The following is a 144,179-nucleotide window of genomic DNA, read 5'->3' on the forward strand; positions in this document are numbered from 1 at the left end:
CATGGAAATGATGGTGATGAAATGCTGCTTTTCATAGTTACCACACAGCTGTTCAAGGACCAGAAGCCCAGTGAGCTCTGAAATTCTGCACAAAGAGAACGGAAATCCACTCTTGAGTCATAGATAGTAATTTTATACAACATTTATATTTTTTGCAAAAAGCTTGAAGTCATAATACCAGGCATATAGTAGACATCAATGAAGTCTCTCCCTCTCTCCCTCTCCCTTCCTCTCTGAAATCAATAAAAAATATATTTAAAAAACCAACAACAACTAAAGCTTGAATGGGTGCTATCTGAGCAGGGACCTATAGGATATTAAGGAGCCTACAATGGAGAGATCTGAGCACAGAGGATTCCAGACAGAAAGAACAGCAAGTATACGCTAAACATATTCAAGAAATAGACAGATGTGACTACAGCACACATACCTGTGGTGAATGGGAGCATGGACAGGGCGAGGACAAGATTGTGTAGAGCCTTCTGGGCTGTGGATAGAATTAGGGATTATATGTAAAATGCAATGAAAACTCGTTGGAGAGTTTTAAGCAGAAGCATGACATGATATGTTTATGTTTTTAAGAGCTCACTCAGCTGTTGTTTAGAGAATGTGTTGCTCAGGACCATGGAGGAGAGACCATCTGAAGGCTTGTGTGGTAGTTCAGGTGAGAGCACAGAGCTCCTGGACCATGGTTATAGCAATGGAGAGGGGAGAAGTGGATGAAGCGAGATGTATTTTGGAGAAAGAGAAAACATTCATTGGATGTGGGGGTAAATCAAGAAAGAAAATTAAGAATTTCTACATTGTAAACCTGAAGTTAATACTACATTGTATGTCAACTATCATTGGAAAATAAATTAACGAGAGAGAGAGAAAGAGAGAAAGAGAGAGAAGGGTGACCTAAATTTCTGACTTGAGTAACCAGGTGGAACAATTTGAAGAGGAACAGGTTTGGAGGAGGTGGGTAACTGAGTTCTGCTTCTGAGCTGTCTGCTACACATAATAATAGTATCCACCTTGAAGCAAAAATAAAACAGTGTATGCAAAACAGGTCAATACCTAGCACACAGTACTTGTTCACTCACTATTAACTATTATAGTTACCCTTCAAGCAGAGTTGCAAAGGTACTGAGGACGTAAAAGAGTTCTGTGAGAGATCAGGACAGAAGATACACATCTGGGAGTTTTGTAGAACTCAGTGCAGCTAAACAGTTTTTGGTGACGGGCTTTTATTTTGAATGCATCATGGGCCAACACTTTGGTAAACCCAACAAAAACGGATTATTTTAAAAACAAAATAAAATGGACAAAGTACAAGGGACTAATGTGCGCCGATGCCCAGGCAATGTCAAATCGCTATGGACGTTTCCAACCCTACTCTGCGTTTCTTGCATTTCTCTCTCATTACAGACCAATAAGGAACAATTTGCAGACCGACACCAGTTCAGGAAAGACACTTTGAAGAGCATTAGGACTCATCATGTAACTAGAGAAAGGAGGCCCCTGAGCAAACCCTGAGACATATTGAACTCAAGCGGGTAAGGGGGTGGGGGGAGGCGTGCAGAAGGATGTTCACTAAAGGAGTCTGAAGTAACCCTAACACTGTTTGAATGCATGAGCGCACAAGCAAGGGAAAATCCTATCTATTTACGAGTGATCAGTTTTAAATAGATATAAGGGGCGGGGGGGCGGGGGGGAGCCTAATAATTCCTGCCAGGAACTCACTCCTCTTCCCACAGATGACACATCCGAAGAGAGGCACCCGCTTGCTTCCGTAATTCTCCCTCACAAACACTTGAATCTAATCACGGGAGATGCAATCTAGCGCTCAGGATGCATTAAGTATCCAAAGCGCCTTCACCACCCAGCGAGGCTCCGCTTGTGAAGAGAACAGTTATCAGACGTGAGCGCCTGGGCTGTCCCCGTCCCTGAAGGATGCTCCAGGCCCCGAGCGTCAGCACCTGTCAGTCATGCAAGACGCTCGCCTGGGCATGGCCCCCCGCTGTCAGGACTCTGGCTGCAGCGGTCCACACGCCGGAAACCCAACACGTGCCCCAGAGCAGAGGGGACCTGAAAATAAACCTTCGGGGAAATGTCAGGTTTCTGGGCGAGGACGTCCACGAAGTGAAGAACTCTCCCCGAAGCCCGGCCTCCCGTCAGCAAGACTTGCTGCGCTTCCCACGTTCTTGGCGCCCCTCCCACCCCGCGCCCCCGGGACCCGCAGCCGTTCTGCCCCTTCCAGACGCGCTCTGGTTCCAGGCATCACCCAAAGCGCAGGACGGAAGAACTCGGGCTGCGGCCGAACTTGAAGTTGGAGGAGCCTGGGCGCCAGAGCCTCTCATCAAGGAAGACTCCCCGGTTTCCCGGGCTCCGGGGAAGCTCCGATCGGAGTCTCCAGGGGCCGAAGCCCCACCGGAGACCCTCAGCACCGTGGGCGCGGGACCGGGGGCAGCGCGCGGGGGCCGGGCCGTCCGGGGAGGGGCGGGGCTGTGACTCACGCGGTCCCACGCCGGAGGGGCGGGGCGGGGCGGGGGGAGAAGAGGCCCCGCGGACCCAGCCCGGCGCGGGGCCGAGCCCGCTCCCGGGACGCATGCGCGCTGCCAAGGGCTCCCGCTCCCTCCCCGCCCACCGCTCCCTCCGCCCCCCGCCTCCCGCCTCCCCTGCATCCTCGCCTCCTCGCTCTCTCCTGCCCGCCGGGTGCTGAAGTTGGACGGATGGCAGCGAGCCGGCTCCGCTAGAGGACCGAGCCGCCCCGCCTCGCGCTCCCCGGAGCTCCCCGCGCGCTGCCCGCACCGCCAGGCGCCCGGGTAAGATGTTCCCTCCGCGGCCAAGCGGCGCCAAGTAAATGACAGCAAAATGTCTGCTTTGCACCAATGGATGCACTGGGTAAAGGTGGTGGGGGAGGGAGAGGAAGGCACGAGGGGGCGGAGAGTGCCGGTGCCGCTGCCCCGCCGGGAGGCCGCCGCGCCCGGGCGGGGAGCAGGGGCCGCGCCGCAGGTTGGGAAGTTGGATTCCGCGGCGCGTGGTTCGCTCGCCGCCCCCCCGCCCCCGGGTGCTGCGGGAGGCCGGGCGCGCGTCCTGCCCGCCCTGGGAACCCTCGGCAGGGTCCCTAGAGGGGAGCTGGGCTCCTTCGGGCCCCGGCCGAGAGGACCGGGCCGGGGGCGGGGGGCGTGAGGTCCTGCGGGATGTTCCTGGTGGTGGTTAGAGAACCGAATGTGAAATGAACAGCTCGGGCGGTATTTTCTTTCTTTCTTTCCTCTCTTCACCTTTGGGGAAATGCACTGTTCAGGTGAGGAAGGTGTAAAAGGGAGATTGCCAGGACGCGTATACCTCGAGCATCTGACATCCGTGTGTGCAGAGGCTGGAGCGTCCCTTTTGTTCCTTCCCCTCCTCGGAGCGGATGGAGAAGGAGCGCCTGTGGGCTCTGCTAGGGGTGGATTCCCAGCCGCCCGGGGACCAGGCGGAGGAACGCCCACCCAACCCAGCCGCTGCCCTGCCCGGGTGGGTGGACCCGAGACCCCAGGGCTGTGGGTGATGGCGATCCTTTCTCCTATCGATGGATCACCGCTTCCTAGCTGCCTCCTTGCCAGCTCCCTCGCCCTCTGCTCTCCGTGTGCTGCGGCCGAGGCTGGGCGCAGACAGTAGCGGGTTCCACCTCTTCTTGCTACCTCCCCGGCTCCGTGAAAGATGTCGGAGGGAGGGCTCGAGGGTGGCGGAGGGACCTCGCTGGCCTCGGAAGCCGCGGTCGCTGCGATGCTGGTCGCGACCCGAGGCTGCCGCCAGCACGTCCCGGGCAGCCCGCGCCATCCTCCGGGTCGCAGGGCTCCCGCAGGCAGAGCAGGGGTCGCCCGGCCCCAAAAGATGCCCGCGGCGCCCGGACCCGCCCTGCGCCCTCCGCCTCCAGCCCGCTCACCTGGGACCATCTGAGTCCCTCTGGCAGGGCTGCCCTGGGCTCCAGGCATAGTTTTCCTCACCTCCATGATCCTGTGATAAATGCTTCCTTTTTTTTAAGAGCCACTGGAAGGCTTGTCTAGAGAACTTCGCAAGCTTCCCATAGCTGTGTCCACCTTTTAATTGTTTTCCGGCGAGGTCATTTCCATCGTGGGGTAACGATCACAAATAACGGAGAGAAATCTCCTAGTGGGGTTCCCGTCTGGAACAAGCATTTCCGGCATTCATTCATGTGGGCTTTGCCGGGTGATGAGCCCTTCGGAAGAAAATCACGTAATTGGAGAAATGAGAAACCATTTTTCTTCTTGTAATGGAAAATAATGTTTTCCTCCTAGTTTCATAGCTGCTAGACTAGACACTCTGTGTATGAATTTTGAAAACTCTGAAACACTTTAAGTAAATATGTGTTTCTAAAGTTCTTTGTGGTAATGGTAGTAGTTGTCCACAAAATATACATTATAGCACTAACTTCTAATGAAAAGGTGATCGGTATTCATTAATTCAAAGGAATGAAAGATTTGACCTTCTCCAGTTAAGTTACTGTTATTAAGCTATTTCTTCTGTTAGCATGAACTAAAACAGTAATTAGCATACTTGTGGGAGAGTCCATTTGTTCCCTATTTTTCTAGTCTTAAAAAAACTATAGTGAGAGAAACTATGGGAGGGTCATTTATTTGTGATTTTCGGAGATGAGGAAACAAAAACCAGTGTTTATTATTCCGAGTCACTGGATGGTGTCATTTATTAAATAAGACTGATCTCCATGGCAGTGACATCCAATCTCAGAACCATGGACACTCATCCTTCTCTTGAATTTGTAGTCTGAAACATTACCAGACCCCTTGATTCACAGAACAAAGAACATCAATTGTTGTGCCAATTTCTACCCTCTCTGGCTCCAGTTCCTCGGCTATTCCTTGGTATTTAGTCCCCATGGAACAGAATTAACAAGGAGAGTTAACTTGACCTTATTGTATCAGCCAAAGCTAAATCCGAATCCATAAAAATTCTAGTTGACTTACCTCGTGGCCTACAGTTGCAGAGACAGTGGCCATAGCATTAGAAGTCAATCTGCTGAGGGACCTGGGCTTTTCTAGAGAAGGAGAAGGTGGGCTCGGACAAAGACTCATGGAGCCACGAGGGATGGGACTCCTCCCAACTGCCTTTCTGCTGAGAATCCTTTTCCCGATAGTCCAGTGAAGATATTGCACCACCCAGAAATGCAGGTGCCAGGACCACTGTATACCCCATGGAGGAGAATAATAGTGTGAGATTAAAAAGCATTTATTTTACCTGGTCAGTTTAGGTATGAGTGCATTTACTTACAGGTTTAAAATTCTATGACGTTTCCAAAGGGATGCCTGGGATCCTCAGAAATATTATGAGTTCTTGTGGAAGGCTTAAAAACTGAAACAGTCCTTTGATGTGGGTAGCCAGAACTTTTAGGGCGACATTGATGGATACCTTCTCCCCTATCTCTTTCCATCTCTACACATCCCTCAAAGACTTTCCTAACATCCAGCGAAAGTCATTTAGACAGTTGTTCCTTCCATTGTGCCAACACCTAGCACAATATCTAGCAAAAGGCAGGTGTTCAATAAGTATTTCTTTTTAAAAAAATATATATTTTATTGATTTTTTACAGAAAGGAAGGGAGAGGGATAGAGAGTTAGAAACATCGATGAGAGAGAAACATCGATCAGCTGCCTTCTGCACACGCCCTACTGGGTAGGTGCCTGCAACCCAGGTACATGCCCTTGACCGGAATCGAACCTAGGACCCTTGCATCCGCAGACTGACTCTCTATCCACTGAGCCAAACTGGTTAGGGCAATAAGTATTTCTTAAATGAATACATTTTGCACAATTTACAAGGCTCACAAAAGTTTTCCAAGATTTAGGATTATATAATGTATTTTTTTTAAGAATGCTCAAATACACTAGTTTGCGATCTTAAAGATCGTGTTCACGGTCCTACATCTTTTGAGGAAACGGTTTATATTTTTAGTATAACATTTATTTTGTTGATTTGTTTCCATATTATAAAAGCGATATGTGCTGATTTTAAATCCCCTAGAACCAATGGAATATTGTATAAACCTGAGAGTTTAAATTCCCTGTGGGGAGGCGTGATGCGATGAACGCTTTGGGTCAAGCTGACCTTAGCTTGTGCCCAGGCTCCTCCATTTAATACCTTTGTCACCAAGATCGGTGAGCCTCAGTTTCCTCAGATATACAATAGAGATAAAGATCCACCTCCCAGCATGTGCCTAGCATGGACGGAGTACTTATAATTACCCCAACCCCATGCCTTAAGAACTGCTATTGAAAAGACTGGTAGTTTACCACCAGTTCGTATTCTGTGCATAAATGGACCTTTTTTTTTTTTTTGAAGTGTTAGAATCATATTGTAGAACTTCATACTTGCTTTTAAAAAAATTAATAACACTTTACTGGTGTTTCCCAATAAATTGAAGCTGGTATTTTTGATATAATTTAGTGACTGCCAAATAATTTATCTTATGGATGACTTAATTATTTAACCATTCTTTTATTTTTGAATTTTTATTTTATTTCCAGTATATTGCTGTTTTAACTGATGTACATCCTTATGCGTAGGTTTGGTTTGTATAGCTGTGTGGAACCCCCTCTCACCCCCCTCCTCCCCCGCCCTGTAGACCTGATGCTTAGAACATCTAGTACTTACCAACATGATATCATCTTTTAAAAACCCTGTGCTAACTTGGTAGGCGAAAATTATATTTTTCAAAATTTTATTTCTTTGGTTACTAAGAATGATGATTACAATTTTGACATGCTTATAAGAAAAAAATTATAAGGATGGCTTGTTCAAGTCTTTTGCCCATTTTTAATTGGTATTCTGCTACAATTTTCTTATTTATTTGAGTGCTAATGTTATTTTTTTAAGGCAAAAGAAAACAAAGGAAATGCTTAATGACAAAAAACATGTATGGCAATGACTACAGAGTTCACTGTGGCTGAACCAGACTCCAGCTCAGATGGAGCAGAGCAAACATCATCAGAGGCTGGAGATGGACCAGCCATGGGGTTAGGGCTGCTATGGTGTCTATAGCATACACCCACCTGCCCCGATGCCTGGGCTTTCCCAAGTGCACAGTTCCTTTCAGAAGCCCAGGATTGCTTCATAGTTGGGGTATATCATTTTCTGCTTGGGCACCTGTGCACACACATTCACACCTTACTCTGACAGCTTGTATATGAGGAGTTCCCAGACTTTCATGAATTGTTTCAGCCAGTTGCCAATGTTATAGACCTTTTAAGTTTTCTTGAAATAAATGAAATTGAAAGGCAACATGGGAGTATATGCAGGTCTGATAGAGCATTAATTGCAATGTCTCATCAGAATGAAATCAATTACATTTAATTATAAAACGATGTCAGATAAGAATCATATCTCAAATTTTAAGCTGTCGTGAAATTTGAATACTTAAAAGGTAAGACTCTAATCTAGTGTCTTAATGAGGTCCGTGTCTAGAGTACCTCACATAACTCAGTGCTCTTGTAAGCTCCTGGTTTTGACAGTGTTATTTCTATGACTTTGGACAAATTAGGTCTCAAAAGCTTAAATATTTAGCTTGAAAATCCCTTAGATATTAAACTACCTAGAAAGTGTAACATTTTATAATTATTGCTAGTTCCAGTTTATCCAATATAGTAAAACCCTCAGTAATTCAGAATCAAAAGCCTGGAGTTTATAGTAAATGGGAGGCTCCAAGAGAAGCCATGAGTCATGGTGGAACACAAAATCTCATTTCAAATAGACCTGGATTTGAGTCCTTGCTCTGCTGTTCACTAGATGTGCAGGCTTTTTAAATTAAATTATGTAAGTGCTTCATACTTGAAATTCTGGCGTGAGTAATAAACATCTAAAATCTCTTTAAATTTCGTAAACTTTGTGTCTGAGATTTTTAAAATACCTCTGTGTCAATAAACAATTTTATAGACAATGTGTTTCACAAAGCAAATATTTACTTCCTTGTATTAGGTCACAGGCTTTTCTCAGTATTGCTGATTGGCTATTGAAATACAAAGGTTATAATTCAGGAGTCATGGCATTACAATAAAGCATTCACAACCCAAGAGAAATTATGACATAAATGAAATGAGCAGGTGAATGTTTATTTCATTTCTTCAGTTATCTCAGGTCTTCCTAATGGCATATTGGGTTAAATTTCGTGCAAAATCTTTTGTGAAAGTTGACAACACTGTCCCTATTTATTTCTAGACTCAACGAGAGGTGGGAGTTTGTTTTTGGTGTATTCTGAAAGGCTATCTAATCTAGAGATTTTATGAGCCAATTTTGGTTTGGGGAAGACTACCTCATGTCCCCACCCTGTTCCCCTGAACTCCCCTACTTTTGTGAGCTTCAGTTAATCAAGATCAACTATTCGAAAGTCTGCTGTGTGAAAAGTAGCATTCTACATGATTTAATTCAGAGAATGTAAAAAAGACTATGGAAAATTGCCCTTGAAAGAAAGGGACTTTGAAAGCAGAAAATGTAATTTGGTAAAAAAAAAAACAACACAATTTTTTGATTCAAATAACCAGGATTTAGCCTTAATTTTGTTGAGCCTTGGTATCATCATCTGTTAAATCGAAGACTGATTGTACATACCTCAACAATGTTGAAGGATTCAATTACATTTAGTCTATGAAAATACTTCAGATATATGCAGTCACTGTGAGATTGTTAGACATTGTACTGGAATTAAATAATTACACCCAAGAAACACTACGTAGGTGATGTGCTCGAAGGGATTTAATTTCTTGCTAGTATTTGTCTTAACTAATGGCCCTTATTAATGTTGAAGTTGCTCTCTGTAGGTTTGCCGTGTTACCCTTTTCTGACCAGCTTGTTAAACCGACCAGTTACATGACTCATTCATAGAAATTCTGAGCACCTACTATGTGCCAGGCTCTGGGATATAATTTTGCATGCAGAATTTAATTAAATATGGCCTCTTTCCAAAGGCGTTCACATACAGGCTTCTTCAACTTACTATTATTTTGCTTTTATCTAGTGAGCTCTGGTCATTCTAACTTTATAAGTCATAACTAAATACACCTTGGGGTAATATGCAAAGATCTCTTTAGAATTTAGCATTTTCAAGCCAATTGATTCCAAATGTAGAGGTCTTGGCCCCTCACAAAGGCTGCTGCGCAGAGACTCAGATAAGAGGAAGGGAAAGCAGGAAGTGGCTCTGCTGGTGGATGACCTAGCAACCACCACCACAGGCAAACAACAAAACACCTGTGACAACCCTCATTGTCAACCCAGCCCAACTCCCCCTGCTCCCTCATTACCATGAAGAAAACATACATACACGTGTGCACTGTGCCTTTCCCCCTCCGAGGGGCCGTTATAATTTAAGGTGTGTTAAAACGTTGGGGTGTGCGTGAACCAAGGGAAAGAGAAAGAGATACCCCCCGCCCCTTCCTCAGGAGCCACAATTCCCATGCAATGAAAATATTACAGTTTTCTCCCAATACTATTGCAGTTGCTTCTTGGATAATGATCTTTTTGTAATATAGTAAACTAAGCAGAAATCCAAAGTGCTCTCCCCAGATAATTTTTTTTTTTTTTTTTTTAGAGAAAGAAAACCATCTCCACACCTACTTGTAATCACTAGGGTGAACTCTAATTCTAGCAACTACCAGATTGATTGTGATATAGGAAGATTAGATATCACTTATAAAGTCAGGATAAAGACTTCGATCCTTCCTAGCAAAAGGTTGTAATATACAGTTAATTTGGCTAAATGCAATCATGAGTTAACTTGAAGGTAAGCCTACCCCTCATTTCAGCCACGAAGTTAACTTGCTTGTCATTAAACCGCTAGCTGGACTGTTCAGAAATAATTGTACTTGCTAATTTGAGGTATGAACCTATTTCTCCATTTATTTCTTCCTCTTTGTTTTTTGTGGGTTTGTTTTTTTTTTGAGTTTTTGTGAGTTTATTTGAGCCAAACTGTCAATTGCCCTTTCAGTTTATTTCTACTCCGCTCTACCATTTAATACTTCACCTGTGAGGTGAATATGATCAAGACTCACTAGATAACAGCAAAGGAAAACAAACACCTTTTATGAGGGCACTAAAGCACAGACATGCTATGAAGCAAACTAGTGACCTACATAATTTACAAATTGTTATGACTAACTGAATGCTATATTTTGAATTGGAGTATTAAATACTCTAACTTAGAGTATTAGATACTGTACTGTGAACTGGAGTATTATTCTTTTCCTACCTGTTGTGTGGGGAAAGCTTCATGCTTGATTTTTCCCTGTCTTTTTACTAGTAGTAGTATTATTAATATGTGTATTATTTCTCATAGATAAATTGAAAGGAGTATCAATTCTTTTTGTACATCTAACATTTTACATAAAATAGGTGTTTGTGTTATTTTTTTTATAATTTTAGGACAGTTATATAATTTTTGGTCTCAAATTTAAGACATATCAGGAACTCAGATGTTAAATCTGTCAGGGAAAAGTTACTGTTTTATTCTCTTCTGGTGGTCAGAAATAAACTGGCTTAATTGTCATATTTCTTCCAAAGTATGAGTAAATAATATTGGCAATTTTGATTCAAGCTACTGGAACCCATGTTTTCTTTATTGGCTCACGACCAGTAGTCTGCATTTTTGCTGAAGAAACATCTTGGACTGAATTGCCTTTAGTAAACCCAATATCTAAACGACCCACCAATATTTAAATAAATAAAGAGTTTAGTTGAAGAATATGTTTTCATATCATTTTAATGTTGAAAACAAAGAGAGAGAAAAATCCTTGTACACTAGAATTGCCTCCAAAGTTTATGATTTTGAAAAGATGATTTTATGTGTCAATGTCTGAGTGTGTGTGTGTCTCCCCATTTTGTTCGTGGGTTGATAGCAGGAAACAGCTGACTGATGCCTGAGTAATTATAGCCAAGCGTCTCGGAAAAGGTACACACCCTTTAGGGGAGGTTCCAATGAGATATGAGGAAAAGTCAAGCAAAATGCAGGAAGGCTGGGCTCAGAACACCAGACGATTAGCTTAAAACTCATTATATCTAAAAGTATAGCATCATTCAATACATTATTATATAACTCTGCTGTATTATGTAACCACTTCCAGTTTTAGGAACTCATGTGACCTAATCTTAAGAAGGTAATTTTTTCCCATTAATTCAGTAATTTCATTGACTGAACATCTGAGTAATGCAAGTGGTGTTTTGTGAAGTAGAATTTCATTAAATAAATGTTAACTCCAGGAAGCAAAAAATGTGAAGCACTTTCCTTGACCTGACACAGGTTATGGTAAATAATTAAAAATTCTTGTAGGCGATAACAAGATTCAATCACATTGATTTAAAAAAAAAACAACTGTTCCAAATATTTTTTAAAGGGTAATGACTCCTAACTTCATCTTAGATAAAATCTATTTGATTTTTGTGTTGTAAACAGACCTCTGTATTTTGCTTTAAATTACCAGCCCTGCATAAATGCAGATGTTAAGCTGTGTTTTATTGAGCAGTGGGGCAGTTCAATGACTAAATGTCTAAATTATTTATTTTATTAAGACTTTGCCCTGGCTGGTTTCTTAGTGGTTAGAGCATCGGCCCTTGGACCAAAGGGTGCCCTAGGTTTCAGGTCCCATCCCCAGCCCTGGTCGGGTGTGACATTTCTCTTTCCTCTTTTCCCCTCCCTCCCCCTCTTTCACTCTCTAAAAATCAATGGAAAAAATATCCTTGGCCCAGCCAGTGTTTCTCAGTGGTTGAACATCAACCTATGAACCAGGAGGTCATGATTTGATTCCCTGTCAGGACGCATGCCCTGGTTGCAGGCTCAATCCCCAGTAGGGGGCATGAAGAAGGCAGCCAATCAATGATTCTCTCTAATCATGAATGTTTCTATCTCTCCCTCTCCCTTCGTTTCTGAAATCAACAAAAAAATATATTTTTTTAAAAATATCCTTGGGTGAGGATTAACAACAACAACAAAAAAGAGTGACATGTATGTGTGGAGAAGCTTGTCTGCTAATTGTCACTGAGGTTCTTTTTAAGGGAAGGTAGATTTATTGCTTAGCAAGGTCACTGAAAGTAGTTATTCAGTGAAGTTGCTGATTCCAACCAAAACCAAGGTTGGCTCTTGGTATGTTGGCCTTTCACACTGGCCCCAGGAGAGTTCTGGTCTGCTTAGACCTCAGGGGAAAAGCAGGTCCTGTGCCTGAGAGCAGAGCTCAGAGAGTACAATCCAAAAAATTAAGTTAGGGGCAAGCAGAAGTAATGGAAGGAGAGAGGGGTCTTTTTGGCGCATCTGTAAATATGACCTGTTGGTCTGATTTCTCAAGTGTTTGTATTGGATTTCCAAGTTTTCTCCTTCACCTCTTTTGTTTCCTACTTTCTCCTTCATCATTAATGCAACTCATTGGAGCCCTACTCTGTAACTGGGAAGAGTAAAATTAAGTAAGACATAGCTAAGGCTTCAGGAACCTAACAGCTAATTGACGAAAGAAAATACGTATATAAATTGCTATTACTATTCTATTCTAGGAGAAAAAATAAAATGCTGTGAAAATTCAGGAATTTCAGATGAATTTTAGATGGTCAGGTCTGGTACAAGTGTCATACAGCTTGTGACATTTTCTCAAATTATTGAAAGACAGAAATTTGACAGGCAAAAAAAAGAAGTCTTCCAGGTTCAAGGACAGTGTACATAAAGAAAGGCATAGAACTAAGAAAATTTAAAAAAATACTTTGTGGCATGGTTTTCCAGGAATATATAACACATCCAGGAAATCCTAGGATGATAAGGCCAGAAAGGAGACAGGTACTGGTGGGCATTAATAGCAAGGTGAACAAATTAGATCCAGAGGCATAGAAGCATGAAACAGACTGATGATTCTCAGAGGAAGATGGGGGTAGGGGGTGTGGAGGTGGGTGGGGAGATATTAACCAAAGAATGTATATGCATATATGCATAATCCATGGATACAGACAATAGTGTGGGGAAGGAGGGGGGTGGGATGGAGGAGGTCAATGGGGAAAAAAAGGGAACATCTGTAATACTTTCAACAATAAAGATAAATTTTAAATAATAATAAAAAATAACCCAGACTAATAAAAAGAAAGAGAGAAAATATTAACAGTAATATATATATATATATGTGTATATATATATATATATATATATATATATATACATATATATATATGTATATATATATATATATTCAATATAGGTGAATAGCTAGAATTGCCCTTGATAGTCATGGAGTGCCATGCATGTTTTTTGTTTTGTTTTTCTGGACACCATGGTTAGAGGTTTTCAATACAAATGGTAAACTTACAAAAAAAACACACCAATAATTCATAGCAGAAGTGATTGGAGGAATTTGTACTTTCTTAACTTGGAATAGAGTCCGTTCCTCTGAAGAATATGAGTGCTTCACCACTTGGAGAAGGGCCGTGTGGAATAATTAGACTAATATTAAGTTGCCCCAGTGATATAATGGGAATAATAAAACTACATGGCAGGCTTGTCAGGAGATAATATGGGCAATGCCTCTGGTACATATTTGGCATTTAATGTGCCTCAGCTCTTATCCTTTCTCTTAAGAGCCTTAAGACCAGTGGGCACATGTCAGAGAGATAGATTTTGCCATTCTATTGGAAGTAAGTTTTTAATACTCAGTGCTGGCTAGCTAGATGGGCTGCCTTGATAGGTGGGAAATTTGCAGTCAAATGCTTGGTGGACAAGCACTTGACAGAGATGTTGTGGGGGAGTTTAAGGACTGGGAGGGTAAAGAACTTGAAGACCTCATCCTAACTCTGAGCTTCAAATGGTTCCGGGGAATTTGGAATGCAAACTCAAGAGACAGGCTGGGGCTGGAAATAAAGCTTGAAAATCTTTTCCCGAGAGGTGACAGTGGAAGGTGGTGCCAAAGGAAAAAGTGTAGAGAGCACCGCGGGCCTAGAATAGAATCCTGGGCATGTGGGAAAAGAAGGAAACTAAACTACGTTATATGAATGACGATACCGTTGTATGCCATGAGACCAAGGAAGTATTGTTTTTCACCAATTTTATTCATATGTACGTTAATTTTCCAGAAAATATTGGGGAGGGGAGACGGATTTAAGACAGGAGAGCAGCTAAGCTTTGCCTTGTGGCAGAGAGGGTGAGCGCAGGACCAAGGCAACACGCTGGATTTTGCAACGAGGAAGTGACTTGTGATTGTCTAGAAAGCACTCATGATTAATGATTTACACATCATCTATTCCCAGAGGGTTGGGGCAGCTTAATAAAAGCACTCTTCACACAGGGCAATGAAAATGAAACAAAATAAAGATAAGAAGCCACAGACAGAAATAAATGAGGAAAAAGGTGGGGGGGGGGGGCTTTGAACATGGCATAAACCATGGATGGGATTATTATTGTAGCAGGAGCCTACATTTTAGCTCTGGGGTTCCAGCAGCCAGATTAAAAGGGTTACAGGACCGGTTCGCAGAAGAGTTTTTGTTTCTTGGCACCAAATTCTATGGAATGTAGCCCATGGATTCTTAGATAAGGAAGGTGACATACTAGACAATGGGATCAACAGCGATCCTGTGAATTCGCAGACTTGCTTTGAATTGCTTTTTCTTTCTGAAGCCCTTGAAGGTCAAGTGCGAAGTATTGAAATGAAGTCTGTGATTATTTCAGACAAGTTGAGCATCTGAACACTGCTGAGACTGAAAACTCAGCATATAAGACAGCCTGAGCGAGGAGGACATCCTAGACAGAAGATTCTAGGGTCGTGCCAGGAACTCAGGGCAGAGAGGGCACCAAGGACCTTGCAACCTCAGGTCCTTTGCACCTGCTACTTCCTCTGCCTAAAAAACTTTCCCCCAGATCATTCTCATCTTTCACGTTTCAGTTCAGATGTTACCTCTCCAAAGAGATCTTTTCTGGACTCTGCCTAATGCTGTCCCTTCTTCATCCACCCAGCTCAATGTGTCACTCTCGAACAATAATGCTTTATTGAATTCATAGCATTTACTGCTCTGTTAAATTGTTTTATTTATTATCAGTGTCCCTCCTCCCACGTGGTAGGATGTGAGCTAGTCCACCAAACAATGCCAGGAGCAGAGTAGGTGCTCAGTGTGTTTAAGGAATGAATAGTTTATGTATGGGGAAGAGCTCAGCTCAGTGTCCGTGTGATAACTGAACACATGGTTGTGCTGGGGATGGAGTTAAGTTCTCCCTAAAATGCTAGCTGAGTAGAGGTTGAAGATTCTGATCATGAAAAGATTCATACTGGGAATTTAAAACCACTGGGGTTCAGAGGAGGAGCACAGATTCTCCGTACATTTTCCTGTTCACTCACAAGCAGCAGGGGTACTAATATGAATGGTACGTTTATGAATGTTCATTGAGCAGGTTTCTAAGGGGTGGAGCCTAAGTGGGAAGAGTAGAAAGGACCCTACATTGTGGCAAAGTCCCTTTCCTTTCCCTTCAGAAATTTTGTTCCATATTACCCATTAAATGTTGGAACATAGCTATTTTAACATAAATAATGTCGCAGGACTCATTCTAAGAAGAATTTGCTCTTAGGTGCAAGTCCTTTTATGATCCCTCCTGGCAGCTAACAATAAAACCCCTATTGTGTTGAAATGTGTGTGTGCACGAGCGAGTGTGCCCGTATGTTGGTGGTAAGAAATGCATCCAAATGGCCTGCAATCTAAATCAAATCACTAACACATCCATAGAAAAGCGGAGGTACTAGATGAGAGAATACCCTTTGAGATGGAGAGGGAACGAACCAATGGTATGAGACTGGAGCCAGGAGTAGGTGAGCCAGAGGACACTGGGTGTAGACTGGTTGTTGAACAAACTATGGGAAGGTGAGGACTCAACAGAAGAGAGGTAACTGCAGCCTCAGGTGGGGAGCAAAGCCAAGAAAAGCTTCTGTTAGACATTTATTTCAGGTTTGGGGAAAACTAAGTTTGTTGGCAATGGGAAGCAGACTGATCAATGGAGAGATTCAGAAAAAATGCCACGGAATTAGCACCAATTTTACTCATTCTTGAGAAATTGTACATGTGTCTTTATCAAAAATAAAACAAATATTAGGAAAGAGCATATACTATTTATTTTTTATTAATTCATTCATTCATTCACTTATTTTAGGTTGGACCTGGTGCTTGGGAGAAATTTTGATTAATTAGGCCCGATTGTGGGCTTTGCCTGCAGACTTCAGGATACAAGTTAGCAGTTCAGAGATAGTGGAGTTTCCCCAAGGCTATGGACAGGTAAGGCATTTTAGAACCATTCAGCATCCTAAGCTCTAAAGGAACCTTGAAACCATCTGAGTCCACAAAATAATGGGTCCTCTTTCCCCTCACTTCCTCATTATTAACATTTTAACTCATCGCCAGAAGAGAGATATCTTGGGAAAAATATACAAATTGGGTTTTTTTCTAAAGACTACTGGAAGCATCCAAAATGACAAAACGTGTTTTCCGATTAGAAGGAGACAAAATAAAAAATAATTTGGTTCTCCTTCTATGCTGAATGAGGAGATCTGGTCATAACATTAACTGAATTACTTGTCAAATGGCCTATGTTTGGCGGTTAAAACAAACCAGACAAAAAAAGACTCTCCTGATTACATTCTGTTAAATTGTGCCACAAGGGGACGTCCTATCTAATGCGTTCCTTTGGGTAATGGGCGGAAAAAGTAAATTACCAAAGTTTCAACCTGGTAAGAACGCAAGTTTAAAAAATGGAAGTGAGCATTAAAAAGGAAAGCAACCGCCTCACTCCTCGTTGGAAAAGCAATCTTTGAATTCAAGGTGAAATAAGGTAGATTTTTATATGCTCATTCTCTTATTTGAAGGATGAATAGTGAACTGTCATTCAAAATAAAGGGGTAAACTGGAAATTGAAGTGCAGATAACAAAAATGAAAGAAAGAAATCAGTGTTTAATGGCAAATCTTTCAAATCACAAAGCAAAAGCTCAATTCATAATGTGATGTTTTATTGTTTGTGTCTAATGTTCCACTGTGCTTGGCTTTTATAGCAATGATCTGGGAATGAAGAATAAGTGATTTGGAGAACAGTTGTAAGTTAAAGGGCTTCATGCTGACGGAGAGATAAAATTTCTGTGTATGGTGTATCCAGTGAAATTGCTCTTTTAACAAATACTTATTGAGGACCCATTATGTTCCGGGCACTGTTCTGAGAGATTCCGACTTATTAATGGACAAAACAAAAATGCCTCCTTCCACGAAGCATCTATGTTTGATCAGTAATTTTTTAAAAAAATTGGCTCCTAGAGGGAATCCCTTTGTATGGCATTTAGGGTCCTTTGTAAAGCAGGCTATTGAAGATGTGTCTATGCAGCATCCAAATTTCTGGGCACAAAGGGGAGAAGTGGGCTCATTTGTCTTAGGCTAGAAATCTGACTTCCCTCAGTAATTTCCCAGGAATGAGCGCCTGTTTTATCTTCATCCCTTAGCTGTTTTATGCATTTGCCTGCCAAACTTGCTTCCTCTTCTTCCTGATCTAGGCCCTGAGGTACATTTCTGAGAATTTAGAGCACAATTAACAGAAAATTGAGATCGAATTTACCAGAGGTAGAAAACCAAAGGGAGTGTGTTCCTGAAATGCATATTTAGGCAGTAAGATAGGAAAGTGGTTTTATTGCATCTAAGCCCCTGGAAAAAAAAAAAAATAGGTATGGAAGCTGTATACCGTGCAGAGCCAGACGGGAGTGAAATGAATGAAAATTAAGGAAGCTGTAAAAGGGAAGAGGCAGAGGCGGCTTAAAACTACAAGGAAGGAAGGAAGGAAGGAAGGACGTGGTCCTCTTTTTGTTGTTTTTGACAGGCGTTTAGCAGTTGGCCCTGTAACTGACATGAGCTCAGAGTTTCTGATTATATTATAGGAGAAGCAAAATTTCCTGAAAGAACTCATCTGGAGTGATCTGAGCTCTCGTTTTAGCTGTGATCGGTCTTGGTTCATAATGACATGTACAGAGCACAGGATGGCTTTGTTTTCAAGGGTGGCACTGAAGCAAGAAATTATGAATTATCAGAGCTGTTAGGGATTCAATTGTTGCCAAGGGGAAATGAAGGGGAGAGATGTGAATGTATTTCAGGAAAATACATAACTGTAGCTAATGCTCTGGTTTGTATTTTTTTTCCATGATGGACTTGAACAGACATTACAAGTATTCCACCACCACAGGCAATAATTTCAGACTAAGCCAAGCAATTGATATTTTTACAGCTGAGACTTTTAAATATTAATTTTTAAGTTATATATTATTTGGATGGAGTTAAAAATCTGATTATTATTGTGTCTGATAGGCTAGAAAGTACAGGGTAGACTAAAGTTTATTTTGTTTTATACCAACATTATGAAAAATTCATTATAGAATTTATTTAGTTCAAATGAAAAGAACGATAAATGCTTCATGGTGAAAGGAAATCAATTTAGATAAAATGTTAAACTTGTTTCTTGACACTTAAAATATAACTATAATATGTGTTTGGAGAAAGCATAGCGCAGTGGTCCTGAATACTAAACTACTAAAATGTCTGTTTAATCTTGAGATGGGATTCAGGAGAGCTGAGTTCTAGCTAGAGCTGTGAAGCTGCCCAGCAGCAACCACGTGTAGTCGTATGAGATCACTAGTGATACCATCAGGACAGTTATGGCTACTACTGCTAGTCACCTAAGGTTGCTGATCAACCGTGGGCCCGGATGCCTTCTGAGACAGTGAATTCTCTCTCTGAAAGGAGGGTTTCAGATGCAGACTCCTTAGCATCCAAGGACCATCCTCTTCATCCCTTCTTCCACTGCTCTCCTGCTTACAAAGACCCGTGTAGTTACTCTGCCACTTCTGTGCCTTTGTTCATATTTTTTTCTGCCTGGAATGCTGTCTGTGTTTCCTTCCCTTCTCTATTCTAAATCCTTACCATCTTTTAGGTCTAAGTTAAAGCCCTAAGACCTTCAAGAATCTTCATCTGGCCACTTTCCTAGTGACCCCTCCTTCCACGGAAACTGCCTGCATCAGAACAATGATACTTGTTTCCTTGCCTTCTTCATGAGCAAACCTTTTTCCTTCCCATAGTCTTAGGGAAGGGTGGCATCTACACAGTCACCCATGCTGGGCCACCAGCAGTCAACCTTGACCCACCTTTCACTCACACCCTGCTCATCTAATCTTTCTCTAACCTAGGCTTGGTCCACCTCTTGGGTACTTCTTATCTCTACCCCATTTTTCCATTTCTCCTCTCCCAGTTCACCATCATCATTTTGCCTGGACTATTGTAACAGCCTCCTTGACTTCATTCTCACTTCACTCCACCCGTCCTCCACAGTGGTGGTGGCAGAATGACCAAGCATGTGAGTCCGGATGCTTTTTTAAAAATATCCAGCATTGATTATAGGTCTGTGCTACATGTTTATTTATTAGCTATCTATTAATCTGGAACACTATCAACACTCTCTAGATAGGTCATGTTTTATAAAACAGTAACAAGGTAGACACAGAGTAACATCTGTTTGCCAGGTAGCCCAAGACTAAATTGGATCGATGATGTAGACATACATGGAATGCCTAGGACAGGTTCATTGAAATTGACCAGATTCCAAATTCCATGAGACTACTCTGCCCAAGGTTAACATTTTGCTCTGTCCCAGTCTTTGCATTGGCCTACAAGGCCCTATGTGATATGTCCACACACCCACTTCACCCCCTGCCCCCAGTAGTTCTCTGACCTCTTAGCTGCTTCTGCAATAGGCCAGAACATTACCAATTTGGGTCCTTTGTTCCTTCTACCTGGAATGTTCTTGTCACAGCTATCCATGTGGCTCACTTCTTTATTGCCTTTATCTTGGCTCAAATGTCACACGTTTTCAAGGACACCTTCCTTGACCACTATTTAAAATTGCAAGCTCCCCCTTCCTACCCTCTCTTACCTTGTTTTTCTCTATAGAAATTAGAAGTTCCATGTGATTTTTGTCTTTTATTCACTACTCTATCCCAGGTACTGAAACAACCTACAGCAAAGTAGCCATTCAATAATTCATTGAATAAATCAATGAATTCATCTGACATGTGCGACATCTCTTCTTATATATCCAATATATTTCTCTTTGAATAATCTTTATATCTGTCATCTAATTTCAAGCCTGGTAGCTGGTTAATGTCTTACCTTAGTCAAACATGGTTTGCATTAAGCGTCATTTATCTTGGGTTTCACTCCTGGCTCTGACACTTTCTAATTATGTGACCTTGAGTGAGTCATTCTATCTTCCTGAGTCCAGTTTTTCTCATTTGAAAAACAGGGCTAATGACACCTAGCAGATTACTAGGAATATGACAAACACTACAGCTATAAAGTTCTATAAACATGTTAGTTGGTACCTATTTTTATTTCTTATCTACACAAGGAACTGAAGAAACAACATTGCATCATAAAGAGTTTGAACATAATAGTCAAGCTAATACATACTTGAGTTCATTCTGTCTTTACTTATTAGCTATATGACCCCTGAGAAATTTAATTTACCTCCTTTTCTACAAATAAGGAACAAACTTTATCTCAGAATTGATCGAAATTCTGAATTAGGTATATAGTGTATTATTTTAACAAATCCACGACACACACATTTTTCACCTTTTAACGTTTCAGAAATCAGTATGCACTTTGCAATCAACGATGTCTTCTGTTAAGTGGAATGTGGTATCTACTTCCAACTTTTGTATGTGACACAGGATGGTAATTATGGTTTAGAATTTCTCAGGTCATTCTGACAATTTTAAGACATTTTCCTCTCTTCCATTGGGAAAAAAGTGGCTTTCAATGAATAATAATAAGGTGGTGAATTGTGCCTTAATAGTTTAATAGCCATATTTTTGGCAGCTTGTCATTAAAACATTTTTTCAATTTCATCTCAAAGAAAAGTTACACATTTTGTTAAAGCATTAACCATGAAGTCTCTTCAATTTATTTCTTTGTTACAGAGGAGGACACTTTGTTTTTCTGGGTCCCCCTCCCTGTGTCTTCACTCTAGTTTGGTTGATACTTTCTCTTCTCTTTGGTGTGGTCATGGAGGACAAGAATAGAATAATATCCTGGCAACCACACTTTAGCAGAACACAGTTGCTAGGAGCAAGGGGTAGTAGCTGCACTCAAGAGGTCACGTGGCTCTGCCATCCCAGAGGAGCCAGTGGGCTGTGGCAGAAACCCACAGCCCCGAGCAGCACGCTCCACCCCACCTTGTGCGGAAGGGAATGGAATATAACTATCCTATCTTGCCTGCTGCCAATGGGTGGTAATATATTATGGCCCTTTTAAAATAAAATATGAACACAAAGGGAATTAAAAAGTTACTACTAAAGATGTCATCATAAAGAAATGTAACATTTCAGCCCATTATTCCTTAAACACTCTTCTATTAAACTGAGGCTACTAATGCAGTGTTATGAATTAGCAATAGGTCATTACTCTACTGTGACAGCCTCCTATACCTCTTGTGGTTTGTTATAGTTTTCTGGTTTTGGTTAAAAGAATTGGAAAAAAATAACTGAAGAATGCTATATGGGTTATTGCAAGAAATTCGACACTCATTAATCATATCCTTTGTTCACTGAACAATAAAAATTCTGAGATGGATATACTTAGCTTCCATAATGACTTTCAATAGAGAAAGCTCATTGCACAATTCATTTTACTCATTCAGCAATTATACTAGTAGTGGAGATTCTACCAAGTGCCAGCCACTGAGTATCAGGGCCATGACTAAAATTAAATGTTTTACGATAGAATGCATAAAGCAAGACATGGACACCGTGACAATAGAATGCCTAATATTTGCATTGTACTTTTCCTTTATTTGAAGAGGACACCAAAATGTTTTGGGCTCAGCTCTTATTAGCATTTGAAAGAAAGTAATATTCAGAAAATAAATACTTTTTGATTCATTCACGTAGGCCAGTCCTCTGCTGGCACCTGTGATTAGATTCTGTCACATGCACAGAGGGCCTGGAGGAACACTGAGGGTCCATCACTGTCTGTGACTTTGTCCGGTGTACAGCCACAGGAGTGAGACAGGCAAAAGAAGACCAATGAACTCTCCCTGGATAGTCTTAAGCACACTCAGATAGTCATCTGTTCCCCACTCTTTTCATTATGTACTTAATGGGTTCTGGACAAAGTCTACGACTCATGTATACATCTATTATGTTCTATGTCTACATTTCTCAGAGTAAGGAACATATGACTCAGTTCATCTAATTGCAAGGCCTGTATAATTCAGCTACCCTCGTTTTCCCCTTCTCTGAAGAATTGATTAACAGATTGACACTTAGGAAACCCTTTTATCTCATGAGCCTATGCCAACTGATTCTTTGATTCTTTTTTTTCCCTTTGATCTGAACATTAGAAAGTGAGATCACTGGCTTCCATTTGAGTGTGCTTCCAGCCAAAATAAAAAATGGAAATAGGTTATAGAGTGATGTGTCTCTGACTTCAGTTTGGAACTAAAAAACATTATTATCTTTGACTAGGAAAGACTACAAATTTATATCAAACAAAAAGTTCCAGTATAGTTCATCATTCTACTCCTTTATCATCCAAATCACATCTCTAGGATGTAACAACTATGGAACTAGTCTTTCTGTGTGTTCACATGTGTTTGTGTATATTCACACACATTATCTTTTCAATTTTACCTCACTTGGAAGATGCGTGAGATTGGCCAGTGTGTCTCTGGCATGTTACATTTCCTATCCTCCCGACTGGTGTCCCATCAGAGGACATCACCTGGTGTCCACTGTTAGGACTTATTACAGGAGTTGGGTGATAAGGCTTATCACTTTTCTTAGTCGAAGGCTGTAAAGGAGCAGAATGCCTTCAAAGCACAAAGGCCAGTCACTGTATTGATGAATTAAATGCCAGAGAATGAGTTTGATATCTTGCTGGTAGTACCACTACATAACCACCCACCACCAATATTCACCAAGGGTGGCATACTATTGACCACTAATATCAATCCTACCAGTTTCCATTTCCATTTTATGAAGAAATTTTGTTGTTTATGGAAATGACATCTGTCAGTACTTTTAAATCAATAGCATACAATATAATCACGGGTAGGGTCGGATAGGATGGGATTGGATAGGATAGGATAGGATAGGATAGGATAGGATAGGAGAGGAGAGGAGAGGATAGGAGAGGATAGGATAGGATAGGATGGGATAGGAGAGGATAGGATAGGATAGGATAGGAGAGGATAGGATAGGATAGGATGGGATTGGATAGGATAATAGCATGTAATAAAATGGGCAATAAACATTAAAGTCTGTAAGACCAGACTGAAATCTTAATTCCAGTGCTTAGAATATGGGAAAACTGCTTAAAACTTTTGGAGCTCAGGTTTTCATTTTAAAGTGAAAAAAAAAAACTTTATCTGATAGAATTATAAGGAATAAATTAAGTAAAACCTCTAGCAATAATGTCCAGTATATATTAATACTTGAACTATTATTTACATTCCATTTGCTATCTGAATTATAATTCCAGGATTCTAGTGAAAGATCAATATGAAGAATTACATCCAAATATAAAAAATTATCTAGTAGAAATAAGTTTTTGGAGGAAAGAACAAATAAGCTGTGACAAATAGGAGCTTAATATTGCCTCTTACACAAACAATACATAATGTCTACAAGAAGAATGTGGCCGTGTATGGCACATAAATAAAAGCATTTCATCTTTAAATACATAAGTTGTGTCATATTACCCTCACATAAAATTTTGATTAATCAGAACACTCAGGGAATAGAGCTGCCAGGTAAATGATCCACCAGGTTAATTAAGGTTCAACAAGTCTTAATTTCTTGGGGAAAATTCTTGTCAAATTGAAAATACATTGATGTTGTAAATGTTTCCCTCCACATCCCACGTGGTTCAGGGTTCAGGATCTGGAAGGGGAGCCGCACACAAATGAACGAGAAGAGACAAGAGATAATTTGGAAATAATGGGGGGCCAGGCGGGTAAGTCCAACTCAAGGGGAAGGACTTCCACCGGTGCTCAGGTCACACCAACCTTTTATTTGGTTTGGGATCCACCCATAGTATAGCCCTTAGGCAGGGAGGTTCCGGTGACACACTGACTATTCTTATCAATAAGGATTTACATGACTAAAGGTGGGGAGGTTGCTTCAGCTACCATTATCTGGATTAACAGAGGTGGTGCACAGCTCTGACCTTTGCTAGGGCTTCAAAGGTCACCAACCTTCCGGGTTCTCTGTCTACACCTCTCTGCCAGTGAAGACAATAGGCGGTTTCCCACACATTGATTTACTTTCTGCCCCATCAAGAGAATGTCCCGAATGTAGTCTTTGATTTGGAAACTTGGAGGAACTTGAAAATATTATTAAAACTAGTTTTCACTTGAAGGACTATAGATTCAGAGAGAAGAAGCTGAAAGCGAAGTTGCCAAGTTACGTTTGAGGCAACCATAAGTCCTTTCATACATATTTTTTCATTTAATTCTCTCAGCCACTCCAAGAAGTATCATTCCTCTTGTGGAGTAGTAATTGTATAGATAAGGACACTGATGTGTAGTGAATTTGGGTAATGTACTCACAGTTATTGAGGTAGGGAGTGGCTCCAACAGAATTCTAAAGAAGCACTTCTGATTGAAAAGCCGAACCTCTTTTTTTTCCCTCTCCAGCACTTTCTTCTTGTTCTTCACAAAGCTACTCATGAAATCCAAAGTCACTAGGATTCCAGGAAGAGAGGAACTTAGTACAAGGCATACTTCCACTAGGATGGACAGGCCATCCTTTTTAATTTATGAATAAATTTTAGAAAAGAGTTTTTCTCATAGTTATGCTTCCCTAATAATAGCAGGGTGGAAAAATAATTCAAATTGAGTCAGGATTATACTTATTCGAACTTCATTTTTCCCCCCGAGGTATTTAAAATTTAGTCCAAATTTTCTCCACTCAATCTTTTTTTTAAAGATTAAAAGTTCTGAAAGTAACTAAATTTAAATCAATAAATATTAAATATTTCTTAAAAGGAGACAAAGTCACTTTTTACAAACTCTGCTAGAAGAGAAAAAGAAAGAAAAGCATGAAAGTCTTGGCTTCATTTAAAAAGTGAGCAAGGGCCCCAGCCGGTTTGCTCAATAGATAGAGCATCAACCTGCGAACTGAAGGGTCCAGAGTTTGATTCTGGTCAAGGGCACATGCCCGGGTTGTGGGCTCGATCCCCAGTAGGGGGCATGCAGGAGGCAGCTGATCTATGATTCTCTCTCATCATTGATGTTTCTATCTCTCTCTCCTTCTCACTTCCTCTCTGAAATAAATTTTTTTTTTTAAAAAGTGTTCAAGGGAGTGTAAGGATTACACTTTTATTTCCACTAACTGCCGTGTGTGTGTGTGTGTGTGTGTGTGTGTGTGTGTACGTGTTTATAACTATTGTGTTAATTTTCATTCTGCAATCCATTATGTCTAAAATGATCATATAATTTATCATTCAAGTCAATTTCTCGTTAGGAAGTGAAAGAGGGCACTGGCAACATTCACCTTAAGCTAAGGGATGTGAATATGAACAATTTATGCAAATCAGATGGACTTCCTAACAGTGACCCCAAGAATCTTCCCTCTGGTATTTCGGGCCCTTCTTCCTTTCTTACTCCCTCAGTTCATCTCCTTATAATTATTCCTCGGAACATTATTGCTAGCAATCCTTCTTGCTCACTATTGCCCCTTCCAGACCAATCTCTCTCCCTCCTTCCTGAAAGTCTCCAAACGTAAACCTTCCACCACTCCTTGTTGCTGTCATCTACCTAGCTCCTGCCTCACTCTCCCTCATTTCCCGCCAGGCTGTGCTCTGGGCACGCTGTCACTCTCACAACCTTCCTCCTGTTCTTAATGATATTAGAGATGCATCCTAGCATCCCTTCACCTCCTCCTTCCCTCTAATCTTGTTCTTTATCTTATGCTAGACACTCATTCCCATCTCTTGCCTCCTTAAACTGACACATGATATAATTCTACAACTCTTCCATAACCTCCCTTTTGGGCATCCCATTATCTGACCTTACCCATATTATTACCTCAACCTTTTCCCACACTGCTGCAATCCTTGGACCACACAGGGACCTAAACTCCGGTAATTCATTGCCCTTCGTCTCCTTGGTGTCTTCTCACTCCTCCTGGGTGCTAAATCTCTTTTAAAATCCATCTGTGCATTGCTATTGTCTAATGCTACTAGGCACATAATAGTTGGTCAATAAACATCTGTTGAATTAAAGAAGAAAAGTATGTAAAGAACGTTTAAACCCACAGGGTTTTTTTCCCTGCCTTTGCTCTTAAATATCTGACCATTCTCTCATGCCATTATAATACATATTTTTATCAAAAACCACAAACACCAGCTGAGTTGTTCACTGCTTTTTCCATAATTTGTCAAGGAAGAAATAAGTCATAGTGTCTGTTAAGCTATTACATTTTATTCTTAAGTTACAATCCAACAAGAGACTGAGTTGAAGCAGCCACAAAACAAATAGGTTCTAGCCAGTTCCCCTCTTGCCAATGCTATATTTAGAAGATGAAGCACTGTTATGAAGAAGGGGCAGTCTCTACCTTTGGCCATGTTTTTTTCAGATACTTTCTATCATGTTTCTGAAGTCCTTCAAGAAAAAAAAGTTAATTTATCTGAGATAAAGTCAGGGGTTTTCAGTGTTAAGTGAATCCACCTGAACACACGAAGGCCAGTTCTATGACTCTTTCATTCATCAAATTTAACACGTTGAAATTTTGTAATGGGACATTTTCCTTATAGAAAAAATATTCCCAAATTTTAGGGATAAATATGAAGTAGGGATGTATGTGGCAATGGCCTTTTAGCAAGAAGAGTCTATGAGCTGCAAGAGACTTGAGAAGATCATCTGGTTTGATCCTCCTCCTGATATAGACAATGTCGAGGAAACCCAATAAGATTAAATGGCCGTTTCAATGTGATAAGGTCATGAACCCACGTTGACACCCAGAATGACCAGTTTGCAACAGCTCGTGCTTGTTGAGTGTTCAAGTGGGGAGCAAACGTCGCCAGCATTGCACATGCATCACAAAATCCTCACAATGCAGTAGTCCTATTATCCTCCCCATCTTTTCCCAAATAAGGACACAGCCAAGAGAGGTTAATAACATTTCTATATTACACAGCAAGTGAGGGACAGAGCCTGACTTCAGCCTCTTTGAAGTCACTTTTCCCCAGAGCTTTAGGCCCTTCCCTAACCCTACAGGGGATGTGTCTTTTACCTGGCCACCTGCTTGTCTTCCCCTCACCATTAATACCCTATTGCAATGTCACTACTTTGGGAAGCCACTCCAGCCCTCTCTGCTGGATTTCGAGAAGACTTTGTTCATACCTCCATCAAAGCCTTACTCTTGTGACAGAATGAATTATCTATTTATGTCTCCTTCTTCTCTCAAGACTGTTAGCTCCGTGAAGACTCTCATTTTTCCCTTAGATTTCTTGGACTTAACATTTATAGATAGATGATGTCTAAACCTTGATAGCTGGATGACGATAAGACAAACTGTATGTTTTGGAGAAATGAAGCTGATATATTCAAGTTTTTAAAGCAATTTGGATCCTAAGTATTGTTTGTAGTTATTTGCAAACCAAGCTATCCGTATTTCTTATAGAATCTAAATAATCAAGTGCCTTTCTATATGGAGAGTTCTGCATCCTTTTCACAAATCAGCAAATAGGAGTAAAATGTCATTAAATCGTTTTGTTTTGTTTTCATAATCTGTTAAGAAAGTTGGAGGAATGGCATTCTGGTAACCAGTTTGAGATTCTTCCTCTTAAAGTATTTATTTCAGAGGCTCATTTGCAGTGGTTTTAGAAATTCAGTTCTATACCTATGTACAATAATGTATATAATTTAAAAGTCTGCTGTACTACAGATTCAGTTATTAAGTGGACAGATATTCCTAGAGTAAATACATCTGGTATTCAATTTCAAAATTATTTAAATTGCAACATTTTCCAGGACACAAAGTAGAAAGATTTAAAATAGTGAACATAGCCCTAACCGGTTTGGCTCAGTGGATAGAGCATCGGCCTGCAGACTCAAGGGCCCGGGTTTGATTCTGGTCAAGGGCTTGTACCTTGGTTGCGGGCACATCCCCAGTGGGGAGTGTGCAGGAGGCAGCTGATTGATGTTTCTCTCTCATTGATGTTTCTAACTCTCTATCCCTCTCCCTTCCTCTCTGTAAAAAATCAATAAAATATATTTTAAAATAAATATAAAAAATGAAAAATAGTGAACATATCAGCCTACTTCAGAAATGTTTCTCCTGTTTCATTCATGCTGCATTCTTTTTGATACTTCTATTTTTTATTTGAATATCTGTCACATGGTGGGCAAGATACACCCCCTTTATATTTCTTTTAAGAGACTTTTTCATATAAAAATGCTTCATTATGAAACAACATGATTTTCTCTCTCTGCTACTCAAGATCTCTAAGTAATTTGCGAATGATTGAACAAAATTGAATTTCATTACTGTTGTCCACCCCCAGAGAATGTCCCTTAGATTTCTATTTTTTCCCCAAATTATTTAAATTATTTTTCTTAAAAAATGTGATGATTATTAGCAATCAAAATTATAGAAGCAGAAAGTAGAATGGTGCTTGTTAGGGGTAGGTGGAGAGAGAATGTGGAGTTTAATGGACATAGAGTTGTGGCTTTATCTGATGAAAAAAGTTCTGGAAAAGGATTATGATGCAAGTAATACATTATGAATGTATTTAATAACAATGAACTGTACACTTAAAAATTACTATGATAAATTTTATATTAGTGTATTTTACCACAATAAAAAAATGGAAAAAATAGTTGTAATAGTCACCTCAAAGTCTGTTCACCCTGGAAAAATGCCAGCATGAAATAAGAGTGGTTCAATGATATTTCACCAAAATGCTGGCAGATCTCCATTGAAAACAATTCAAGAGCATGGTGCTCCAATATCAGCCCTGTCACCATCAACTCAATATGCTTACTGAATGCCCACTATAAATGCAGCTTTCTGCTTAGGTCTTAGATGACAATTACTATAAAACACAATAGTTACCTCATTGATCACATACTCCATGACAGACACATTAATGAGAACATAGGAATCCATACACAAAAATAAATAGCATATCCATGATGTATGAATAAAAATGATATGAATATTCTAAAGCATTATAATGACTCTTTCTGAAATTTCCACAAACACATACCAAACAAATATAAAGCTTTTAATGGACATATCTGAGGTGTTGCATTGCTAATAAAATTGTTATTTTTTACAGATAAATGCTCATCTTACTTCTTTTATTTATGAAGATTATGTTATAAATAACATAACATTGTATTATCTTATATATACATAAACCAGAAAGTAATACTCATCAGTGAATGTGGTAATTAAAAAAAGATTTAAAAATTTTTAATTGAACATCCTAATTCAAATATGTTTTACTAGAGGCTCGGTGCACAAAATTCATGCATGGGTAGGGTCCTTAGGCCTGGCCAGCGATCAGGGCCAATCGGGGCCTTCCTTCCCCCCCATTCACTGCCCCCACCCCTCGCTGCTGGCTACCAGCCAGGACCTTCATTTCGCATCGCCCCCTGGTGGTCATCACATATCATAGCAAGTGGTCGAACTCTCAGTTGGTCGAACTCCTGAGGAGACAATTTCCATATTAGCCTTTTATTATATATAATAGAGATGTAATTTATAACAAAATTGGGTAGTCTGTTTGGGAGAAGGCATAAAAACCCTCCAATGAAAATATGGGGGTTGGCAAGAGTAGGTTTACAGCTGTTTGTATGGAAATAATACAAAGAATATAATAATTAATAGATAATAATATAAGAAAAAACTGGTTTCATGTACTCAACTGTAAACCTACTTTTGCTCACCCCTGTATATGTCTGTGTGTAAATGAGGGAGAAAGAAGGAAAGAAAGAAAGAAAGAAAGAGAGAGAGAGAGAGAGAGAGAGAGAGAGAGAGAGGAAGGAAGGAAGGAAGGAAGGAAGGAAGGAAGGAAGGAAGGAAGGAAGAAAGAAAGAAAGAAAGAAAGAAAGAAAGAAAGAAAGAAAAAGAGGAAGGGAGGGAGGAAGAGCTGGGAAAAAGTTTTGAGACCTCTGCCCTACTCCCATGGATTGCTTATGTAATTTTCCAGTAACCACTGTATTGAAAACACCTTTAAGAACTACAGGAATTAAGAATTGTGAAGCAAAACTCTTCTATTTCCTTGTAACTATTTCCTTTATAACACAGAACCAGCCTTCCTTAATGTATTCAGCGTCCTGAATTTCCTCTAATTGTTTTATGTTTGTTTGTTTGTTTTTCCATCTCTGCAATAGGTCTTGCTTTTTGTTTTTGTTTGTTTGTTTTGCATCAAGGTAGCATTCTCTCTCCTGATACAAAGAAAGTGGAAATTTAGTATTCTGAAGCTCCGATAATGTCAGGAGCTGGTCAGTCCATTTTCCCTCCTTTTCTGGTTTTCAAATGAAAGCAAGTCATAGAGGGAAATTGAAACCATAACAGCTTCTCTAACACTTTGTTCCTCAGGGTACTTGGACTAAAAGGATGGCACAACAGCAAAACACATCTATGGTACAAGTTATATGAGTCATCAGATGCTTTTTGTGTGATTCCAAAAAACTCATACGCTAAATTGTACCGGGATAATTTGTGAGCAATGTTCTGACCTCTAGCATTTCCAAGTCTCACTTGACATTGTAGCTTGGAGGGATTTTTTTTTTAAGTGGACTGTGTCACTTTAATTTTATGATATCCCAAGCCCGTTCTGCCCTAAGCCATGTATAATTGTTCATTCTTTATGAAAAGGAAGAATGAAGAAAAATGGGGTTGGAGGTCGGTAAAGACAAGAAGCACTCTGACGAAACTACCAAATTAATGGGGCGTTACTTTAGAACACTGATATCAAAATACTGTCGTTTCCAGGAGAGAAACATAAGCTAGTGGTTAAGAGCACAGATTCCTGGGCTCACATCTGGCATCTTTAGGTTTAGTCTAGAGCAAGTTATATCATTAACCTTTAATTTAGTTCCCAATCCTTTATATGATGGAGTTAAATACTAGTACCTACTTGTTAGTGTGTTTGTGACAATTAAAACATTTAATAGTGTATTCCATGTGTTTTGAATATTGCCAGGAATGCTTAAGCATTCTGAACTGAAAGAATATAGCCAATCAGGAAGGGACATGTAGGAGTTAGTGTTTCCTTCAGGGTAGCTGTAAATATGTTACCTATTACAGTGATTGTGGCATCACTTCTTCCTCTAGAGATCTCTAAACGGGATTCGTCATTTCTTTTCAGCATAATTGATGTGCAGGCTGATTTATAAAGTGGGAAATGAAGTCAATGATCGCTGGTGTTCTATTTTACCCTAGTGATTCGATGGTAATTTTTCTCAGGCTTAGAATTAAATTTCAGATAGCCTATTAATTATAGAATACATTTTTTAAAGCACCCTATCCAAATTTTTCATTTGTTCTAAAAATCAGTTCACAATGGGTATAGTGAATCATGGTGTCATGCGTTCTGCATCCTTTTTTTTTTTCTTTAGTATTGTCATTTTCTCCAGGTCGTGGACCGAAAAACAAAAACAGGATACAATTACCACGGTGCATTTGGCGACTAAATCCATAAAAAAATTCTACAACCAATTAGTTTAGTATTAGTTAGGAATAGCTGAAGGCTGAGAATAAGTAGAGATGTAATTATCCTTCAAAGGTTTATTTCTCTCAAACAAACCCAGACAAACACGGATCCTAAGAATTCTGCTAAACTATCAAGCAAAAAAGTTGACCAGGTTAAAAGTACAGCCACTTCCTCAACACTCCACTTTCCTATGGGACTCCCTCTAAATAGAGTCCCATACACCTGCACAGTAAGCGTGTCATGTTATACTTGTAGACCCCGTATGTTTGCTCTGGTTTTGGAAGGTCAGTATCTTGGGCACTTGCATTATTTTGTTAACGAAGAAAATGTCAGGGTAATGAATAAATGTGGCCATGAAACTCCAACATAATATTTACTCGTTGGTACGGGGAGAGCCAGACATTTTGGGAGTGACTTTTCCTTCAATTAGACCTGCACTACTCGAAGGCTAACCCACGGATTACAGCTGGTCTATGGGCTAACAGTTACTGATCAGTCACAGAATAGAAGTCAGGGCACTGCTTCCCTTATTCATTTGCAAACCCCTCATCTCAGTGTGGACCAGTAAGAAGCCTTGCACAGGCTAGAACTTTGAGAAGTACTGAGCTAGAAGAGTGCAGGTTCGATCGGTTCTGCTAACCTGCCCTTTGTCCATGTTAGGGTGCAGGGGTCTGGCCTAGCCTCTACTGCTCATTTGCTGGATGATCCTGATGGGATTATTGGCCTTCTTTGTAGCTTGGCCTTCTCTGTATGAAGAGAATGTGATACCTGATAACCCCTGAGGTCCTTTTCAGAGCTATAATTCAAATCTGTGCAATGAGTGAGATTAGGGATAGCCATGGCTAGCAAGAGAGAAAAGGCTAAGTAAATTATGGCAATTGAATATTATACATTACAATGATGACTGTGAATACTGTATAAGATTGAAACACAATTATCCTAAGTGTAGCAAACAGTAGGTCCTATACTATTTGCATATATATTCTATTGCCACTAGTAAAAATGCCTTACAGAAATAAATGAGCATGACATTTTTTAAAACCATAATTTTAAAAGCCTTGAGAACTTATCAGGCCTGTGCATTGAATTTTTTTCTTGCTGTGTTATCTAAATATTCATAACATGGTTATAGTGTTCACATATCTAAATGAAAATAGCGTATAAATGCATTCAATTAAGTAATACACCAATGATTTTGAGTCTTTTTCTGTATAGCTCACTGCATATAACTTCTATATACTCACCATTTGGAATTCCCTACGCATTTTTCAGCTCCTCTTCTTGCACCAGTTAGAGCTTTTCCAGAACAAACATTCCCAGCCACTCGGGAGTTCCGGAAGCTGTACATTGGACTGTACCTACATAGCCTTCTATTACATTCAAGGAGGCACAGCTTCTCCTAGCTAACGTGATCTCCTCCTGTCCTTTGTCTTACATCCCAGTCTTCTCAGGAACCTTAAATCACTTTCATCTTTCAAAAGAAAACTTTCCTCTATGACTCTACATCCTTTTCCAGCTTTTCTCCATCATTCCTCTCCCCTTCACAACTAGACTTTTCTGAGAGTTGTTTAGGCCAGCTGACTCCTGTCCTGTACCCCTCCTTTGTACCTCACCCTCCTCCAATCCGTCCAACATCTATGACTGTGTTAATACAGCCCATCCTCTGGTTGCCACTGACCCCCATGTAAGTGTCTTGATTTCTGTGTCAATCAGATACAGAATCTATTCTAGTATAAAACAGAAAATACATTTGTTAAGGGCCTGTCGGTAGCTCACAGATTTCTAAGGGGATCATGGACACAGGATCTATATCTAAACATCCAGAGCAAGGCCCGACAGGGATGCAGTAGGAAAACACTGCTGTTTCTTCTGTTCTGGATCTTTATCCAGGCTGGTGTGTGTGTGTGTGTGTGTGTGTGTGTGTGTGTGTATGCCCAGGTTGTGGGTTCGATCCCCAGATTGTGTAGGAAGCAGCCAATCAATGATTCTCACCATTGATGTTTCTCTTTCTCTCTCTCTCTCTCTCTCTCTCTCTCTCTCTCTCTCTCTCTCTCCTCTCCCTTTCTCTCTAAAATTAGTAAACATGTATTTAAAAAGTAAAAATAAAGTAAAAATAAACCCTTTATCTGGAAAACTATATTGTGGATTTTAACATGGTGAAACTAACATTGTCTCCTCAAGATAGGCATGCCATTTTATAGTTTGTAGCATCAACAAAGGTAAGTAATTTTAGCTTACAGTCTCAGATTTTCTTTGCTACAATATGGTTCTTTGAGTTTAAATTTAGGTCGTGTTGTAGCAGCTCTTATGTTTCAATTCCAGGATCTAAGGCTGGAATAATATTTACTGGTTCTGTTTCTTGTTTGTTTCTCCTTCTCTCCTCCCCAACCAGTATGGTTCAAGAATTAATGAGTCGTGTTCATCAAAGATGAACTAATGGCCTTATTTCCATAAAAACAGACTTGCTATTCTGCCAGCTTTTCTTTCTGCAAGCTTTCCTGAAGAAAATGGTCCATTTGTTAAAATTTTTAAAGAAATAACACAGTGTTTATTTCCCATAAATCTGATTATGGCATAGACCTTATGGTTTTTGTTTTTTGTTTTTTTACCGAAAGAGAACTTTTGTAAAATCTGTGAAGGAAACTGTATTCATCTATCCCCTAAAAACTGATGGAGAAAACTAACTTTCTTAGCTTCATCACATATTCATTGTAAATGAGACACATGTTTTCTTACCCTCAAAATTCAAATAAACAAGTAGTGATACAAGCTTTGCTTGGGGAAGATGGAGACTGGAATTTGTAGGGGAGGTTTCTAGAGAGGAGGCTATTTTTCAGGTAAAGAACTGCAGACATCACCCTAGCTGGTTTGGCTCAGTGGATAGAGTGTCGGCCTGGGGACTGAAGGGTCCTGGGTTCAATTCCAGTCAAAGACACATGCCCAGGTTGCGGGCTCAATCCCCAGTAGGGGGTGTGCAGGAGGCAGCCAATCAATGATTCTCTCTCATCATTGATATTTATAGCTCTCTCTCCCTCTCCCTTCCTCTCTGAAATCAATAAAAAATATATTTTAAAAAATATATGGTTCAAAAGTCATAACCATGTAAAAAGTTATAATCTGAAAATCTGACTTCTAATTGTCCCTATTCCCTCTACTTTATCCCTGCCCACCCTCTAACAGAACCACGATCACATCTGGCTTGTCCTGCTCTTGTCACTTTTTGGTAAAAGTATATAAATATTTATGCAAATATGTATATGTATGTATGTGTGTGTATCACACTCACATGTATTCTATTTCCTTTTATATACCCACACAAAACATGATTCTGTCCATTTATTTCCTCATTTAACACAGATGTGCTAGAAATTATTTTATGTCAGTCCAGAAATAGTTATTATTTTTACAGGTGCATAGTTCTCCATTTTGTAAAAGTGAGTTTTCCTGACCATTCAGACCCCGGAGACTATTGGTTTACTTAGAAGGACAAAGACAGAAGCCCCAAGGCAGCCCCAGTGTTCCTCTCAGCAGAAATCCATAGCGCAGTCCAAGCCGGTGAAGGCTCAAAGGCAGTCCAGCAGCCCTTCTCCCACATGACTCACCTCAGGGCAAGGGGATGAGATCCACAGCAGGTGGAGTGGGAGTAGGAAGAGGGTAGGGGGTGGGAAGGCACCATGGCTGTCAGGGAGCCAGTATCTCTTCTAACAACTCCATAGGCATAGTTTTCAGGGTCCCCATAAGGCAGAAGCCTAGTTACAAAAGTCACCATCCTCAGTGAAGATATTTATCATTTATTTACGATCCCCCCTCCCCCGCCACCAATCTAGATGCAATTCACCAGCCACTGGTCACTTTCATCTCAGGCGATATTGCTGGGATATGGTTGAAACCCTATTTTATCAAGTTGCCAGGAGCACAGTAGTTGGACAGTTCGCCAGTCCTCATGCAGCAGGGAAAAGATTTGACGAACACTTTGTCCACAGAATGTTTCGTAGTTTATGCCGCCAGCCCCCGTCTTCATGGACATTTTCGTTGCTTCCCATCTTTTTTTTTTTTACTCTAAATTACATTGTAATGAATAACATGCACATGTTGTCTCATATTTATAGAGATGAATCTTCAACGTAGATTCTTGGAGGTGGGATTGGCTACATCAGCGGTTCTCAACCTGTGGGTCGCGAACCCTTTGGGGGTCGAACGACCCTTTCACAGGGGTCGCCTAAGACCATCGGAAAACACATATATAATTACATATTGTTTTTGTGATTAACCACTATGCTTTAATTATGTTCAATTTGTAACAATGAAAATACATCCTGCATATCAGATAGTTACATTACGATTCATAACAGTAGCAAAATTACAGTTATGAAGTAGCAACGAAAATAATTTTATGGTTGGGGGTCCCCACAATATGAGGAACTGTATTAAAGGGTCGGGGCATTAGGAAGGTTGAGAACCACTGGGCTACATCAAAATATAAATGTATATGTACTTTGGTTGGAGACGGCCAGATTACCCTCCATAAGGACTGATTGATTTTGTTTTCCCTCGAGGAGTAGATAGATAGTAGCTCTTTCTCCATTGCTTTTCTGACAGATGTTGCCTAGCTTTTGATTCATAAATCTGATATTTGGAAAGCAGCATAGCAATATAATACAATTTGTATTTCTTTTGTTAAGTGTAAGGTTAAAGTTTGTTTTCTTATGTTAAAGTGCAATTATATATTTCCTTTTAGTGAACCATATATGTATATCTTTTGTCCATTTTCCTCAGTTTTTGCTTCTTCTTTAAAAGAGCTCTTTATTTATGTGGAAATTAGCCCTTTAAGCTGTAAATTAAAAATATTTTCTTTCCCTTGTCATCATCAGTCTATAGAGTGTGCTCATGGTGGTGTTTTTGTTTGTTTTTCTGTGCTTTTCTGCCATTGAAATAGTCTTTTATGTTTTTCTAGAATTTGATAATCATTTGCAAGACTTTCCCTTCTCCTGGGTTATAAGACTTCACACGTGTTTTCTTTACTACTTGTATATTTTTAATTTTTGCATCTATGTCTGGAATATATTTAGAGTATATTTTGGTATACATTTGGAGGATTTAATTAATTTTAATCTCTCTCTAAATAGCTATTATTTCTTCTAACACTACTCAAAAGTCAGAAACTGACTTTCATTGTCATTCTATACTAAATTTCCATGTGTTTTTCTCTGTATATAGTATCAATATTGAACTAGGTTTACCTGTGAAAGACAAATAAGAATGACATTTTACAAAATAAATCAAATTATTTTCCATTTATTTAAAGCTAGATTACTTAATTTGATCCATGCAAATAATCTTTCAATAGAGCACAGAATAAAATGCATGAGCTCATTTATTTGTATTGTCACTCACTCAGCACTTTGTAAATTCACGTAGTTGAAATAATCAGCTCAATTCTGCTTTCTATTCTGATCAGCATCCAGGCTGGGCAGCTCATGGCTTCATGCTGAATTCCATGTCCTGCCTCCCCAAGCTTCTTCTCACTTAGCAGTGTCTCAAAAGGAGAGCTCAGAGAATGGATTTGGGTTCTTTTCCCCAAACTGAGGTTGCTATATCAAAGGACAACAATCAATCCATCAATCAACAAGCTATCTTGGGTATTGGATTGCTGTATGTGCAGAAATTCTTTCTTTTTTTCCACTTCTTTTAGAGGAAGGGAGAGGGAGAGAGAGATAGAAACACCAATGATCAGAGAGAATCATTGATCGGCTGCCTCCTGCACGCCCCCTACTGGGAATGGAAACCCGGACATGTGCTCTGACCTGGAATGGATCCCTGACCTCCTGGTTCATGGCTTGATGCTCAACCACTGAGACACACCAGCTGGGCAGTACAAAAATCCTTTCTAAAATCTTACCAACCCAATTAATGATGAAATTAAGGGTTGCTGGCAACATCTAATTTGCTAAGGCTAAGGAGGAATTTTTAATAAGTCGTATCCTGTTTATAACAGCTTTATGCCTGGTAACTGGGAAGGCAGCCTTTTCTGGCCAATTACAGCATTAAGGAAATATTCCCTTTTCCCTCCACTCCACAGTCATGTTCAATATGGTAACTAGAGAGTTTCAAGGCTTTCTGACATCTATTCTGCTTTTAACAGGGAGTTTTGTTGTGAGGAAGCTGTTGAAAATGAATAGCGCTCTTAAGAATATGTTTTATGTGACAAGTTTAAACAAGGGATGCAGAGCCAAACACAGCGAAGGGGGTGTGTTATTAGGAGAAATACTAGTCATGTTGAATCGATTTTGTCTGCCTGTTAAAACTCGGAAACACCGACTTTAGCTGTGCTGATTATATGTAAGTGAACAGCCAGAACTAAATTGTTGTACAACAAGCCACTGGCAACACTATCAGCTATCAGCTTTGGAAATGTAAAAAACTGTGTACATGTATGTCGCCAGTGGAGACAGCTCTTTTCTGGTGGACAGAGGGGCTCATTTTCTCCACAGTAATTTTTATGTGCTGGAAAAAACACTCCTCATTATATTTGAAGACTGACATGAAACACATCTTAATATTCCTAGAAGACATCTGAATTCTAACACAGCTCTTGCGTTTCATTTTCATCTTATTTTTAGGTCTAAGACACTATCTTCGGCCTGTTATGAACTGTACATAGTAGGAACTTAACATATGTATGTTTGATGATTTTCTGGTATTCATAAATCTTCAATTATAAACCACAATCTATATGTTTTTAACTTTGGATCAAATATCTCATAGTTCATATCTAATGGAAACAAAGTACTGTAAATTTATTGGTATAATGAACCACCAACAGGTATTTAAATGAGTACTGACTCTTATAATCTCCCTACTGGTAGAGAAATTTAGCTGTAATAATCTCCCTACTGGTAGATGAAATTTAGCTGTTACTTTGGAAATGTATAGAAGCCTAGACCACCAGGAGAGATAGACAAAATCCAGTAATTCATGGAACAGAGCAATGCAAGGCATTTTCCCAACAGCATGTGAATTGCTTACACTTTTTCACCCTCCTGTGCATACTAATATTTCTGTCTGTACATGACAAATCAATATAATCCACATTCACTGGGTGGCCAGTGACAGGTGGGCTCTATCTAAGTAGATGCTGCGGATGCAAATAATTCTATAAGTCCCCTTATCTTCAAAACACTTGTACAGAAAAGGCAAACACATAAAAATAAGTATAATTAACATAAATTGAGAGGTTGCCATGTTCCCAGCACTATGCTTATTACAAGCATCTTTTCCTTTAATCTTCACATATCCTGGTGAATTGGGTAATGCTATTATCTTCATTTTATAATCCCATGACCTAGGGCTCAAGATGGTTTGGTAACACGTAAGAGGTAGAGCTATAATTTGAACTCTCAACTACTGTATTAGACTATAAAATGCATTTTATGACCTTTGGTACAGACAATGAGTATTAGAACATTGCTACTCAGTGTGTGATCACACGTCATCCATGTGCTGATGGGCAAAGCCTTTGTTATTGGTCCATGACAAAGTAAGTAAAGAACATTGAGGCTAAGCAATTAGAAATGTTAAAGCAATTTGATGGTAATTTTATGTTTACAAAATCTAATAGCAAAAACTAATTGGGTCTTATATATCCCATGGGATCTTTTCATTTTGTTATTTATTTTTATCGTATTTAACCAAAGTATAGCTCCATGCTGATTGGAAATTAAAAAAAAACAAAGACAAAACAAGCCCTGGTCCTTTACCACCAACAGTGCATCCAGAGCATTAGTGAGGCCGGAAAGTGTCATAGATGAAGTAGGAATTACGATGACAAGGAGAATAGCTGACGATCAATGAGTACTTGCTATGTGCTCATCATTGGGCTTAGTTTCTCTCTCTCTTTCTCTCTCTCTGAATGTGTGTGTCTCTCTCTATATGTGTGTATACATATATACATATATACACACATATATATGTATACATACACACAACATATATGTATATGCATATAAACCATATATTCAGTACCATAAATATACACATATGTGTATCTACATATATAAAAGGCTAAGTGACGAACCATATGTCCATCCAACCGTCCAACCGACTGGCTGGTATATATGACATACACTGGCAATTTAAAAATAAACATTGACTCGCGCATGTGTGATATTTGTCCCAATCTGACACTGGCCCCCCATTTAAATTAATTCAAAGACAGTTTTCCCGTGATGCCAGCATTTGTGATGACTATTAATAAATCACAAGGACAAACTCTAGACAGAGTAGGAATATTCTTACCTGAACCCTTTTTCGGACGTGGTCAGTTATATGTTGCTTTCTCTTGAGTTTGAAAAGCGTGTGATGTTAAAGTTAAAGTTGTAAATACTTCATCACAAGGGAAATTAGTTAAGCACTCTGAAAGTATTTTTACTCTTAATGTGGTATACAGGGAGATATTAAAATAAGTTTAATCAATTCATCAGTGATTCTATCAATGTTGTTTTTACATCATATTTTTGTTGTTTTATATCATGTCTTTGTTGTTATATCATGTTGTTATTGTTTATTTATTAATCAATTTATATATTATTTTCATATACATTTTACTAATTTTCTTTAATCTCTGACACTTCTATTATAGAGAAAGGGAAAATAGCAATATTTAACATATTTCTTCTACTTAATTTCCCTTCAGTGTGTATGAATCCATGCACCAGGCCACTAGTACATATATATCTGTGTGTGGAGAGAGTTATTTAATATCTCACAACAACTCTAGAATTCTGAGTACATATTTATCATGCCTGGTATATTTTATTATGTTCTGGATATTACTGCCAATATCCACTTCTTCCCCAAGAGTTACTCTTTGAAAGAAAACAAACCAAAAACAACAGGATTCCTTATATTACCAACTAGAGGCCCGGTGCACAAAATTTGTGCACAGGAAGGGTCCCTAGGCCTGGCCAGCAATCAGGGCCGATCAGGGCCTTCTGGCTGTTGGCCAAGGCCTTCCTTTGTTCTGTGCAACCCCCTAGTGGTCAGCACCCATCATAGCAAGCGACAGAACTCCTGGTCGAACTCCTGAGGGGACACTTTGCATATTAGCCTTTTATATACATGGATGCTATTCCATGCATACATCAGGGAGGAGAATAATTATGCTTTCCTAACCTATTCCCCCCCAAAAAAGAAAAACAACAACCTGTCATTTTATTTCTTAGCCTTTTCTACGTTTCAGATAGTACTTAGTGAAATGTGAATAGCACATCAGGGGCTTCTGGGTAGAGCCTTTATCCCTTCATCTTCACACACAGCCTTTCTAAAAGCGGCTGCCCACTCTTCCTGGAACGAGGAAACATGTTTTGCTGTGTGAGTGAAGAGAGCTGATTGAATGGACTGCGTCGCTTGTGTACTGTCTGGTGTATTTATGAAAAAAGGAAAAAGATTGAGCTGCTATTAACTTTATAACATGGGCTAGTTGGCTGAAAACACTTATCTGAAAGGCAGATTGAAGGGAAGTAATAAATTTGATGAAACAGCCATAATAATGTGCTCTAGGGAAACATCCCCATAAATCCTCTTAGACATTTTTTTTTACCTTGAATAGAACATGGGCTTTGGAAGAAGGTTCCTGGTTACTTGATTGTATCTTTAAATATTCTCTTTTCGATGTCTGTTGGTGTAAGACAAACTATACAGAATGTAGCTTTGGAAACAGTAGGTAATTAACTCATTCAGACTCGGAATACACCTGAGGAGGTGGCATGTGAAGCTCTTCCTCATATAGAGAGTATCATGAAGAGCAAGTGTGAATTGGAGGCAGCCTACATGGCTTAGTTGTAGAAAAAGATTGAACAGCATACAAGGATATTGCAATAAACACAAACATGAATGGGATATGTTTTGTGTTTTAGCTCCTTCTGGGGATGCTTCTACATGGTATTAACCTCTTTATCCCCACTTAAGGTATTTATATGAACATTTTTCTGTATGAAACTTCCACAGCGATTATCCCTGATTTTGTAGCGTCCTTAAATCCATGTATGAATAATTGTTATTAGGAGGAATGGTCTCCAGCACACCCTTTTTCAAGTATTGTAGTTTTGTTTTCTCTTCTATTTTTTTTTTCTCTTCCCATTTTAAGTCTTTTTTTTTCTTTCCTTATATTAACTTGCTTATCTTTATGTGAATTGAAATCATAAGCATCCCCACGATGCTCTCTGAAAAAGCAGTTTGATGAACCTGAAAATGAATATGTCACGCAGATGGAAGTGCAGTCAGTACTTTCCTAAGGAAACACGTATGGCTCCACGTTCATCATGGCATTTTTTTTAGAACGGACAAGGGAAGTCCCGGGGTTATGCTAAGGGCTCTCATTGTCCCCATGCAGTGTTTATGCCAAAGAGTGCTCTTACTGTAAGGTATTTTTGGTCCAATTTCTAAAACATTTACCCTAAGCTAATGCTGCCTTTCTAAACTAAAGCAAAGCCCGAATAAGCCAGGTAAAAATTAGATTTCTAAAAGCTCTACTGTGTGAGTATCAGTCTCCTTGACTTTCTAAAATTGCCAGGTAATTGAATGACCTTCCCCTTTATCTCAGGGCAAATCTGGAGTCTGTAAGAAAACCTGTGCTAGAAAGAAGCTTTCCATGTCTCTTGTTTCACTCATTTAACACATATTGACTGAGCTCACTGGTTCTCAAGCTCATTCGTGCGATGAAGTTCCTGGAAGTGATGTGCTTTGTTACCGCATGTCATTTTGATGACATGGACATCAAAGTGACTAATTTTGTATGTCTGTGTACAATTACATAAATGCTGGTTTATACGAGATTCCAAAATGCAGAAACATTAGTAGATAGATACCAACGTTTTCAGAAGAAAAAAGTGATAAACTTTATGAGAGACATTTCTCCCCATTAAATTAACGTCTTTCCTCTGAGCAAAATAGAGGAATGGTTCTCTGTGGCGTAAAAGACTGGCTCCAGCTCATAAAATACCCCTTCTTGGTGGGAGCTTAATTGAGACACATAATTACCCCTCCATGTGCACCAAGAACACGGAGATGAACGGCTCAGCCTCTGCACTCACGGAGCGCCCGGCCTTGTAGGAAAAGCACACCTGGCACCGCTATAGAACCATATGGAGTGATAGGTCAGAGACGGTGGGGCCGGGCCAAGGAGCTTCCCCCAGGCTGGGAGGGCCTGCCAAGACTGCCCGGAGGAAGTGCCTCCACCAGGGGCTGGGGACTCCAAAAGGGGGAGACTGTAGAGAGTCAGGGTTCAGTAATTTAGGCAGGCTTGTATGCAAATTACCAGCACAGTGGTGGGTGCACAATGCTCTGTAGCACTGAGAGGAATGCATCAATGTCTGCCCAAATGGGAAGAAATAAGAAAGAGACGGGATGATAAGTAAGCTGACCATTGATAGGGTAGTTCAATGGTCCCCTCTTATTCGGGGGATACATTCCAAGATCCCCCGGGGGTGCCTGAAGCTGTGGGTAGTACCAAGCCCTGTGTATACTATTTTTTTCCTATATATGCCTGTGATGAAGTTTAATTTATAAGTGAGGAACAGTAAGAGACTGACAACAATAACTAATAATAAAATAGAACAATAACAATATACTGAAATAAAATTGATGTGGATGTGGTCTCTCAAAATATCTTATTGTACTGGACTCACCCTTATTGTGATTATGTGAGACGATACAATGCCTACGGAATGAGATGAAGTGAGGTACTCAGAGCAATACACAATTTAAAACTAATGAATTGTATATTTCTGGAATTTTCCATTTAATATTTTCAGACCACGGTTGACCACAGGTAACTGAAACTATAGAAAGTGAAACTTCAGATAAGGGGGAACTACTGTATCACAATTTTGAAAATAGCACACTAAAATATATGCCCCAATTCTCCCCCCCACCCCCCCCAAAAAAGAAGCAAAAAACTGGTTTGGACACAACTTTTATTGGCTAAATATGCTTGAGACAAGAAGTCACATTGAAAGCTTGCTCCATTACATAGACATATGCGGGCTTGGCTAAAGCAGGGTAGTTATCAGACATTTAAGACTGAGCAATGAGATGTTTCCATTCAAAGGGAAAATACATCACAACGAGGCACAAATATCTGTACGTGGTGAGTGGCTTCCCTGTCCATCCCAGTGCTAAGGAGAGCCTCAGAGGTTTGGCTTATTTAGCAAATACCTTTTGGCGGGCTAAACTCTGAATCAACAATTGTATGGGAAAAGGGAATGCTTTCACAAAACATGACAAGATGGCTGCAATCATAATGAAGTTTGTTGGATAAGGAGTTGATTGTGGGTACTATGAGTCACTTGAGACTCAGTTCATTTTACGTGTGATAAAAATTGCAACGTTCATGGTGAAATGAAAAACCAAGCCAGCAGTCTTCTTTCCTCACTCATCAAGCCTTTGTGTAGATCCCTGAGATAGGAGGATTCCACCCAATGGAAATAAAAACCTGCCCAGTAAGAAGTAAAATGATGTCTCAGCAAAAAGACACTGGTGGGAATCTTCAACATCCCAGCCTGAAAACATTGTACGACACCAGCTTGTTGGCACATTATGAATGACTCTCTCTGGTATTACCTTGAGAGAGCTGTCGTCCTCTCCTCTCATAGTCTGGGACCCCTCAGGGGATGTCCACCTGCCGGCTTAGGCCCGATCCCTTACAAAACAGATCTATATTATTCTGATTATCTTAGTCTTCTTTAGAGCTAATACCTTTGCTATAAAAGCAGTGTTCTTATGAGATGTTTTTGTTTTTTTAACACACCTCCTTCTGGTCTTCTGAAAACATTTCAATTTCTTTCTTAAATAGTTGTGACCAGACTTGAACATAATCATTGACAAGTCCAGAGACAAGCTGTCACCAGCACTTTATAGAAAAAAGAAATGCTTCTAGTAATATATTCTAAATTCCCATTGACTCTTATGTTTACATGGTACAGTTGGTTACTACTGAATTTGTTGTCCAGGAAATGACCTAGAATTTTTTATATGCTTCTGTAAACCATGTTTCTCTCATCCTAGTCTTATGCAGTTGTTGTTTTTTATCCAAGTTCATATCCTTATAATTAATCTCTTACATTTCAGCTTGTTTTATTTTGCTCATTGCTCAAACTGTAAAGATTCTTTTAACTGAGATATAATTAACATATAACACTCTATAAGTTTAAGGTGTACAATGTGTTGGTTTAATACCCTTATACTGCATATTGCAATATGACTACCACTATAGTTTACTAACACCTCCATCACATCACATATTTATGATTTATTTTTTGTGATGAAAATATTTTATATCTAGTCCCTTAGCAACTTCAAAGTATATAATACAGTATTATTGACTATAACCACAATGCTGGGCATTAGATCTCCAGAACTTATTCATCTTCTAACTGCAAGTTGGTATCTTTTGACCAGGATCATCCCCCTTCCCCCCAACCACAACCCTTAGTAACCACCACTCTATTCCAATCAATGATGAGAAAGACTCATTGATCAGCTGCCTCCTGCATGCTCCCTACTGGGGATGGAGCCTATAACCTGGGCATGTGCCCTTGACTGGAATCAAACCCAGGACCCTTCAGTCCACAGGCTGACATTCTATCTACTTAGCCATACCAGCTAGAGCTAATTCAACTTTTTTAGATTCCACATAGAAGTGAGATCACACAATCTGCTTATGTGCTTTATTTCACTTAGCATAATGCCATCAAGTGCATCCAGGTTCTCATAAATGACAGGTTTCCTTCTTTGTCATAGCTGTATAATATTCCATCTCATTGTAATGCATAAATATAAGAGTAATCGTTTTATATTTCCTAACTTTGAAAGGAAAAGAATGTTCTCATATCTTCCTTTTTTATTATTTTGTCAATCACAGTGTGCATTCAATATTATTTTTTAAAATATATTTTATTTATTTTTTACAGAGAGGAAGGGAGAGGGATAGAGAGTTAGAAACATCAATGAGGGAGAAACATGGATCAGCTGCCTCCTGCACACTCCTTACTGGGGATGTGCCTGCAACCAAGGTACATGCCCTTGACTGGAATCGAACCCGGGACCCTTCAGTCCGCAGGCTGACACTCTATCCACTGAGCCAAACCAGTCAGGGCTCAATATTATTTTATATTAGTTTCAGGTGTACAGCAAAGTGATATATAGACACATATAATTTTTGAAGAGATCCAAGAAAAAAACTGATAGTTGCCAAAGTAGATTTCAGCAAGGATTTGAGAAATAAACTCAATTTATATATCATAAATCATCTTCACAGTTGAATTTGCATTTAGCTCACTATAAAATTGTAGGTGATGGCTTTCCTCCCTCAGCACATGGAAAACACTACTCCCTTGCCCTTTGTCTTCTGGCATCTGGTATTGCCCACGAAGGCTATTGTCAGTACAGGCTACGCCCTGTGGGCAATAATTCAGCTTACTTCTTTATCTCACATTTCTGTGGTTCTATTAGAATCCATGTAAGTGTGACTCTACTTTTATTAGTTCTGGGCAGCATGTCATGTACTCTTCTAATGTGAAGCTTTGTTTTGTTGTGTTTTCTTTCAATTCTGGAAAGTTCTCAGCCAAATTCCCTGAAAATAATACTTCTCTGATAATCCATGAGTTTTCTCCTTATGATAAAAATCTTATTGGGCATATGTTGGAGCCTTTCCATGCTACACTGTACTTGTCTCCTTTGTGTTTCATTTTTTTACTTTCTGCTAAATTCTGGGCAGATATTATTCTCTTTGAATATTTTTGATGACTATGTGTTTTTGTTTTTACATTTGTTTTTCATTCTCTCTCCTTGTTTTCCTGCTTGCCTATATTTGTTTTTATAATTCATTGTTCTCTTGCATGAACAGCACAAATGTTCTCATAGTATTTCCTTTATCACATTGTTTACGTTAAAAAAACGCATATTAAACTAGTTTTAGATGATTCTGTTTTTGTATTTGATCAGGAATGTAGCCATCTCCTGGTTGTTGAGTTGGCTCTCTATTTTTCAGTGTTATTTAGATTTTTTGTTTTCAAGAAACACATCAAGTGAGAGGTATATTTCTCACTCTCACTCACTCTTCATAATGTGATGCTTTTCTCTCGTCTCCACTGGTCCCTCGGTACCTCTTTCATCAGCATCTCAGGATCCCTGCCCCACATCCATTAGTGGTTCTGGACAGGTCTCTGACCCATGTCACTGAGCCTGTGGGCTCGGCCCAGGACAGGTCTGGATCCTCTCCCTCCTGCAGCCTGACACTATTGAGTGGGACAGATAGTGTTTTCAGCACCTTTTTATGAGTAGCAGATCCACAGCCCCTGTTCTGTGCAGGTGCCCTGGGATCTGGTCTCCCTGTGGAGAGCTCAGAGTGGAGCACTTTACCCCCTGGAGTACGGGGCCTCTGCATCTTCCTGTTCCCATACCTGAATTGCAAACTGTCTCTGGCTTTAGCCCCCATTAACTGACCATTTTGTAGTTTTCTGGTCTAAAGAGATCTTATTTTGTTTTCAAGAATACAGTATTTTTAAAAAGTATCGTTGTATTTAGAACTAAAGATGTGATGCGTATTTGGTCACAGTACCAAAATAACCGGAAATGCTTTACACTTTTCATATGTGTTGCTCTCGGTTACACATATGACCACATATGTATGTGATTTACATACATTGCATATATCTGAAAAACATCATTCAGCAGAATTCATTCTGTTTTCAAAGAGGTCATAGTAAATTTGATATTGTACTAAAACAAAATTTCGTTTTTTATCCGCAACTAAGTCCCAGATCAGGATTGGGCTTATATATAGAAATCAACTCACTGGGTCTAATATGTAAGGTCACAGGTATGGTACTCTATACCCCAATAGTTTTCTTGTTTACCATGATATGTAATATAAGTTCCGCCAGAGTCATTCTCCTTGATCGCATCCCTTTTTATCTTTTCACAATTCTCTATGAAATGAAAATAGATCTGGGTGGTGGGGGGAAAGGTTATGTAACAGCATGAGGCGCGTTGCCAATATTATCGAGATCAGCCCAGGAGGGTGCGCTGGAAGTGCCAAAGAGGAGAGTGAATGTTTAAAAAAAAATGTGAGCGAACACCAAAAACAAACCTGATCTTCCACACAGCGTTATGTCGTTAAAAACCTCGCAATGGTGATTTATGGAGCTCAGTTAAACTTACTGTAAACATCAGTGGAGAAATGAGAACTACACACCCCCTATAATCATTGAAAGGAGTTCATCCAGGAAAGCAGATGTAATCATTGAGTAAAGAAGGAAGTTAAAAATACATTTCCAAACTTTATATTTACCTTCCCAACTGATTCCGATTCTGTGGCAATATTGTTACTATGATCTTATGCAGCAGGTAATGACAGAAGTTTGTCCCCAAAAGCTTTTAGGGTATCCTCCTAGAAACTTTTCGGGAGAAATTTTAATTTGACAGCCCAGGCCTATTTGTTTTCACCTTTTCTAAACGCTCTTCCCTCCCCTATCTTTTAATCAAATTATGCTTCCTTACTTCCTTATCTTTATTGTGATTTTTCCCCCCCTACCTTATGTTTTCTCTCTCTTTTCAGCCAATCCGGGACTACCGTAGCTGAAATGCGAAAGAGGCAGCAGTCACAAAATGAGGGAACACCTGCCGTGTCTCAAGCACCTGGAAACCAGAGGCCCAACAACACGTGTTGCTTTTGTTGGTGCTGTTGTTGCAGCTGCTCCTGGTACGTCCTGTTATCTGTAAGATACCCTAGCTGAGTGCGGTCATAACGAGAGTGGACATCATGTCAGTTCTTAGGGTCATACAAACATCTCAATCTGTCTTCTTCCTTTAAAAGTAAAAATTATTGGAGAGCATCATTGCTTTAACGCTAGCCTTTCTATATGCAAAAATGCATTTCCTCAGAATCTATACTTAAATTGATAGTAAAGAATGAAAAATTATAACATGTTTTGCTTCACCCATGTTTCTTTAAAGATATGGGTGAAAATAAGATTATGGTTGTATATTTATTTAATAATAAACCATGTCCTCCAATGTTACAGAAGGTGCAAGAACATTGAGATACCATCTAGTAGTATTGGACGTGTGTGTTTTAGTTTTACGCTATCTCGTAGGGCGTTGCTCATTCAGTCCCAGAGTCAGAAAACTGAGTCAGGGTGGCAGCCTCGCCTCAGAGCCCTGACAAAGGCAGTAAAAGAAGCGTCGCAGACTCGTGCTGACAGCTCTAAAGGCCAGGGGCTATGATGGGTATGAAGGCCAAGTCGGTTAATTAGAAACTCTGAACTCAGAGCCAGAGAATCTGCTTTCCATTGCGATTTTACCACTGACTGGCTCTGTGGCATTAACGTTGTAATCTCTGTCTTTTGGCTTCCTTGTTGGCAAAACGAAGAGTGGCTCAAGTTGAATCCCAAGGTCCCATCTAGTGCTAAATGTCCATGATTCGGGCCCCTCAGAAAACCTGCTCCAGTTCCAAATTCCCAAAAGACCTTCAAGTAAGAAAAGCAGTAAGACCCGGAGTCCCAAGATATGTGCAGATGTGTTTTCTCAGGGAGATGTTAGACTAGTGGAACTTTCCGAAGAACCGTAGGCTTCGAGGTCGTCTCGGATCCAACTCACAAGGGGATCTTCTGGGTTAGAGGTGGCTTTCTGGACTCCCCCCCCCCCCCCCCCCCCCCCCCGGGACGATTTCAAGCCCTAGAGAAAGGACCAAATGCCTGCATGAGCCCCACTGGTCCCCAGCATCCATTCGGGTTATTGTCATGATGTGGTGACATGACGTTCTAGCATCGTGGCCAAAGTAGAAGATGAAGTGTGTGTCCTGGTGCAGTGGTAAACTTGGTGTAGAACAAGCTCTGACCATCGAGAACACTTCATTTGCAGAAAACCATCCGATACTGTGACTCGGAGGATTTAAAGTAGGTTGTATAAATACCAAAATTGCTGCCCAGATGATGATTCTTTGTTAGGGAAAGTAAAAAATTATTCCTTTTATTTCATTCTTAAGCCTTGACTGTTTCAAATGGAGGAAACAGAGTTCCAGAAGAGAGAAATATTTCAATAAAAACGTTTTTTTTTTTTTCTGTATCACTCCTAAAGAGATCACCAACCTCTGGCCTTAACCCATGAAACGCAGTGGATTATGGCATGGTGCAAATGAGACTTAACATGGTGGCTCTGAACTTGAACTGCCTGGGTTCAAAACTCATCCTCATCCATCACTATCTGCTTGACCTTCAGCAGGTTCCTTAATGTCCTCAGATTCCTCATCTGTCAAATGACAGTAGTAAGAATCCCTACCTCCTAAGGTTTCTGTAAACATTAAATGAAATAAAACACATACGAGCTGAGAACAGTGCCTGACACATTTAAGCATGCATTTAATAAGAGTTAGCTCACTGGGCTATTGAACACTTCATATTGGAAACATAAAATCTCTTTAAAGAGGAGTTGGTTTGAAATAATGTATGTTAAAAACATCAGCTTGTGGTTATAATACAAAAAATACATTGGAAAAGAAAGCAGCTATTTTATTTAAATTCTATGTAAATATCTCAAGTACACTGTCACACAGTGCTGAGAATTATACTACTTCTATTCTCATTTGCACCAGACCATGTTCCAATAATTAGTATATGATTTTATTTACCTGCCATATTTAATTCTGAATTGCTTCAGGATTAAAACACCAAAACAGCCCTAGCTGGTTTGGCTCAGTGGATAGAGTGTCGGCCTTTGAACTGAAGGGTCCTGGGTTCTATTCCAGTCAGGAGCACATGCCCGGGTTGCAGGCTGGATCCCCAATAAGGGGCGTGATCAGTAGTTCTCTTTTATCATTGATGTTTCTATCTCTCTCTCTCCCTTCCTCTCTGAAATTAATAAAAACACACACACACAAAAGAAACAAAAACACCAAAACAGATCAAGTACTGAAGATTCATTGCATTATATTCATTTGCTGTCCAACAGATATTTAGCAAGACTTGCTTTTACTAATTCTTAATGTGAACATTAAATAACAAAATATTCAACATGAATTTGTGAGCATAACATTGCCGCATTGCACAGACTGTGGATGTAGAGCAGCTTTTGGAAACTGCATTAACTCTGCATACCTCTATGGTGACACATATGTAGACACATGGTGCATTGGGTGAGTTCTATTAGTTCTAGAGTATCATTGTCAAGAACTGTGTTTGTTAGCCATGAACCATGGACACCTGAGTGTAGGCCAGTGATGGCGAACCTTTTGAGCTTGGCGTGTCAGCATTTTGAAAAACCCTAACTTAACTCTGGTGCCGTGTCACATATAGAAAATTTTTGATATTTGCAACCATAGTAAAACAAAGACTTATATTTTTGATATTTATTTTATATATTTAAATGCCATTTAACAAAGAAAAATCAACCAAAAAAATGAGTTCGTGTGTCACCTCTGACACGCGTGTCATAGGTTCGCCATCACTGGTGTAGGCTATAAGATGCACAATATATACATTTATAAGTCTTCTATCTATATATATAAAAGCCTAAGCAACCAGAATGGCCAAATGACTGGAACAACCGGTCAACCTGTCACTATGATGCGCACTGACCTCCAGGGGGCAGACACTCAATGCAGGAGCTGCCCCTGGTGGTCAGTGTGCTCCCACAGCCAACCTCCCGTGGCCCCTCCCCCCCGGCCGGCTGGCCCCAATTGCCCCAATCGGAACCTCCCTCGGCCCCTCCCCCCACCGCTGGCCAGCCTCAATCATCAGGATCAGAATCTCCCACAGCTCCTTCCCTCCTGCCCCTACTGGCTGGCCCCGATCGAGAATGGGCAAGAGGCCCGATTGGCCCGATTGCTGGCCAGGCCAAGGGACCTCACCTGTGCACAAATTCATGCACCAGGCCTCTAGTATGTGATAAGTAGAGGTAATTTCTACAGTAAACAACTTGATGAAGAAAATGAAAGTTAAACTGTCTTGACCTATGGCTGTTATCTCATTGCAAATGAAAATGTCCTTTACACATGCATTTTCAAAAAATTATTTTTTTTATACTTTGAGTTTAGGGGGGAAAAAAAACTTGTAAAGGCTTATTAGAGTGAGAAGGAATAAGAAAGAAAGAAATGCTCTTCAAATTTTCCAGGCTAGGTCAAAGGAGCAGAACACACAGAAACACTAAAAAAATGTAATTTAGGGACCAAAAAAAAGTTAGAAATCAAAATATGAGTAACTGTCATTTGTAAATAGAAGCAGTTGTCATGTAGCTGACTTTTCCTCCTTTTAAGGAAAGAGTGCTAGGAAAATAAATGTCTATATCTAGTAATAAATATAAATACCTAAACCTAGGCTCAGATGTTACGTTTGAAACAATACAGCATTTCCCTCAAATTGCATTTCTCATTCATAGTTCATTGTCAACTCTTCTCCTATGTTTAAGGTTATCCCTTTCTTTATAAAATTACCATCACACTTTATTTGGGCGGGGGATATACAGAGAGCAAGTGCATAACTGCTGAATATTTCCAGTTTCCTTCAAAACTGTAAAAAGTTGGGATTTTGGTCACAGTGACTGATTAAGCTGATCTAGTCTCTGGCCCTATCTAGGGGCCACTTCCTTCGCCAGATCAGCCTCTCTGTCTCCCTCTTCTCCTCACAGCCCTTGTTTCGGGACGAGAAAAACAAGGGAGTGAGGTGTAGACCATTTCACCTGTGTTACATACATGGGTCATGGGAGCCTGAGTCTTGGCCATAAAATGAAGTCTCTACATTTGCAAATTCTATACGAGAGACCAAGGTTTTCCTGACCAGGAGAAGAGATAGTTTAGTTAGGACTTGTCTACAGATTCAAGGTCGCCATTGTCAAAACTCAATGTTTCTCTTACATCAGGATTCAAACAAAGTGACCCCCGCCTCTTCAGGTGGTTAATGCTTTTCCCCTTCTTCATGAGAAAGGAACCTTTGCAGGATGTGGGGGTCCTCATGAAACTGCCGTTTCTGGGACAGTGTGAACTGTGAGGTCATTCAGACAGTTGCACATGGAGGACATGTGTGAACGCACCTCGCAAATCAAACTGCTGTGCGCTCACAAAAAAGGTGCCTCAAGAAGGAGATGGAGCTTTCAAAATGCATTTTGAGCTTAAAGCTCATTTCCAAATTGTCCCCGGTCCTCTCCTAGCATCAGAGGTTACATTAAAATAATCCAGACTATTGTTTTTTTCAAATAAACTCTTTAGATGCTAATCGATCCCTGTTTTAATTCCTTGTGGCTCCTAGTGATGTCCTATCAAGCAAGACAGTGTCCATGTTTAGTCATAAAAAATTCAGATTCAAGAGATTTCAGCTACTCTCTCTCCCCACTGACTCTCATGCTGCTTCCTGGTGGTGAGGAGAAAGTTCTGGGGGAGTGGGTGTGTGGAGACCCACCGCTTGGCTGACCCCAGTCCCAGGCTCCCCCCTTGCAGTTTCTGAGGGAATTGTTCTGTCTGTAGCTATTTTACATATTAGACTTAGCAATGAGCTTTTGTTTGGAAGAAAAAATACCCTCGTTAAAAAGCTGGAAAAATGCTGTGTCTGCCTTCACAGAGAAGGAAACGGAAGGCTTGCCTCCTGCCCCGACGCCCGTCCGTGAGAGAAGTGGGACTGAAATGCAAGTCCCTGAATATCCATCCTTTGTTTTGTCCACTTGAAGATGACACTTCCAAACTTTTCATTTCCAGAGTTGATCTGACCTATGCCCAAAGCTTCTTCCTTTACAAACTCTTCAAGGCTGACATCAAATACAACTTTTCCAATTGAATTCACCATCGCATGTACTAATGTGCCCTTCCTATGCTATTTGGCCCAAATCAGATCTCCTTCATTCTTCTCAGGAGAAATTGGTCACAGGCTGAGTTTAGTAAATGATCCCTGTGAAAGCTCAAGTCATCCCCCTTTGAACACTTTGGTTCCCAGAGTTCCCAGACCATGGGTAGGCCCGGCTCAGTAAATGTTAAACTCTTCATAAACATGCTTTTGGTTGTCCCTCTCTCCATTTATAACAATCACCGCAGCCTCTATAATTCAAATCTGCAAAAATAACGTCCTATTTTATCCTCTGACGCTGTCACATTTCAGCTCTCTGCCAATGGAAACACTACGATGCATGCTTTAAAAGCCAAAGGATATTTTTTGAAAGGAAAAACAAGTCCACGTCTGCTCCATGGTAAAGAAACCACCCTCTGGAAATAAATCTGCTCACACAGGCAAGATGAGTCATTTCATCCAAAGCACTAGTGAACAGAGTGTCTTCCCATACCTGTCCTCCTCAGAGACCCGATCCATCGCAGATCTGTAATAATAAAAGCATAATATGCTAATTAGACCAGATGTCCTTCTGGATGACCTTCTGGACAAAGCCAGGGTTGCTAGGGAAGCCCGGGTCCCAGGTGCCGGAGGGAAGCCGGTGCCGGCAGCCAGGGGAAGGAAGGCCTACTCTTTTTTTTTTTTTTTTTTTTTTTAAATATATTTTATTGATTTTCCACAGAGAGGAAGGGAGAGAGACAGAGAGCCAGAAACATCGACGAGAGAGAAACATCTATCAGCTGCCTCCTGCACATCTCCCACTGGGGATGTGCCCGCAACCAGGCACATGCCCTTGACCGGAATCGAACCCGGGACCCTCCAGTCCGCAGGCCGACGCTCCATCCACTGAGCCAAACCGGTTTTGGCGGAAGGCCTACTCTTGCACGAATTTTGTGCATCGGGCCTCTAGTAAGAACATAAGTTAGCTGCATAGGACTTCATAGCACTTGTAATCAGACCATCGTAAATGCCATTTACAAAAAATTCTACAGTATTGAAACTCTATCTTGCATGGCATAGATAAATTTTCTTTTCTTAAGTATATTTTTTATTGATTTTAGAGAGGAAGGGAGAGGGAGGGAGAGATAGAAACATCAATGATGAGAGAGACACATTGATTGGCTGCCTCCTGCACACCCCACACTGAGGATCAAGGCCACAACCTGGGCATATGCCTTGGTCGAGACGTGAACAGTGGCCTACTGGTTCAGAGGTCGACACTCAACCACTGACCCAGGCCAGCCATGCTAGATAAATTTTTTTAATAGCTTCTTTTTAAATTTTTATTTATTGATTATTAGAGAGAGAGAGAGCAAGGGAGACACACACACACACACACACAGATTTGTTGTTCCACATTGGTTCCCAGAGTTCCCAGACCATGGGTAGACCCGGCTTAGTAAATGTTAAACTCTTCATAAACGTGCTTTTGGTTGTCCCTCTCTCCATTTATGCATTCGTTGGTTGATTCTTGTATGTGCCCTACTGGGGATTGAATCTGCAACCTTGGCATATCAGGATGACACTCTAACCAACTGCACTAACCCAGCCAGATCTCCTCAATAGCTTTGTAACTTACACAATCAAAGTTATTTCGAAACGCCATTTCACCATTGCATAGATAAGTTTCCTTAATAGTTTCTATAACTCACACAATGACATCTACCAACATGAACCCAGGTTTCCCAGGCCATGTACACAGAACCAAAAAGTGGACATTAGGACTATAGGCCTTCTATATGTCATGAATTTGTCAATTCACTCATTACAATTTATTATTGCCCGGTACTGTTGTATTTCCTTAGATTTCATCAGATTCTCCCTGCTCTACAGAGATAGGTAACAGATTCTCAGTAAGTAATGGAATGTTGACATGAATGTTGGGTATTACTCCCCAGGTCATTCTCTAGAAAAGCATAGTATTCAAGCTGCCTCTGCCAAGTCTGTGTTACATATGACCAGAGTGCTACCTATGGGGAAACTGCCAGAACTAGAAGAACTCCTTGACCGTTTTCCATTAAGGCAACTGGTACTCTTGACTGTGTTTGCTGTAAATGCTTGTTTTTTTCTGAGTGTCATATTGCAGTGTTTAGATCATCAATAGAAAAAAATAGATGTGAAGAAAACAAAATAATACATTAAAATATTATACTTGGGTGTTATAGGTTTTATAAATATTACAGTATACATATGGCATAATATTTTCATATAAATGGGAGTGGAGAGATAACAGATTCAAGAAAAACTTAGGGTGTGCCATCAAGAATTTGCAGTAGGTGAGAAAGAGGAGGGAAGCATAACTCCGCATTGCTTGCTCAAGTGGCCAGTTGACAGTGATTCCATCAAATGGGAAAATGCTGGATGGAATAGGAGGTTGTTTAGCCTAAGGGGATGAGTTGGACTTGCTCTGTTGGAGGTACCCAAGAGCTAGTGTGGAAATGAATTTGAAGCTCACCAGGCAAGTTTTGATTAGATGTAACCATCTGGAGCCATCGGTATGCAGTATACAGGGGAGGAGAGTGATGGCCCAGCGTGGAGAGCTGGACTGAACCCTCAGGAAATAGCAGCATTTAAAAGAGAGAACGGCCCTGACCGGTTTGGCTCAGTGGATAGAGCGTCGGCCTGCGGATTCAAGGGTCCCAGGTTCGATTCCGGTCAAGGGCATGTACCTCAGTTGCAGGCACATCCCCAGTGGGGGGTGTGCAGGAGGCAGCTGATTGATGTTTCTCTCTCATCGATGTTTCTAACTCTCTATCCCTCTCCCTTCCTCTCTGTTAAAAATCAATAAAATATATTTTAAAAAAATAAAATAAAATAAAGAGAGAACGGTGGAAGCGCTGCCAACACGGAACTCAGAGGAGAGGCAGTCAGAGAGGTGCAAGCACAGCATCGGAGTCCAGTCTCACAAAGACGGGAAGGCCCAATGGGTTGAGAACTGACAACATCTGGCCAAACGGGAAGTTAGCAGTGAACTCGGGGAGAATCAAGCTGCTCCTTAATGTGTATAGGGAGGAAGAGTCTAGAGAGAAAAGCTGCCGACAGAGAAAATGAGTGTCCCTCCCTCAAAGGTCTGGGGACATCCTCATCTTTCGGGGTGAAAGTTTAACTTGGGTAAGCTGGGGTTCCTTTCTTGACTTAATCAAAGCAAATTATTCCATTTTTAAAACAGTAAGAAGTTCAGCCCTTCCAAATCCAGGCCAAATTTACTAGTTATCTGAACGGCATTTAAGAGTGTCCCCACAGCCTCTCTGAATCAATAATGATACAAAAGATGAGGTTATGACATGGTGCTACTACCCCTACCCTATCTATAAGATGTCATGATTGTACTATCTGATTAACGTGAGTACCAGTATTTTACTTGTGTCCCTCTCCTAAAACTCTTCATTATTTGTTTTAGGCCTAGCTTATACTCTTTCACGGTATAAGCCTGGTAGACCCATTAAAATGCCTGCTATTTTAGGACGTCCCTTAAGAGTTATTTGTTTTCTTGTCAAAATGACAATAAAATCCACTTCTTTTGAATATGGAGTTGATTTTTTAATAATTACGCTTCATTGGGTTTGATAAATATTATAAGATCTGGTGCTGTAAAATCCATATTTATGTTTAAGCTATCCATATACTACTATATATTAAAGTACATCTCATATCCAGGAACATGGGTTCCTAAGTAGAGAGCAAGTTTCTGCCATTGCTGCTTTTTGTATAAAGCAATATCCTATATAATAAAGGCCTAATATGCAAATTGACCGAAAGCAGAACAACTGGTGGAATGACAGGTCACTATGACATGCACTGACCACCGGAGGGCAGACACTCAATGCAGGAGCTGCCCCCAGCTCACAGGTCCCAGGCAAGCCAAGGTGGGTGCCAGCGGGGGCCCCCCAATCACCCCGCTGGTCGCCCTACAGATCAGCCCTGATCACTGGCCAGGCCTAAGGATCCTACCTATGCATGAATTTTGTGCACCAGGCCTCTAGTAGGTTATATAAAAGTACAGAACCATTTTAATCTACCCATTTTCTAATAGTGGAATAATAGCTCCATGTGATCCATTCTAAATAGATGTAGTCTTGCCATATTTGAAGATGACACATAAATTCTAATAACATGTATTCCTCATATAAAGCCTATTTCCAGAGGCAGCATGGGGTAGGGAAGAAGGATGACACTGGCATTACACAGATGCATCCTTGTTTCATGATATACATTGTGAAACCTCAACCTCTCTCAGCCTCAGTTTCTTTACCTGTAAGATGGGATTAATAACATATATACATCAGTTAGTTTGGGGTTCAGTACATTGTCCAAAAAAGCCATAACTGATATGTATTATTTCTGACCTCCTCAAAAATCTCAGGCTGAAAGGAAATTAGCAGACTTTGTAGGATTTGACCACTGTGTGCTTAGTATATTCTATTTATACTAGAGGCCTGGTGCATGAAATTTGTACACTCGGGGGGGGGGGGGGTCCCTCAGCCCAGTCTGCACCCTCGCAGTCCAGGAGCCCTCAGGGGATATCTATCTGATGGCTTAGGCCCACTACCCATGAGGAGCAGGCCTAAGCCTTCAGTTGGACATCCTTAGCACTGCTGTGGAGGCGGAAGAGGCTCCTGCCACCTCCTCTGCTCTAGCCAGCCATGAGCTCGGCTTCTGACAGCAATGCTACCCCTGTAGGAGTGCACTGACCACCAGGGGACAGCTCCTGCATTGAGTGTCTGACCCCTGGTGGTCAGTGTACATCATAGTAACCGGTCATTCCACCATTTGGTTGATTTTCATATTAGCCTTTTATTATATAGGATGTTGCCAGTGAATGTAACAGAACCTGTTTCTGCATTCTGTACCCCTGGCCCTTCGTCCCCAACTCTCAGGTCAACAAGCACAGGTATCACTCAGCATCCTCAGAGTAGGCACCACACAGCCCCAGGATCCCCAGAGCATTGTAAGGTCATTAGATACCGGGGCCTTTCCCAGGAACATTGTCCTCAAGCCCACGCATATTCACACTCACGGTAACTAGAAAATACCAGGAGAGGAATGAATGGCTGGATGGAGAAGTGACCCTTGCACCTGTCAGATTTTTTTCCTGAGTATCAGCCACTACAGTCCTAACATTTTCATTCTGGTTCTTATGATAGGGACACATGTTAACTAAAACCAGAAGCTTGAGCTCTAACTTCACGGATGCCTCTAAAGACTTGGATGAGCACATGCCATTTAATAACAGTGTCTACTAACTAAATAGAAGTCCCTCTAGCCTTTTCACATCCAAGATATTTGCTTTCCCACAAAAGCATCCTCTAACTTAATTATGACTTACAGGGAAAATTACAGTGGGTTGAAGGAAGAGCTCAAAATAGGATTTCAATCAACCTGAGAACTGAAATAGATTCCAATGATTGGTGTATGTTATATAAAGTGCATCTAAATATCAGTCCTGTAATTCTCTTAATTTTAAGGGGGAAAAAAAACCCTTAAATGCAGTTGGCATCAAATCAATGTGTCGATGAACCTGAAATACACAGCTTGGGGTTTAAAGTAAAACATTTTTATCAATAGAAAAAGGGAATTTTTGAAACCCATCTTTTCAAACAGAAGCATGTGTAAACGGAAATTCGTAGCAAAGAGAGAGTATGAGAAAATGAAGAGAATTCTTCTTCGTTTCTATGCATAAAAAAAAACAAAGATTAACATTTATATATAGCCCTGCCCCTGTGGTTCAGTGGTTGACTGTCAACTTATGAACCAAAAGGTCAGGTTTGATTCCTGCTTAGGGCACATGCTTGGTTTCAGGCTTGATCCTCAGTGCGGGGTAGGGGAAGTGGTGGGGGGTGGGGGTGGGGGCAGGAGGCAACCAGTCAATGATTCTCTCTCATCATTGATGTTTCTCTCTTCTCCCTTCCTCTCTGAAATCAATAAAAAAAAAATATTTTTTTAAAAAAAACAACATTTATTTACAGCCTGGAGAGCCAGCCAGAGAAAGACAAATACCATATGAGTTCACTCATATGTGGAATCTAATGAACAAAATAAGCAAAATAGAAACAGATTTATAGATACAGAGAACAGACTGACAGCTGAGAGGGAACTGGGTGGTGGTGGGTGAAAAGGGTGAAGGGACAACAGTATGGTGATTACCAGAGGGAAAGGGGGATCAATGGTGATGGAAGGAGACTTGACTTGGGGTTATGAACACACAATACAATATACAGATGATATATGCACGTGAAACCTATATAATTTTATTAACCAATGTCACCCCAATGCATTCAATAAAAAAGTAAAACAAACAAACAAAAAAACATTTACATACAACCCAAACTAATTGCTTTTCAAAAACATTTTAAATAAAACAAATACTTTCTGCCTGTTGGTAGTTAACCTTTTCAAATTAATTTGCTCCAAGAATGTATGACCTAAGATCCATGTTACCCAGCAAGGGAGACATTAGAATTCAAAATAATTTATTATTGGAACAAATAACTACAATGTTAATAGGATTATGCCTGCCTTTAAAAAAAAACTGAGGTATTACTTCTAAATCAAATGATTTGGGGCCAGAGAGTATCCAGAACATTCTCTAAATACCAAAAAGGAAAATGGCTGTTATTTTGCACACCTCTCAAGATTAAATTTGTCTTCTTCAAGTTTGATAATTTCACTCTCAGAAAAATTGAATGACTTTTTTCAAATGCTTTAAAACATATAATTATCAAACCTCCACACACAAAAGAATAGATTCACCCCCACCATCACCACCAAAAATAAAATGAGGGTAATTAATTACTTTTTTTCAATTTTATTCTGATTTAAGTAAAACATTATATTTATAAGGGCAACACAGCCATCTAGTGGACAGATTTTTCAATAGCAGATTATTTAATTTTGAGAGAGGTTCAAGTTTATGACACAAAAGCTTAAGCTAATTGAAATACTTGTTTTATGACACATGATACATGTTATAAAAAGTAGGGAGAGTATTTACAGAGGCGATATTTTTTTAGAAACGTGTTGTATTATATTTCCATACAAGTTTCTAACCACCATTCTCATCCCCACATACAGTACTCCATTCAAAAAACAAGTCTTACCAAAATGTATGAATGAAAGAGAAGAGGTTCAAGTCAGAGGCTGACTCTACCTGTGTTTTGAGATGTCTGAAATTATGGGTGGTGTATGTTTCTTGCCCTGCTGGTGCCTTTTTTCTGCTTTGTGTGGCGTCTTCTAAGCCATGAATCAGTGCTGTTCTCTTCCCTTCTCCCTTCTCCCTTCTCCCCAAAGGATCTCTGCTGATGGGAGCAAGTTGTACTTCCTAGGAGACTCTTTGCAGTAGCAATGCCTGGTCTTCAGTCATAAGTGGCATCACCTCTTCTCTTTGTCTTCCAGGCTTTGCCGTCTAAACCTTCTCTAACAGCCCTAGCTGGTTTGGCACAGTGGATAGAGCGTTGGCGTGTGGACTAAAGGGTTCTGGGTTTGATTCCCATCAAGGGCATATGCCCTGGTTGTGGGCTTGATCCCCAGTGTTGGATGTGCAGGAGGCAGCCAATTAATAATTCTCTCTCATCATTGATGTGTCTAGCTCTCTCTCCCTCTCCCTTCCTCTCTGAAATCAATAAAAACATATATTTAAAAAACACACAAACAAAACTTCTCTCCAATATCTGTTGTATATTGGGTCCTCTGGCAATGACTCCTATAGACAGATGGCTGTGGGGAAACGCTGACAGAGGGGGCATTTGCCCTTACTACACTGGTTTGTGACAGGCTTAACCTTCCCAAACATTTCAGAGCAACCAATCTTTGTATATAACCAAAAAGGTGACATTCCATAGTTAATGTTTTCTATAAAGGGAAGCAGCATTGCATAGCGAAAATAAGCGTGAGACAAAGAAGTCAGAAGACATGCATGCCAATGGTAACACTGACATGTGTTGGTGTGGGCATTACTAGTATGTACGTCAGCCTTGGGGACTGTTTCCTATTAAATAAAATGGGAATAATTAATAACAAATCCCTGCCTACCTTACAGGACTGTTGTGAGAAAGAAGTAGCAAGGCAATGTACGAGGAGGTGTTGTATAATGATGGCAAGGTGTCAGTCTTTATTTCCTCAGGTTGAGGTAAAAAGTTCTTTGGAGGAAAAAAAGTTCTTTGGTAAAATTGGAATTATCATTTTAATATGCAACCAGTTGGCCCTCCCATTCAATTGAGCATGTGTAATAATTTGCCTTTTTGTCACAGTTTTTAATCTTTACTTTGTAGCCTTGTGCAGTAGGGCACTACCACTGTCCCCATTAGAAATGAGGAAGATAAAGCATGGAAAGCCAGAATCATCTTGAAGGAGGTTTGGTCTATATTTGGAGTCTCCTCCTGTGGCCTTGACATAACTACACCTCACTGCCTGTTCTCCTGTACTGCTTCCACCCTGAAACATCTGGTCTCTCCATTTTGTCCTACATTTATAACATTTCTTTTTTTTTTTTTGCAACTCCCAGCCTTCACACATTTTCCCCCCTTTATTTGGAACTCCCTTTGTCCAAGTCTCCATCCAGCAAATGCCCGTTCATTGTTCAATCCAGTTTAATCATTGCCTCCCCTGGAAAGCCTTTCTCAGTTCTCTCATGCAAAGTTGTAGATACTGCGCCTGTGTCTGCAAAACACCCCGTGCAAACCTCTATCTTAGCTCTCAGTGCAGTGCCCCGTGATGCTTACGCACCTGCTAGAGCTCCTCGATTTCACAGCCTGTCTTATTGATCTTTTTTTATTGAGTTGAGAGAGGGAAAGAAGCATCAGTATGTTGTTCCACTTACTTATGCATTCTTTGCTTGCTTCTTTTATGTGCCCGAACTAGAGATCGAACCCTCAACCTTGGCGTATCAGGATGATGCTCTAATTAACCGATCTACCCGGCCATGGCCTCAGTGATCTTGAATTTCCAACCCAGGCAATGTTGCATAAGCCAGGTGTCTCAGGCGTATTTATAAATTGTTGTCAACCACTAAACAAAGCTGTGGTATTATTTCACCGTGATATTTTGATTGAGGAAAATGCAACATTTCAAGGATGACCTACCGATTCTTTTTCAGAAGCTGAAGGGTGTTGACCCCGCTTTTGCGCTGGGAAATTTGAGGCAGAAGCTGTTAAATAAAAAAGGAAACACTGAAATCATGGTGTGAGCATACTAGAATATACGCCTTAACAATGACAGGGGTTCCTTCTTGAACCTTCATGTCATAGTGCATTAAACTTAGGCATCTTATCGATCCCTCAGTTAAGTTTTTATACAAACATGTAGCTTTGCGCTCAGCCTCTATCCCAGAGTTACCATGGCTACTGCACTGTCTTCACTTATTTGCCCATTTCAACGGTTCTGTCTAAGAACCAGGTGTTTTCTCTTACAAAAGTGAACTGTCTTCCAAAATAGGCCCCGCACGTATCCATGATGACAAATCAGTAGGTAAATGCTATCATGGGCAGCCAGCGATGTTTTCCTCACCCCACTCTCCAAACTCCCTGAAAACAAACCAAAAAGTCCATCCATGCACAAAGAAGGCATTATTTCCTGATCTTCAGTAACATACCAACTGTATTTCTCCCGTCTCAGAGTCACCATCCTCCAAAATGTCTAATGGGATTGTAAGTGCTTATTGGTGCAAATTTAGCCTAGGTTGTTGGCATCCTCTTCCTTAAATAGTTAAGCTTGATCAGGACTCCCACTGTGGGCATTGTATATGCATTCTGTTCTATTTATAGCTTTAGTTGTTTAAAACGTAGAAAGGTTCGTTGAAAATGTTACAAACACTGGGAAAGTAAAAAGTCTCCACGTGACTCCTCATTATTGTTAAACTTGATGTTTTTCTTTTAGAGCTTTTCTCCCGCACATACAACATGTATATGTTGATCTAAAGCAAATTTATCTTAACAAAACCCACTGTATTACTTAGAGCAAGACTAAGTGAAACTGGGGACAGGCATTAGTCCTTCCCAAGACATAAATGGCAGTCTAGTAGCAACTCTCCGATCATTTTCTCCATTTCCTTTTATCTTAAAATGGCATTATCAGTGGTTCTTGACTAATAAAGCTTTGAAACTGATTTTTCAAGAATTGGCAGGTTGATTAACAGGACACTTGTCAGTTTCTCTCTACAGGACTATTTTGTGTCCAATATTATATCAAGAAATGGAGCAAACAGTGGACAGTTAAGCACTTATTAAATGTCTATTTTAAGTCACTTTAATACATATGTGAGTCCATATTTTACCATCTGTAAGAAATGAAAGATATAAACACAACCCGATATTTCATAATGATCACTCTAATATGGTGGCATTTGGGATGTTTGTAAATATCACAGAAACAGATAGGAGAGCCAGAATTCATGTTCAGAAACTTGTCAATCATGCGTGTGGATTCCAGATTTAATATTCCACAGCAGACACCATAGAGAAAAAAAATTATTTTAAGATGTTGTATAAAATGGAGAATTCTTGCATTTGTGTGTCACACTGCACTTGTGTGAAAATGTAACAAAAATAATTTTAAATGTATTATTTAATCAACAGAAGCAAGCTTTTTTTCCCCATACTTTTTATAGTGCCTCACGATGTGTGTGCGCACACACATATAAGCTCAGTAAAGCTTGGCAGAATGAGCATTTCCTATTTAAATATGATCTTTCTAGAACAGCGGTTCTTAACTGTGGGTTGTGACCCCTTTGGGGGTCAAACGACCCTTTCACAGGGGTCGCCTAAGACCATCGGAAAACACATATAACTACATATTGTTTTTGTGATTAATCACTATGCTTTAATTATGTTCAATTTGTAACAATGAAAATACATCCTGCATATCAGATATTTACATTACGATTCATAACAGCAGCAAAAGTACAGTTATGAAGTAGCAACGAAAATAATTTTATGATTGGGGGTCACCACAACATGAGGGACTGTATTAAAGGGTCGAGGCATTAGGAAGGTTGAGAACCACTATTCTAGAATGTATCAAAAATTTTCATATTTTATACATTTGGCATCATTAATTTCTCCCAGGAAGTTTCACAGAATAATGTCAACCTCCTCCCACCCATTTTTTCGTAAGTATTGGAAATACATGAAATTACAGAGAAGCACTCCTGTCAGAGACACTTTGAGAAGTCAGTGACTCTCTCCTAAACACAGCCCTGACCTGTGTGTGGCACCATGAAGGACTGAGGTCTCCTAGGCTACCTCAGTCTGCAAACCCTTTCGCAGCCCCCACCCCCGGGCACAGAGAGAGACTGCGCTGCTCTCCCTGAATCCTGCTTCCCTGTATCCCCATGGCTTCCTACCCGTCGGCTCTGGGATGGCTGCCTTCCCACAGGACACAACTCAGCTTGCTGGGTGTCTGAGCAACAAGCAGCTGTCATTACTGCTTCCCGGAACTCTTGGGGCCACACCACTTTTGGGGAGGTTTACTCGTTTCTCGCCATGGTCCTGCACCAATAAATCTGCCACTCTCCCTGGAAATGGTTAGAAGAGAACTTAGGTTTATTCACTTTTTGTTTTGTTTTGTTTTTTCATTGATGTGTCCTTTTTCTGACTAAAGAATCCTTTCCAATTCTTATTGGGTTCACTTTTCTCCAGGTAGTCAACTTCCTCAACTAAATGTCCTTGGCTGGTCTCGCTTCCGTTGTAGAGTGGCCTCTCTTGCTTAAATTCTTCCCGTTGCTCCATTCTCTCCACCCTCACCCCTGCACCTGATGATGAAAGGAGGGATTCACGAGACATTGTCTCTGCTTCCCCTGCCAAATGCCAAACTTTGCAGATTAAGAGTAACTACTTGCTGGAAGCTGTCTCCCACTAAACTCCTTCTTTCCACCACAACCGTACTGAGTGACCCTTTTCTTCATTCACATAGTGAGTAGTTTGTTGTGTCAGTGCCTGTCAGGGAGCATGGTTCATAATAGTTACTCAATAAAATCAGCAAGGTCATTTGCCCGAATCAGGTTCAAATTCCAACCATACCCATAGTTAGTGTCTGACGTTGGGCCCATGTAACACACAGCTCTGTGATTCACTGCTCATCTATAAAATGGGGATAATAAAAGATAAAAAGACAGTGCCTGGCATATAATAGGCACTAGAAAATCATAGTTCCCATATCTTCTTGTTGGAAAAATGAACGAATGAATAAAAGGAAGGGATGCTCTCTGAACTTCTTTTGCCATCTGACAGGCTCCCCTGAAGCTCCTCAGCTTCTACATAAAGGGATCAGTTTGCTAAGCCAGTAGCTTAACTTTTCCAAGTCATCCTCCACACCTGCTTCTTAGTATCTGCCCCAAATCTCCCTCATTATGTCTAGTCTGCATCTAGAACCTTGGATCTTCCACCTTAAGGTGCTACTCAGTTAGAGTGAGCCTGAATCAGACCATTCTTAGTCTTGTTGTGAACTACTGTGCATGGGATTGCCCTGGCTCCTGTAATCCTATAGAATTCCTAAATTTATGTCCAGAGACACAGAGATTCCTCTCATCCAATGCACTCCTATTCAGAACCTCTGGAGACATCAGAAATTGATTAACTAGGGTGAAAGGGCAAAAACAGAATCAAATATAAATCCAGTAGTTCCAACTTGAGTGGATGGAGGAAGGATGGTATCCATGGGGGAAAAATCTATCAAAGCATAGAATCATGTAGGTATCTCAGGGATTTTAAGTAATTTAAATTATGTAAGGATGAAGTCATAATGTATAATGGTATCCGTTTTTGAGTTCTGATTATTTTATAATTTGATTAAATAATTATTCTCTTTGCCTTCGTTGAAAGGGGCTTACCCATCATTTAAAAATGGCATTGCTCTTTTTGTACACTAAATATTCTCACATCGTTGAAAGTAAAATTCTTCCGTGGAATGTTTTCTTGCAAATTTTTTCTTTTCTTTCAATAATTGGTTTTCCCTAGACAAAATAAAGTGTTATGCTACATTACAGCCTCACTGTTAGGAACGAAGAGAGAGCAGAAACTGCAGAAAGACCCACGCTTACCACCAAGATGGAGAGTATCCAGGTCCTAGAGGAAGGGTGAGTGACTCACATTATAATTGTGTCTTATAATCAGATACTGATTACCTTGACTCAGTACTTAAGTATCAGCTCTTGCTTCCTGTTACTCCTCAAAATGATTTGGTGAAATAAATTTACAAGCTGGGAGATCTTTGTGATTGCAATTACTTTTCATTTACTTTTCTATTAGCTATGTTAAGCTATCAGCTAAAATATTGCCCGACTTTTCTCTTTCAAAAATAATGATTGTTCCATGAGTTAGCTCCCCAAATTGCCCTATTTCCTGACTTCTCTTTTCTGATAATATTTCCTGAAGTTGTTCTCTTTATGTGGGAACAATGTAAAACACACACACAAAAGATATGGAATTATCTAAGTCTGTCAGGAAGGGCACCCAGCTGGCATCCAGTCCCATGTCCTTCAGAACAGACTCTATCCAAGTATTTTATCCAAAATGAGAAGTTGAATGCAGAACTGAATCTATAGAATTAAATCAAAACATGAGTCGAATATTTGTGGAGTTATAGTGCTTTCTTTTTCTACTTATGAGAAGGTTTTAATGTTGCTGCTTCATAGTAATTTTTCTTCTTTTGAACTTTTTTAAATGAATGAGGAAGTTCACACAGTTTTGAATAGCAAAAATCTGTTTAAAATACTTGCTCAAAAAGGTATGTATACCTTCTTTGACTAAGTTGGAAACTTATTAAATAGACCAATGAATGAGAAAGCAAGATCAATCCTATATAATAAAAGGCTAATATGTAAATCGACTGAACGGAGGAACGACTGGTCGCTATGACGTGCACTGACCACCAGGGGGCAGATGCTCAATACAGGAGCTGCCCCCTGGTGATCAGTGCACTCCCATAGGGGGAGTGCTGCTCAGCCACAAGCCGGGCTTACGGCTGGTGAGTACAGTGGTGGTGGTGGGAGCCTCTCCTGCCTCCACAGCAGCGCTAAGGATGTATGACTGCTGGCTTAGGCCCGCTCCTCATGGGCTTTCAGACATCCCCCGAGGGCTCCTCGACTGCGAGAGGGCACAGGCTGGGCTAAGGGACCCCCCGAGTGCACAAATTTCATGCACCAGGCCTCTAGTTTAACCATAAGAATCTCCAGTTCATTCTTTCACTTCTTAGATGTATAAGCAAAGGGAGAAATAACTGGTGGTTTCTGCAGGGAAGTAGTCATTGAAAACCTGAATGTAGATCTCTAAAAAGGCCTCATTGTCATTGTAAGGGCCCTGGGCTCTGTCACTGTGATATCTCCATTCATGGGTAACAATGCATTTATAATACAAGGTGGGCAAAAGTAGGTTTACAGTTGTGAGTATGTAATTACTAGAGGCCTGGTGCATGAAATTCGTGCATGGGGGAGGGAGGTCCCTCAGCCCAGCCTGTACCCTCTTGCAATCTGGGACCCCTCGGGGGGGTCGGGCTGAAACCGACAGTCAGACATTCCTCTCACAATCCGGGACCACTGGCTCCTAACCGCTCACCTGCCTGCCTGCCTGATCACCCCTAACCACTTTGCCTGCCTGCCTGATCACTCCTAACCATTCGCCTGCCTGCCTGATCTCCCTTAACCACTCTACCTGCCTGCCTGATCACCCCTAACCACTTTCCTGCCTGCCTGATCACCCCTAACCGCCTCTGCCTCGGTCCCCACCACCACAGCTTCGTCTGGAAGGACATCCGGAATGACGTCCAGAAGGTCGTTCGGCCGTCCGGTCTAATTAGCATGTTATGCTTTCATTATTATAGATTGCATTATTTTCCACAGGAACAACTGTAAACCTACTTTTGACCCACCCTGTATTTAATAGAATCATTATTAAAGTTTAGGAAAGTATGTGACAAGTGCACACAATGTATTTTAGATCCGGAGATAAATGGAAAAAAAAAAACTAGAAATGAAAAGAGAAACTGTGTCTTGTGGCTTCAAAATGAAAATCTACATCAGATGCAAATGAAAAATTCAGTTTGCCCTGCAAACAATGAATGTAGAGACTGTTTCTACCAACTTGCAATATACAGGGTGTCCCAAAAATGTGTATACACACTTTAACAGCTCAACTCAATTGATACTTCTTTCTTTTCAGCCAGACTAAGCTTTAAACAAAATAAATTTATCCTAAAATGCTACTGGAAGTTCGAAAACACAGTTGAAGTACAGACACTACCTTTATAATTATTCAAAGTGTGTATACATTTTAATAGCTGTTAGCTCACTTAATTTTCACTCCTTTTCAGGTTTAACTGATTTGAAATAATGCATTAAGCCAAACTTTAAACAAAGAAAATATATCCACTAGACTTTTTATGGGGATACATAAAAGATAGTTTACTGTACAAAACCGGCAACAGTTGACAAATACTGAAAGAAATGATTCTTGATGTTTGCAATTCCATTGCTTCGAGGTATCAGCAGTGCCTGGACCAGAGCGGTCATCCGTTTGAAAACAGGCATTGACAAAAAAAAAAAAAAAATCATTCATTTCTGTAGATTCTTTTAAATTTTGAAAATGAACTGAGTTAATAAGTACTGACTTTATGATCATTCAAAGTGTGAGACCCCATAATAAGGTTTGAACAGTTCCAGTCTCCATTAGGAATCTGCTGTGACCACGTGCATAGTATGGATAGCCACTTGCTATTTGAACACTAGGTTCCCTGACATGCGGCTGGTGCCTCACACTCATTTTTGTCAAGACCCAGAAATAACTGACCTAGTCCTGATGGCTGATTTGCCAGAGAAGACCGAACTGAGTGACAATGACCACTAGATGGCAGCAATTGAATAGCATTTCTATTTGCCCCCCCCCCCCCCCCCCCCCCCCCCCCCCCCCCCACCGCTTGGTCAAAGTCACCTTTGATTATGGGCCCATTCTCTCTCTGCAGCCAAAACCCCACTACAGACGAAGTCTTGTCCTGGTCTCAAAATTTTGACAAGATGATGAAGGCCCCGGCAGGAAGAAATCTCTTCCGAGAGTTCCTCCGAACAGAATACAGTGAAGAGAACCTACTTTTCTGGCTCGCCTGTGAAGACTTAAAGAAAGAGCAGAACAAAAAAGTCATTGAAGAAAAGGCCAGAATGATATATGATGATTACATTTCGATACTATCACCAAAAGAGGTAAACAACTGGAAAATATTGATCTGAGTTTCCTAAGACCAAGGGTGAACCTACAGGGACTTCTGTCCAAGCCGGGTAACGCGTGGGGTGTGGGCGGATGAGGAGGCTTCCCTGGGGAGAAAATGGGGAGTCCATTGTGAGGATCCCCCTGCGTGTGTGCTTGAAGGCTAGACTTCCTCCCTAAGCTTTGATCATTTGTCTCTGGCTGACTCTGTGGTAGTCTCATTGCTTCTCAGAACTAACACTAGGAAGCCTATTGAAAATACGATTTTCTGTGACTTGAACTAAAGTGGAAAAGAGTTCGCTTTGGGGTGGTGTTTCTCAAAGTGCAATCCCCACATCACCCCTGACAATCACCGGGAGCATTGTTTGAAAAGCAGATTCTTGAGGTCTACCCAGGCCTTCTGAATCTGCCACGTTTGAAATAGCCAGGAACCTGCACTTTTAACGAGTTTTCCACCTAAAGATGAGTTTGGGAACCTCTGGTAGAGGGCCTCAAAAACACACACAAACATGCCACGTTTGTTGATGCTTATGATACAATTTTTACGGAACTGAAGAATGAGCCCTATGATCCATTAAAATCTTGAGCAGAGATGGGTATGGTGATTAGTTTACTTATTCTAGTTTTGCTGTTATTGAAAGTACAAGCTATTTTTTCCATTGCCACAATGTACCTAATAAATTAGGAGCCTTTCAAGCAAACAAATGAACACTTTTCCATTAACTTTATAAAAATGAATTTGCTCCTGAGAAATGTCCCTGCTGTTAGAGTTCAAAGCTGTTGGGGAGGGAGGAGTGAGTGGTCTGCCTCCGGTGCTGAGCTCCAGAGGTACTTTCCGGCATCTGAACTCAGAGGTTCCTAGAATGCCTTGTCTTCTGCACACCACCCTCGTAAACCACTGTGGTTTTTGCCTGTGCATTTAAATGTCCTGACCTCGTACTTTTCTGCTCCCAGAGTTTAGCCTTTAACACTTGATGGGGCCCCAGCTGCCTTACACTCTTACCTTGACATCTATAAAATGGATTAATGTCTACTTTAGCAATCTCTATGGTTGAAAGTCTATATAAACTACTTCGCCTCTAATGAGGTATACCTAAGTAATTCACTTTTTTATTAGATTATAAGTGTCATTCATATTCCAGAGTACGCCAATCGTATTGTCTCTTAAAGATGAGAAACCTTGAACTGCATACAAAAAGATTGTTTTGTTTTTTTATTTCCTGTATTAACATTAGAAAGGTATTCATAGCAACAAGGTGGGGAGAATTTTTTCTGTAGCCTCGATACATTTATTCCAGGTGCCTTTGTATTTCTGACACCATTATAATTCTGCATCCTAAAAATACATTCTTCAGGCTTCTGGTCTACCTAGAACCTTAGCATTTAACTAATATTGCTTGGATTTTATTAGCACGTTAACATTTTTCTCATTTTTAATTTAATATTTCATTGCATGACAAATATATCAAATAATTAAAGTGTGCCCAGAAGCATGCTTCTCTTGCCCATAATCTATATAATAAAAGCCCAGCAACCGTGATGGTGGAAAAACCAGAACGACTGGTTGCTATGACATGTACTGACCACCAGGGGCCAGACAAACAATGCAGGAGCTGCCCCCTGGTGATCAGTGGGCTCCCACAGCTGGAGCTCTGCTCAGCCAGAAGCCAGGCTCATGGCTGGTGAGCACAGTGGCCGTGGCGGGAGCCTCTCCCGCCTCTATGGCAGCACTGAGGAGTGGGAGACAAGCAGTAAGGAGTGAGTAGGCAGGCCGTTAGGAGCGAGGGGTCCCGGATTGCGAGAGGGTGCAGGCCGGGCTGAAGGAATTTTGTGCATTGGGCCTCTAGTTATACATAATTACAGAGTCTTACCCAATACATTTCTCTTCCCAAAATATGTAATACTTAGTGTGTGTCATCTTAAAATGGTAATTGCCTAGATTATCAGTTCATTCCTTTGTACTATCTAGATATCATCTTAAAATGATGACTATTCCATTTTAAAATAATGTTAGTAGAAAGAAAACTTAGTTTCTGTTATAAGTATATATAGTTCCTTTACTTTAGTCAACATTTTCTAATTTTTAGTTTTTTATGGGAAACACTTTCCCATTGTCCTCACAGATCCTGATTTCCATATGTAACTGATGGAGCTTTGCAAAATACTTAATTTTCACAAAATTACTTCTTCTTTGAGCCATAGTTTAGGAAAATGATAGTTATTGATTATTGAAAGATAAACTATAGGATTTTCATTCTCGTTGTGAAAGTAATGGGGTTTTGTTCCAGCATAATTTAGACTTGAACTTGAGTTTCCCACAATGATCATTAAAATAATATTTCCTGATCACAAATACAATCTTTGCTAAATTAAATAGACTAATATTTAGTATAATAGTCATATCTGTGTTCTCCTTTATTTTTTTAAACCTGTAATTAGGTCATACTCACTCTCTAATATCCTGAAAATACTACAAAGAGAGAGAGAGGTAAAATTTAAATTTTTATCATTGATACTTGTAAATATGCTGACTTGTAAAGAACATAACACAGAATCTGTAAGTTTTGGACTGTATGAAGTGCCTTTGTTTAGCCAGTTGATTGCTTTCCTATCAACATAGTAATCATACAGGGATAGTCAAAATGGGGGTTTACAGTTGTGAATACAGGAAACACAGAGTTTATTCTTGTATTAATAATTTATTAATTATTGTAAACCTACTTTTGCCCACTCTTGTATTTGATTATTGTTTGTCAGCAAAAACAAATAAACCAAAAACATTAGGTATTTGCAATTATAAAAGACAATGCTTAAAAAGTTATGTGTTGAGCCAAAGTGTAGACATAGTATATATTTACGCTTGAAACATGTCAAATGGCTTAACCCACTGATACACTTACAGTATAGCATGCCCGTTGTAGCTATCCCAGAGCCCTTTCCAAACTCTTACATCTCTCTGACCTTTCTATGCAAAAACTCATCAATTTCTAGTCAGCCTCCACACATTACCCATTGTCTGACAATACTGAGTTATCACCCTTTACAATTTGTTAACCTGCACTGGAGAGAGAGCACGTAGCATTGAGACAGCCCTGACTGGCCAGTAGTGGGAGCCCTGGACTGGTATGCAGGTGCATGAATTCTAGTCCTGGCTCTGCTTCACCTGCCTGTGGGACCTGGATAAATTAGTTCACTAAATTCAAAAGGGGCACAGAGAGAAGTAAACCAAATCGGGAACTGCAGCTGCAAGGCCCTTGGACTGCTACTCCATTCTTCCCCCAAATGACACGGTTAATAAATCCTGGGCCTCCTAACTGCGTCCCCAGATTCAACCTCAGAACATCTCACAACACTGTTCTCCAAGCAGCCACTACAAACCAAGTGGGGTCGGAATCTCTTCCCATTGAGGGGCTAGATAATCTGGCCTTTCTACCTCTGAAATTCTGTAACTGCTTCCCTTTATTCCAAATATTTTAAAGAACAAGAACATCTGAATCCTTTATAAAGTGGTAGTGAGTAAATACTAAAAATTATTAGGATTTCCTTCTTAACCAGAACTTCATTTTCTTCACTAGACTTTCATTTTATCTCAACTGGGTTGAGTTAATAATGTTTCACTTTGTTAAATGTAGAGAAAGTCTACATTTTTACAATTATTCATATGTATATGATTTATTTATTGCATGGAGCCAATATGCTGAAAATTGCATTGCATTGTTTGTTTTAAGAGCACGTGTTTATGGATTTTTAATAATTCAAACATTATGTTGTAAAATAGATGTTTGCAGTCAGGAGGCAATGTAACTACCATTTCTTGTGATAGCATACATTTTAAGAGGAGACGGGCCAAATTTTAAATTAAAAAAATACACTTTAAAAAAAACAAATAAAAAATAGCATTTCCTTCAAAATTCAATTTTCTTTTTTATGCAATGTCCTCAAAGAAAAAGACAAATGGGGGCAGTAAAGAGGAATTTCGGGCTAATGGCGTCCCTGCAGCACATGGCAGATGCTGCTGGCAGCTTATATTTATTACGTATTGAAAAGACAAACCCAACAAAGTACAGAACTTTAATAAAAAGTCTGCTTGAAGATATTACCAGCCATAAACAGCAGGAGTTATAGAACAAAGAAATGATTATAAATCCTTGCAACAAATGTAAGACTTTTATCTGAATTGATGAAAACTGTGTGTAGATATCTACAAATTCCCTTAGTGATGGCGTTGTCTTCAACCAGGGCTGTCATCTGCCACTTACCATCCAATGACACTAAGCAACTCACTTCAGTGCTCTGCGGCCTCAGCTTACTTGTTTCATAAAGTGATGGTATGGGAAAAGCTCTAAAATCTACGAAATCCATCTGCATGATAATTTTAATAGCAATAAGAATTGTTTGCTTTTTCTGATTTCATCCTAAATTCCCAATTGCTATCTGGGAGGAAAAAAGCAATAAACCTAAACACTAGAATTATCTAAAAATAATGCATGTGTGATAGGCATGTGGATTCTATGTGTAGATGTATATTCCTTTTCAAAAAAAACTATGTGAATTTAGCATTTTCAATAATTTGCATCAGTTTTTATAACCAGGATTCATTTGACTATATTTTCTTAAATTCATTGCTTTGTGCATGCATATTATCATTCAAAAATACGTTATCAAGTGCATGCATATTATCAAGTATTTCTTTTTTTTTTTATCAAGTATTTCTTATGAGCCAGGTCGCAGGCTAGTTGTCTGGAATATGATAGCGAACAACAACACAAAAACCATTGGCCTATCCCTTATGGAGCGCACATTTTTGGAAGACAGACAAATCATGTCCAAAACAAGTGACTAAAGATTGTGATACACATATGGTGGAGGCAGAGGTCGAATGATGTAGTTTAGAATAGGGGTAGTCGGGTAAGGTCACTCTGATTAGATAAAATTCAACTTGTTACAAAGTCTAAATACATTGGGTTTGATAAAAAAAGTGTCATCATACTTATGGCCAATTATTGTTACCTTACATTGGGGTTAACTTTGTAGTTGGTGAAATGGTCAATGGTCTTACTATTTTATTCCAATATGAGTCTCAAAGTAATATGTTAGCCAGTAGGACAGATGGCATCATTTTACAGCAAAGAAAACTTATTCCCAAGAAAGTCAAATGGACTCTTCAAGGACATTAGAATTATATCCTTGTGGAGAGAGAACATAAGCCCAAGGTCTTCTGATTCCAAATGCGGTGTTCTCCCGACTACAACATGCTGGTTAGTAGTTCCAATGTCTAGTGCTTTCTTCATGACTATAGATTCCTATGGACCCCACCTTAGAACTTGAGGCAAATGAGAAATAGCAACCTTCACTGCGTGCCTGAACTTGGACAAGCAAGGTGAACTGTCCCATCATCTAAACCCTAGCAAGAATATGGCTACTGCCCTTTATCCTACCAATGATCTGTGCTCCAAGAACTGAATGCCAACAAGTGTTTGCAGCCTGTGATTGTTTTCAGTAGAAATAATTGACACAAAATACGGCTAAAAGTGCTCATGGTAAAAATTTCTCAAAACAGATGGGAGAACCAGCTATTCTTTAGATCAGTGGTTCTCAACCTTCCTAATACCGCGACCCTTTAATACATTTCCTCATGTTGTGGAGACCCCCAATTTCATTGTTACAAATTGGACATAATTAAAGCATAGTGATTAATCACAAAAACAATATGTAATTATATATGTGTTTTCCGATGGTCTTAGGCGACCCCTGTGAAAGGGTCGTTCGACCCCCAAAGGGATCGCGACCCACAGGTTGAGAACCACTGCTTTAGATGTATAAAATTTATAAACGAATATATCCAGGGACAGAAGCTATAATCAGTAAAATTTAATATGGACTTATAACCAAAAAAGAAAAAAATCTTTCAGTATTTTACTTAAAAAAGAATTCTAAATTAAACAACTTCAGTAAAATTAAAAATAAAATGCAAAAAAATGGGAGGTTCTTAATCATGATATGCAAAAAATTGTCTAAGGATTAACGTAACTTGCTTAATGAGGGGTGTCTATGAGGAAAAAGTACTTTCAGTGAAAATTCATCATTTTAGTGTAATTCTGCCAAAAATTAGTCACAATGTCTATTGCATCTTAATGGCTAGCACAGAAAGGCAGCACCAAAACTTAGTGTGCTCCCTTTTGGCAGTAATCATTTATCTTTTTAAAATATATATATATTTTTATTGATTTCAGAGAGGAAGAGAGAGGGAGAGAGAGATAGAAACATCAATGATGAGAAAGAATCGTTTATCGGCTGCCTCCTGTACACCCCACACTGGGGACTGAGCCTGCAACCCGGGCAGGTGCCCTGACCAGGAATCAAACCATGACCTTCTGGTTCATAGGTCAACCCTCAACCATGAGCCACACCAGCCGGGCAGTATTCATCTATCTTAATGTTCTCCTCCATAGGGTAGGAAAGCTGATAGGAATAGGCATGGTATAGAACACAGTGTGAGCCAGGTTCTCCCAACCCACACTGGCAAGATTAGTCTTCATCCTCCCTCCCTTTACCTCCACATTCATGTTGAACCTTTAGCTCCCATTACCTTTTCCTCCCAACTAGTTGGTGGAGTTGCCAATGGATATTTTTGTATGTGCACGTCACTTGCTTTTCTTCTTGCCTGTCTCCTACTCCCCATGGGAATGAAAGCTTCCAAGTTCACTGAGGCCTGTCACAAAGTCACCGATGCCTTTTCAGAGCTTCCGTTGCCACCTCTCAACACTGCCCACGTCTCCAGCACTGCTAATAACACTGCCGGTTAAATCCTGCCAAACCTACCGGTGCTGTCTTGTGCCCCGTCCCACTTAATCTCTGTCATTGCTTCATTGCTGCACTGTACCCCTCCTTTCTGCCACTTAGATGCCAGTCCCTGAGGACTAAGAAAAGAATTTCCATCGCCCAAGGGCAGCTCTGTCTGTGCTACTTAACTTTCTGTTCCTGTAGAATGAGTTTTTTACAGGAAACTCCTCAGTCCCTCCTGCACTGGACCCCACACACGATGGCCTCGTAAGCCATCCAGTCGTTCCTGAGTCCTAGGGGGACGATGGCTCAACACTCATGCTGGGAGCCACTCCCACTCACTTGTGTTAGAGATGCTCCACAGTCTGAAGCGCAGAGATGCCACAAGATGGAACTATAGATTGTTAGACCCATGGGGTTTGTCCTTGTTATTTGACCTCTCTACACTCCTTTTGACTGACCGACAACCTTTTCAAACAAACAACCAGATATGAAGGTAAATATTTTATTTTTTTCATCATCCTGTATGTATTTATGGAACACCTTTTACACATACTGCAGCTGGGAGGGGGCGCGTACAGATTTAGTGTGAGACTGTGCGGATCTCAGTGAGTTTGTACTTTTAGCTTTTTTAATGGAATTTATTGGAGTTAAATTGGACATTGGTTAATAAAATTATGTAGGTGTACAATTCTATCATCTGTATATTGTATTGTGTGTTCACCACCCCAAAGGCAAGTCCCCTTCCATTACCATCCATCCCCCCCCCCCCCCCCCCCCCCCGTGCAATCTTCTACCTCCCCTCACTCCCCTTCCCCTTTGGTAACCGTACTATTGTCTGTGTCAACTAGTTTGTTTTGTTCTCTTTTCTTTTCTTTTTTGCTTAATCCCTTCACCTTTTTTCACCCAGCCCCACAAACCCCGCCTCCCCTCTGATGGCTGACAGTCTGTTTTATATCTATGAGTCTGTGTCTATATTGTTTGTTAGTCCATTTTGTACATTACATTCTATATATAAGCGAGATCATATATTACTTGTCTTTTTCTGACTGGCTTATTTCACTTAGCATGTAGTATTCAGATCCATACATGCTGTCTCAAAAGGTGAGATTTCTTTATTTTTTACGACTGAGTAGTATTCCATTGTGTAAATGTACTCTAGTTTTTTAATCTACTTCTTTAAAGATAGGCACTTGGGATGCTTCCAGATCTTGGCTGTTGTACATCATGCTGCAATGAACATAGGGGTGCACATATTCTTTCAGATTAGTATTTCAGGTTTCTTTGGATATATTCCCAGAATTGGAATTGCTGAATCAGGTAGTTCCATTTTTTATTTTTTGAGGCTGCACCAACATGCACTCCCACCACCAGTACACAAGGGTTCCCTTTACCCCACATCTTTGCCAATGCATGTTGTTTGTTGATTTATTAATGATAGCCATTCTGACAGTTGTGAGGTGATATCTCATTGTGGTTCTAATTTGCATTTCTCTGATGAATAGTGACATTGAGTGTGTTTTCATATGCCTATTGGCTATCTGTATGTCCACTTTGGAAAGGTGTCTATTCAGGTCCTTTGCCCATTTTTTTAATAGGATTGTTTGTTATTTTGGTGTTGAGTTATATAAATTTTTACAAAGTATGTATATAAACCCCTTATCAGATGTATCACTGGCAAATATGTTCTCCCATTTAGTAGGTTGTCTTTTCATTTTGTTTGATAGTTTCCTTTGCTGTGCCAAAACTTTTTAGGTTGATATAGTCCCATTTGTTTATTTTTTTCTTTTGTCTCTCTGGCCCAAGGACATACATTATTATTATTGTATAAAAAATGCAACTGATTTCTGGATATTTATCTTGTATCCTACTATTTTACTGAATTAATTTATCAGTTCTAGTAGTTTTTGGGTGGCATCTTTAGGGTTCTCTACATACAGTATCACGTCATCTGCAAATATTGACATTTTTACTTCTTCATTTCCAAGGGAAGAATGACTCTGTCCTAGAGACACACAACTCAGTCTGTCCCAGAGTCTGCCAGGAGGCTTATCTCAGTAGGGCAGGCCCCTGGGAATCAGGAGGATGGGGTTAGTGTTTCTCTCATGAGGAAGGGGTGCTGGTCAGACCTGGAGGGAGATGGGGATTGTGGCCCCTTCCCAGAACCACACAACTCAGCCTTTCCCAGATTCTGCCCAGACCTCTCCAGGGTGGAGTCACCATGAGTTGGTAGGGTGGTCCAATGGGAGCCCAGGGAGTGGAACTAATGCAGTGGTTCTCAACCTTCTGGCCCTTTAAATACAGTTCCTCATGTTGTGACCCAACCATAAAATTATTTTCGTTGCTACTTCATAACTGTAATGTTGCTACTGTTATGAATCATAATGTAAATATCTGATATGCAGGATGGTCTTAGGCGACCCCTGTGAAAGGGTCGTTCGACCGCCAAAGGGGTCGCGACCCACAGGTTGAGAACCGCTGGTCTAGTGGCTCTCACAAGAGGGGAGGCACCAGTGTAGTTCATGGGTAAGTGAGAAGAATAACCCCACCCCAAAGCTATACCATTCAATCACTGACACCCCCTGAGTCTGCCCAGACCTGTATACCCTGGCCCAGGCAGCTGACACATGGATGGGAGCAGAGCGAGCCCTTTTCATGTCTCTGCTCTTCCTACCAGTCTTGATGTGGCTTCTTCTGTAAATCCTTGGTAATGGACTTCTCAGCAGGGACATGCTCCATAGTGTGGGGCAACATGAATTTCAGAGGGTGGGGCTATTATATTCCCCCAGGCTGATGCCATATGAAGGGGAGTGCCCCACCCAAGAAAGATGGCCTCTGTGGTGTGGGAGAGGAACTTAGCACAGGGATCCTGTTGGCTGTCCCTTCAGATCTCTCCCCGGAGCCACAACACCCAGTCTGTTCTATTGTGACTCCAGTCCACTCTGCCTTCCCTCGGTAGAATCCCAGTGTGAGTGGCTGCAGATGAGATTTTGTGTGTTGGTTCTTTAAAAGGGTACCTGTGTCTCTAGCAGACTCCCATCTCCCCTGGCAGAAAAAATCTTCGCCATTTTCACAACTAGACATTATGTGTACCTCTTCCTTGCTCAGGTGCTGTGGGCTGGGGAGCCCCTCTTGGTTTGGGGACCCCATGCTTCTCAGAGGGAACCTTTGCAGCTGAGATATCCCTCTGGAAGCTCAGCCACCACTCATGGGAGCAGAGCCAGCCCTTTTCATGTCTCAACCCTTCCTACCAGTCTTGATGTGGTTTCTTCTGTAAATCCTTGGTCACAAGACTTCTCTTCAGCTAGTCTTCAGTTGGTTATTCAGGTTGATTGCTCTATATTTTAGTTGTGATTCCAGTTTGGCTGAGAGAAGGTAAGTGTAGCTTCACCCACATCACAGCCATCTTGGATCTTCCTAAATATTTTGCTTTTCATGTGGAAATAGCAAATGTGCTTTTGTTGTAGATTACTAAACATTGAATGGTACTACTTTCTCTATTTAGCAAGTTTTTTTATTTCTCTATCTTAAGATTTAAAAAAAGATAATTAATATCATTCCAGCTACTGAAAAACTGTTATACTACATTCAACTATGTTATTGTTTCAGAAATAAATGACCTTCTTTCTTTATCACTAATCTAACGTTTCTTTCTCCATTGCAACAAAGTTCTCAAGTTTGAAAGTAAAAGCACCTTTTATAAAAACAGTGGAGCGCACTCGGTAATACTTCACCTTATCATAACACCACATTACAGAGTAAGATCAACCAGTTTAAACTCCCATGCCAACATTTTCCTGTTAAGTAGAAACACAAATGATATTTTTTAATACAAAGCTGAGAAACATTCCTGTACTTTTTGTTACTTTGTACTTGATGATCACCTCATATGGCAATAACACAGAGAATAAAACCCAGATGATGTGATTACAGAACACTTTTCTTTTTACAATTCCTGACAAAGAATATATATGTGTATCAGCCAAGAGATGTTTCATTTTTGTTCTCTCTATAAGTTGGCCTAGCTAGACCACAGAAATTTAGTATGGATCACTGTTTCCTAACAAATCCTCCCATAATAGCCATCCCAAGGGTGTATCAATCAACCCAGTTCCACATGGACTATAGAGCTCAGAAATCTGGGGACACCAGAATGTGAGTGGTCCATCATTTGGACTGTTTCCAACTCTGGGTGTAATTGAAACAGTGGATGAGACAAGAAGCCAGAACAATTGGGACTCAGTGATGGTTTGCCTCTTGCAGGGTTTTGCTAATGTGTCATTTCAGGGCAGAGCTTAGTTCTGTTCCCCAAAAATGTACTTACTGAGATTAATTTTTCTCCCCTTACTTTACCAACGTGCCCTACCAGTTCCAACAGGATTGGCCTTTAGTGAGGAAAAACGATGACGGAATCACTTACAGAATTTCTGTATGTTTTTTCAAATAACATTATATTGATTAATGAGTGTTCTGAATTACTACTTATGTTTCTCCTTTCAAAGATTCCACTTCAAGCAATTATTCTGCTTAATTTTTTTTTTAACATTCGACTATTCCTTGACTCATATTACTATGTTTAAGTTACATGGAAAGGACAACCAAGCAGTTCTGCCCCGTTTCAGGAAAAGTTATCAATCAACACCAAGTACCTGGTGACAAATAACAAGGAATGGTGACATCTTTGGGTCCAGGACAAGGGAGAATGGGCTCTGGTGCTATGATTAATCTCCAAGAAGAATATGGCACAATGGCCAGCCCAAGCCATACTGACACTGAACCTTTAACACTGGTCACAAATTCGGATCTCTTCTCTGAAGCTAGCAAATCAAGTGAAATAATTGGGTTAAAAAACGTTTTAGAATGAAGCCCAGCTAAGTTTAAAAACCATGCTCTTGACACATTTTCCTTTCAAAATGTACATAAAACATACTTTCCCACTCTAATAGCCCAGATTTTTCCCCCCTCATACAGCCCACCATTCTGCCTCAAGATGGAAAAGTAGGGGGGAAATTAATAGCATCTGCATAATATTCTCTCTACACACTGTTGTTGGGTGGAAAATAGAAAATTTTAAAAAGAAAGGAAGAAATGTTCCATCTTAGATTCTCATAACCTCTTATTCCGTAGTTCCTGAATCTGACTCTGATGCTAAGGTGACAGTGTATATATGAAATTTTTGTTTTCAGTGAAGGAGACCGGTACAGAGAGGAAGTTATCTCTTTTTCTTCAAGAGTTATCAGATGGTACACTCTCCTCAAGACCCTCACTGTCTTGAACTAGAGCACGCTGTAGGATCACAAGGCCTTCCCTGTAAGCTGGCTGTCTTCAGTGGCAAACTCACAGATCCAGCCTGCAGTTTTTACAGCTCACATCTCGAACCATGTGGTGGCCAGTGAGCATGACCTGGTCTTGAACTTTCCTGTACTGTAGGCTAATTACCTAACAAACTTGTTAAGAAGAAATGCTCTGTCAGTGGCCTCTGGGGACTGAGTGGAGATGAGTTCTGAGTGGTTGGTCAGAATCATATCACAGTTTGGACAAAAAAACAACAACACACACACACACAAAAACAGATGGGTACCACCAATATGACCAAGGAAAATTCTGCCCATTTTTATAATTGAAATTTTAAAAGAACCCGAGGTTACTTCCAATTTTGGGTTTGTCAAGGAGACCATGAGTGGCTGTGAAATCAGCAGCTGCCTCTGCTTAGTCTGTAGTGCAGAGATCTTTGCTTGTATTCCGATGGAAGGACTGTATTATAGTTTCCTAGGCCTTGCCAAGTAGACCTAAGACATAGAGAATCTCTGCTGTGGTTCTGCTCTGTTAGGAACTTCCACATTCCTGGTTTCCTTCTCTTGACAAAGTAGAACTTGTTGGGATATGAAACTATCAGCGTTGGGTACACATGTCAATATTTTCCAGAGGACTCTGCTCTGCAAGATATCTACCTTGTTCCATAAAGAGGGTTGCCCCAGCTGTCACATACTAGTAGGAGGGAATTCTCTGCTACCCCAACAATAAATAGAAATTGTCAAAAAACAGTGTTTTGTTTTTTTGTTTGTTTGCTTTTTGTTTTTTAGTTCAATTTTTGATGGAGAACAGTATGCGAGGTTATATAGCCTTGAAAAAGATAACCTTAAGATTTAGGTAGCTGGATTCACTCTTTGGAATTTCTCTCAAGTGTCATGAACCTCTAGTTATTTCATTGAGAAAATTTGAAAAAAAAAATATGATTTAATGTATTGCTCTTATTTCTTTTTAGGTCAGTCTTGACTCTCGAGTTAGAGAGGTGATCAATAGAAATCTGTTGGATCCCAATCCTCACATGTATGAAGATGCCCAACTTCAGATATATACCTTAATGCACAGAGATTCTTTTCCAAGGTTTTTGAACTCTCAAATATATAAGTCATTTGTTGAAAGTACTGCCAGTTCTACTTCTGAATCTTAATTTTCACTTAAAGAAATCATTTTGGAGGGCTGGGATGGGAAATAAAAGTTGTCATATAACATCAGACACGGAGTTCCTGGAGAACTACAGTTTAGCATTCCTCAGGCTACTGTGAAAATAAAACCATATGGTCTTTGTCTCCATTTTTATCAAGGTTATCCATGGTTAACTTTGGAGAAAATACCACATAAAACAATGAATTGCCAAATTAAGTTTGTTTTACTCAACACTCATTCTACTTGCAAGCAAACTGTATTTGTAGTCCTATGAACAGTCTCCTAGTGTATTTCCAGAGACTGCATGTGCAAAGTCAAACTGCTTCATTTGCCATGTAGTTGTTGTAATATTTAATCCAATGGCATAACTTATATCTGTATTTAAGGACTTTTGTGCAATATGGTCTTACAGAAATAATTGCCAAAAAGTTGGCTGTAGTTTGCGTTTTTAAATATAATCTAAGACAGACAAAGCCAATTTTTAAATTGTAAACAATAGTATTCAACATGCTATATACTGTGTTCAGTACACTCATTTTGAAGCCAATATATCTGTACATGAAAAAAGAGCTATTTATCTCTGTTTGTTGGGAAATCCCAGTGGGGGATTCCTCTGGTTGTTCACTGCCAAAACTGTGGCATTTTTATTACAGAAGCATTTATTGTGTAAAAAATAATAAGATGAAAAGAGAAAAAAAAGCACAAAATAATTTGAAGATCTTCTATCTCAATGACAAATCAAAGAATGATATTGTTTTTAATTGTAACAGAAGAAAATGAATCTATGTATATATCACATGTCCAATACTGTAATTAATTTATTAAAGGCTGGCTCTCCAGTTCTCAAACAGTTGTGTAATGTATGTACTTTAGCAAGAAAAAATGATAAGCTTGATAACTTAGTTTTGAAATATAAGGAAAGGATCTAATAAAGGAATGCCTACATGTAGCATCATAAAAAATGTTGATGAAAAACAGCTGTCCCTGTGGCATATTTTCCTTGAAAGTGAAATCCAGTGAAAAGCTAAGTTTTTAACCAACACAAGTTTTATAAGGGTTATAAAGAAGATAATTCTCTATTTCAGACCTTAACTGTTTTCACATAGTATCTTAAGAATTACTTATTTTAAAAAGGTTGAAACCAAACTATTAATTCTCATCCATAATTGAAAGGCAGTACAGTGCTCAAATCTCCTAGCTGCCATATTATTTTTTAAAGTCTCACTAAATCTTTAAGACAAAATACTTGCCTGACATTGGCATGCACTTTTTGACATTCAAGAAAACAGTATCCTATTGTGCACCAACACAAAAAAGTCAGAGTCATATTTATATCAAGACGTTACATTTGAATATTAATATACCCTGGAGGCTATTTTTTTAATCTTACACTTATTAAATATAATATTGAGTAACCTAAAATGAAAGTTTTAAAAATATTTATATCCAATGAAAATACTGGCCTTATATTAAGGATGATATTAAAATTATAGGTTTTCATTGTCATTTTTAACTACCTCTCATTTTTTAATTTATTAAACATTAAAAAAATAAGTTTGGGTTTTTTTTTAAATTTTATTTTACTTGAAAGGTTGGCATTGTAAGTTTCTTTTTCCATAAACTTAAAACATGTTAAGAATTGTTTTTTTAAGTGAATTTAATTTTCTAATTTATATAGGATTCAGGAGATACGTTTAAAAGGGCTATTATCTATTCCCTATGCAAATATTTTAACTGTTGCAGTGTTTAACAAAATGGGATTTTAAAAAATGTTTGAAGAGTAGAAAACAAAAATGTTCTGTTTACACTGGCGTTGCTGACTATCCTACCATATTCAGCACTTTTAAACACATTATTTATGAAAATGTACTTAAAATACAAGATAGAAAATATTTATAATGATAATTTCTTTTAACAAATGCCTGTTTTTGTCTGAAAGTGTTAGTGTGTTTAGACATACTTTATCCATGTCTATTAGATATTTACTATTTGAATAATAGTTTTCAGTAATATGTTGAAAAATGATAAAGATGTTTACAAAAAGTCGTATTTTTTTCCTAAAGAGTGAAGAAAAACCTAAAAGAATCATCGCTTCTATTGTGAAGTTCTATTGTTCCTGAATTATTTAATTTTTTGGTTAGAATTGAGTTTATTATGCTACTATGATGTATACACATATATGTTGTAATATCATACTTGTTGCTGTGTTTGAAGCACAATAAATTGGTGCACATGACTAGAAAATATGTACTATATTATGATATACTGCATGCATCAATCTTTTAAATGTACACTTTATATTCTTGTTGTTACTATATATGATGGTGACCTGCTAGTCGTAAGTTATCTTTATAAGATACTTTGGGTTCTTAGATGAATTGTCTGTTTGACAATACTTTTAATATTTTACCAAATGTAAAAGATAAGGGCCCTTATAAAGAGTCCTGATCTGTAACTTGGGCATTTGAGAATACAGATCTTGAAGTTAGTATATCCTTTTGAAACCTGATGAGGAGGTTGTTTTGAGAATGATTCTAGAGTAGATTTTACACATCAGATGTCTCTAACCATGCTATGTAGCATTTCTGTGCTAAATTCCTACTTTGGAGGGAGGGGAGGTTTACTCATTTAATTTCAAAATGTTTAAAGTTTCTATCTAAGGGTATGTCTGTATATTTGAAATTCTACAAATTTGCTTTAATTACAGAGCTATAATAAACAAACAAACAAACAAACAAACAAATGCCCTCAAATGGTGTCTATGCTACCATTCCAAGAGCACAATATTTGTTTTGGTAGAATTAGACTTTCCCAGTGAGTGAATTCCTCCCTGAGGAAAAATGAGCACTTTAGAAGGTACAGGTGTTTCAGATTGCCAAGATCTCTTTGTATACTGTTAGAATCTGCTAATGCGCACAGAAAGAGGTTAATGCTTTTTCTATAGTGCCTATGATGGAAAGAAAAGTAGAGGCTATAGATTATATATAAATATATAGGAATAAACTGGAGAGCCAGAGGTGGATCTTGCATATAGATCACACTAGTAATAGATGGGTGACACTTCTTCCTTACTATAGATAATTATTATGTTACCCAAAGGTAATATAGATACCCCAACAGTGTTACAAGGCAGCTGTAAGCGCAGTAGGTGCACTGGCATATGAACAACTATAGCAAAACACAATTTTGATGTCAATGTTATTCAGTGCAAAAATCAAGACCATAATGTGGTCTTTTTTTTTAATCTTAAAATCTGTACATAGGATGACCAGTTCTGATATTTGGTCATGGTGCATGGGGTGTTTAATAGTAAGTACCCTTTAACGTTGCCTAGATTCTTATTTACAGAATGAAATGTTTATCCTATTTTTACCTGATAATTCAGTTTTGCAAAAGGACTATAGAAATAGGTAGATAATGTTTATTTATTAGGGGCAAAAATACATTTTCACCATTTTAATCTGATTTAAAATAATATCTGATTCTTAATTTTTAATTTATCTATTTTCCTATACACTTTTAACTTATGCTGAAAAAAATAAGTCGTTGTAATTGTGACAAATTACATTTGCAAAAAATACAATATATCAGATGCATCGAGGAAAAAATGTACAATCAGAAAATAAAATAAGAACCTTGTGAATGCCACCTAAATTTCCTAGATCTAAAATGCCTTTAAATAGTACCCTATGAAACATGAATTTTGAAAATTCTGCACTGCATACATTGGCAAATTATTGTGAAAGGTGGTCAAGCTATTTCCAGAAAATCTTCCGGCCTGTTGTATTTATGTTGATAGTTATAATGGTTAATTTTCAAAGTGTACTTTTGCAAAGGCTTCTATTTATGTGCTCTTTTCAGTTCGTTATAAATTTCTGACCAATACACAATGTTAGTTCTCCTGAGAAAATAATATTAAATCTGTAAAAATTTTAGCTATTCCTCACTTGCTACAACTGAAAATATTTATCAATAAAACTGATACCAAAAACTTGTTTTAGATGTTCCCTGAAACATTCTTAATATTATCCTTGCAACACACAACAGGTTGTCGAGTTTTATTTACAAATATGAAGCTTTAATTACAAATTTGATTTCTGTCCTGTGACTGGGCAAACCATGTATCCTGAGCATGTTTCCTCATTTCAAATGCAGAATATTCTCTCTAAGATGGTCATAAGAAAGAAATGAAATAAACATGGATAAAGTGTTATTTTAACAAAGTTTCCAGCTCAATAAAAATTCTCATTTTTCAAGAATGTATACACTAAATGCCATTTTAATGCATTTCCATATTTTTTTCAAACCATACTTTAAAAGTATTATTTAGTTATTCATCCAAAAAATACAACCAAGATTATTTTCAGATGGAGGACTATATGAATGTTATGTTTTGTTCAATAATGTGATTCAAAATCACTGTTTTCAGTTCACTAACATCACTCTGAATCTACAATTAAGAAAAAAAATCACACACATGGAGATATATATGGTTAGATGTGTGTGTATAATATAGGTTTAAATCATAGTTTAAAAAAGAAATCATTTACAAGAATGGGGAGAATACAAATATCAAATAATTTGCCACATATATATGTGGGTGGAGGGCTAGAAGTAAAATTGTTAAGAGATTGGCCATTAGAAAACATTGATATCAACATGGAATAGAAAGCATTTTTTTTTAATATATATTTTATTATTGATTTTTTACAGAGAGGAAGGGAGAGAGATAGAGAGTTAGAAACATCGATGAGAGAGAAACATCGATCAGCCGCTTCCTGCACATCTCCCACTGGGGATGTGCCCGCAACCCAGGTACATGCCCCCGACCGGAATCGAACCTGGGACCCCTCAGTCCCCAGACCGACGCTCTATCCACTGAGCCAAACCGGCTTTGGCAGAAAGCATTTTTTAATATTAGAGTAGTATGATTTTAAAATTAATTTTACTAGGAAAATAAAAGAATAAATGTATTTGTATGCTCATAAAATTTAGCATTAACATTTTATTTTTGAATAATTTCAAGTTTACAGAAAAACTGCAAAGATAGTACAGAGGGGTTCCATGTACAGCACACCCATGAGGTATCTGTCACATAAAGAACCAATACCCGTGCATTAAGTCTACACTTCAGATTCCCTTAGTTTTTACCTTTTTCTGTTTCAGGATCCCATTCAAGATACCACATTACATTAGTCATCGTGTGTCCTTAGGCTCCTCTTAGCTGTGACAGTTTCTCAAACTTTTCTTGCTTTAGATGACTTTGACAGGTTTAAGGAGCACTGGTCTAGCATTTTGAAAAATGTTCCTCAATTGGAATTTGTCTAATGTCTCCCCCATGATTAGATAGGTGTTACCATTTGGGGAAGGAAGACCCCAGAAGTAAAGTGGCATTTATATCACATGGTATCAAAGGTGCATACCACCGTCATGACTTATCACTGGTGATGTTGACTTTGATCATCTGGCTGAGGTAGTGTTTGTCAGGTTTCTCTACTGTAAAGTAATAGATTTTTAAGAGGTATTATTGCATGTAAATTTATTGGTCATTTATATTGAGCTAAAAAAAGTTATGAGCAGATTCCTCAGCAGTGCTGTTAGGTTCCATTAAATGACTGCTAACAAGTACTATGAAGAAAATACAATGAACTGAAAAGTGAAATGGAAAAATTCCTAAACAGTGTTAGCTTGAATACTTATTTAATGGAGGGGAAAGTGATTTTTTTTTCCTTAAAAATAGTATAATTACCTTAATCCTCTACATCTCTTTGGTAGTAAAGATGTTAGTCTTACTAATTGTCATAGTAGGTACTTTAAACTGATAATTATTTTGCTGAGTTTTTCTATACTGCCCTCCAATGAACAATAAACACTGAATATTGAAATAATGTAAAAGACTTGATTTTTTCCCTTGCTTTAACCTATTTGTCATAAACACAGTTTCTTGTATATGATTTTAGTATATTTGCTAAATATAAAAAATAATTTAAATGTGATTGGTTCTGTAAAATTTATCATATTGAACATATGTCATTTTTTTTACTACCATGTTCATTGTACTTAGCAATCTATATCCTTATTTTGGAGCCCACCAATATTAGTTGGCCATAAAGAAATTGTGAATGCATGAATACAATTTAAGAGATACCATGCGTGGTTATTTTGTAAAGCCAGAATAACTGTAGGTACCTACAAACTGAATAGATAATCTAGATTATTTTTCCTCCCATTTAAGTTTTGGGTTTTGTTTCCTCTTTCTTGAGTCTATTTTATCATTTTACCTATGTACAATAGACACTGAAAATGCTAGCATTTTCAAATGTAATAGAATTTGAGCATGACAATAATGTAAGAAAACTTAGAAGTCTCAAACTATGTATATTTGAGTTTTCAAAGTAAATCAAATTACAGCTGTTTTCATTTGACCATATTGTGTGAACCTATGGATATTACTGTAAAATGCACATGCATTACACTGACTTTAAAAATGTTTTGAATCAATAAAGAATCCACCAATATATCCTTAACAAGTTACTGTTTCCTCATTGGTTTAACATAGGAGTAAAACATACACCTATTTATATTACTTAAATTGCTTACACATCCGTGGGAAAATAATTTCTGACTAGATTCTTTACATTGTTCCATAAGGTTATTTTTGCACCTTTTACAAATAAAAGTATATTCTCGAAATGACTTGTTTTGAGAATTTAGCTGAGAGATTTATCATGTTGAGTTCAAATGACTCCCACCATTTCTGTGGTTAAAAAAAAAAGAACTCAAAGTTTTGACTTGGGAAATAACTGTTCCTAATAGAGAGATAAACAATTTGATCAGTCCTGTTGTGCATCGGACCAGAATTAAGATGGCTTTCAACCACTACTTTAAAGGAAAACAATTTTATAGTGTGGCTGGAATGCACATTCAAACTGAGATAAATAATTAAGGTGATTAGTTGGAGCTTTGAAGTAGCAAAACATATTTTTTGCCTTGTACTTGGAGATGCATCTCATTCTTCCACTCACTTTGCATTTGTATGTGGAGCTAAGGAATGCATAGAGCAGTGGTTCTCAATCTTCCTAATGCCGCGACCCTTTAATACAGTTCCTCATGTTGTGGTGACCCCCCAACCATAAAATTATTTTCGTTGCTACTTCATAACTGTAATTTTGCTGCTGTTATGAATCGTAATGTAAATATCTGATATGCAGGATGTATTTTCATTGTTTTAAATTGAACATAATTAAAGCACAGTGATTAATCGCAAAACAATATGTAATTATATATGTGTTTCCCGATGGTCTTAGGCGACCCTTGTGAAAGGGTCATTCGACCCCCAAAGGGGTCGCGACCCACAGGTTGAGAACCGCTGGCATAGAGGCAATGCGAGCTCGTTTTGTAAGAATGAGATCGTGGGAGTTCCCGGATGGAGTGTTAGGCCCTTGCAAGCCAGGTATTTCCCCCTCAGAGGCACTCCTCCGGTGGGCTGTGCAAAGGTCCATTCAGCATTCCCCGCCCCAACCCGCTGTCTAGAGTTTTGGGGGGAGGTTGGGGCAGAGGCCACGGGGTCAGCCTCCGGAGGCTGTTCCCTATGGTTGACTGGAACCGGCATCACAACCTCCTTACAAAGCAGCTAAGGAGTAAGTGTGAACGGGCCGCAGGAGACAGGCGAGGAAGGAAGGCCTCCGGGAGCAAGTTCCAAGGCAGATAAGGGACCGGAAAGAAGATTTTGCGAAATCGCTCCTTGGTTGCCTTCCAGCACTCTTGCCATATCCTAATTAGTATGAGCCTCATCCACCGACGGACAAAAAAAAAACCAAAAAAAAGGTCAGCTCTCGCCCTATTTCCAAACAATTCGATCTTTGAAACGCAAGGCCAGGCTGGCCCGGGCGCTTCCTTCGCGGTGACCTCAGCCTCGGTGCGAACATGAGACTGCGCCCCATGCGCTGCCAGAAAACCCTCGCCCGAGGCTTGGGAAGCAAACCCTCGACGTCAGAAGACCGAGTGGCGACCTACGACTTTCCCCCTCGCTGACCTGCTCACCCGCCGCGCCAGCCAAGTTCAAGGAGGCGTTTACAACCCAGCGCTCAGAGGAGGAGCCCGAGGTCTCCCGGATCCACCCCCGCCAACTTCCGCTCCGCCCCCTCAACTTCCGGCCTCTGGGAATATTGCGACATTTAAAGATTTGGCCGGAAGTTCCGGGAGGCCCTTTAAACCCGGCGGGTGTCCTGGACCGGGCTCGGTCTGCTCGCGCCCCTATTGCCAAACCCCGCGCGCTGTCGCGAGACTCGGGAGGGAGAGGACTTCCGGTTTGGGTCCGCCGGGGCCGTGTCGGCTCAGCGATGCGGTCGCGCCTCCTGTGGGGTGCTGTGCGGGGTCTCTGGGCGCGCCCGGCCGTGGCCCCGGCCCGCCGGCACCGGAGCTGCGGGGGCCTGCCGGTGGAGGAGCTGTTCGCCCGCGGCGGGCCCTTGCGCACCTTCCTGGAGCGCCAGGCGGAGTCTCAGTCCCAGTTGCAGGCCCCCAGGGGGCCTGAGCTGCTGGCCGTGGCCAAACTGCTGAGCGAGAAGGAGCGGGAGCTGCGGGAGACCGAGCCCTTGCTGCACGGTAAGGGCCGGGCCGAGGAATCGGGATGCAAAACATGCTCCTGACGCTCCGTCGGCATTTCCCACTGAGCCGCTGGCCGGGTATCTGCACTGTCCCCGAGTGTGAAGCTCTTCACTTAGTTGCAGCCCTTTTTGGTTTGGATCAGAGGCCAAGGCGTCGTGAAGTGCGTTTGGAGCCTAACCCCTCCTCTTTGAGCCCTTGTGTGCCATTGACACAGCCCCCCGCAGCGTTTCCCAAAGTGCGGTAAAAGGACCACCTGCAGTGGTGTCAGGGGAGACATAGGACTCCGAATCTGAGAAATGTGTGTTTTTAACAAGTTTCGCAAGTGACTAGCATGCATTCAGATCTGGGTGGAGCTTAAGTTTCTGTCTTTCTAGAAGCTCTCAGGGATGCCAGGCTACTGACTGGTTCATGGGCAATCCATTGGGTAGCAGGGCTCTGGGGGGAGGCGGGGGTCACGGTGTTATTTGGGGAAAGAGAATTAATTATAATACAGCTAAAAAGTGAGGACAGCCCTAACCGGTTTGGCTCAGTGGATAGAGCATCGGCCTGTGGACTGAAGGGTCCCAGGTTCCATTCTGGTCAAGGGCATGTGCCTTGGTGTCGGGCACATCCCCAGTAGGAGGTGTACAGGAGGCAGCTGATCGATGCTTCTCTCTCAGATGTTTCTAACTCTCTATCCCTCTCCCTTCCTCTCTGTAAAAAATCAATAAAATATATATATTTTTTTAAAAAGTGAGGACAGATATCTGAATAGACCTAAGTAGAGCAAGGAGAACTTCTTGGGAAGGCCTGTATGCATACTCCATGGACACAGACAATGGTGTGGTAAAGGCCTGGGGGGAGGCGTGGGGAGTGTGAGGTGGAGGGGGTTCATGGAGGAAAACGGGGACATCTGTAATACTTTCACAATGAAGATCAATTTAAAATAAAAAGAATAAAGGCCCACCCTTAGAGGATATAATGTAGTATAACCTTTATGGATCCTTTACCATACATACTCCAGGCTTTGCTTAGCTTTCTTGAGGTATTAACTCATCCAGTTCATATAACAAACTATACAGTAGGTCCTGTTAGCCTCATGACAGAGAAGGGGAACCTGAAGCATAGAGGTAAAATAAGCTTTTCAGGAATGGAGTTGGGATTGGAATGACTCCGGATCTCATGCTTTTAGTCACCGTACTCTTCCTTAAACCAAGGGAGAAGCGAGATTGTGGGAACTGGCAGGTTGTAAGGTGTTAATGTAAAAAACCATTGAAACCTGTAAAGAATTTTTGTGAGATTATTTGAGCCAAACTGTCCACATATGCTGGGAAGCAGAACCTCAACGAATTGAGATAGTGCTCCGGAGAATGGCGGGGTTACATTGGTATTTATACATTTCAATCAAAAGGAGGAACATAGGTGGGTTACATGAAATTCATTGGTGATAGATTAAGGAGGAGGGATAAGCAAAGCAGGGAAACCCCTGGGATCGGATAAAAAGTACAATGATGGACACATACTTAGGTGGGTGCAGGATAATTAACATGATAATGAAGGAATTTGTGGTCTCTGTCCTGGGACCCAGCACACCTGGTTGTGCCCCAGGGGCTCCAGATACAGGGAAGTCACAAGTTACCCAGACATTTCAAGGGTCTGTTATCATAGATGCAAAAAGACAGATAGGCTCAGTTAAGGTAAAGGTTGACCTTGTCAGTGAAGATACTGGCCCAGGACATAACTGCCCACCATAACTGCTTTTAGCTAAAGTTTAATTTCAGACCATCCTTTGTGGTTACTTTAGGTCTCCGAGTTTGCAAAACCTCCATGCAGGCCTCTCCTGAGCTTGTCAGGTCAGCATGTGGCCCCTTTCGTCCACAAAGGGGACCATCAAATACTAATGTAAAAAGGTTGATTTTATCCTGTTGGCAGAAGGGAGCCAGCAGAAGTTTTTAGATTGGGGAGTGAATGTTTAAAATAGATTTGTGGCTTAGGAAGCTGGATTTGTGGTGGCTTAGAAGTCAGCCTGGAATGAGGGTGAAGGTGACATGGACAGCAGTGTGAAGGCTCATGCAACAGTCAAGGTCAGAGTTAAGCAGAGTCCAAATTAAGTGATTTAAGAGAAACTAAAAGAATATTTGTTAATATGAATATTGCATGGAGGTAGAATTATAACGAAGTTCAAAAGCTTCTTTATATAGATTACCTTTTATTTATGCTTTCTTTTATCATCAGCAAAATATTTTTTAAAGCTACATGTTTATGAAAACGAATGCATAAAATGCTATTTTTAATTAATGGCAGTCATTAAAAGGACAAGACATTTTATTTTTCCCTTCAGCTACAGTAACAAAATTATTTCCTTAAATTCTGTTGGCAATTTAGCACTAATTAAGGAAAACTTAACCTACTATTGCCTTTATCTCTTAGATGAAAATGAAGACCTAAGGAAACTTGCAGAGAATGAAATAGCTTCTTGTCAAAAAGAAATCGCTCAATTGAAGCATCAGGTATAGTATTTATACAAAGAATAAAGTAGCATTAGTGCTATTATTTCTAAAGACCTTTATTAGATGTTAATAAAAACAACTTAGGACTTAATTAGTTTGTTAGTATTTAGAAATATAAACTGGTTTTTTTTTAAAGCCGGAAAAAGGTACTCCCTGTGGTCCTATTTTTAGCATACTAAAAGGATTTATAAAGCTCTGGCACAAGGATGAATGTTACATGAATAGGATTTGCCAGAAAGGCAAGGTAATATTGTTATTCTGTATCCTCTCTTTTGTTTATTTAAAAGATGAGGGTGAGATAGACTATGAGTAGAAGATTTAACAAATCATTTAACCTTTGTTAACCTCATTTTCCTTTACATGTAAAATGAGGGAATTGGACCAGGTCTTTGAAGGGCCTTTTCACTTCCAAAATTGCAAGTTTCTTTTCCACTTAAAGATTTTTTTAAAAATGCAATTTTTTTTCCTATCATGCTAGGCTGCACATTTCAAAAGGATAGATTCTTTTGCTTTCTTCACACAATAGTGTCCTACTCACAGCAGGTACTTAATCATTCACTGAATAGAGAACTGATGTAAAGTATACATGAACACCAAAAAAAAAAAAAAAAAAAAAACACCTGTAAGTGCTAGCTGAACCTTATAACATTTATAACATAGGTGGTAATATTAATATTTTTTAGAGATTATGCTTTTACGGTTCTAATTGGCAAGATGGTTGGAAGTAATCAGCAGTATTAAGTTTGCTTAGAGAAACTTTAAGTAAATTAAATATTTAAAATCCTGCTTCTAACCATTTGCCTCTTTCTCAAGTTTTGAGTAATGATTTATTATAGAAGGGGTGATATTTTTTTATTTACAGATTATCTTACTTCTGGTTCCCTCAGAAGAAACAGATGAAAATGATTTGATCCTGGAGGTAACTGCAGGAGTTGGGGGTCAGGAGGCAATGTTGTTTACTTCAGAGATGTTTGATATGTATCAGCAATATGCTGCTTTTAAAAGATGGCATTTTGAAACCCTGGAATATTTTCCAAGTGAAATAGGTCAGTGAACTGTTTAATTTGTTTGGGGAAAAGTGTAGAATTATCTACGTGTGTCCTAAGAAAAGGGTTGGAAAGACTAGGCTTTCAAATTTATTTGTGAGGATGCTTAAGTAGTCTTATGCTCATCATTTACCTAAATAAGTTTGAATGCAAATATACCAAGGGCCTAAAAAATGTTAGTCAATACTAACCACTGAATGACTGTCTTTTAAAAGTGGTATTTTAGACATGTTGAGTCAGTTAACACCATAAATCAGGGGTGGGCAAACTTTTTGACTCGAGGGCCACAATGGGTTCTTAAACTGGACCGGAGGGCCGGAACAAAAGCATGGATGGAGTGTTTGTGTGAACTAATATAAATTCAAAGTAAACATCATTACATAAAAGGGTACGGTCTTTTTTTTTTTTTTTAGTTTTATTCATTTCAAACGGGCTAGATCCGGCCCACGAGCCATAGTTTGCCCACGGCTGCCATAAATGCTTTAGGTTTAATAATCAGCAATAAATATATTACATATTAAAACACTATCATAGACTTGTTCAAGTTTTTCAGTATATTTTACCATCTATAGGTTGTTTTGTAGCTTTTTAAAATGTCTCAAGATGGTAGAAGTGATGGTCAAATGTTAATAAATGATAAGAATAAAAAAGGAATTGTGTTTTCCCAATACTTTGAAGGTGGGCTTCGACATGCATCTGCCAGCATTGGGGGTTCCGAGGCCTATAAGCACATGAAGTTCGAAGGAGGTGTGCACAGAGTTCAGAGAGTGCCAAAGACGGAGAAGCAAGGCCGCATTCACACCAGCACCATGACTGTGGCAATATTACCCCTACCCACTGAGGTGAGGCATCACAGTGCCCCTCCTTGGAATCGTGGGCCTAGCACAGTGCTTCGTCCCAGAGGAACACTCACTTGACTGGATTGTGCATCTCATTGTTGTATTTGGCCTTTTCACATATTTTGAGTTATTTTTGAGAATGTGGTATCTCAGTCCAATAAGTGTGATTTTATAACAGCCTGGAGGCCCAGTGCATGGGGAGTGGGCCTAAGCCGTTAGTTGGACATCTTTAGCGCTCCCGTCGCTCGCCAGCCGTGAGCCCGGCTCAGGGCTTCTGGCTGAGCGGTGCTCCCCCTGTGGGAGCGCACTGATGATCAGGGGGCAGCTCCTGCATTGAATGTCTGCCTCCTGGTGGTCAATGCGCATCATAGTGACCAGTCATTCTGCCTTTCTGTCGATGTGCATATTAGCCTTTTATTATATAGGATAGGACTAGAGGCCCAATGCATGAAATTCATGCAAGAGTAAGCCTTCCTTCCCCCGGCTGCCGGCACCAGCTTCCCTCCAGCTGCCAGCAGGCACCTGGGCTTCCCTTGAAGCCCCGGCTTCGTCCAGAAGGTCTTTGGGTCTAATTAGCATAGTACACTTTTATTATTATAGATGGGAAGAATTAAGGATGTATAAGTCATCAATTTGTGCACTGTCTATTAATTTTTCTCTACTGTGAAGTTTAAAGTAGTTATATTGAGACCATCTCTGCAGGAGAAATAGTATTAACCTAATTTAATTAGGGTTTAAGACTAATGATTTTTGCTTTGTGTTGATTGGTTCTCAGAGTATCAATAGCAAGAATCCTGTTTTAATAAGGTGACAATTTGACAATTACTACTTCATAACCCAGTCACATTAAAATGGAAACATATTCTTAAGTGTTCACAATGAGTATACTTTCTTCTTGAAAGGGTGAGGGCTAGGCCCTCCACCTTGCCCCAGGGTAAGGGCTAGGCCCTCCACCTTGCCCCAGGGTAAGTGCTCCATCTTACCTTGGCCACGTGCTTGGCAAGGAGCTCCTTCCCGGAAGTCTAAGCCTCTGCTAGCCACACCCAGGAACAAGACACAGACTTGTGCCTGGCCAATCGGCAGAGCACAGTCCTTTCTCCTCCCCTTCCTCCAACTCCCCCTATATAACCCGTCTCCACACAGAGTTATCTCTCTCTGCTTCCTGTCGCTGCGTCGGCAAGGTGGGGGAGCCGAGCTAGCTCGAATAAAGACTCTTATGCTTTTGCATCGGACTGGTGGCTCCCTGATGTGGTTTCTTGGGGATCCTGAAATCTGGGCATAACACTTCTCACAAAGAAATTTGTTTATATAATATTTGTGGTGGGCTGTTTCTGTTTCCCGAGACCCGCACGGGAAAACGACAGGTTCTTGAGCGGAGGAGCTGGGGATTAAGAAATTAAAGAAAGACCAAGACGCAGAAATAGAGTTTAAGCTGGGGCCAGGTGGGCGCCATCCTCTCTGATGGAGAGGCGGCAAAGCAGGGTGAGCCACACAGCAGGTTTATTTTTAAGGCCTAGATTTACATATCTAGTTCCGCCCCTGCCTGATTAACATGTCCAGCCTTATTGGGGAAGCATGTTCCCAGGGCGTGGCTGCCTATGCTCTGAGTTCAGCTGACAATAATAAGAAAATGCCTAGGTGCCTCCCAGGCGGCCCTCTACAAATATTTATAAAATAACTTAGTGAGGATGTTGTTTCACTTACATTCCTTCTGCTGAAAATAAATATTTGACTTGTCTTTCAAAATGAAGTAGGTATGATTTGAGAAGGAAGTTTAATTAAGGGTTTCTCTGTATTAATTTGGGGGTGGGGGGTGGGCGGGAGTGCTATTTGACTGTGTAACAGGAGCCATACGTAGATACTAATCATAATCACTTTGGCTCAAGCATCTTGGGGATGGAAGAGTTTTCCGGAACAGGTGGAAACTGAGGTCCATGTATCTAATTCTTCTAGCAACTTGTAGGGAAAAAGGGAGGGCCTATGGATGGTAGGATTCTTACTGGTAGGGTTGTAGACATGTCACAGAGTGGTCCACGGTTATTCATGAAACAGTTTCTTTAGTGCTTCTGGTGGTGATTCCCAGGACAGAGCATTAGCCTGACATCAGATCCCAGTGTCTTTATGAATTGAATCTTGGCTTGGCAATTTCCCTTTGCCTCTCCTCTGCCTCCAAAAATACTTAAGTCCTCCTTTAATTAAAATTAAACAAAATAAGCCTTTCCCATAGTTCCTAAGTTAGCATTGTTTTTTCCCTCTGCCAAAGTCTTCTTGAACTCAGAAATATTCGGCAAAATCTCATCTCAGCTCGAATACTTACATTTCTAATAATAACATAAGTTCTGCTGTTCATGTGATAAGAAGAGGATAATTTATAGAGAAGTCCAGTTTCTGAGGATTAGGGTTTGTTTTTATAGTATTTTGATCTGCTACTCTTCCAAAATGAAAAATTTAAAAAATGGTATCCTTCTAACTACCTTCTATTAAAATTAAACCTTCTAAATTTCGTAAGTTCTATACATATTTATATTTATGGCTATTTCATTCTTTTGAAGAGTTCATATATGTAATACTTTTAATCCCAAATTTCTCTCTTATGTACAGATTAATCTAGTGATTAATCCTAAAGACTTGAGAATTGATACTAAGCGAGCCAGTGGAGCTGGGGGGCAGCATGTAAATACCACCGACAGTGCTGTCCGGATAGTTCATCTTCCAACGGGTATGTATTTCTTCAACACAAAACATTGAAGAAAGAAATCAAATTCTGAATGACTTAATTTTTCACTGAAATAGATCCTTAATTACCAGAGGAATCTGTACTAAGGATTGTTATTAAATATTTGATTTATTTAGACTCCTTGGCTGAAACTCTGCAGAGTAGTTGCAAAGCCAGGAAGATGAGGGATGGATCTGAACCCAAGGAATTTCCATATTAGTGACAATGACGAGAAGGTGTGGATAGCCCTTCCAGGTAGCCTTCTCAGATTTATATTGAGTAGATATCACTATTTTAAAAATCCCCACAATATAGTCATTATCATGGATTCTTCTTTATAAGAAAACTAGAGGCTCGGTGCACGGGACTAGTGCACTGGGGGGGCGGGGGTCCTTTAGCCTAGCCTGTGCCCTCTCGCAGTCTGGGGCTCTCGCAGTCCAGGACCCCTGTTCCTTACCGCCTGCCTGCAGCAGAGGTGGCAGAGGCTCCTGACACCACTGCTGCGCTCGCCAGCCATGAGCCCAGCTCGCTGCTCCTTAACACTGCCTCAAAGGCGAAGAGGCTCCCACCACTGCCGCTGGGCTCGCCAGCAGTGAGCCCGGCTTCTGGCTGAGCAATGCTCTCCCTGTGGGAGTGCACTGACCACCAGGGGGCAGCTCCTGCATTGAGCATCTGCCCCCTGGTGGTCAGTGCATGTCATAGCGACCAGTTGTTCCACCGTTCGGTCGATTTGCATATTACACTTTTATTATATAGGATGCTCTAAATCACTAGTTTTTAGTTTTTGAAGGGAGAAGGACATGGATTCTTTTGAGGAAATGAAAGCTTGGATCCCCTACCTGGAAACATACATATATGCAAAGTTTTCCATATAATTTCAGGGTCTTCTTTCAATTAAGTTCATCCACAGACCACCAGGGGTTCTGAGTCTAGATAGTTAAGCAGTGGAGCTATATAAATACTTATTGGGCCTGCAGTATCTGTTAGGTAGAACTGTAGTGACTCACTTGTGACAAAGAGCAGATGAAGAGCAAACCTGAGTTATCTAGAAAGAATACAAGACTCTTACAGTGACCTATCTCAAACAGGTGTAAATCCCATTGACTAGTAGTGGTTGATGGGAAGGATAGTTTGATGTATTTTTCTTTTCTTAAATATGAGGAACTTCTCATGTTAAACCTTAAGACGATGTCTTACGTAATACATAGTATATAAACTAGAATAGAAAAAAAGGATGGAAATATTAAAAACATGAATAGTGATCTCTGGTAATGGGATTAACTTTTTAATATATTTGTTTCTGTGATGAGATTTTTTAAAATTGATACCTCGTTGAGGGTATGAAAAAATAATCCATATTAAATTATAAATTTTTTAATCATATTTGAGCATTTATTCCAATACTGCTGGCAGCATGGGGGAGCAGCAGGTCATCCACAAAAATCTGCTCTGCAACCTCTCCAAACCAGCTGCTTAGATAGGGTGGGACCAAGATTACACGGGGAAGTAGGCTCTGCAGGCTGGGGTGGGACGCCATTGTTTTGGCAACAGCCAGGCTAGAATATCCTTTCTTTAATTAGAATAAGGCAGTCATGGTTAACAGAACATGATTAATATTTCCCATAAACATAGCTAGTCCCCAATGTGCTATTTTTGCCCCTAACATTTATGCCACAAGAGCAGATAATCTATTGCTGCCCGATTCTCTGGAACTGCCTCCCTGATCTGGCTCAGCTCTTGATTTATCCCATCTGTAAGTCTAGAAGTGGCATTCAGGGCTTTTACCAAGCCAGCCAGGTCACTTCTACATTAAGGGAGCCCCACTACTAGCGTAACAAAAATGGTTAAAGCAGTATATTCAGCATGGCTCTACACAGATGGAGATCTTCGTTGCAATCCGGTGCCACGGCTGTGAGAAGGTCTCTTGGTTTGGATCATGTGATGTTTCTGGAGCATAAAAATGGTCATTCGTCCTAAGAAACAAGCCTTCTCCCCTCCCCTGCGCTGTTTGCAGGAATATATGAATAAGTAGTTACTTCACAAATCAGAAACTAACCAGCCAGCAGCTGGTAGTATGTCCATTACTTTCAGGGAGGGCGAAATTATCAGAACAATTCATATTGTAGTTATTAGATACTTAAAGACAATAACACAAATACCTGGTAAAAATCAGACATTCACCACAGGACGTTACTGCAGCAGCCTTTAGAAAAAACGTCCCTGCATCCTTTTCCCAGACAATGGGTCCCAACTTATAAAGGTCCCCTCTGTGACTTTCTTCCCAAAAGAATAGAATAGTTCTATATATTAGCAGTAGATGTCCCAACTCCTGCTAGGCAAAAGGTAAAGGTCCGTTCTTCATAGGTCCCTCCATTGCCAGCTTCAGAGCAGTTGGAGTGGTGAGATGCATGTCTCAGGGTCTTAATTTGTATTGTGTAGTATGTATGCCTTCAAAGTGGAAATACTTTGTGCTCTAGTTCACACTTAAATTTTGAGTTTTCTGATAACTATAAGTTGTTTAAGTCTTCCTTTTATATTAGAATCCTATTTGTCTCCTCATAAAGGAAGATGAAAAAGGATGAGAAGGAAAAGTATTCCTTAATAATAAAATGAAGATAATTTTTTTTTAATTAAAACTCTTCGATTCAGGTGTTGTTTCTGAATGCCAACAAGAGAGATCTCAACTGAAAAATAAAGAGATGGCTATGAAAAAGTTACGTGCAAAACTATACAGCATGCAGCTTGAAGAAGAAACAAGTAAAAGATACAATGCTAGAAAGATTCAGGTAAAACTGAAATGAAAATACTTTTAAAGGATAAACATTTAATTCTGTCTTTATAGTAATCTTATACCTAAGCTCTATTTTCTATATTCAAGGGTGTTTTTCTCAGACTTTTAATCACTTAACTAAAAACAGATGGATATATGGCGTCTCCATTCTAAAAATTATGGAAGATGGAAAGCGAACTGAACTTTCTTCCTATTATTTAACTACAGAGACATTTTACTCATACTGGTTTAATGGGAAATACATCACTTTGTCATCATTGAAGATAACTAAATTAATTCACAGAGATTATATATAGTTACCATTTGAATATCACTGTGCCACCCTTTATGTACACATCATCACTGTGTAGTAGGTATTATCTGTATTTTACAGATGGGGAAGCTAAAGTTGAAATAAATTGCCTTCAGTCCTAGAACACTGAAGTGGCACAGGATTCAGATACTAATTTGTCTGCCTGTAAAGCCCCTGTTATTTTTTCTCTATGTTCCCATGTTATATGAGGAGTCAGGTTAAAACTTGGTTCTTACATTATGTTTCAGATTATAAAATAGCAAGAGCTTAATTTCCAGGTATGTGAAATTTGTAGGTTTAGTTGCCATGAATTTAACTATATCTCGTATCTTTTTTTTATATATGTATAGATTGGAAGTAAAGGAAGGTCAGAGAAAATAAGGACATACAATTTTCCACAGAATCGTGTCACAGATCACAGAATAAACACGTCACTTCATGATCTTGAAACGTTTATGCAAGGAGAGTACCTACTGGATGAACTTGTACAGTCATTGAAAGACTATGCGGATTATGAATCGTTAGTAGAAATTATTTCCAAAAAACTTTAAATTGATTTGTTATTAAAGACTTTTACAACTAATGAAAAATTCTACTACAGCAAATCAGATTGTGTGTAAATAATCACCAATATTGTCTTGAAAAACATGAGTTAACAGAAGCAATATGCATATTTTTAAGAGTTTATGTAAATAAATCTTCTCTCAAAATGTGTTAGTAAAAATACACATACAATATAATCATGGCTCTGGCTATGTATTTTGGACCCCTTAAAAGAAATAGACAAAGGAAAGTCATTGTTTTATGTAAAATATTTAATGAATGATCAAAAATTGGTTTATTATAAAACACTTCAAACACATAGTAGAAATATGACAGTAAATACTGTATTAGTTAAGGTCTAGTCAGAAAACAAACCATACCATTAAATTTTTTTTGAGTGTTTTTACTGATTTTAGAGAGGAAAGGAGAGGGAAAGAGAGATAGAAACATCAATGGGAGAGAAATATCCATTGGCTGCCTCTGCACACCCCTTACTGGGGGTTGAGCAGGCAACCGGGCCATGTGCCCTGACTGGGCATCGAATCTGCAACCTCCTGGTGCATGGGATGGTGCTCAACCAACCGAACCTCACTGGCCAGGCCATACCATTACTTTTAATCGGGGTAATTGTGATAAAATGTTTTAGCCGATAATGGGATCAGCTATTGGGGAGAACTCATACACTAGGACTGAGGTTGTCCAAGGATAGGACACCCTTGGAAGGGGCTTCCCTTCCCCAAGGGGTCAAGGCAGGCCAGTGGGAGAGGGTGTGGCTCCAGCTCATTTGATGACAAAATTTCCCTGGGTCAGAGCTGGTAGGTTCCCACTGCCTCCCAAACAGAGCTGATTAAGTGTGCAGACGTCCATATCTGTATCCAGCATCATTTCAAATTAGCCCATTTTACACACCACCCCCTTACGTCATATCAAATTGCATATTTTTTTTACAAATAAATGCACCTGACTTAGCTTTCCCTGATTTTGTTTCTTATGCCATGGAAGGCTTCCTTCCTTTCCATTCTCTCCAGACACCCCCTACACTAGTGGTTCTTACCAACAGGCGATCTTACCTCATAAGGAACATCTGGCGATGTTTGGAGACAGTTAGCTACACAGGGGAGCACAGGCTAAGGAATGCTGCCGAATACCCTACAATGCGCAGGGCGGCCTGCAACAGAAGCATCTGGCCCAAACTGTCAGCAGTGCTGAGGCTGAGAAACCCTGTCCTACAAGTAACCCCACCGTTCTATAAGGAGTTCTACAACTAGACGTTTTCAACTACCCGACATTCCGTTATAGCTGTATTTTATATATGCTATCTCCTCCCCCTTGTATCCCATGATGCTCTTACTCAAAGATTATCTACTGAGCATTTCGTGTCTATTAGGGGACAGGCCCGGATAGTAAGCATGGGGACAGGTGCCATGTCCCAATTATTTTCACTCAATCCCGAAAGTCTCAGAAGTGGCAGACAATAAGAATTTGCTGGAAGAACAAAGGCAGTTCCCTCTTCACCTCATTTTGCACCTAAAAACTCACAGTCCTGACCGATGCTGATTATGTCAGCTCCCGGAAGGCCAGAACTTGAACTTCTTTTCCACCCTGCACCTCCCGCCCTCGCACCAGGGCCAGGCGTGTAATGGGAGACCCATGACTAAAAGTGCAGAATTTAAGGGATGCCCAACTGCTCCGCCTTCACTCTGCCGCCCTAATAAACGCTTCACTAATAAACTCTCCCACTTTAAATTAAAAAACAAAACAAGGAGATGCCAAATTTTTAGTAACCAAGAAAAATACTAACTCAACACAACATTCTAAAAAAAAAAAAGGTATGCAAAGAACTAGGACAGTGGTTCTCAACCTTCCTAATGCCGCGACCCTTTCATACAGTTCCTCATGTTGTGGTGACCCCCAACCATAAAAGTATTTTCGTTGCTACTTCATAACTGTAATGTTGCTACTGATATGAATCGTCATGTAAATATCTGATATGCAGGATGGTCTTAGGCGACCCCTGTGAAAGGGTCGTTAGACCCCAAAGGGGTCGCGACCCACAGGTTGAGAACCGCTGAACGAGGATGAACTAATCACAATTTTCCATCAACACCGCTCCACCCTGCAATGGCCTGACTCTCGGCCAGATGCCTCCCCACCCTGCCTCCCTCGGCACTTACCACGGACTTAACGCAGCGCTTACTAGAAGCCAAGTACTAACTCTCCCTGAGGCTGCAGAAAAGAAAAAAAAAAACAAAAAAACAAACCAACCAAAAAACCCACTAAAACTGCAAAACACAAGGATTCGGACGTTGAGTTTATATGATGTGGCTTCCTTGCGTGGCCGCCGGCGCGGAGTCCGGGGACGGCACTGTCCCTGCGTCAGGACACACTCAACAGCGACAATTAGCAGCAGCAGCGCACCTGTCACCCAGCCTCAGCCCCGGCTCCACCCCCGCCGTCCCCGGAAACCACGCTGGCCTGAGCCGCCCCCCCCGCGCGCGGCGATCACAACTCCCGGGGGCTATGACTTGGGAGCAGGATTACGGTCTCTCGCGCTTGGCCCTTGAAGGAAAGAAAGAAACATAACAAAACTAGATACAAGTTTAAAAAGCTCAGGGCCCGCACAAAACAATGGTGGCAGGAGAAAAAACAAAACAAAACAAACAACAGGCTTACAAGAAAGAAGTCCCTTCTTGCCTCCACCTCACACCGGCCGGAAGGACCCAGGAGGTCCCGGCTCCAGCCTCCCGCCGCCGCGGTGGCGGGACCAGATGCGCGCGCCCCGAGGACCCGCCCCCTGGCGCACGTCCCTCTCCTTCCCTCTGAGAATCGCGAGGGACCCAGCGCGCAGGCGTCAACCCGCCAACTCCGCAGCCACCGCCCGCCAAGCGCCTGCGCACCAGCGCTGGGCCGGAGGCGGGGCGAAGGCAGGAGGGAGAGAGGAGCGCGCCCAAATCCTAGAGAGGCGGGCTGAGGCGGGCTGGGGGGAGGGCTCGTCTTCCGGAAAGTCTGCGTTCCCGGACGACCAGAGGCGCCGCTCACCAACCTCCCGCACAGGAGAATGGCCGGAGAGAGCCGGCTACCCTGTGTCCCCATCGGAGACCTTCAGAGAGGAGCCGGCGCTACCATCGGGATGAGACCAGGACTCGCCGGAGGCCGGCTCCCACCGCCGAGGGCGGCTGGGCGCGCGGGCGCATGCGTGGTAGGCTCCCTCCACGTGCGGCTGGGCCGCGGCCTCCCCGCGCTCCGAGGCCCCGCCCCGGCCCCGCCCCCGGCCTCAGCATCCTTCCGGGCGCCGGGAGCCGGCCGGGAGGAGGGCGGGTCGGCCTCGCGGCTGGCCCCGCCTCGGCGGCCTTCCATTGGACTTGGGTGAGGCCGTCCCCGCCCACCGCCTTCCCATTGGGACGCGCGTGCAAGCGGCGCGTCCCATTGGGCTGTGCGAATTTGGGCACCAAATTCAAAGATTTTAAAAGTACCAGCTGGCGCCTTTTAAGAGATAGAGCTCGGTGCGGCTGCATCCCGCTCCTCTCATGGTGGCAGGTCGCGCACCTGAGGAGGACCCGGCGGCCACTGCCATGAGCCGGCGCGCCTGCAGCTGTTCCCCCTCCCGCTCTAGCTCCAGCTCCAGCTCCTGCAGCTGCAGCGCCGTGACAGCTCCCAGGCGCCCTGGCTCCTTGAATAGTGAGTGAAGGGAGAGGGCACGGGGAGGGGGTGCGGGTTCCAGGAGGGGTGCCGGCTCCAGGAAGGGTGCATGCCCAGGGGTGAGGGGATCCCACCCCGGAATCCGACCGTGCGGCCCCACGCTTGGACCCCGGCCGGGCGCCGGCGCGGGTCCCTGGGACCAGGAGGAAGAATGCGGCGTTCCGGGAAGGGGAGCCAGATGTGGCGAGGTGGGATGGCGGGCCCGGGCCCTGCCCGCCGCGCCGAGCCTGGACGCCAGCTCCGAGGGCGGTGCGGGTGGAGGCCTCCAGGGGCGCCCTTCTGCCCCTGGATGCGGTGCCTCCCCACCCGGCCGGAATGGGCGCCAAATGCCCCTCCCCTCCCCCACCGCCCCAGGGGCTCGGGCTCGGCGGGGCGGCCCCCAGGGCCTGGCCAGGTGTCTGCCCGGGTGCCTGACCCCGACTCCCCGAGCCCCCTTTCCACGTAGGGCCCGCGCCCCCGGATCCCGGGTCAGCCTCCCCGGGTTGGGCCACCTCAGCCTTGCTGGCGGGCGCGGGAGATCCTGCTCGCGGTTATCTCCCGCCTCCTCCACCACCGGCCCGCGCCCTCGGGGGCACCCCGCCGCCCCAGCATCTCCGGGGTCTCCCCCACCACTCCCGCCAAATACAGGGACCCCCCTCACGGAACCAAGCTCTCCAGGGGTGTCCGAGCAAAATCGTTCAAATTCTCTCTTTTTTTCCTTTACTCAGTAACTCAGTCTCAAGGCCCGGAATCAAAGGGAGAGAAGGAGAAAAAAAAACCACCACACTATTTTTTAGCACTAAACCATGGATTTGGCCATTTTGAGCTGATTTTGTGAGAATCTGTACTCCTGGAACACTAGGTTTTTATTACAAACTTGGATGGAATGGAAGGCGCTCAGATAAACGCTTATTTTTATTCTCTTTGTTGCTGTCTCTAAAAGAGATGGAAATGCACTTATTTTTAACTTAGAAATTACCAACGTTTTTTTAAGTAGCAATTTAATAGTGTGATATTTGGTGATCTCTGGAAGATGCCCATGTCTCTAGAAAAGGAATCTGGAATAGGAGAGAGAGAGGGGGAAAAAATACTTAATTGATCTTCAGATGGCTCCCTTGTGAAATGCTGAAGCTTGATGGCTTTACGTTTTTTGATTGTTTAATTACAATTGTCTCTTTACCATCTTACTCCTAAAGAGAATGTTTGCAATCCTCTTGAATTCTTTTCCTGTTTATAAATTCAGGGAAATGAAAATTTAAAATTTATTGTGTTCCAACTTTTTAAAAATTTTCTCTTAGGGATTATGGCTGATAGGCAGGTAATGGTAGCAAGGTTTGGGCCTCTTAAATTTTGGAACAGCCAGGCCTAGCGTTGGGCACATGGTGGCTGTCTTACGGGTACTGGAGATGGTAGAACTTAGTTATTTAACATTGGAATAGCTGCACAGATTTTTAACTAATGAATGTCAGATCTATAGTGAAAAGTTAAATAGGTTACCTTTTGAAAGTTAATAATATCTTTTTCATGACTGTACTCTAAATGAAAGGTTTAAAAAATGCAATATGTTGAATCTACCAACTCCAGGAGGTAGATATTAATAGCTCCGTTTTAGAGAAAATGAAAGACTAATTGAAAGTTCTAGGTCACAAAAGCTAGTCAAGGCTGAGCAAGGATTTTCATTTGAAACTGGATCTCATTCCTAGGACAAATATATAATCTGAAATGTATACATCTATCTGTCTGGGGTATTTTGCTACTTATAAAATGTTCATGATATACAGTAGGAAGGACATGAAGGGATTTGACTTAGAATAATGGGGTAATTAGACTTCTGTAGATTCTGTTGATTAGACCACATATGACAGGGACTGTGTCATAAGTTTAGTTCAGTTTTATTTTCTCACCCCTGTTTTATAGATGAGGAAAGAGTTAACTTCCTTAGTTTTCTCCAACTTGACAAATGACACTTTATAGCTTAGATCTTAAAACTTTGAACCCTAGGGTATTTTTTACTCCAGTTTCCTTCATTGTCCACATCTAACACATCAGCAAGCTCTGTTGACTTTTGACTTGACTTACCCTCCTCAGTAGATCTCATATCTTTTCATTTATCTTCATTTCCACTATGGCCATCCAGTCTCAAGTATCCAACTCTGAAATTTTCTGATACACATTCTAACTAGCCTCCCTGCTGCCACTTGTACTTCCTACAATCCATTTTCCACAGCTGCCATGATTCTTTACCTTTTTTTTTTTAATCCTCATCTGAGAATTTGATTTTAGAGAGAGAGAGAAACATCCATTGGTGCCTCCTGTTCCCACCTGACCAGGGATTGAACCCATAACCTAGGTATGTACCCAATCAACTAAGCCACCCAGCCAGGGCAGCTGCCATTATTTTTTAAAATGTAAACCAAAATATTTCTACTTAGAACCTTTCAAAGGCTCTTTATTACACAATGAATATAATTCATCCTACCCTAAAAATCCTATAGATCATTCTGCTTCTCCAACCTTACTTTTCAACCACCTAGCTCACTAAGTTGCAGTCTTACAGAACTTTCTATTACTTGAATACTCAACACTTGTCCTTGCTTCTAGTACTTACCTCTGTCTGTAACTCAGATCTTCACAAGGTTTTCAGCTCTCAGAATGTCACCTCCAAAAGATTTCTCTCCACACCAGGTCACTAAGTAGGATTAGATGAATGAACGAAGTGTCGGAACTAGACTTTGAACCTCATCCATCTGATTTCAAGAGGTCATGAAACCTTGTGATATTTTTCTCCTTTCTAAATACTCAAATCAATTATATAAATACATATATTTCCCCATATTGTTTAGGGATATTTGGCTTGGTCATTGGAAAGCACTGAACTAGTTGAAAGACCAGGAATTAGCTTTTTACACAGTCTGCTTTCAGGTTCCTTTCATATAAAAGTGGTACTTTTTATTTTTTAGTATTGTTAAAGTATATTACATAGTTTTACATTTTAAAACTAAATCTACAACTAGCATCTAGATTCTGGAACCAATAAAATGAACTAGAGCTTCTTGGAGAAATAACGGATTCTAAGGCTAGAAAGTAAGGAAAGTTCCAAAAACAAGAACAGTGGAAGTGTGTCTGATGGACATGAACTTACAGTGGCAAAGCTGGAACAATCCCTGTTACTGGGTTCTAAAGACAAGCAGGAGAACAGTGCCTTTGGAAAGAGTGAATGAAGAGTTTCTGAAGTACAATTTTAGGCCTCTTCCCTTTAGGCAGCTAAACAAAGTAAAAACTGTCTTTATAGGTGACTTCTACAGATTAAATACGGCCATGTGTAAATTATACTTAACTTTTTACTTGAGACAAAAATATCTCTCTTGGAATATTTTACTTTTTCTGGGTGGAAGAGAAGCACTCAGAATAATTCATTCAAGTTAGGGTTAATTGGAGGGGGTTTAAGATGTGTATACTCTTTATTTACTTATGTCCCAAACTCTTAGCTTAAATCTAAATTTTAGGATTTAGTACAAGGTTTATGGAGTCCTAGAGCACATACTATGTCTTCCAATGTGTTAATCATTTGGAATTTAAAGAGTCCCTACCTACAATGTTACTCTCTATCAGCATGTCCTTTGGTGCTTTAACTTAAAGGTTTTGCTCTAAATAAAAATGGTAAAATTGTTATAACGATCTTAACCAATATTTGGTGTAAACATACTGACTGGTATATTCATTTACTCATAAGATAAGTTGTTAGCTACTTATGATTGGGGAGAGTAGATGGGAAGTAAACTTGAAGCATATGCTCTTCATACACTGTGCCCTCAATAATGCTCAGCAGTTTTTCTGAACCCATTACTACATTCCTTCCCAATATAGTGCCCCTGCTCACACTCTCTGAGTGCCCTTTCCAGCCTCTATTGCCTGACAAAATCCTAATCATTTCAAGCAGTGGTTCTCAACTGGATAATGGGGGAGACTTTGCTGCCACTGCCTTCCCACCATTCCCAAAATTTGGCAATAACTGGTGACGAGACAGTTTTCATAATCTTACCTAAGGGGTAGGGGCTGTGAATGGCATCAGATGGGTAAAAGCTGCTAAGTATCCTACAATGCATGGGACAGCCCTCAACAATGATGAATTATCTTGTCCAAAGGTCAGTAGTGTACAACTTTGAGAATGCCTGATTTAAAGATATTTTTAACTGATTTCTAAGGCCTTTGGCTGATGGTACAAGTGTTGACTTTTTTGAGTTATGCTTAAGTAAAGCTGACTAGTGTCATTTCAAGTCCATGGTATAAACACTGATTCTAAAAGTATTTGATACTATAAGGGTATCTCTGACCTGAGACCCCAGTCTTGATGCCTCACATCTCCTTATTTTTTCTATAAGCACAGATATCTGTTAAATAGTCCCTCTTTCACTATTTTTTACTCAGTCAATATAGATTCTAAAAGTCAAATGTAGTTAGCTATACAGGTCTAAGAGCAATCTGTTTTGAAGTACCCTTTTAAGAATAAGATATGTATATATAAAATAATATTTCCTCATATTGTCACATTTCCATAATTAAACTTTGATAACTTCACAGCCACTTAGGCAATACACAGAGCTAAGAGATACAAAGTAATTAAATATTATATCCCATTTTAAATAGTAAGGATGTGTTGAAATTTTGTTATTAAGAAGTAAATATGTTATGTTCTTTTTATAGGTTGCAAAGAAACTTCTGTTCTTTCTATCAAAATGAAGTATGATTTTAACTATAACCATGTTCATTCTGGAGTTAAGCTGGTAAAACCGGATGACAGTGGAAGGCTAGGTTCCTACACTTCTGCATGTTTGGAAAGTTCTAATAAAGACTGCATTAAAGACTATGAAAGGCTATCAGATATTGGGTCACCTATTGTGAGCCCCAGGATTGTAGAACTTGAAACTGAGAACAAACCCTTGCATAACAAGGAAAATCAACATGTGCAACCAACACTTAATAGATCGAATGAAATAGAAGAACTAGAAACCAATGGACCTTATGAAGACAGTGGCTATTTTTCGTTTTCCCAAAAGAGTATCCTGGATGAACAGGAAGAGGCTAGCCTTTCCCTAGAAGAAAATTGCAATGGCAGTCCACAGTCTTGTCTACCTCAGACTCAAAGCCCAGACCAATATCCCAACAAAAACTTGATGCCAGCTCTTCATTTTGCAAAAGTTGTTTGTTCAACATTAAAAAAGAGTTCCAGACGGAATCATAAAATAGATTGGGAGAAGCTAAAGGAGTATGATGTAGGTTTTCGACTACAGAATATAATTGGCAGAAAAATGGGCCTAGAATATGTAGATATTCTCAGTGAACTCTTTCGAAGGGGACTCAGACATCTCTTAGCAAATATTTTAACACAGCTCAGCGATATGGACTTAATCAAGTAAGTATTGTTGCTCTGAGTATTCGTATAATACACTAATGCAAATTATTTTTGTTAGATTGGGATCTTTTTTTCTCTGGGTTCTGAAATTTCTGTTCTGTAAGCTACATCTTTCTGGCTTAAGTATAAAACAATGTCTAGTTCTAGTGTACAGGTGTAATAAGCATTGTGACTTATTGCAGTTGAAATATGAGATGATTTCTGGTCTCTTAGGCCATTTAAGTGTTCAGAAGTACTCTTTGCAAGTGTTTTACACTGGTCTTTATAAAACATGTAGCTAAAGCAAAACAGATAAGTAAATATTGATTTTTATTGGCTAGCTTCTTAAGGGATAATCAACATCACAAGTTGATTGCTACTAATAACAGTGTGTCCTTAAGCACTTTAAAATCTGTCTACAACGTTTACCAAATAGCTAACAGATAGTAGGCAGTGGCTGCTTACTTGATGTTTGCAGATAACGTGGAAAAAAATCCTATATAATAAAAGCCTAATATGCGAAGTGTCCGGTCAACCAGTCGGCCGTTCAACCAATCAAAGCGTAATATGCTAATACTATGCTAAGGCCGCTCAACTGCTCGCTATGACATGCAATGACCACCAAGGGGTAGACTGTTGACCAGTCGTTATGATGTGCACTGACCACCAGGAGGCAGACAGTTGACTGGTCAACCAGTCACTATGACGTGAAGTGACCACCAGGGGGAAGATGCTCCGACTGGTAGGTTAGCTTGCTGCTGGGGTCCAGCCGATTGGGACTGAGGGAGACAGGCCGGACACACCCTGGAGCCCTCCCGTGGCCCCTCCCTGGCTGGCCAATCTCCCGCATCCCTCCCCAGTCCCAGTAATGCATTGGTGGGGTCCCTTGGCCTGGCTGTGCCCTCCCGCAATCCGGGACTCCTCAAGGGATGTTGGAGAGCCAGTTTCGGCCTGATCCCACAGGTTAGGTCCAGGGACCCCACCGATGCACGAATTTGTGCACTGGGCCTCTAGTGAAATATAAATTAGTAGTGTTTAAGCCTGGATGCACATAGAATTACTTGATAGGCAACTTTTTTTAAAATACAGAACTCTGTTTCCTATCTTAGGCCAATTAAACCCAAATGCTAAGCATGAGGTATCCTTAAATCTTAAGTGCCCTGGGCAATTCTAATAATGTAAAGTTATATTTAAGAAACCGTGCTAATAAAAATTTCTTTTTGCACATTAATGTTTCCATAGTATATTCATCTGAGCTCTTTGTGATGCTTTAATTGTGTATTTCATAACCATTTATTTTTCCAGTGTGTCTAAAGTGAGCACAACTTGGAAGAAGATTCTAGAAGATGATAAGCGAGCATTGCAGTTGTACAATAAAGCAATACAAAGAGTTACTGTAAGTCTTTGCAGTTAATGTTTTCAGTATAATATACAGTAGCTAGTGATTTTTACCATTAGAAATAGAAGGGGGAAATTAGAAAAGATAACAGGTAATCTGGAAATCTGTTACATTCAAAAAGCAATTCAACCTTTACTAGAACTCATTATAAAATTTATATGGAAAGGGTAAGGAATCCCACTTCAATTGTTTAGTCCTAAAAATGGAATGTCCGAAGGGAAAATTACTCAGTTCTCAGTGTGTGTTGATCATACAGCTAATATAGGTTGCCATTTTGTGTGTATTTTTTTAGTTACCTGATATATAGTAAATTATTTATATACTGAAGATTCTTAATATAGAAGAGAATTAATTTACTTTCAAAAATTTTTCAAGATCAACACCTATAATACTTAACAATAAAAATAAATTTAAAAAAATACTTCAAGATCAATATATATTTCAGACTGAAGAGTGGGCAGACTTAGGTCCAAATTTTGGTGCTGCTACTTATTAGCTGTGTTGCTCTAGGTTAGTATTGCTTTCATTCTCCATGTTTAATTTCTTTTTTTTTTTTCATGTTTAATTTCTTTATCAATAAGCTGGTGTTAATGGAAAATTTTCTAACCTAAAAGGTGGTATTGAATCTTCATGACACTACAGTGATATTTAAGCATGACTATTGCCCTCTGCTGTTGGAAGGAAGAATTACTGTTCTGGCAGAACTTTAGAAATCATGTATTCAATGCTATATAGACTAAGCATGTCAAATGCTCACATTTTGGTTTGTAATTTCTGTCGATAATTTAGTTATTAGCCTTTAAATGTTTATGTGAATACTTATGTGTGGCTGTTTTTTTTAAGCATGTGTAGGTAAATTGAAATCCTATTTTTTTTTTTTTTTTAATTAGGAAAAGAACATTAAGTTTTCATCACATGCTTTAACCAGAGAATATGGTATGTTTAGAACTGCATTAGCTTCTGTTCAAAAATCAGCAGCCCAGACTCCCCTCAAAAATGATGCTCAAGACAAGTTATCAGATCCAGCTGATAAGAAAGGTTCTACTTATAGTTGGCACAGTGAATTCTCTGAGGTAATTTTTTTGTTTATCGATAAGTTAGAGTCGTATGGGGTATTTATTGTTAAGAGGATTTTAGAGTAGTGGTTCTCAACTTTCCTAATGCCACAACCCTTTAATACAGTTACTCATGTTGTGACCCCCAATTTCATTGTTACATATTAAACATAATTAAAGCATAGTGATTAATCACAAAAACAATATGTAATTATATATGTGTTTTCTGATGGTCTTAGGCGACCCCTGTGAAAGGGTCGTTTGACCCCCCAAAGGGGTCGTGACCCACAGGTTGAGAACTGCTGGTTTAAAGTAAGAAAGGGAGAACTTTAAATTTAATCATTGCATAATTAGAACTATTATTGGAGACCTAATCTTCTGTACCCTTCATTCTACTCCCAAAAGTGTTAGAAATTAAGAAACCATTTCATAACTCAAGTAATATATTGGGAAAGTACAGAGATGCCTTTCTGTGATAAAAATAAGATACATTTGGCATTGTTAGACAGTTTAGTGATGTTGAAATCTAATTAAGAAATACTAAGAAAATAATGGAGACTCTTGATTTTAAAGTTCTTTGCTATCTAAGCAGAACAGGGCCAACTTTTCAGAAATTCAGGGCCTCCTATTAAACCTTCACATCACTGGGTAATGTGTATTACAAAAGTTCTCACATGGATAATTTTGCAAACAACTTAAAAATCATAGTTAAAAGAGTATATGTTTTGAAATAAAATGTTGACCTCATTTGTTGGTCAATAAATACAAATTTTATGTAATGAAATTTAGCATTCTCTCTGTTACTCTGATGCCTGATTATAATGTAAGTTTATTCCAAATCATTTTTTGAGCATCTGCTATCTTACTGGTACTGCATAGATAAGAAAACAGGGTAGTAACCTTCATAGCCTTATAATCTAGACCAGGGGTGGGCAAACTTTGACTCGAGGGCCACAATGGGTTCTTAAACTGGACCGGAGGGCCGGAACAAAAGCATGGATGGAGTGTTTGTGTGAACTAATATAAATTCAAAGTAAACATCATTACATAAAAGGGTACTTTTTGTTTGTTTGTTTGTTTGATTTTTTAGTTTTATTCATTTCAAGCGGGCCGTAGTTTGCCCACGGCTGATCTAGAATAAAAAATAGCTACATTACAGAAAAAGTATGTAATATAATAGGCACTTTAAGAAAACCAGACTAGAGGTAAAAGTGCAGCCAACCTCTGAGTGATACTAGGGAAATGTCACAGAAAAGGTGCCTATTAAGTCAGGCATTGACGTGTGAGTAGCATTCATGAAGGAAAAGAACATATTTAAAATAGCGTTGGGGAATTACTACTGAACCGGCTGATAATATCTCTCGCTCATTGATAATATCAGGGCGAGGGTCCTTTGGGGAAAGGAGGAGTTCTCTTATGTGTCACATTGGTTTTTTATGCCCGTATTGGGGTGGGTACAGAGGTGCCATTCTTGTTTTTCCGAAGTTACATTCAATTCAGTATTTACTAAAATTTGTTTGTGGATTTTCTTAATAGGTTGCCAAGACATTGAAAAAGAATGAAAGCCTCAAAGCCTGTATTCGCTGTAATTCACCTGCAAAATATGATTGCTATTTACAGAGGGCAATCTGCAACAGAGAAGGCTGTGGGTTTGATTATTGTACAAGATGTCTGTGTAATTATCATACCACCAAAGACTGTTCGAATGGCAAGTCTCTAAAAGCCAGTTGTAAAATGGCTCCTCTGCCTGGTACTAAGAAAAGCAAGCAGAATTTACGACGATTGTGACATCTTATTAATATCTGTTATAGCTGATTATGAAGGTTAGTCAGAAAATGTTAGGTTTTAATTTAAAAAATTAGTAAGAATATTGTGATTTTCAATTTTATGTTGAATTGAGTACCCGGCAAGGGATTTCTGCCCCCCTTCTAAGTGGAGGATGCAAACCTCTTAAAATATTTTATAATTTAATGTGAAAAAGTTCAAAGTTCTCAGCATAAATCAGGAAATTTAAATATTTTAAGAAAAAAAAATTGTCACCTTATATTTGTTTTAGAGATAAAATAAAATTGAATGTTTTAATAAAGGAGCTCATGTAATTTTACCTACACAATCTTACCTAAATTTTGTTTACCATCTATTAGTATTTGAGACATTTTATTTGCCTTAGCAAATTGATGTCTTTTGAAGTAGCAAGTCTGGAGTCTTAATTTAAATGTTTTGTCACATTTCTTTAATGTCTTTTTCAGTGTGTATATTTCCATGTGTCCTTTGTGAAATCCTGTTTGCTTTGATATGTAAAGTCTGTATGTTTTAATATTTTTGTAAATATGTAAATATTTCTATTTTTATGTGAAGAAAATAAATGATTTGTATATATATGTAAAAATAAATTTTGTCCTGTTATGAATAAAATTATCACAAATTTAATAAATGTGAACTTTTATATGTCTTACCTGGTAGAAGGGCTTTAATTTTTTTTAGAATGCAGATTTGTTGGTCTTTCAGCATTTGCATGTCTAAAAACATTTCATCTTTTTTAGTATGGAGAATTTATTATGTGCCAAATGTCTTTTTCTTCTTTATCAACCGCCCCCAGTAAGTCCCTGTAATTCCATCCCCTAATATCCTTAGCTTCTGGCATTCACTAATCAACTTTCTGTCTATAGTTACCTATTCTGAACATATTACATAGGTGAAAGTATACACTTAACATGTGTTCAAGGTTCATCCATATTGTAGCATGTTTAAGTATTTCTTTTTGTAACTGAATGGTATTCCTCTGTACAGATATATCACAGTTTTTGGTCGACATTTGAATGATGCTTATATGAAAATCATACACAAGTTTGTCTGAATATGTTTTTTATTACTTTGGTTTGCCTAGGAGTCAATTGCTGAATAGCATGATAATTCTATGTTTAGTTTTTTTTGAGGAACTGCCAAACTTCACAGCAGCTGCATTATCTTAATACTAGAGGCCCAGCTAGCGAGACCCGCAGCGCCGGTGGGACTCAGAGTCAAGTCCCTGCCCAACCGCGTGCGCCTCGCCATGCACGCAGCCTCCTGGTGACCAGTCTATGGTCGTGACGGTGTCATAGCCAAGGGGTTTTTATAACAGATTATTGTCTAAAATTACCCTGGCTAGAACCTTCATGGTGAATAGAAATAATGAGAGTGGGCCTCCTTGACTTGTTCCTGAGCTTAGGACACTGCCTGTGCAGCCATTGTAAATCGGGTGTTTGGGAGACAGATAAATTTCCCCTTTAGTGTACAAGTCCTTAGCTTGGAAGGAACCATACTTGAATTGTATTTCAAGAACATACCTCAAAAACCTCACCTTTACCAGGGTCAGATTGAAGTGAGATTCTCGATTTTGAGCTGAAGCTATAATGGAATGAGGTTTTCAAGAGTTTAGGGAGAAGCTAAGTCTAATTTTCATATGAGAGGGATGGGAATTATGGGAGTCAGAGCAGACTGTGCTAGCCTCTAAAATGTCTTCCAATGATCCCAACCTTGATATTCACACCTTTATGTAAACCCTCGGCTTCCCCCATGAGGGACACGGACCCCGCCATCACCCCAGAGTAACAACCCACCAAATCGCAGTCAACGCTGCCATGGTGCAAAAGGCGGCCCACAGCCCAGCCCAGCCCACAAATGGTGGCTGTGGGCACTGTGTAATGACGTCACGTTTTTGTTGACATTCTGAAGCCAAAATTGTGGACAGAATATGCCTGAAGACCAACTATTGCCACAATGTACCTCTGAAGCCAAAAGAAGCCCTGGTGTCGAAAGAATGTATCAGAAGACCAACTATTAGCACAACATACCTCTGAGGCTGAAAAAAAGCCACGTTGTCAACAGAATATGTCTGAAGAACAACTATTGGCACAACGTATCTCTGAAGCCAAAAGAAAGCGACATCTGAAGAACTGGCATCAACAAGCACTACCAATTCTGGTAGGAACTGCCTTCATCGTGAACATGAGGTAAATGAGGATGCAATTATCGAACACAGTTGTGGTGGATACTCAATGTTGCAGCAAAGGCAAAGTTTGTCCAAATGATAATAAATCTTCCAGAATACCCAGCATATTTTAAAAAATTAATGATAAAGATCCTGGCAGTAAAAATTTCATGGAAAATATCTGTTGTTATATTGTTACTGCTTTTATTAATTTATATATTATTTTCATGTACATTTTATAATTTTCTCTCATCTCTGACACTTCTATTATAGAGAAAGGGCAAACAGTGAGATTAAAATATTTCTTCTAATTAATTTCAATGTGCATGAATTCATGCACCAGGCCACTAGTTAATAATAATATACTTAGGACTGCCCCAGGACTACTCACACATGTACTAACTTGGTCTGGCTTGTCTTCAGTCAAGGTTCCAGAGTTGAGCATGTTCATATCCTGTGGCTGGGAAATTTGTCATGCCCATTCACACAGCTTGAGGACTTGCCAAAAAGACTCCATATAACAGAAAACAATGGTAGTTCCTCTATTCAAATCATTTCTTAAATTCATAATCTGACCCTGATTGCCGATATTCCCCCTTTCCTACAATGTAAACAACATGCCACAAGATGGTGCTCTCATAACACCATATTTTTGAGTTTGCAAAGCTTAATATCAAAGTGGATCAAACAGTATTGCTGCTTTCTCTTCAATTTGTGTTTTAGAAGATTAAGGCCACAACATAGTGTTAAGCGAGAGTAGATAGATATAGACTATTTACATTTTGGTTGCAATTTTTTAATGCCATCACCATCTCCCTGCAAGACACAATAAGGGGCAGAGAGGAGAATCCTTAAAGAGCCTAGTTGAGGGTGTCAGTTTCTCACCCTCCAGGGAATACAGTACCAGGAGTAACAGGAAGTATTTTGACAACCTCTTAGCCTCCAGGGAGCACAGTGCTTCTCATATTGGGACTGAGGGGAAGTGGGAAGAGAGCATAAAAAGGCAGTACTCCCCACCCCACCTCCACTGCCTGAGGAGAGGGAAAGTATCAGTGTTGGTAACATCATAAAAGAGGCTGTTCAAGCATCAGGTTGTACGAGTCAGTTTGCATTTAAGGACCATTGGATTTAAACTACTTGAGTGTATACTTTGATGAGCAAAGAAATAGTGTCTTATTCTACCTTGGCTTTAGTTTTGGGGATGAAGATAGGGAGTTGCAGAAGCAGCTCTTAGGCCATGTCTCAAGAATTCATGAATCCTGACAAACCTAGCACTTCAATGAAGGGAATACCACATCTGTTAGCAATTCATCTGGGAGAAGATGGTGTACAATAGCTTCATGATCGTGTTTTTGTTTTTGTTTTCAATTCTTTGTTGTTGAAAGAATTACAATGTCCCCTTTTTCCCCCATTGACCTCTCCCAGCCCACCCCACCCCCCAGCCCAGGCCTTCACTCCCCTGTTGTTGTGTGCATTGGTTAGGCTTATATGAGTACAAGCGCTTTGGTTGATCTCTTACCCTTCACCCTCCCCTGCCTTTCCTCTGAGGTCTGATGGTCTGTTTGCTGCTTCTATGTCTCTGGATCTATTTTTGTTCCTCAGTTTATGTTGTTCATTACATTCCACAAATGAGTGTGATCATGTGATATTTATCTTTCTCTGACTGGCATATTTTGCTTAGCATAATGCTCTCCAGGTCCATCCATGCTCTTGCAAATGGTAAGGAAAGAAACCTTTCTTTCCTTTTTACAGCAGCATAGTATTCCATTGTGTAGATGTACCACAGTTTTTAATCCACTCATCTGCTGATGGGCACTTAGGCTGTTTCCAAATCTTAGCTATTGTAAATTGTGCTGCTATGAACATAGGGGTACATATATTCTTTCTGATTGGTGTTTCTGATTTCTTGGGACATATTCCTAGAATTGGGATCACTGGGTCAAATGGGAGTTCCACTTTTAGTTTTTTGAGGAAACTCCATACTGTTTTCCACAGAGGCTGCGCCAGTCTGCATTCCCACCAGCAGTGACAGGGTTCCCTTTTCTCCACTTCCTCTCCAGCACTTGTTTGTTAATTTGTTGATGATAGCCATTCTGACAGGTGTGAGATGGTACCTCACTGTCATTTTGATTTGCATCTCTCGGATGATTAGTGACTTTGATCATTTTTTTATATGTCTATTTAGGTCCTTTGCCCATTTTTTGATTGGATTGTTTAGCTTCCTTTTGTTAGGTTCCCTATAAATTTAGGAGATTAAACCCTTACCAGATGTATCATTGACAAATATGTTTTCCCATGCAGTGGGCTCTCTTGTCATTTTGTTGATGGTTTCTTTTGCTGTGCAGAAGCTTTTTATTTTGATGTAGTCCCATTTGTTTATTTTCTCCTTAGTTTCCATTGTCCTAGGAGATGTATCGGTCATGATCATGTTTTTTTGACATGCTGGCAAAACCTTTTTAATTAAAATTATTTCTAATAACATTATAATCTGATATTTGTCCCTTGAGATTTTACCAAAAGATCCCTCCACACCATTGTCACTCTGCAGGCTTTGCTGTGTGTAGACAATGTGCGAGAGACCGATGTCATGTTAACTATCTCGAATCTTCCTCAGTATTCTCACATTTTATTCCTGAGAGATTTTCCAGCCATTGTCTTGAGATTGCAAACTTTTGAAGAGCCCAGAATGTCAGCAAACTGGGGGCTTTTCTTCCTAGGGCACCTCATTTCCTTTTCTTTCCCTGCTTTGGTTTGCCACCAGAGGGCATAATAAGCCCATCTAATACATACTTTGGCGCAGACATTTTTAATAGATGATTTTTTTGCACTTGGTTGGACATCTGTTATACTCTCAACAATAAAAATAAAATTTAAGAAAATGGGTTCTAATTTCATTACTCCAAGGCGCTATAGTTAAGAGTAGGGTCTCTGGAGACTAAATCCAGATCCCAGCTCTGTTATCCACCAGCTCTGTGGCCCGGAAATTATTTAATGTCCTCCCTATGTGTTCTCATCCTTGTAAAATGAGACTAACAAACTGCCTCATAGGCTTGCTGTGGGGATTGAACGAGTGTAGACACCTGGTGAAGCACTCAGACCTGTGCCCTGACTATAGTGAGCACTAGTAGGTGGGAGCTGCCATGAAGGTATGAAAATGGCAGTTCCACTTACCTAGGAGTTACCTGGCTGGAAAGCATCGGAGTTGGAAGCTACAAATACAGCTAATTACTACCCCTTCTGAGTGCCAGGTGTGTGTCAGGCTTACTTATATACAACATTTCCACCCAACAAACATAGGAGGGAGAAGTCTACGTCTCTTTGTTTATGGATCCACCTCAAGGGCTACAACAGTGTCTGATGCATTGGAGGTGTTACTTCAATGAAAGAAAGAGAATTTTTATTATATTTACAGGTAAGAAACCAGAGGCTTAGGAGGTGGAGGTAAGCTGCCTAGGATCACACAAGTTAACTGGATTCTGCTTTATGTACACTTAAATCCTGCCTTAGCCGGTTTGTCTCAGCGGATAGAGTGTCAGCCTGTTGATCTAAGGGTACTGGGTTTGATTCCGGTCAAGAGCATGTACCTTGGTTGCAGGCTCCTACCCGGCTCATGGTCGGGGCACCTGCAGGAGACAACCAATCGATATGTTTCTCACATCGATATTTCTCTGTCTCTCTCTCTCTCTTCCACTCTCTCTAAAAATCAATGGAAAAAATATCCTCAGGGGAGGATTTTTAAAAAAACACACACACAACTAAATCCTATCAAAAACCTGTCTTCTTTCCAGCGAGTTTTGTTACCTTGGAGAAAGGTTGAGAAGATTAAAGGGCTGAAGAAAGTGAACATTCGGTTGACTTTCATAACTGAACTGTCCGGCTGCATTTTACACTGCTAGTAGGGAGAAAGCAGGTATTCCTTTGCTAACGCTTTATGAGGACTGTTTCCCCAGGGTCTGGATCAGTGGTTCTCAACTTTGGCTGCACATTAGAATCACCTGGGAATCTTTTTAAAATCCTGATTTCTGGGCCTCATCCTCCGGAAATTCTGTTTCTTTGTTACTAATGTTGTGGCCCCACCCCATAACAAAGAAACAGAATTTCCAGAGGATGAGGCCGCAGCCAAGGTTGAGAACCACTGGTCTGGATGGTGCTTAGCAAAGCATTAATTCAGGAAAAAATTACTTAATTACTCTCAAGCAGGCCTTGCAAATATTCCTAACACGTTTTCCTAAGGCACTTTGCAATCTATTTTCTATAACTAAAATAGAAGCAAATAATAACGAAAAAAGAACTTCAAAAGCCTTCTTACATTTAAATCTACTTTTTGGAACACGCAATGGCTGGTTCATACCCAATATATAAATGCCTTCTCCGAGTCTCTGCCCAGACCTACTGAATCAGAATCAACATTTTAATAAGGTCCCCAGGTGATTTACATGCACATTAAGGTTTGTGAAGTGCTGTTCTCCTCCTCAGTGTAGTTAATTAAGGAAAATACATGATGGATTTCCATTAGCTAATTAATTAATCACTTTTTCTTGAACATGTTTCAGAAAGCAAGGGACTGGGGAAAAAATAATGCTAGGCACTATAAAACTCCAAAACATGTTTTCGAGGGGTGAGGAGGAACTCTGTGTTTGTTAAAAAATGAAAACTACAAACATTTATTTTTTCCTTTTAGGGACTTGCAAGTACCATGCCAATTTAGAACAAGTTTCTCTAATTTTACAAAATGATTTCTTACATGGATTACTTGTATGAAAGGTTTGATTTCCCTTTATTTATGGGTCTATTTTATTGTCAACATTGTCTTTATATCTATGAATCACCAAAATGTGTTTCTTAAATCCAAAGTGGAGGTGGATAGCCAAGTGAAAATTTATGGAACTGTCTTTCTTTGTGACAGATGTCTCCTATCTTTTCTGCCTATGAAAAGGCAAGGAAATTTGCAGTGATATTCATAAGTTTTAGTTGCAAGGAAATATACTGCCTAGTATACTACACTAGAGGCCTGATGCACAAAATTCATACAAGAGTAGGCCTTCCTTCCCTGGGCTGCCAGCACTGGCTTCCCTCCAGCACCCGGGACCTGGGCTTCCCTCGCAGCCCCGGCTTTGTCCAGAAGGTCATCCAGAAAAATGTCCAGTCTAATTAGCATATTACACTTTTATTATTATAGATAATACATATTTACACACATTTTGTATATATATGTTATACATGGTATCTATAGATTCACTTTAGTAGTACTTAATATATATATATAACATGAAACATTGTTAAATGTGAATAGTTTTTATAAAAATTGTAATATTTTCTTATATCTTTTAAAAGTTTGTAGGCACAATAATAATCTGTTATAGTATAAACAGATATTTGTCTTTGTAAATACTCTTGAAAATTTTAACCCAGATTAATAGTACTGGAATAACTGGGTAGATTTTTATTCTTTTTCGCATTCAACCATATCTGTATAATCCAGTACTATTAAAAATCGTTATAGCCCTGGCCCATGTGACTCAGTGGGTTGAATGTTGCCCCATGCACCCAGAGATTGCAGGTTCTATTCCACTCTTAATCCTCAGTAGGGGGCGTGCAGGAGGCAGCTGGTTGATGTTTCTCTCACTCTCCCTTTCCCTTCCTCTCTCACTAAAATCAATAAAACATATTTTTAAAAATTGTTATAAACTAGGAATAATAATAGTAATTTATTTCATTAAATTATCTACATATTTTTCATTTGCAAAATTGGATTTGTTCTTTTTTAAAATATATTTTTGTTGATTTCAGAGAGGAAGAGAGGAGGAGAGAGACATAAAAACATCAATGATAAGAGAAAATCATTGATTGGCTGTCTCCTGCACACCCCCTACTGGGGATCAAGCCCAAAGGAAAAACTTGGCATGTGCCCTTGACTGGAATCAAACCCAGGATCCTTCATTCTGCAGGCCGATGCTCTGTCCACTGAACCAAACCAGCTAGGGCTGGATTTGTTCTTTTTAAAATATGAACATGCTTACTATCTTTGAGCAAGTCACTTGTGCCTTGAAGTTAACTCATATGCAAAATAGAATGTTTGAATTAGATTATCTCTGAAATCACCTCAAGTTTAAACCCAACAGCAACGTGTTTCTTTTTAAATCTCTATGATGCATAGAATCATAGATTTTATATCTCTAGTGCTTGTCTTTACTTCAAAACCTGATTGAATGGAACAGCAGCCTTAGCTCACTGTTCACTTGAGGACTCTTTCCCTTCGTCCTAAAGAGAAGAGAAGAGAACAAAGCAACACCGGGGGCTGCTCCAGAGTGTCCACCTGAAAAACACTGGCTCTCACCTTCTAGTTCATATTTACTCCCACAAGCAGGTGCTTTATTCTCTGAAAGCCATTTTGTTCTTGTTTGTGAAGACAGCTGTGCCCGTGTCCTCTTTCTCTCTCCCTCTTGCATACCATTATAGGCAACGAGTTCATAGAAACTCAAAGGGCTTTGGCAGTGTTTTCGCGATTATTGAAGCTATTTGGGAATGTAGTCAAATTGAAGGATGTCCTCAGTAACAATAGTTTAGGTTATTAGCATCAAAAAGCATTTTTGAAGCATAATTTCTGTTCTACTTAAATATATTCCTAGTTTATTTTTGTGGAAGATGGTGTCAGTATTTTATGGAATTCACTGTCAAGATTCCAATCTTAATGATTCACTATTCATAAGAAAAGGGAACACTAAATATAAGCAAAGGCATATACTGAATTTTTTTTTGCCAGTTAAATATATTCCGTGGAAGTTGGATCTCTGAGGATTGATAAACAAACCATTTTCAAGTGATTTCCAGTGACCAGTTTTTCATGAGGCTCAAAGACAGAGTGGAGAATGAGTATTTTCACTAATAGCAAAACTACTTCAAGAATTTCTTACCTGGACTCCCCTGTAAGAGTGATTTTTATAAAAAGCAAATCTGATTATGTGCTAGAAGCTCCTGAGAAGCAAAAATCTTAGACAAAAAGCTATCCCATCTTCAAGGAGTTTCAATTCACTGGTAGCCTCGGGAGTGACCTAGTCAGGGCCCCACCTCGTGAGTGTTGACCTGTGTAGTCACAATGTGCTCTGCACTCAGCGGGTCTAGAATGGCTTAGTGCTCTGCTCACACCCTCTTAAAATCCTTAATGATTTTACCTTTAAACTTATTTTTTGTAAGTAAAGTCACTCTAAAGCAGTGGTTCTCAACCTTCTGGCCCTTTAAATACAGTTCCTCATGTTGTGACCCAACCATAAAATTATTTTTGTTGCTACTTCGTAACTGTAATGTTGCTACTGTTATGAATTGTCATGTAAATATCTGATATGCAGGATGGCCTTAGGCGACCCCTGTGAAAGGGTCGTTCGACCGCCAAAGGGGTCTCGACTCACAGGTTAAGAACCGCTGCTCTAACGGGACAACTGTGCCTTGTTATTTCTGTAAGCAAACTTGAAAATGTTTTCTTCACTTTTTGTGGTTGTTTTCAGTGGGTGAACTATGAGTCCACCTTTACCTGCATCAAAGTCGTGGTCAGTAGATATTTGAGCTCAGATTTGGCTTCAAAAGTGTTATGTGCATTTACATGTCCATTTACATTATATGTATGTATACATATACATTTACATATATGCATGTATATTATAGTCAAACTATATATTTGTCTTAGTTTATTTTTTAAACCAATTTTTTATGTATTTCATTTTTTAAAATATGTTTTTATTGATTTTTTTAGAGAGAGAGGAAAGGAGAGGGAGATAGACATAGAAACATCAATGAGAAAGCAACATTGATTGGCTGCCTCCTGCACACCCTGTACTGGGTGGGGATTGAACTGGAAACCCGGGCATGTGCCCTGACTGGGAATCAAACTGGCCACCTGGTGATGCTCAAGCAACTGAGCCACGCTGGTCAAGCTGTATTTCATTTTTTTAAAAATTTATCATTAAAAGGGGAGTCATAATGTTATAGGCAGTTAGACAGACAGGAGCAGAGCAAGCTCAATGGGCCAGGTACAGGAACTCACCAGGCAGAAAGCCCAGATGCCGAGTAAGGGACAAAACTGGGGAAGCAAGGACCTTGCCCCCAGGGTAACCTTTCCTCCCTGGCTGATCGTGCCATTTGGACCCCCTGACCTTTTCCTCCCTCGGGATAACATCTAGGCCTCAGTTGTATTTCAGCCCCAGGTCCCCAAATGACAGCAAAACCAGACAGGTGCTGCTGTGGCTGCCTCAGGACCAGCTGCACTGACTAATGACCCCCTGCCCTGGCGCCGACCAATCAGTGGAGACCATGACCCTGAAAGAGCACACCTGGAAAGCTGATATATAGTCCTCCTACTGAGAGCCTTCCGTACACCTCACCTGAGATTTCCATCTGCAAGAGAGACATCAATATGCTTAGGACAAAGGACCCAGCATGGGCTCTCCTCCAGGGGAGCACGCTAGGCCATTTTCTTCCCCCTTCTCCCCTCTACGGAACCCCATGAGACTTGTAACCAGGGGAGCCATGGGCAGCATGGCTCATCCCGGGCTCACCCCCTGAACCTGTCTCCAGGGCCCCTTTTCTCTGGCTTCCCAGTGAGCTGAGGCAGCCCAGCCTCGGCTCTCCTGTTACTTCTAGGCACCTTCCTCATTCACTGTCCTAAGTACATTTTCTGCGGCCAATGAATTCTTACTTTGCTGCACTTTGTCTCTTGATTGAAATCTTGCCTCCAAGAAGACAAGAACCGAGGCCTCATCATCTCACCGGTAGGTAACATGCTCTTTTCATTCTTTCGAGCTTTGTCTACAGTTCTCTTCCGTTTTCAGGTGGTAATTTTAGCTTTTAACTTTTGGGGGAGCTTCCCTTTGTTTTCTATATTATTAATTTCTGTCCCTGTTTTACAATTTTCTCCCTTTTTGGTCTTTGTATTCCTTCCACTGTCCCGTTCTATTTTTTGGGGGTAAAGAAATTAATAAATAATTTTCAATGTTTTTTTAAAAACATTTACAATTACGGCAATGCATTTCTTTTTTTTTTAAGTCTTTTTCTTAATTGTTTTATTGCTTAAAGTATTACAAAGAGTATTATATATGTCTCCTTTTCTTTTCTCCCCTTGACCCTCCCCTAGCCTCCCATGCCCCCCAGTGTCTTGTGTCCATTGGTTATGCTCGTATGCATGCATACAAACCCTTCAGTTGATCTATTACCCCCCCTCCCACCGTAGTTTAACAGTCTGTTCGATGTTGCTCTGCCTCTGTATCTATTTTGCGGCAATGCATTTCTCAATACTGAATCAGCTGTAGGCCACAAGTTTTAATATGTATTATTTTCACTGTTATTACAAATTTTTTTTTATTATTCCCATTACTTTTTATTTTAGATCCAAAATTATTTATAAATAAACTCAAATTTCTAAATAAGTAGAATTTTAGGTGTACCTTTTTGATCTAGATTTTTAACTTTATTTAAATGCAGAAAATACAGTGAGAAGGCAGTAAATATTGTTAATGTAAAAAAAAAAATCATTCAAACCTGTAAAGAATTTTTATGAGTTTATTTGAGCCAAACTGTCGACAATTGCCGGAAAGCAAAACCTCAAGGTAATTGGGATAATGCTCTGGAGCAGTGGTTCTCAACCTTCTGACCCTTTAAATACAGTTCCTCAGGTTGTGACCCAACCATAAAATTATTTTCGTGGCTACTTCATAACTGTAATGTTGCTACTGTTATGAATGGTCCTGTAAATATCTGATATGCAGGATGGTCTTAGGCAACCCCTGTGAAAGGGTCATTTGACCGCCAAAGGGGTCGCGACTCACAGGTTGAGAACTGCTGCTCTGGAGAATGGCAGGTTTTTACCTTGTTTTTATAATTTACCATCAAAGGAGGAGCCAGAAGTGGTTACATAAAATCCATTGGTGATAGATTAGGGAGGTGGGAGAAGGCAAAGCAGGAAAACCTCTGGGATTGGATAAAAAGTGGAATGATGGACACACGCTTCTGTTACACAGGTGGATACAGGATAGTTAACGGTTGACAATTAACATGATAACAATAACAATGAGGGAATTTGTGGTCTCCACTCTGGTACCATTTGTTGAGCCCTGAGGGGTCCTGAAAAAGGGAAGTTAGAAGTTACGCAGGCATTTCACAGGTGTGTTATCTTAGATGCAGAAAGACAATAGGCTGGGTAAAGGTTGGAAGTTGGTCTTTGCCAGGAAATATACTGGCCTAGGAAATGACTACCTACTATAAACTGCTCCCCCCCCCCCCCCTTTATTGATTAAGATATTACAAATATGTCCTTATCCCCCCAATGTCCCCTCATCCCCCCAATCCTGCCCTCACCCTCACCCCCTGTTGTCCACATCCATCGCTTATGCTTATATGCATGCATACAAGTCCTTTGGTTGATCTCTCCCACTCACCCCTCCCCTCCCCTACCTTCCCTCTGAGTTTTGAGCATCTGATGGAAGCTTCTCTGTCTCTACATCTGTTTAGTTAAATTTTTAAGTTCAGACCATCCTTTGTGGTTACTTTAGGTCTTTGAGTTTGCAAAACCGCCATGCAGGCCTCCCCTGAACTAGTCAGGTTAGCATGAGGCCTTTTTCCCCACCCATAATATGATATTGATTTTCTGAGATTTTCTTTGGGGACCGGTATATAATCTAATTTTATAAATGTTTAGTGTTTGATTTCAAACTATGTGTATCCTTCAATTGTTAGGTCTAGACTTTTATTCATGCCGGTTAATTGTATTATCCAAACCTTCTAAATCCTTACTCATTTTTGATTCTTTGATCTATCAATTCTCATACAAGTGCATTAACACCCTTTGTTTAGATTAGGAATATGTCCATTTCTGTATAATATTTGATTTCTATATTTTGAAGCTAAGTTGTTTTGTGTGTACAGTTTCAGGGATTTTGGAATTTCCTTGAGAATCATCTCTTCTATCACAGTGTAGTGAATTCATACCTAATTAGTACATTAATACCTATTATTGATATCAGAGAGGAAGGGAGAGAAGAGATAGAGGCATCAATGATGAGAGAGAATCATTGTTCAACTGCCTCCTGCACACCCCACACTGGGGATGGAGCCCGTAATCCGGGTATGTGCCCTGACCAGGAATCAAACCATGACCTCCTGGTTCATAGGTCGATGCTCAACCACTGAGCCACACCGGCTGGGCAATACCTATTAGTGCATTTTTATATTTAATACCATATTATCTGATGCAAGTTTAGCTGTACCAGATGCTATGGGCTGAGTTGTGTTGCCCCCGAATTCATATACTGAAGTCCCGACACCCAGTACCTCAGAACCATATTTGAAGATAGATTCTTTAAAGAGACAATTAAGCTAAAAGTGAGGCTATTAGGATGGAGCCCTAGTCTAATATGACTGTTTCCTATATAGGAAGAGGAGGGGACCTCAGGGATGTGCATGCACAGGGAGACGATCATGTGAAGAAGGAGCAAGAAGACAGACATCTTCAAGCCAAGGAGAGAATCCTCAGAGGAAACCACAGCTGAAAACACCTGGACCTTGGACTTCTAGTCTCCAGAACTGTGAGAAAATTAATTTCTATATTTTCAGCTGCCCAGTCTATGGTATACTGTTCTGACAGCCCTAGCAACTGATGTGCTACATTTCCTTTATTGACATTTGTCTGAAATATCTAGTTCTACCCCATTACTGTGAACTTTTTATGACATTCCACTTTAGGTATTCCTGCTCTACTAAATGTAAGTACTTCCTTTACAGTATTTATTTTTTTTACTTCACCACGGAGTTTATCATTTCTTTATGACAGTATGCACTTTTTGAGTGTGAATTAATATCTGGCGGAGACTGCATTTTTTATGTGTAACTCCTATGAACTCGTCTTGAAAAGTCTCTTTAGAGCCCTTTTGCATTGACTTCTGCTAAGTGCCCAGAGGTTTGCCTTGTTTGCACCAGGTTTAGGTGAAATTTTTCACCTTGGATTCCTACCCCATAATAATAGTTTAAATTCCTGCTGTCCTTCCAGTCATATTCAGGACTAGGGTTTTGAGTGACATAAAAAAATTTCTTTGTTGTTTTGGTTCCCCTTACCCGGCAAGACCCAAGCATGGAAAAGCTTTCTTGCCACATCTCTGATCTGCTAAGCAGTCTTCTTGCTCCGTCACGTGGAGGGATAGCTCTTTTAAAGTAAGTCCCTGCCATATTGTTCTTAAGGCTCTCTCTCCTTAATTTTGGATAAGTACAGGACACAAGTAGAGGGACCTGAACTATACAGGAAAGGCTGGATGATAAGGACAATAAAGACACTCTGAAATGCCTGCCTGTAGAATCTGATATCCAAGACACCAAAATCCAATGAAAACACATATGTAAGGTATTACTATAGTCTGGTATCATATGGTCAAATTAAGTTCTACCCAAGGGAAATACAACAAAAAGTTGGCTATCAAATGATTACCATAGTCTTGCTTGCATTAGAGTTCACCAAAAATCCTATGTAACATATAATTCTTTCTCATTTAAACTTTCTCTTGTTTTGTTTCCCCTCCTGTTTGTTTAGTGGAGGCAAGAGGTAATTCCAAGATTCGGGTTTGGAATTTGGGCTGAGGACGGAGTGAGACACAGCACAGACTTTTTCTGTCTGTTTTGGCTTCGTTATGTAGGCTTTCTAAACATAGCAAGAATTTATTTTCCATTTGGTCTAAGCCGACTTAGATGTGTGTACTGGGTATGGGAACTCGGAACTCAACTAAAGGCAAACTCTGGTTTGCTTTCCTTTGATATATTTCTGTTTCCTTGAGTTAGGTTGGGTGTGAATATTTTTACTTCACCTAAAAAATAACTTGTTAAACTGAAATACATAGTCTTTTCCCTTAACCAACAGTTCCTCCCTGGTAGGAAAACCTTTTAGAGAAACCAAATGATTTTCAAAGGGGTGCTTGTGATTATTTTGTTGGGTATTGAGCTGTGGGAGCACGATTCGCACTTTTCTACTCTTGGGAACTAGGGTTCCTTTTTAATGGACTTAGCTGAGAATACCTAATTGTCCAATTCCTTATTGTTTGGACATTTCCCTGTAATCCATCCAGCCTGTTTCCTACATGTCACAGTTTATCTCATGGTTATTACCTCCATAGAGGATCTCTGAGGGGCTTCTGTACCCAGTTCCACAGGAACTGGCATCTCTAAGAGTAGATTATTTTTTCTATCTTTCAGTATCCTGTTTCTATGTTGTCTGAGGACTTACTCCCCCATATTCTAACCAGAGTTTATGATTTATTTAATTAAAAGCTTTATTCCTGCAGATGCATTAACAAAAGCATCCCTGTGTCAAAATCCAGCATAATTTTCGTGATATTTTATACCACATATAACTTTTATTGAATTGCCACGAGAATAAAACCTTCTGCAGGTCTCCATGAGGTGTCAGAGCAAAATGCCTTTCTCTTTCTCCCGGGGATAGTTGCAGCCTGGCTCTGTGAACAGCCTTATCAGTAGGTGAGTAAGTGGTTGAACAACCATGAGATGAGAGTCTCGAGGCAGGATGCAGTCTGCCATGCACTATGACCTGATTAACTTTCCTGCATGACTTTTCCAGGCATACAGCCATGCACACCTGATTTATCAGCCACGGAAAATTTTCTGTTCTATTTTAACCGATAATTATAGTAACTACCATCACTGAGTACTCTCTATGTGTTAGACTGTAAGCTAAGCATCTTAGGTGGTACAAACTCATTTGACCCATCTAACTCCCTCCTTCGCTTCAACCTCTGTCCCCCAGTTGATGCTTTTTTGAGTCTTGTTTAACAAATGCTTACCTTGGGACTGACAGAGGCTAGGTAAGTCCAGGTGTATCTGACTCATGAGCCTGTTCCCTTCCCTTTAACTCCACCAACTCCACCCGTGTTGGGTGCTTAGGAACCTTGTATCTTAATCCCTCTTCTCTCTCTTTCTATAACAAAACCCTTCGAGCTAGAAGGGTTTACTTGGATAGTCTTCATTGTAAATTTAAGTCCAAGTGGCATGTGTTTGAAGAGCTCATATTTTTGGTCTTATCCCCTAACTGAATTAAAAGAATACATCCTGTAGAATGAATTTGGGAATGGAGGAGAAGGTATTTTAGGAACCAGAACCTTGCTTGTGCCTCTGAAATCATACCCCCTAGATGTCCGCCGCCTTATCTATGACTAAGACTGACCTTTATAGGACAACTGGTTTGTTGCTCTCAACTCCTGGAGCTATGATTGCTATCTTAGATGAAAAGGAAAAAATTGAAGTAAGGGTACATATGACGTAGAAATGAGTCATAAGAAGAAAATGATCATGTATCTATCCCCAGATAACAATTCTATTTGGGGTTATATATCTTTCATCAAATACAGGGTATGGAGAAAGTTATTTCTCTTATTACTTTTTCAAAATACTTCAACATACTTCCATCATCTTAAGATAGCTTTTTAATAAGCTTATAAGAGAAATAAACATGTCAGGCATAAAATATTTTAAATGTGATTTAATGTCCTGTAACTGGCTTTCATATGGGTATTCCTCTTTTGCATGTTTACACATAAACAATATGTGTCAAGTTAGGAGAGGCAATGTCTATTTTTCATTTTTTTCTATAGTTTTCATTTTATACCAAGTTTATCTTATATTTTAAATGCTATGCAAACTGTTCTTTAAATTTACTCAAAATGTGGTTAGTGTAATCTTTTTTCCTGTGACTACTGATTTAATTTTTACAGGGCAAAACACTTTGAGGTGGGAATAATTGATGATGTTGAAATATTGAGCATATTATTAAAAGTGACAGATGTATTCAATCAGATTTGAATAATGCAAGCATGAATGAGATCTATGTATATTATCATGAGATAACCTAACTTGAAATAATTCAAACCTCAGTTATCATCAGAGTTGAAAAAGAAATAATTTTAAAGTCCCCAAATACTCTTAATTAGCCTGATTTTCTTTTATGATTATAATGTAATATCAAACCACATTAGTTAAATAATTTTAATTATTTTTTTTCATGTGCTCACTAAGATCACATAACTTAAATCAAAGAATTGGAAAATAACAAATAGGTAAATAAATAAAAATATTATCTGTAGACATTATACAAAATAGATGGGAACATCTGATAATCTGCCAAAATATATTCCTTCTTTCTTTCTGAATTTTGAGTATACATTTACTTTTAAAATATACATTTCCAATTATTAGAAGCTACTATATACTATGTTTCTGTTTTAAAATGTTATATTAAAATGAATTTGAAAGATAGCCATAAAATACCTCCTTTTATTTATAAGCTTTAGATAGTACTGACTGGTTAGATGATAATGAGGGTGATTAACAACTTGATACAAATTAAATTTCATAAAACATTTGGCTTCAAAATACCGAAAGCTGTGGAAAATGTTGACAGAATGAAGGTTGGAAAATGCAGTCCCAGTGGTATCACAGGTTAATCACTAGTTCATTTGGGTGTTGTTTTTTTAAATATATTTTGTTGATTTTTTACAGAGAGGAAGGGAGAGGGATGGAGAGTTAGAAACATCAATGAGAGAGAAGCATCGATCAGCTGCCTCCTGAACACCCCCTACTGGGGATATGCCCGCAACGAAGGTACATGCCCTTGACCAGAATCGAACCTGGGACCCTTCAGGCCCCAGGCTGACACTCTATCCACTGAGCCAAACCAGCTAGGGCATCGAGTGTTTGTTTTTTATGGGGTGCCAGGTCCTGTTAGACAAAGGGGAATCATCTCTGAAGAAGGACTCACAGCACCCACAGCTAGTGGGGGACACAGAGATGTAAACAATAATAACCAAGTGTGATGGGTTTTATAGATCTTTATATCCCCGCCTTACCCTACCATACACCAGGGGGACTGCTATAGACTGAATATTTCTGTTTCTCCAAAATTCAGATATTGGAATCTAATCCCCGATGTGATGGTATTTGGAGATGGGGCCTTTGGGAGGTGATAAAGTCATGAGGTCAGAGCCCTTGTGAATACAAGTAGTTGCCTATAAAAGAGGCCCCAGGCCCTTGTTCCACTCTTCCACCACGTGAGAGCACAGTGAGAAGACGGTCTCTATGGAACAGGAAGGGGGCTCTCACCGACACCAGATCTGCCAGGGCATTGATCTCCAGCCCCCAGAACTGTGGAAGTTTCTGCTGACTACACGCCAAGCATTCCCCACCCATTTTCCATTGCTTTGAAATAAGAAACAATATTATTTTGACATCAAATTTGCCCTTATGAATAATACTAACCATTCAACAACTGAAATTATAGTTTTTATTTTACTGTCAGTATAAATTTGTTTACTAGCTTATGGGATCCATAATTCCTATATAGGGAAATATAGATGGGAAATAATCATTCAGTAATATTTAGTAAGATAGAGAAAGAAAAAAATACTAGTAAGTATTAGCAAATATTAGTACTTATTACATCCTTTCTACTCTACCCAGAGCTTCCAATGAAATATCAAGGAAGGGTGACCCTCCTGAGGTCACAGAGGGACTATGGACTAGAACCCTGGAATCCTGAATTCCCTGTTACTGTTCTACAACTTTCCAGCGTTAAGTCAAACCTGGTGTCTGGCTCTCACTGGTTTGGCTCAGTAGATAGAGTGTCGGCCCGGGGAGTTCAATTCCAGTCAAGGGCACATGCCTGGGTTGTGGGCTCCATCCCAGTTAGGGGTGTGCAGGAGGCAGACAAACAGTGATTCTCTCTCATCATTTATGTTTCTATCTCTCTCTTCCTCTCCCTACCTCTCTGAAATCAATGCAAATATATATTTTTAAGAAAACCTGGTGCCTGAATAAAAGCTTATTATACAACCCAGCACTTAAGACCCCATGATAATTTTAGCTTTTGTTCCATAGGCTCTTACTCTCAAAATGAGATTGTTTTTTAAGGAACATTATAGGAATTAGATTTGTGCTTCTCTTCCACTTAACACCTGTATTTACCTAAATGACACTTATTTCAAGGTTTCCTTTTGGTGCTTATAGATATTCTGTTAAAGGACAGACTAAGGACATTACTGTATTTGTTACCATTCTTCTAATTATCATACTCTTAAGAAGTATAAGAAAGTTGGATCTCATTAATAGAAACCTGATATGATAAATTATATTTTCTTACTATTTTTTACACTTCTGTTATAGTCAGCATTTTTCTCCAGTGATTAAAAATAGTGATTTATACATCAGAGATTTTCAGCACATTGTGTTGAGAGAAATAATCAGCACTGACAACTTTCAGTGTTTTTTTTGTGACATTCTTATTTATAAAAATAGCATAGAAATTATCTTTTCCTAGAAGGATGACAGTAAAATATTTTATTCCAATGTCAAGAGGTCCAAACACACGTTGTGATATCTTACTTGAATTGTTATTTATGTTTTACTTTGCCTGCTACCAAAAAGAATCTGAGGTAGCTTGTAAATAATTCCATGGTGCAAATCGATCAAAATGTGTTGGCATCGTCTATGTGCCTGGCACAGCGGTATGCCAAAGTGGATATCCTGTGTTCTCTGCACCCGAGAAGTTCACTGCCTAGGGCAGGCCAGCAATTAGCAATAATAGATGTAGTCAATACTACAGTGATGATCTGAGCAAAGTGCTCTAATACAATAAGAAGAGACAAATGCAATAAAACCACAAAACCATTGCAATTCTGATAAAAGAATAAGAGTCCTGCATTGGATGGAGGCAGATTAAGAAAAAAGCTATTATAATTGAGCTCTCATCTAATAAGCGGAAACATTAGACTTTCTCAAGAGAATAATCTTATTTTTATGACACTGAATTTATCATGGTTGTTTTGATGTGAGCACAATAAAAAACAAAATCGGCACTACTTATGTAGTTATACAAATACAGGGAGCTTTCAGTATCTTTTTCTTCCGTCAGTATTTGATAATAGCTGATGATACAGTTCTATACTGTACCTGCATGAACACAGTCCCACAGAAAATAAAGAAATGTTGGCAGGCTGAGAGTTTTGGGATTTCTTACTTGTGAAAGATCGAATCCTGAGAAATTGGGATAATAAAATGCGAGCAGATTCTGACAAAGCGGAGAGAACCAAACCCTAAGTCCTGCCGAGCCTCCTTGGCCAGTAGAAGCTCCTGTTCTCTCCAGTCTTAGAGAGCAACTGTCCCTGTGCCTGTAGAAGCTACCATGGTCTCCTGCGAGGTAGCTGTCTTGAAGAGACTTCTGATTCCCCTCAAGAACACAGATCTGAGTGAAATCCACAAACGGAAGCTCCATTCTTGTGCAAACCTCCCAATCAGCTTTTTGTTCCATTTCTATATGATTTGATAACCCAACTCACAATGATAATCTACAATATTAAAGAGACAGGGAAGTAAGAAGTGTGCCTGTGGAGTGCATAGAGGCGAAGGAAAAGAAGTGGCCTGCTTTGACAGTACGAATGCATAGATTATGTCTAACATTGAAAAGTTAGGGTGTGGCACTCTAAATACTTTATGCAGGGGTGAACACCCAAAAGAATTAAAATTATTGCCCGGAGGGTAAGGTGGAGTGAGGGGTCTAAGGAAGCTATGTTTTCCTTGGCAAATCCTGTAGAGCTAATTGAGCCCTTAAAATAAGTGCTTGAACTTCGTAGAACTGTTTGAATGTGTGCATGGATAGCATTCATAAAGGTTTAAAAAATAAAAAAAGTACACAGTTTATTTATGAATAATTAAACATTTCTGATCATGCCTAAATGAGGTTTTAGGAAATTAACCACAAACCGTGATAAATGAGTGGATAATTAAAATCAAATACATTATCGTTCACATAATTTAATCTAAGTGGTATTTATCTTAAACTCAGTAGTTTTAGAATGAATCATTAATAATGTGTAAATGACACCAAAAAAGAAGGAACTTGTTTGTTAAGTCATCCATCATTTATTTTTTTTGGTCTGATTATGCGGAGAATATTTTTCCAGATGTCATCATTTGCTGTAGTCTGGTGAGGTGCCTCCTCTACATCTTGACACTCAGGACAAGGTGGATATCCCTAAAACCTTTATCTAGATGTGTTGATTTCATCATTTTTTTAACACATTATTTTTCCATCCCAATCGGTGGCATTTTGACCAGTCACTGTAGCCTTTCTTTTCTTTTCCCTATAAGTGCTGGCCAGCCTGAAAGTCTAACATCAAAACATAAAGAGTGTAATCATGTGCTGGAAAGAAAAGCTACCTGAAAATGGTTATTTTTCCCTCCCACCTCATGTATAGGTTCTTGTGAAAATGCTCCTTGTTATTTTTAAGACTGCCTAAGACGGAAATAGTTTCCTCATTGAAAAAGCTATGAAGAATGACTATGTGAAGGTCAGGGTCAACCTGGCCCTCAAAGAACTCCTAGTTTATTTGATTAACTTCAGCCAGAAGATAAATTATATAGTTAGGTGACATCTAAAAGTTACTCTGATAAAACTGGGTACATGGTGACCTAGAAACCTTTAGACTTTGTCAGATAGGAGTGAGAGTAACAATATAAACCCCTTTTCTCCCGTGGTCAGTACTCACTGGACCAAAATAGCCATTATGTCAGCCTCTGTGCTTCCGTCTGCCTGGCTTCTTTTCTTTAATCAGATGCCCCTTTGGAAGCCTCATCTCCCCCCTCCTTAGCTTTGTTTCCTAGAGAGGACTACTTTTTGGCCTAGAATGTCTTGCTTGTGTTCTGTCCTTCCATTTGACAGTAGGAGAAACAACGAGAACTTGAGCAGAGATGCGACTACTCATGGTTCCCGCGGTAGTGACTTGTAAATCTGATGTTTTCTTGTTTTTTTCTTTTTTTTCCTAACACAGTTGAGTTAGGATTTATAACCACCTTTTCCAAGATGTGTTAAAATAATACCTAGACTCCAGCCAGTGTGGCTCAGTGGTTGAGCGTCGACCTGTTCTTGTTTTTTTCTTTTTTTTCCTAACACAGTTGAGTTAGGATTTATAATCACCTTTTCCAAGATGTGTTAAAATAATACCTAGACTCCAGCCAGTGTGGCTCAGTGGTTGAGCGTCGACCTGTTCTTGTTTTTTTCTTGTTTTTCCTAACACAGTTGAGTTAGGATTTATAACCACCTTTTCCAAGATGTGTTAAAATAATACCTAGACTCCAGCCAGTGTGGCTCAGTGGTTGAGCGTCGACCTGAACCGGGAGGTCGCTGTTCAATTCCAGGTCAGGGCACATGCCCGGGTTGTGGGCTTGATCCCCAGTGTGGGGAGTCCAGGGGCCAGCTGGATCAATGATTCTCTCTCATTATTGATGTTTCTATCTCTTCCTTGCCCTTCCTCTTTGAAATCAATAAAAATAATTTTTAAAATAATAATACCTAGAGAAATCTAAAATTAAACAAGCGTATCCATTCTAGGCTTCAGTTTCTTAACAAGCAACATATTTAACAGTCTTAACCCCATGTGAAGACTATGTAACTCTATCAAGGTGACAGAACCCTTCTTTCATTTAGCCCTTTCTTCCTTTTATTCACCATTACTTCTTACTGCTTTTTTCTTTGGTTGGTCAAAGGAGAACAGAGAGCGGAGTGCCATTTTTTCCTTTCACAGCTGTAGCATCCTCGCCTCTATTACAAAGTAAACCATCTTACAAAGGTATACTCCTTATTTCCAGAGTCCCTGGTTGCAACAGTTTCTATTACATTATGTAATATCTAATCAGTCCATTCATTGAGATAAAAATCCCAAGCTTCCTTCTAAATAGATTTAGAGGCTAGACTGATAACTTCACAAACAGAACAATTCACTTAATAAAGAGGTATCTTAGAGTAAAAGAAAATGTTATATCATAGGTTTGGCTCTTGTTCCACTAATTTGTCTTTGTTTCTGTTGGACATAGGCTTAAATTATTTGGGAATCTTCATTGGCGAAATGAGTCCTGTGGGACTAATTGAGGTAGGAAAGACAATTGCTTTTCTCAGCCTGGTCAGAATGAGAGAATATGAATAAAAGAATAAGAATAAGTCGAAAACATTCATTTTTTTTTTACTATGCAGAATTAAATATTTATAAAATGTTCATAATAATAAAAAGTTATTTCATACACATATGAATAATTTGGAGCAATGCTGATAACCCAGTGATTTGCTTGATTTATTGCAAATAAAAGACAATGAAAATGCTTTTGTCATTGTACTTGATGCAAACAATTCATGCATGAGCTACCAGCTGACAGTATCGTGAATACCAACATTTTGGATATATAACATGCCATAAGCAAGGCTCACTTCAGGAAAGAATGATAATATAATTCACACTTCACTGAGTACAATAATCTTTTGAATTTTACGTTATAGTCCACAATGTTCTATGAAGTCATTTCTCATTTCTAACATATCCGGAACTTAGGGCAGTTAAGGATGTACTTGTGACATCTATCCCAGTTCAATGTTCTTTTAACTCCAATAGTACTAGTGGAGCACACGTTTCACTGTCATGAGAATTCTGGGAGATCTAAGGGGAAGACAAAGCTTTTAAGAAGCTCTTCAATAATATTTTCCTCAGGCATGTAACCTTATCTTTACTTGAACCCTGATTTAAAAATCTCATAAAATTCTCCACATTTTATTCAATAAGTAATCCATTAGATTAAAGTTCTCAAGAATTTGAGACTTCATCATTCCCGGGTGTTCCATCAAAAGTAAACAATTGTATCTAATGCTAACTCACAAATTTAAGATTCTTTGCTTTATTTAAAAAACTAGAGGCCTGGTGCATGAAAACCGTGCACAGATAGGCTCCCTAGGCCTGGTTGGAAATCAGGACTGATCAGGTTCTCCACCTCCTGGCCTCCCCACTTCCTTGCCTCCTCCTTCCCTCGCTCCCTCAGCACCCTGCCACTGCCACTGGTCGCCTGCTATGTTCTGTGCTGCCCTCTGGTGGTCAGCACATGTCATAGCGAACAATCAAACTCCCGGTCTCCCAGTCGAACTCCCAAGGGGACAATTTGCATATTAGCCTTTTATTATATAGGATATTGAGCACCTACAGTATTTAAGTCCTATGCTAGTAGCTGCAAAGTGATAGGTCAGGCGCAACTTTGACCCTCTGGGCTTTAGGATTCCAGTGTTTGTTACTGATATGTGTCCTGAATGTGGATTCTACAAACTAAATGCAACAAGATAGGTTTGGATGCCTCCACTGAGGTTCAGGTTCAGGGAAGAAGCCCCCCTCCTCATTGTGATGAGGATGCTTTGAAATTTGCAAAGCCTTCACAAAGGGGGTGTTTCAGATGGATCTTGAGGGATGCAACGTATATACAGAGAGAACTATATGAACATTTTAACTGACCTATTTAGGTATTCATCTTACATGTCATTAATTAGGCAAAACCTCCAGATTACTCCTGTATTACTTACAAATAAATAATATCATCTTGCTACTTGATATGGGATAAAATATAACATAAGAGAGGAATTTTTCTCAAATTTTCTTCAGAAAAATCAGCTCATCTGCCTGAAGCCAACTGTTAAACCAGCTTCAAGAGTATTTTTTAAAAATATTTTTTTTATTGACTTCAGAGAGGAAGGGAGAGGGAGAGAGATATAGAAACATATCTATATGATGAGAGAGAATCATTGATTGGCTGTCTCCTGCACAGCCCCCACTGGGGATCCAGCCTGTAACCTCAGCATGTGCCCTGACCGGGAATCAAACCGTGACCTCCTGGTTCCTAGGTCAACGCTCAACCACTGAGCCACATCAGCCGGGCATAACCAACTTTAATATGATTCATATTAAATAAATCATTTCTCATGAAAGGTCAGGCCATCCCCACCTCTGCATGTGAATGGGCAGATAGCTTCTAGAAAAGGGCACCATAATTAATAACAAAGGGAAAGTAGTAATTATGGAAAGGCAATCTTGAAGTAGTCTTTTGAGTGGGAGTGCAATAGATCATGTGAAGCTTCATTTTGAGTGGCAAAAGTACAACAGATTTTGGAAACTAATTTTTTTATACAGGCAATTTCTCATCGTGTTGTGGTAATAATGGCTACTAAATAGAAATTTGGCCCCGGGAACAGCTTGATCACCCTAATCCTATGTTTTAAAACAATCTTTTAAACTCTGTATTCTCTCTTTTTTTCCTAATTTCCATCTTTTACATACTCTTAAAAGTCTTTTCCAATTCATTGCCCAACAAAAAAAAAATTAAATACATTTAATCTTCACTAAATTGGGACTATATCTAGATACATTGAATAGATACCGAAAATCATATAACCTCTAACATGTAACACTTTCTAGCACATGCATGAATGACTGAACAAACTGTATTACCATTTTTCTTAGATGACTTGTTGACTTGTATTCCAACTGCTATGTCAGATTTTTAAAACATATTTACATAACTCTTCTTTCTCACTTCGGTTCTTGGCAATTGTTACATGTTATAAATATAATACATAGAATATAGATGATGTGTCATAGACATCATTAGGTTGATATATTCAAAAGAAAATTTAGAGAGCTTTACTTGCTATGAATATTTTATTGAATGGGAAGCTGTTCATGAACAGAGGGACTTACTTATGATGATCAGCGGTGTTTACAAGATATAACCCAAGTTAACTTTCTCTTATGTTCATGAAATAAACTACATTTAGTTTTCCTTACATGGACTAAATGGTTTTGTCTGCTTGGGACATTTTCAAGTCTGGTTTCCATTTTATCTTATGTTGACGCTATATATCAGTGATGGCGAACCTTTTGAGCTCGGCGTGTCAGCATTTTGAAAAACCCTAACTTAACTCTGGTGCCATGTCACATATAGAAATTTTTTGATATTTGCAACCATAGTAAAACAAAGATTTATATTTTTGATATTTATTTTATATATTTAAATGCCGTTTAACAAAGAAAAATCAACCAAAAAAATGAGTTCGAGTGTCACCTCTGACACGCGTGTCATAGGTTTGCCATCACTGCTATATATCTATGTCATATGCCATATGCTTGGATTCAGGCTGCATTTCAAATTACCTTTGTCATCTTCATTAGTCATGGTTCTTTTATTTGGCACTGTTTTTAGGAGTGGGGCCATGGTAGATAAATACCATAAAGGGCATGTGGTCAGTGTCGGCCATGGCTTACTTACATTTCTTTCCTCACCAGTGCATTAAGTATGAGGAAACCTATGTTTCACATCAATATATTTAGATATCTTTACAATGTTTCTGGCATCCACTAACTGAATGGTCTTCAAGAGTAAATTATGGCTTTAGCAAAAGTTTTCTTTTTTTTAAAAAAAGAACTAAATATAGCCCAGCCAGTGTGGTTCAGTGGTTGAGCATCTACCTATGAGCCAGGAGGTTACAGTTTGATTCCCAGTCAGGGCACATGCTCAGTTTTTGGGATCAATCCCCAGTGTGGGGTGTGCAGTAGACAGCCGATCAATGATTCCCTCTCATCATGGATGTTTCTTTCTTTCTCTACCTCTCCATTTCTTTCTGAAATCAGCAAAAATATATTTAACGAAAGTAAAAAGAGCTAGATAAAACCTAGTCTGTTGGTCAGTGGTTTGATTCTCGGTCAGGGCATATGTTCGGGTTGCTGGCTTTTTCCCAGTGTACGGCATACAGGAAGCAGATGATCAATGATTCTCTCTCATCATTGAAGTTTCTCTCTCTCTCCCTTTTCCTTCCTCTCTGAAATCAATAAACATACATTAAAAAAAGACCTAGTATAAATATTATTTTCACTTCTTTAATGCATTTTAGCATTTTTCTTGTTTATTGAACATGTATGTTTTGCCTGGCTTGACTCTACTTTGTGTCTAAGTCCTCTGTTGTTACGTCTACATGTTTTAAAACTCCCTATCTTCTAAACATAAAATTTTAAAATAATTTCACTGCTACATTACCCTCACTGTGTTAACCATTTCACCTTTCTCTCAGGAGACATAAAAAACTTGTGTCAAAGGTTTGCTCAAGAAAAAAAATCACAATCAAAGCTGAAGTTCTAGACAATCAGAAAGACAAAAAGAGTGTGAGATAATGAAAATTGCCAGATAGAGGTGTGGAGTCACTACTTCTATATCCAAATCTCGAACCTGCCACTCAGTAACCAATGAGTCTAAGTTTTAAGTTTTCTCACCTTTCTTTAGGAAAATAAAAACTATTATTTCCATTATGAGATAATATTGTTAAAGTTCTAGCACTGTGCTCAGCACTTGACAAGATTCTTCAATACAATTCAGCATACAGTTCTTTTGTTTATTTGTTTTTTGTCAGACAGTGCCTGACCCTAGAAAGATGAAAATATAGTTCACAGTCTTGTTAGATTCCAACCATACCCTGGCCCCCCTTCCCTTCAAATCATGGTAACCCCCTAATGAAACAAGAAATGCCAATGAGTGATGATCTCTAAATCTTCTTTTGGAGAATGTCTTGATGTGAGGTTACCGGATGAAGGTCTATAATTTGGAGAACATTTTATGAATAGAACCGCAAGCACAGATGGCCCGGAGTTCTTTTCGGGGACAGCTTTCTGAACCACATCCATGGCAGCTGGTGCGTACGGCATGGGCTTCACCAGGGGAAGCAGGAATCAGGTGGCCTTGCTCCATTTCAGCCGGATGGTACCCCATGCAATTGGATAGTACTGAGCACCAATTAACTGATTTTTGAAACAGATTATCTTGTGATTCTCCTGTTTTTTCTTTACAAAGAGAGCTTTCATCTGCTATAAAGTTTAGCTTGGTTATTATCTTTCTAGATCATATTTTTCTTTGGTGTGATTTATCAGAGATACAATTAAAACTAAAATTATAGGCAAAATTTGTTTGAAAAATAGCATAACGGTGGCATGAAGCCATGGAACAACTAATGCTGCCAATTCTGTTTGGTTTAAATTAACATCCTATTCTATTTAAGATATCAGTAGAGTTAAAATAAGAAAATCCAACCTGATTAAAAATAAATAAAAATAAATTAACATCCTATTCTACACTGCCGTGTGCCAATAGTTACCGCATGAAAAAAAAAATCTCAAACAGGGAGAAGTCTCAGTGAGAAGTGAAAATTATATTTATTTGTTGAGATGGAGCAAGAGAACAGGGCCAGAGATTTTTGAACTGAAGTAAGGGAATGGGTGAGAAGGATTTTTATAGGTATGCCAGGTAACTATTTTAAATACTCTTACAAAGCAAAACAAAACAACAACAACAAACCTTGAGGCCTCTCTGTGTTGGACATCTTTTATTGGCTGCAAGACTTGCAGAACTTTGAAGGTGAGGATTGTTCTGCAGTGAAGTTATGTAGCCAGCTTGTCCACAG

General features: G+C 39.8%; 3 protein-coding genes and 1 pseudogene across 6 annotated transcripts; 3 read left to right on the top strand and 1 right to left on the bottom strand.

The window, feature by feature from the left end:
* Positions 1 to 2,694: 2,694 nt before the first annotated feature.
* Positions 2,695 to 89,532, top strand: RGS17 (regulator of G protein signaling 17). 3 transcript variants are annotated; one of them, XM_070417441.1, is made up of 6 exons: positions 2,723 to 2,807; positions 16,145 to 16,266; positions 48,360 to 48,503; positions 66,584 to 66,673; positions 69,553 to 69,787; positions 82,840 to 89,532. In XM_070417441.1, the coding sequence occupies exons 2-6, from the start codon at positions 16,259 to 16,261 to the stop codon at positions 83,026 to 83,028; spliced, it is 666 nt and encodes a 221-aa protein (XP_070273542.1). In that variant the 5' UTR covers positions 2,723 to 2,807; positions 16,145 to 16,258; the 3' UTR covers positions 83,029 to 89,532. The 3 variants fall into 3 exon arrangements, with proteins under 3 accessions (XP_070273544.1, XP_070273542.1, XP_070273543.1); XM_070417442.1 differs by having other exon boundaries at positions 66,596 to 66,673; XM_070417443.1 differs by lacking the exon at positions 16,145 to 16,266 and having other exon boundaries at positions 2,695 to 2,807.
* On the bottom strand, positions 81,801 to 82,186 carry LOC139012076 (protein yippee-like 5; annotated as a pseudogene).
* A 1,782-nt stretch (positions 89,533 to 91,314) lies between the features above and the next one.
* Positions 91,315 to 102,409, top strand: MTRF1L (mitochondrial translation release factor 1 like). The gene is made up of 7 exons (XM_070417445.1): positions 91,315 to 91,628; positions 94,041 to 94,120; positions 94,983 to 95,166; positions 95,845 to 96,008; positions 98,607 to 98,724; positions 101,371 to 101,507; positions 102,155 to 102,409. Exons 1-7 carry the CDS (start codon positions 91,367 to 91,369, stop codon positions 102,353 to 102,355), a joined length of 1,146 nt encoding a protein of 381 aa, XP_070273546.1. The 5' UTR covers positions 91,315 to 91,366; the 3' UTR covers positions 102,356 to 102,409.
* Positions 102,410 to 105,525: 3,116 nt separating this feature from the next.
* Positions 105,526 to 116,252, top strand: FBXO5 (F-box protein 5). Of its 2 annotated transcripts, none has more exons than XM_070419182.1 (5): positions 105,526 to 105,546; positions 110,730 to 111,438; positions 112,723 to 112,813; positions 113,707 to 113,889; positions 115,408 to 116,252. In XM_070419182.1, the coding sequence occupies exons 1-5, from the start codon at positions 105,540 to 105,542 to the stop codon at positions 115,657 to 115,659; spliced, it is 1,242 nt and encodes a 413-aa protein (XP_070275283.1). In that variant the 5' UTR covers positions 105,526 to 105,539; the 3' UTR covers positions 115,660 to 116,252. The 2 variants fall into 2 exon arrangements, with proteins under 2 accessions (XP_070275283.1, XP_070275282.1); XM_070419181.1 differs by lacking the exon at positions 105,526 to 105,546 and adding an exon at positions 105,899 to 106,025.
* The last annotated feature ends 27,927 nt before the right edge of the window (positions 116,253 to 144,179 follow it).

This window comes from Myotis yumanensis, unplaced genomic scaffold (genome assembly GCF_028538775.1).
Source record: "Myotis yumanensis isolate MYYU_CA2020_CCGP unplaced genomic scaffold, mMyoYum1.0.hap1 SCAF_6, whole genome shotgun sequence".
NCBI classification, from domain to species: domain Eukaryota; kingdom Metazoa; phylum Chordata; class Mammalia; order Chiroptera; family Vespertilionidae; genus Myotis; species Myotis yumanensis.

What these genes read in the sequence shown, in the direction of transcription:
- RGS17 (XM_070417441.1), top strand. An exon ending in ATCCAGGTCCTAGAGGAAGG is followed by an intron (nt 66,674 to 69,552) that starts GTGAGTGACTCA and finishes CTCTCTCTGCAG; the next exon opens with CCAAAACCCCACTACAGACG. An exon ending in CGATACTATCACCAAAAGAG is followed by an intron (nt 69,788 to 82,839) that starts GTAAACAACTGG and finishes ATTTCTTTTTAG; the next exon opens with GTCAGTCTTGACTCTCGAGT.
- MTRF1L (XM_070417445.1), top strand. Translation starts at nt 91,367, where the DNA reads ATGCGGTCGCGCCTCCTGTGGGGTGCTGTGCGGGGTCTCTGGGCGCGC. An exon ending in GACCGAGCCCTTGCTGCACG is followed by an intron (nt 91,629 to 94,040) that starts GTAAGGGCCGGG and finishes TTTATCTCTTAG; the next exon opens with ATGAAAATGAAGACCTAAGG. An exon ending in ATATTTTCCAAGTGAAATAG is followed by an intron (nt 95,167 to 95,844) that starts GTCAGTGAACTG and finishes AATACTTTGAAG; the next exon opens with GTGGGCTTCGACATGCATCT.
- FBXO5 (XM_070419181.1), top strand. Translation starts at nt 105,920, where the DNA reads ATGAGCCGGCGCGCCTGCAGCTGTTCCCCCTCCCGCTCTAGCTCCAGC. An exon ending in AGCGATATGGACTTAATCAA is followed by an intron (nt 111,439 to 112,722) that starts GTAAGTATTGTT and finishes TTATTTTTCCAG; the next exon opens with TGTGTCTAAAGTGAGCACAA. An exon ending in AAGCAATACAAAGAGTTACT is followed by an intron (nt 112,814 to 113,706) that starts GTAAGTCTTTGC and finishes TTTTTTAATTAG; the next exon opens with GAAAAGAACATTAAGTTTTC.